This window comes from Rana temporaria, chromosome 12 (assembly GCF_905171775.1).
Source record: "Rana temporaria chromosome 12, aRanTem1.1, whole genome shotgun sequence".
In the NCBI taxonomy this organism is placed as follows: domain Eukaryota; kingdom Metazoa; phylum Chordata; class Amphibia; order Anura; family Ranidae; genus Rana; species Rana temporaria.
The window spans coordinates 13,854,267-13,993,719 of NC_053500.1; the positions used below are offsets into that span (position 1 = coordinate 13,854,267).

At 47.5% G+C, this 139,453-nt stretch overlaps 4 protein-coding genes across 4 annotated transcripts; 3 read left to right on the forward strand and 1 right to left on the reverse strand.

Annotated features, from left to right (window-relative positions):
* Window positions 1–2,672: 2,672 nt before the first annotated feature.
* On the forward strand, window positions 2,673–21,543 carry STK35 (serine/threonine kinase 35). Its single transcript, XM_040330162.1, has 3 exons — window positions 2,673–3,278; window positions 10,201–10,937; window positions 21,408–21,543. Exons 1-2 carry the CDS (start codon window positions 2,798–2,800, stop codon window positions 10,923–10,925), a joined length of 1,206 nt encoding a protein of 401 aa, XP_040186096.1. The 5' UTR covers window positions 2,673–2,797; the 3' UTR covers window positions 10,926–10,937; window positions 21,408–21,543.
* Window positions 21,544–45,259: 23,716 nt separating this feature from the next.
* FNDC11 (fibronectin type III domain containing 11) lies at window positions 45,260–50,386 on the forward strand. The gene is made up of 2 exons (XM_040330750.1): window positions 45,260–45,377; window positions 49,412–50,386. The coding sequence occupies exon 2, from the start codon at window positions 49,434–49,436 to the stop codon at window positions 50,310–50,312; it is 879 nt and encodes a 292-aa protein (XP_040186684.1). The 5' UTR covers window positions 45,260–45,377; window positions 49,412–49,433; the 3' UTR covers window positions 50,313–50,386.
* Window positions 50,387–56,852: 6,466 nt separating this feature from the next.
* Window positions 56,853–121,207, reverse strand: HELZ2 (helicase with zinc finger 2). The gene is made up of 20 exons (XM_040331548.1): window positions 121,020–121,207; window positions 112,022–112,976; window positions 107,006–107,189; window positions 102,453–102,569; window positions 100,496–101,028; window positions 95,759–96,388; window positions 90,580–91,357; window positions 87,522–87,597; window positions 83,043–86,430; window positions 78,219–78,304; window positions 75,991–76,122; window positions 75,684–75,848; window positions 74,395–74,536; window positions 71,806–71,922; window positions 69,567–69,759; window positions 66,764–66,898; window positions 65,342–65,557; window positions 61,323–61,476; window positions 58,829–58,996; window positions 56,853–57,130 (listed from the first exon to the last, which is right to left on the reverse strand). Exons 2-20 carry the CDS (start codon window positions 112,966–112,968, stop codon window positions 57,012–57,014), a joined length of 8,280 nt encoding a protein of 2,759 aa, XP_040187482.1. The 5' UTR covers window positions 112,969–112,976; window positions 121,020–121,207; the 3' UTR covers window positions 56,853–57,011.
* Window positions 121,208–133,796: 12,589 nt separating this feature from the next.
* On the forward strand, window positions 133,797–134,811 carry LOC120918869 (fibronectin type III domain-containing protein 11-like). Its single transcript, XM_040330723.1, has one exon. The coding sequence runs from the start codon at window positions 133,885–133,887 to the stop codon at window positions 134,734–134,736; it is 852 nt and encodes a 283-aa protein (XP_040186657.1). The 5' UTR covers window positions 133,797–133,884; the 3' UTR covers window positions 134,737–134,811.
* The last annotated feature ends 4,642 nt before the right edge of the window (window positions 134,812–139,453 follow it).

A 139,453-nucleotide genomic window follows, 5' to 3' on the forward strand; every position in this document is an offset into this window, starting at 1 on the left:
ATAAAACGACGTTTTCCCCCACACACAGTCAATTAAAGTGACGTTTTTAAAACGTCATTTTTTTTCATCACATAAAGTGATGGTGTGTACGCGGCATAATAGTTGTCCTGTGGACAGATTCTCCCACCTGAGCTGTGGATCTCTGCAGATCCTCCAGAGTTACCATGGGCCTCTTGGCTGCTTCTCTGATGAATGCTCTCCTTACCCGGCCCGGTCAGTTTAGGGGGACGGTCATGTCTTGGTAGGTTTGCAGTTGTGACGTACTCTTTCCTTTTTCGGATGATGGATTGAACAGAGCTCTCTGTGATATGGTCAAAGCTTCTAACTAGGGATGTCCCGATACCGATACTAGTATGGGTACCGATACCGAGCATTTCCCCAAGTACTGGTAGTCGGGGGAAATGCTCCGATGCCTCAGCCGATACCTGGGCAGGCAGGGGAGTTTCAAGTCTTCTCCCCTCCCGTGCTCCGTGCACTCCTTCCTCCCCTCCCATGCTCCGTGCACTCTTTCCTACCCTCCCGTGCTCTCCTTCCTCCCCTCCCATGCTCCGTGCACTCTTTCCTACCCTCCCGTGCTCTCCTTCCTCCCCTCCCATGCTCCGTGCACTCTTTCCTACCCTCCCGTGCTCTCCTTCCTCCCCTCCCATGCTCCGTGCACTCTTTCCTCCCCTCCCGTGCTCCGTGCACTCCTTCCTCCCCTCCCGTGCTCCGTGCACTCTTTCCTCCCCTCCCGTGCTCCGTGAACTCTTTCCTCCCCTCCCGTGAACTCTTTCCTCCCCTCCCGTGAACTCTTTCCTCCCCTCCCGTGAACTCTTTCCTCCCCTCCCGTGCTCCGTGCACTCTTTCCTCCCCTCCCGTGCTCCGTGCACTCCTTCCTCCCCTCCCGTGCTCCGTGCACTCTTTCCTCCCCTCCCGTGCTCCGTGAACTCTTTCCTCCCCTCCCGTGAACTCTTTCCTCCCCTCCCGTGAACTCTTTCCTCCCCTCCCGTGAACTCTTTCCTCCCCTCCCGTGCTCCGTGCACTCTTTCCTCCCCTCCCGTGCTCCGTGAACTCTTTCCTCCCCTCCCGTGAACTCTTTCCTCCCCTCCCGTGAACTCTTTCCTCCCCTCCCGTGAACTCTTTCCTCCCCTCCCGTGAACTCTTTCCTCCCCTCCCGTGAACTCTTTCCTCCCCTCCCGTGAACTCTTTCCTCCCCTCCCGTGCTCCGTGAAAATCAGGGCAAAATCGTGGGTGCGCGGTATACGCCGATACCCGATTTCCCGTGCCGAGTTTTGAATACTGCGCCGACATATACCGAGCGCAGTACACTCGGGTATAGTCGGGCAGTCTCGGCTCCTTCCGCGCTCACGTCCTGGACGTACAGGACGTCAGCGCGGGTAGCCGAGCATTGCCGACAATACACGAGTGTACTGCGCTCTGTATATGTCGGCGCAGTATTCAAAACTCGGCACGGGAAACGAGCGGGGAGGACGCCGCAGAAGGACGCCGGACCCGCCGAAGAGGACACCGGACCCACCGCAGAAGGACACCCGAAGCAGCAGAAGGACACCGGACCCGCCGCAGGACACCCGAAGCCGCAGAAGGACGCCGGACCCGCCGAAGAGGACACCCGAAGCCGCAGACGAACCCGACGAGGCCGCCGCGCAAGACACCAAACCTGTAAGTACAAGAAAAACTTTTTTTCCACAGGATTCGGGTCAACTTTAGGGGTGCGCGGTATACGCGGGAGCGCGTTATACCACGATAAATACGGTATGTGCCACTGTGTGTTGGTCTATCACATAAAATAAAATTGTTGGTTGTAACATGAGAGAATGTAGAAAACTTCAAGGGGTGTGAATACTTTTTCAAGGCACTGTGTGTCCTCCTGGAGATAAGAGACCATTTCCCTCACGCAGGAGATTTCCTCTCACTTCCTGTTGGACCCCCAGGACCGGAAGTGAGTGACAAATTCCCTCGAATCACCATATAATCCCCTCATAGGGAAGTCCCACATTATATAACTTTTATAGAAAGATTTAAAAACAAACAAGACCGCTCTAATCTCCTCCATGACGATCTCTCCCCTCCTCCTCCTCCTCCTCCTCTCTCTTTCTCCCGCCATCTGTCACTTTCTCTCCCCCCTCACACTGCACCACGTGACCTCCTCCAATCGCCGTCGGCGCGCTTTTTGATCACGTGACAGGCGAAAGCTCATGCAGCCTGGCCGGTCCCACTAACAGCACGGGACGGGGGGGGTTGGTGGTACCGCCACATACCCCCGCCGTGGCGTTGCCTTTCCCGCGCCCCGTTAATACTCCCGCCCCTGTCTTCCAGCGCGGCGGGTGGGCTTTATTATGAACTCGCTCTTTACCGGCACATGTGACTCTCGGCCACCCCTGCAGAGGTGTTTGGTTCGCTCCGACAGGCTGTGTTTACACTCGGCCCCTCTGCGGAGCGTACCATGTCAATAGGGGAGGGCGATTTGGGATTTTAAGCCGTTTCAGCTTCTGTTTTTGTTTTAATTGGAAGCAGTGGAAATAAATAAGAGATATCGTATTAAAAAATAATAGAGGATGTGAAAATGAGGCTGAGTTTGCTGTGTGAGTTTGTGTAAAATATTATTAAAATTCTGAACACCCCTTTTGTTTTCACAGTAATGGTACATTCCATTCTATAACTCTCTCCCAGGCTGTCGGGCTGCCCAGTATATGAAGAGCCGGCTGGATGGTGCTCAGCCCCTCGGGTGGGCGTGTTAAGTGACATACCGGCGATCATAGAAACGGCCTGATCCCGTACTGAGCCATGAGTACCGGCCATGGAAGCCGCTAAATCCTCCGAGCGGAAGCGGCGCCGGCGGCCCCTGGGTGAGCGCCTCCCCGCCCCCCTCACTGTGAACGGCAGCTGCCGGCCCGGAGAGGAGGAGGAGGCCGGGGCCAAGCAAGTGGAGAAAAAGGACGAGGCCTGCGCCCGGCCCCCCGGAGTGGGAGGAGAGGTCTCCCGGCCCCGCTACAGCCTGCTGGCCGAGGTCGGACGGGGGACGTACGGCGTGGTGTACGAGGCGGTGGCCCGGAAGACCGGAGCCCGGGTGGCGGTGAAGAAGATCCGCTGTGACGCCCCGGAGAACGTGGAGCTGGCCCTGTCCGAGTTCTGGGCCCTGACCAGCCTCCGCCGCCGCCACCCCAACGTCGTCCGCTTCGAGGAGTGCGTCCTCCAGAGGAACGGCCTGGCCCAGAAGATGAGCCACGGGAACAAGAGCAGCCACCTCTACCTCCGCCTGGTGGAGGCCTCCCTCAAGGGTGAGACCCGGGGGGGGTGTGTCCGGGGTACCGGGAGAGATAGGGGGTGTGTCCGGCCTACCGGGAGAGACAGGGGTTACCGGGAGGGGGTGTGTCAGGGGGATGGGGACTACAGGCCTCGGTTATCTCTAGCTCGGGGTGCCTGGGACGTTGCAGGACCCGGTTGCCTCTGGCTGTCGGTGGCCCTGGGACGTTGCAGGCCCTGGTTGGAGGTGTCTGGGACGTTGCAGGCCCCGGTTGCCTCTGGCTGTCAGTGGCCCTGGGACATTGCGGCCTCGGTTGCCTCTGGCTGTCGGTGACCCTGGGACATTGCGGCCCCGGTTGCCTCTGGCTGTCGGTGACCCTGGGACATTGCGGGCCCCGGTTGCCTCTGGCTGTCAGTGGCCCTGGGACATTGCGGCCCCGGTTGCCTCTGGCTGTCGGTGACCCTGGGACGTTGCGGGCCCCGGTTGCCTCTGGCTGTCGGTGACCCTGGGACGTTGCGGGCCCCGGTTGCCTCTGGCTGTCGGTGACCCTGGGACGTTGCGGGCCCCGGTTGCCTCTGGCTGTCGGTGGCCCTGGGACGTTGCGGGTCCCGGTTGCCTCTGGCTGTCGGCGGCCTGGGACGCTGCGGGCCTCCGGTTACCTCTGGCTGTCGCGGGCCCTGGTTGGAGGTGCCTGGGACGTTGCGGGCCCCCGGTTGCCTCTGGCTCAGTGGCCATGGGACGTTGCAGGCCCCCGGTTGCCTCTGTCTGTCGGTGGCCCTGGGACGTTGCAGGCCCCCGGTTGCCTCTGTCTGTCGGTAGCGCTGGGACATTGCGGCCCCGGTTGCCTCTGTCTGTCGGTGGCCCTGGGACGTTGCAGGCCCCGGTTGCCTCTGTCTGTCGGTGGCCCTGGGACGTTGCAGGCCCCGGTTGCCTCTGGCTGTCGGTGGCCCTGGGGCGTTGCAGGCCCCGGTTGCCTCTGGCTGTCGGTGGCCTGGGATGCTGCGGGCCCCGGGTTGCCTCTGGCTGTTGGCGGCCCTGGGATGCTGCGGGCCCCCGGTTGCCTCTGGCTGTCGGTGGCCTGGGATGCTGCGGGCCCCGGTTGCCTCTGGCTGTCGGTGGCCTGGGATGCTGCGGGCCCCGGGTTGCCTCTGGCTGTTGGCGGCCCTGGGATGCTGCGGGCCCCCGGTTGCCTCTGGCTGTCGGCGGGCCTGGGATGCTGCGGGCCCCGGTTGCCTCTGGCTGTCGGTGGCGCTGGGATGTTGCGGGTGGCTGGGGACTGCAGGCTTTGGTTACCCAATAGTTTGGCAGTCCATTCTGCAGTGTAGTTGAGCACCATAGGCAATGACGTTCCAAAACATCTGGGGTGCCAAGGTTCTCCATCACTGGATTGGGTAGTTGGGTCTTCATGGCACTTTGGATTACCTGGGATGAGGCTTACACTAGGCCGCCTTCCTCTAATGTGGATGTACAGACATCACTTTGATGCGCATGTTTCCTAAAGTGTTCTTTACACATGCAACCTCAGTCTGAAGTGTGACATAAAAGCAAACCTGTCCAGCCTGCTCTGTGCGTTTGTTTTGCACAGAGCAGCCCCGAACCTCTTCCTGGGTCCCCCACTGGTGCTATTGGCTCCTCCCTGCTGAGTGCCCCCATAGCAAGCTGCTTGCTATGGGGGCACTTGCTTTGGAGCCCTGCTGTGTCTTTGACACACAGAACGGGGCTCGGCTCCACCCCTACCCATTGGCTAGCAGCGGTGGGAACAATGGCTCTCGTTGCTGCCTCTGATCCAATGCGGGGGGAGAGCAGCTGCTCTCATGCACATCGCCGAATCAAGATCAGGTAAGTAATGTGGGGGGGGGGGGGGGGGTCTGCACACAGGTGAAAAACTTTCAGCCTTTAGAACCACTCGGGGGGGGGGGGGTTTGGTGTAGAGACGGTAGTAAGGCCACCCTTGCCCCAAGGTGCCCTGGATTATGCAAAAATGGGCTAGAATATCCTATTGGTCTCCGTTATAAATGTTCTCCCTCAATTCCCCCCCCCCCCCCCCCCCCGAGGTTAGCTTAAACAGTGGGGGGGGGGTTGTGGGAGGTAAACGCTTGCCATATAAACCGACCCGAATATAAGCCGAGGCACCCAATTTTACCACAAACTGGGAAAACATTGACTCGTATAATTCTAGTGTCCATCTGCATGCCTCACTGTGCCCATGCCTCACTGTGCCCATGCCTCACTGTGCCCATGCCTCACTGTGCCCATGCCTCACTGTGCCCATGCCTCACTGTGCCCATGCCTCACTGTGCCCATGCCTCACTGTGCCCATGCCTCACTGTGCCCATGCCTCACTGTGCCCATGCCTCACTGTGCCCATGCCTCACTGTGCCCATGCCTCACTGTGCCCATGCCTCACTGTGCCCATGCCTCACTGTGCCCATGCCTCACTGTGCCCATGCCTCACTGTGCCCATGCCTCACTTGACGTGTAACATGGGAGTCTATGGAAGGGGTGCCCGGCTTTGAAAAATCGGTGCTCCCCGGCCGTAGGTCCCCTGGACAGCAAACTTTGCACATTTGTAGAGGAAGAGGGGCGCTACACATGTGCGAAGTTTAGGGTCCAGGGGAACTACGGCCGGTACCGGGTCCCCAAAGTCCAGGAGATCAGGCACAAAAATGACTTGAGTATAAGCCGAGGGGGCATTTTCAGCACAAAAATGTGCTGAAAAACTCGGCTTCTACTCGAGTATATACGGTAAATGTTTATAAATTCTTCAAATATACCCAAAGATTTTCGTCGATCCAAACAAAGCTCGTGTGATCGGCTCAGCTGGTAATGTGGAGGAGGCTCTTCAGGCGGGGCAAGGCCCGGCTTTGTTTGCCGATTATGCTGTGATATGAGGGACTGTTGCTGGGGGCTAATCACAGGCAGGTGTTCCCCGGGGCCCGTCATCTGTCAGCTGTGGGAATGGAGCCAAGGGAATACAAATACTGTATGTAGGTTTGGATTTGTCTTCTGTTTAGGGGCATTGCTTTTATACAAGCCTTCCAATGGATTTACAAAGAGTTTGCATTCACTTTTTACTTGGTCAGTGGTGTGTTGTCCTATGGCCTAGGCTCAAGAATTCACTTTGCTTTGGAGGGAGGGATTCAACTTGTGTCTGGGGCTCCCACTTTTCGAAGTCCCCCCCGGGGTTGGGGTTGCAGATGGCCAGTGGACAGTTTTTAGAGAACTGGACTAGTCTGCGCAGTGATTTTTCTCACTTCTGTTCCAAGACAAAGCAATAAACGGCTAATATTATACAGGATTTATACAGCGCTAACTGTTTGCTCTGTGCTTTACAACATGAGGGCAGACAGTACAGTTACAATTCAGTACAGGAGGGATTGGAGGGCCCTGCTCGTTAGAATTTACAATCTGGAATAGGCTGTTTTCGAGATGCAACTTCTCCGCCGTTTCCGGGTATGGGCTGCGGGACTGGGCGTTCCTATTTTGATTGACAGTCTTCCGAGAGGCTTCCGACGGTCGCATCCATCGCGTCACGATTTTCCGAAAGAAGCCGAACGTCGGTGCGCAGGCGCAGTATAGAGCCGCACCGACGTTCGACTTCTTTCGGCTACGAGTGACGCGATGGATGCGACCGTCGGAAGCCTCTCGGAAGACTGTCAATCAAGAAGGAACGCCCGCTCCCGAAGACCCATACCCGGAAGCGACGGAGAAGATCGCTCTCTACAACGGTAAGTACTGCTCGGATTTTAAAACTAGCCGACACTAGACAAAATGAGCATACATCTAAGGGTAAAAATTGTTTTATGGGTGAACTTCCGCTTTAAAGGGGTTGTAAAGGTTCAGGTCTTAATCATACATGCCGCTGCTGTTCAGTTGGGTATGCGTGCCATTGCTTCAGTGACTGTGCCGTTACCGGTGACTTGTCGGTATGGTTCATCTATCGAGATGGTTCCTGTAAGGCAGGGGTGCCCAACCTTTTGAAGCACAAGGGCCACTTAAGCAACTTTGTAACCAGTCGCGGGCCACAATGAGCGGAGCGGATGAAGGGTTACGACTACTCTATAGGCCCTCTGATCCACCCAGATGGAAGGGGACAAATTCCCTTCTGTTTTTCGGATTGGAGGTAGGCGGGGGTAAACGGACATGTGTCGCTCTATAGAGGTGAATTGAGGGTCCCATTTGGTCGGGCTGATCACGTGAAAAGGGCCTAAGACTGCTTTCACACTGATGTGCTGCGGTTTACCCACACCCACTGTGTATCCTGCTGCATAGACTCCGTGCCTGTAGCAAAAGCTAGCTCTGTGGAGGAAGCATCACCTTATGAGGCTCTGCTCCGCAACCTGCGATCTGGGCTTGCCAACCCATCATTCCAGATCAGGAGGTCGTGGGCCACATCAGAGGTCTACGCGGGCCACTGGTTGGCCACCCCTGCTTCAAGGACTGCGCAGGCGCAATCCTTGCCAATGGAAATCTCCACCTCGGCCGTCCCTGTGGATTGGAGGATGTTAAAAAAAGAGCCAGGAGGCCGAGCGAGCCGACTGGCCACTTATCTCAAACTCCACGTCGCCCTGGAGGTTCGGTGATTTCCATCGGCAAGGATTGCGCCTGCGCAGTCCTTACAGGAACCATTTCGATAGCCGGAACCATATCGTCAGATCACCGGCACGTCCTGTGCGCATGTTTGGGAGTGACGTTATCGCAGCTTCCGACCAATCACATGGTCGGAGCTGCGATACCCAGAGATACCCCCGGGTGAGATGCTGCCGGAGGGGAGGGCAGGACCGCTGCGGGGGTTTCGATGTAAGGTAAGTAATTCATGAGCTAGTATGCTCTCACAGCGTTTTTCAACCACTTTAAGTCGGCAGCTACACATTTTGTAGCTGTCCTGTCCTGCAGGTAGGTGTAAGACAGGAGGAAGGAATAGATCAGGGATATGCAATTAGCAGACCTCCAGCTGTTGCAAAACTACAAGTCCCATCATGCCTCTGCCTCTGGGTGTCATTCTTGTGGTTGTCAGTCTTGCTATGCCTCATGGGACTTGTAGTTCTGCAACAGCTGGAGGTCCGCTAATTGCATATCCCTGGAATAGATTATCTGGTTGTGTGGAGAGTGACCTGACCTAGTCTTGGAGGTGACGGGTGATCTACAAAGCATGTACACTCTGTTCACATTAAGCCCTGATGAGATGGAGTTCAGTCTGATCTGTAGTCTGCTTGGGTTTCATAACGAGGAAATCCTTTATCTCTTAGGGAGAGCCTAGGTAATGTCTCCTTTTCTCCAGCGGCAGCTGTAGATGCGGCAGACATGTAAACACCTCTGTCCCTGGAGGCAGATTTGTTGGAAGTGTAATCGGGCTACTTGTTGGAGCAGAAGGTAAATCGCCTCATCTGTCACTTCCATGGTAAACATTGACCTTTGCTTGCTGTTGAAGGCTCCCCCATGTTGGTAAATTTGGCTGATCCTGCTGCGGAGTAAGCGATAGGAAGAGTCCTGCCTAGGTTTGGTTTCTATTAGAGCTTGGCCCTGGCGAGTTGGCGATCCCCAGGGTAATGTGTTTACATATAGGTGTAATGTTAAGTCCCTTGGCTTTCAATGGGAGGAAGTCTTCAGGAACCCAATGCATGGAATGTCCCAAAGGTAAAATTGTGTTATAACATTTTCTAATAGGTGGGTGGGGGTCTGCGCTGATAATCGGATGATCACATTATCAGTGCAGTGCCAATCAGCTGCCAGCCTGTGCCCCATAAAGCAGTGGTCATCAACCCTGTCCTCAGGGCCCACTAACAGGCCAGACTTTATGTATTACCTTGGGGAAATGCAGTATTGAGAATACTGAGCAATTACTGAGCAGCAAATGATATCACCTGTGACGTATTTCAGTTATCTTGCAAACCTGGCCTGTTAGAGGGTCCTGAGGACAGGGTTGATGACAACTGACATAAAGAATTGCCAGTCAGTGCCCCATCAGTAATGCCTGTCGGTGCCATTCAGATGCCACTCAGGAGCTAATCATCAGTGCCACCTATTAGTTGGCCCATCAGTTTTTTTTCCCCCCAAAGACTCTGTCTTTTTTAGCATGTACATAGGGACACAGATCGGTCACCTCCCCCAGTCAGTCCCCTTCCCCCAGTTAGAAACACTATGCAGGGCACACATTTAACCCCTTCCTCACCCCCTAGTGTTAACCCCTTCAATGCCAGTCACATTTATACAGTAATCGGTGCATATTTATAGCACTGATCGCAGTATAAATGTGAATGGTGTCCGCCATAATGTCGCAGTGCCGATAAAAATCGCAGATCGCCGCCATTACTAGTAAAAAATAATTCTGTCCCCTATTTTGTAGGCGCTATAACTTTTGCGCAAACCATTCACTTATTGCGAATTTTTACCAAAAATATGTAGAATACGTATCGGCCTAGACAGAAATAAAAAAAAAAAAAAATTGGGCTATTTATTATAGCAACAAGTAAAAAATATTGAATTTTATTTCAAAATTGACGCTTTTTTGTTTATAGTGCAAAAAATAAAAACCGCAGAGGTGATCAAATACCACCAAAAGAAAGCTCTATTTGTGGGGAAAAAGGGACGTAAATTTAGTTTGAGAGCCACGTCGCACGACCGCGCAATTGTCGGTTAAAGCGACGCAGTGCCGGAAGCTGAAATTTCACTTGGGCAGGAGGGGGGTATATGTGAATCCACTTCCTGATTCCCTTACTGAAGATGGCGGCAGCAGCACCGGAGAGAAGAGAGATAGGCTTCGGGTGCCAACATGGCAGGGGCCCTGGATAGGCAAGTGTCCTTATTTTAAAAGTCAGCAGCTGCAGGAGGAGGGTATATGTGCCCAGTAAGCAAGTGGTTAATGTGTACCCATCTTGAAAGTGATCGTCTAGCGATAAGGGCGTAAGTAGGTTTTGTTGGACATTTTTTTAACAGAACACTTTATTTTTTTGCAGGAGAACGTCTTTTCGGCTCTCTAGAAGAAGCCTGCTACCTTTGGTTTGTCATGGAGTTCTGCGAAGGTGGCGATCTCAATCAGTATATCCTCTCCAGGAGGCCAGACCCTGCAACCAACAAAAGTTTCATGTTGCAGCTCACAAGCGCCATCGCCTTTCTGCACAAGAACCAGATCGTACACCGGGACCTAAAACCTGATAACATTCTGATTACCGAACGATCGGGCGCGCCGGTCCTGAAAGTGGCAGACTTTGGCCTCAGCAAGGTATGTGCTGGGCTCACTTCCCGGGGCAAGGAAACGTCAGGGGAGGAAGTGAACGAGAACAAGACTGTGAACGTCAACAAATACTGGCTGTCTTCGGCCTGCGGCTCTGATTTTTACATGGCTCCGGAGGTGTGGGAAGGTCACTACACGGCTAAAGCCGACATATTCGCCCTGGGCATCATCATCTGGGCTATGATCGAGCGCATCACGTTTGTGGACGCCGAGACCAAGAAGGAGTTGCTGGGGACTTACATAAAGCAAGGCAGTGAGATTGTGCCTGTAGGGGAGGCGCTGCTAGAGAACCCAAAGATGGAACTTCACATCCCACAGAAACGCAGGACTTCCATGTCGGAGGGCATCCGACAGCTGCTTAAGGACATGCTGGCCGCTAATCCTCAGGATCGGCCGGATGCGTTTGAGCTGGAGACGCGGATGGACCAAGTTACATGTGCTGCTTGAGGCATTGCTCTGGTAAGCAGTCTGGGTAGAAATCGGTATAGGGGATTTGTGAGGATCGCTTTAAGGCACTGCTGAATAGTGAGCCATCGAGCACTTTCTTCCAGGGGACAGGGGTCTTCAAACTACGGCTCTCCAGTGGTTCAGGAACTACAATTCCCATCATGCCTGGTCATGTCTGTGAATGTCAGTTTTGCAATGCCTCATGGGTATGTGTAGTGACGCAACAGCTGGAGGGCCGTAGTTTGAGGATCCCTGTTATAGGATGTTAACTCTTTGACATGTTAAGCAATTTATATTTTAAGTTACTTTTTTATTGCATTTTGATGTTTTTCTCACTTTGTAGACCCAGAACATGCATATTGGTTGTTGGGACACCTTGTGTAGCTTTAACCACTTGACACCCGCCTGCCGTCAAATGACGGCGGGCGGAATGCTCTATTGTCCCGACTGGACGTCATATGACGTCCTGTCATTTAAAGCCTCTAGGGTGCGCGCACCCGTTGCGTCACTGGGGACACCACATGGCACCCGCGATTGCCCAGTAACTGAGCAGGGACGTGGACCTCTGTGTGTAAACGCAGAGCTCCACGTGCTGTCGGGAGAGGAGACCGATCTGTGTCCCTTCGGTCACCTCCCCCAGTCATCCCCCTACAGTTAGATCACACCCAGGATACACATTTAACCCCTTCCCCGCCCCCTAGTGGTTAACCCCTTCCCTGCCAGTCACATTTATACAGTTATCAATGCATATGTATAGCACTGTTCACTGTATATATGTGAATGGTCCCAAAAATGTGTCAAGTGTCCGATGTGTCCGCTATAATGTCGCAGTCCCGAAAAAAACGCAGATCGCCGCCATTCCTAGTAAAAAACAAATGCAAAATAAATCATTATGTCCCCTATTTTGTAGGCAATATAACTTTTGCGCAAACCAGGTTATTGCGATTTTTTTTTTTTTTTTTAAATATACCAAAAATATGTAGAAGAATACGTATCGGCCTAAACTGAGAAAAAAATATATATTTAAAAAAAAAAAAGGAAATTTATTATAGCAAATTGAAAAATATTGTTTTTTTCAAATTTGATGCGCTTTTTTGTTTATAGCCCAAAAAATAAAAACCGCACAGGCAATCAAATACCACCAAAAGAAAGCTTTATTTGTGGGGAAAAAAGGACGTCCATTTTGTTTGAGAGCCACGTCGCACGACCGTGCAATTGTCAGTTAAAGCGACGCAGTGCCGGAAGCTAAAATCTCGTCTGGGCAGGAAGGAGGGGGGGAAGGGAACAGTAGGCAAGTGGCTAAGGACATAAAGGATGACTGCTCTAGAGCAGCAGTTGCCAATCAGTGTTTTTTATACCACTGATGGTCCCCAATAAATTTTTGGTGGTCCTAAGACCTGGTTCACACTGGGGCGACTCGTCAGGCGTCTCAGCCGCCTGACGAGTCGCGTCCCATTCTATGCAATAGAACCGTTCTAATAGGAGCGACGCAAGTCTCTCCGACTTACATAAAGGTTCTTGTACGACTTCGGGGGCGGCTCGGGAAGAGTTGCATTGACTTCTATACAGAAGTCATTTTGCTAATCGCCTCTGAAGTCGTCTTCAGGACGCCTTGCAGAGTCGCCCCCAAAGTCGTGCCCCCACAGTGTGAACCGGCTCTCAGGGGCACTGTCACAAATTAACATTGTGGCAGATGTATACTGCCTAATGTTCTAAATGTGCGTGTGCGCTTTGATACCAGGTGCCGCTCTGTAGTTCAGCTCCTGTGAGCCCAGAGGTAGATCAGAGGGGGGGGGGGGGCGGGCGGGCGGAGGGGGTGAAGGAGGCGGACTTTCTAATGGCTGTGCTGATTGGACTGGGGAGGGAGCACAGCTTAAAAGCAGAGTTTTAAAGTCAGCAGCTGCTGACTTTTAAAATAAGAACACTTGCGTATCCAGGGCCCCTGCCATGTTGGCACCCAAAGCCTATCTCTAGTGCTGCCGCCATCTTCAGTAAGGGAATCAGGAAGTGGCTTCACTTCCTGGTTCCCTACTGAGCATGCGTGAGTAGCGCTTTGCGACCCGAATGGTACTTGCTGTCTTCTGGGACCTGTGTCGGTGGAGAGGGAGGAGGCTCCGGACATGGCGTAGATATCTGCAGATAATGTGGCAACCCATTGCTGGAGTTGGGAGCAAATTCCAGTGTTAGACGCGTATCTGCTCCCCTCTGAAAGGTGATAATTCTGGCACCAGGGGGGGGGGGGGGGGGGGAAATCTTGAGTGTAAGTTCCATGCATTCTCTGGTGCTCTCCTGTGGGTGGTCCCTGCTATCATTTGTATACAATGCAGGGCTTTTTGGCCTTCATGGTATAATGTTGTGTGAATGGCCCTGGGGACTGGTTGCAAATATGGGGGTGACAGTGGCAATGGGGCATCATTTCTCCTATTGAGAACGATGGGACACTATTCCTCTACCGAATACCTAATGTAATATTTACTTCTACTGATGCCAGGAAAATTTCCACTCCTGCTGGCCGCAGCCTGCCCCCCAAGGTCTGAAGGACAAACTGTCCCTTTAGAAAGTTGAGACCCCCTGCCCTAGATTGCAGTCATTAAACGCTTGCAGTGTATGGGGACCCACGGCAAGATTTTTGTAATCCTTTCTGTTGGCCTTCAATAAATATCTACAGATGGCCATTATGTGGGAGAAGCTTGCTGCCTTCATGCGGAGCCTCTGGCTTCACTCTGTCAGTGAAGGGCAAGTATTCTGAAATTAGAAGGTAGAGAAGGTGTGGAATTTAGCTCCGTCCTTTGAAGTCTCTATTGACTTTTGTACTAGTAACACTCAAGGTGTCATCTGTAGAAATGCTGGGAACTTCAGACCTGTCACCCTTACCTGGACCATCTGTTGGGTGAGCCCTCTACCCCTTTTGGATCTAATAGAGGACCTGTGTGGTCCAAACCTGATCCGTTTGCTGAAGCTTTTTGATGCAAACAGCTTGGTGTGAATCTGTAACCTGTTAGGCTGGATTCTGTAGTATCTTGTTGCTGTTGTACTTATTCACCCAGCTCCCCGGAGCAAACATGCTGTTACACTTATTGTATCTGTCATTCAATAAGTAGCAAGGGCTATTCATGCGGATACTACAGAGCAGTCACTATATCTGGTCTCCCCAGGAGCCTGCACTCACTATATCTGGTCTCCCCAGGAGCCTGCATTCACTATATCTGGTCTCCCCCGGGAGCCTGCATTCACACTATATGTGGTCTCCCACAGAACATGGAAATGCAATTATCTTAGTAAATATAAACTGCTAAATACCTTTCTCATCAGCAGTATATAGCAGCCTTGTGACTTCTATCAGTGTCTGGTTAAAGCTTGTAGGAGTTTTTTGTTTTTTGTTTTCCCCTGATTGTCCTTTGAGGCTGCAGGATCCCTGACACTCTGTCTGGACAGTGCCGATTGGCTGTGTGCTGGTCACATGCACCTTCCAAGAAATAAACTAGTAAAAAAAAACTCTAGTAATGCACACCAAACTGAGAATGTGTGGAGTGCCCCCAAGGCTTTGTTGTAGGAGGAGATTGAATGCAGAGTCCTGGGTTTAGTAACACAACACAGTGGGGTTTTTAAGCTTGTGTCCCTATAGACAAAAAATTACCCCATCCATTGCTACTTCAATCAGTGCAAGGGTTAATCCATAGTGTTAAATTGTTACGCAAAGCACAATTGGGTAGCATTCGGGCTCATGCACACAGCCTTATGATTTTATGTAGGATCTTGCATAAAATGTCTGTACACTATGCATGTAGTGTATGTGCTGATGTTTACATGCATACAGCACTATTCCCTATTGGTAAGATGCCGGTGGCCCCTGTCTCCTAGCTTCCTTGGGTTGCTAGGACGCAGCCAGCCCCTGAGCCCCATGTCTCCTAGCTTCCTTGGGTTGCTAGGACGCAGCCAGCCCTTAAGCCCCATGTCAACTAGCTTCCTTGGGTTGCTAGGACGCAGCCAGCCCCTGAGCCCCATGTCTCCTAGCTTCCTTGGCTAGCTAGGACGCAGCCAGCCCCTGTCTCCTAGCTTCCTTGGCTAGCTAGGACGCAGCCAGCCCCTGTCTCCTAGCTTCCTTGGCTAGCTAGGACGCAGCCAGCCCCTGTCTCCTAGCTTCCTTGGGTTGCTAGGACGCAGCCAGCCCCTGTCTCCTAGCTTCCTTGGGTTGCTAGGACGCAGCCAGCCCCTGTCTCCTAGCTTCCTTGGGTTGCTAGGACGCAGCCAGCCCCTGTCTCCTAGCTTCCTTGGGTTGCTAGGACGCAGCCAGCCCCTGTCTCCTAGCTTCCTTGGGTTGCTAGGACGCAGCCAGCCCCTGTCTCCTAGCTTCCTTGGGTTGCTAGGACGCAGCCAGCCCCTGTCTCCTAGCTTCCTTGGGTTGCTAGGACGCAGCCAGCCCCTGTCTCCTAGCTTCCTTGGGTTGCTAGGACGCAGCCAGCCCCTGTCTCCTAGCTTCCTTGGGTTGCTAGGACGCAGCCAGCCCCTGTCTCCTAGCTTCCTTGGGTTGCTAGGACGCAGCCAGCCCCTGTCTCCTAGCTTCCTTGGGTTGCTAGGACGCAGCCAGCCCCTGTCTCCTAGCTTCCTTGGGTTGCTAGGATGCAGCCAGCCCCTGAGCCCCATGTCTCCTAGCTTCCTTGGGTAGCTAGGACGCAGCCAGCCCCTGTCTCCTAGCTTCCTTGGGTTGCTAGGACGCAGCCAGCCCCTGTCTCCTAGCTTCCTTGGGTTGCTAGGACGCAGCCAGCCCCTGTCTCCTAGCTTCCTTGGGTTGCTAGGACGCAGCCAGCCCCTGTCTCCTAGCTTCCTTGGGTTGCTAGGACGCAGCCAGCCCCTGTCTCCTAGCTTCCTTGGGTTGCTAGGACGCAGCCAGCCCCTGTCTCCTAGCTTCCTTGGGTTGCTAGGACGCAGCCAGCCCCTGTCTCCTAGCTTCCTTGGGTTGCTAGGACGCAGTCAGCCCCTAAGCCCCCTGTCTCCTAGCTTCCTTGGGTTGCTAGGACGCAGCCAGCCCCTAAGCCCCCTGTCTCCTAGCTTCCTTGGGTTGCTAGGACGCAGTCAGCCCCTAAGCCCCCTGTCTCCTAGCTTCCTTGGGTTGCTAGGACGCAGCCAGCCCCTGTCTCCTAGCTTCCTTGGGTTGCTAGCAGGCAGAAATTTATGGCAGACGTGTCAACCCAAGTGTGGAATTAAGTGGAGTATGCCTTGTTTACCTGTCTGAGTAAGCAAGAGGAGCCGATTTGCAGTGTAGACGTCTAAATGAAGGCACATGGGTTTACATGTTTTGCAACCTTAAATACGGTCTGTGTGCAAGTTTACTGATCTATACATGGACCCATTTATTGTGTGTATAGAAAATGCATCTGCTTTCAGTGTTGAGCTGCGGTGATCACACTGCTTTTTTGCAACTGTGTGCATGAGCCCTTAAGAGGCATATAATGGCGTTGTGTGGCATAGTGTAAATCTCTGCCTGGAGTAGTAGCGCTGTGATCCGGCACTAGGTTCAGGTGAGATTACCATCCCTGTATCTTCCCCGTACCAGTGAGAAGACGCAGTGTTTCCAGACTGCTCCGTTATGAATTCATCTGGCCATTCATGCTTTAATAATGCAGCTTATATAACGTGCCCTGTGCCCGGGGGGCTGTGCGGCGGATCGTACAGCTGCTTCCTGAGAGCTGCCACCTCTGCACATTCCTCTGCACCCCCCCCCCCCACTTTGTCCCCATCACTGACTGTCCTAAATCCTCACGTGTCTGTGCCAGCTTGCCCGTGCCATGTTGCCCCCCTCCACTCGCTGAGAAACCTTTTATCATGTCACATGTGCAAGCTCAGAAATGGGTCAGCCAGTCATTAAGGCCAGTGCTGATGCGGATGGGTTTGCAATGTAGTGCTCAATGGCCGCTACATGGCAGGAATCGGGGGGGGCGGGGGAGGGTGGCATTTTTGGGGATTGAAGAATGTAATGGTACTGAAGCATGCTTTTTATATTCACATCTAGGTGTGTTGGGCCTTTTTCTGACCTAAGCCTCAGCTCTAAGGCCCCATTCACACCTGAGCGTAACGTTTTCAGGCAGAAAGTTGTGCAATTTTTGCTGCGATTTTTTGTACAGGTCAAAAGGTCACCATTGTAAAAAGCAGAAAAACACCCAAATCTGCCTTAAGTGCTTATTCACACCTAGGCGTATATACGCCTGAAGCGCGACGCTCGTGCCGCTGGAGGGGCGAATTTACATTGATGTCTATGAGATGGTTTACATCTCACGCCAAACGCTGTACGCCTGCCGCCTGAAAACAAGTCCTGGACCCTTTTTTTTCAGGCGGCATTCAGCATAGACATCAATGTAAAATGATTTGTAAAAAAAAAAAGTTTACAAATCGCAGCAGCGTACGCCGCGTTATAGTGTGAATGCAGCCTAAGTCCCAGAACTTGCTTGAGCTTCAGGCGTTTTGGGGCTTCTGGCTTCAGGCTCCATTCACATCTAGGCGTTTTCGCGCCAGACGCCCGCCGCTATTGCAGCCTGCAATACGCTGGAGGGGTGATTTTACATTGTCGGCTATGGAGATGGTTCACATCTCCACGCCGAAACGCCTGAAGCTCAAAACAAGTCCCGGACCCTTTTTTTTTCGGGCGGCTTCGGCGTTCGGGCATAGCTGACAGTGTCAAATCACCCCTCCAGCAATAAGGCTGAAAAACGACGCGTTTTGTTGCCGCAAATCGCGGAACAAAACGCCTATTTAATGTCGCCGCATATCGCCAACGCAAAGGTGTGAATGCAGCCTCAGGCGTTTTGGGGCTTCTGGCTTCAGGCGCTTCTGGCTTCAGGCGTTTTGGCGCCTCTGGCGTTTTGGCACAGAGATGTGAACCATCTCCATAGAGAATAGAATTTTTTTTTTTTCCCCTCCAGCGTTTTGTAGCTTCAAGCTACAAAACCCCCGGGTGTGAATGGGGTCTAAAAACGCATCACAAGAAAAATCCCATTAATTTCCATGGGTCCCTGTTCACATCTAAGCGTTCTGTCGCCTAAAGCAAAATACCGTACCTGTCGCTCAAAGTACAGGAGCTTTTTTTGACAGATTACAGGTGTTTTTTTTTTCATTCTTTGTGACCTTTTTGACCTGTACAAAAATCACAGTAAAAATAGTGACTTTCTGCCTGAAAAACTATACACACAGGTGTGAATGGAGCCGACATGGAAAACTATCTTGTATCTTTTTACGCCAAAATCACTTTTTTAAATTTGAAATTTTAAAAATCTAATTTGATTTCGAATAAAAAAATCTTATTGATTATTGAACCTGATTGAGACTACAGAACACCTCCCCACTTCTCATGCCAAAGGTGAGTGCTCTGTGGTTCAGGACAGGATAAGACTACCTACTTGATTTGTACACTTGGAGATGCAGAAAGTTGCATTGATTGATATATTTATATATACAGTATTTATCGGGGTATTGCGCGCTCCGGCGTATAGCGCGCACCCCTAAGGCTGCATTCACACCTCCGCGACAAGATACGCCGCGTACGCGGCGTATTTTGCCGCGAGTGTGTAACTTTTTTTTTTTTTTTTTTACAAAGCCTTCCCATTGCTTTGTATGGCCGAACGCCAATGCTGCCTGAAAAAAAGGGTCCAGGACTTTTTTTAAGGCGTACAGCGTCTGAGATGTGAACCATCTCATAGACAGCAATGGGAATTCTCCCCTCCAGCGGCACGAGCGTCGGGCGTTTTGTCGCGGAGGTGTGAATGGGGCCTAAAGTGGACCCGCATTCCTGTAAAAAAAAAGATTTTAGTACTTAGTTTTGGTGTCTTTGGCGTCCATCGGCGGCCTCGTCGGGTCCGGCGTCCCTCTGCGGCTTCGGTGGTGTCCTCGTCGGGTCCGGCGTCCTTCTGCGGTGTCCTCCCCGCTCGATCCCCGCGCCGAGTTTGAACTACTGCGCCGGCATATACCGAGCGCAGTACACTCGTGTATAGTCGGGCAGGATCGGCTCCTCTCGCGGTCACGTCCAGGATGTGACTGCGAGGGAAGTCGACCCTGCCCGACTATACACGAGTGTACTGCGCTCGGTATATGCCGGCGCAGTAGTTCAAACTCGGCGCGGGGATCGGCGTATATCGCGCACCCACGATTTTGCCCTTAAATACGGTAATGCCAAAAAGTTTTACGTTGGTTTTTGCTTAGCCAGAGCAAGCTTGAGCATAACTTTATACCATGCATGGTTTTTCTCTCCTTGGACCCCGAGAATACCTGGGGGGGGGGGGTCACATGGTTTTAGGATTTCGGTAGATCATTCCCAGCTGCACCTGTAAGGCAGCCAGGGCTGCTGCTATCCACATGGGATAGTTTTTCCCCTTTATACACTATAGGGACGGAGTGTTCCCAGACATGGGAGATGACATGGATCTCCTGAAGTTGTTTCCTGGGGATTCCACCCAAATCCTCCCTTTCCTTCTAAGCTCTTTGATATGCAGCTATGCGGAATCCCCCGTGGGCTTGTGCAGATTGATTCTTCACATTTCATCCTGTAATGTAACATGGCAGATTGTTTACCCATCAATGTCCAAAAAATCTAGCTGAAGATGCAGGTTCAGTATACATTGGGGGGTGATGGGAACCACCTCTGTAATGCAGCACCCCCTCCACCCCCATGCTTTCTCTGAATGCTGCTAGTATAGAAATTCAAGTCCAACAGTACCTCTGCTCCCCTAAATATTAGAGGCGCTCCAGGCTCTCCCCCCAAAAAGTCTGCAGCTACAAATACTGTAGCTGACTCTTAATATTGGGGCACTTGCCTGTCCAGGGATCCAGCGGTGTCTTCACCCCAACTGATTTTCTCAATCGGCTATCGGGTGCTGGTCCCGCTTTGCTTTGTGAAGGTGCCGGCTGAGGGGGGTGGAGGGGGCTGAACTGTCAAAACCAGGTACATCCCCCCCCCAGTGTTGCCAACCTACCAGATTGAAATTTACTGGCACAACACCCGAAATTTACGGGCACAGCCACGTTTTTCCTGGCAGGAATTTAGGTGCATATTTAATTTTTAGGTGCAAATTTCAGTATTTAGGCTACAAACAAGTACACTAGGCAAATGGCAATGTGATTTTAGGTAGATATTAAGGTAAAAAAAAACATATTTTTGATATAATAAGGGCAAATTATTTAGTCACGTCACCCTCTGCCTCCATCCCCCTCTGCCACCAACACCCCCTGCCTTCACCCCCCTCTGTGGTACCACAATCTCCCCCTGCCACCAATCACCCCCTGCCTCCATCGTCTCCTGTCTCCATCCCCCTCTGGTGCCACCACCAACCCGTCTCCATCCCCCACCCTCTGCGGTGCCACCACCGCCCTCTGCGGTGCCACTATCCCCCCCTGCCTCCATCCCCCCCTGCCTCCATCCCCCTCTGCGGTGCCACCATCACCCCCTGCCTCCAATCTTCATGCGCAGTTCCAAGCCGAACTGATCTCGGCTACTTTTACTGGCACATTCCCACAACCACGGACATTTACGAACGGGGGTGAAAAGGTGCCCGTTTTTACGAACTGTCCGTAAAAATACGGACGGTTGGCAACACTGCCCCCCCCCCAAAAAAAAAATGTGGCGGCAGTAAAGCTCAGCTTTAAAGGGGTTGTAAAGGTACGATTTTTTTTTTCCCTAAATATCTTCCTTTACCTTAGTGCAGTCCTCCTTCACTTACCTCATCCTTCCATTTTGCTTTTAAATGTCCTTATTTCTTCTGAGAAATCCTCACTTCCTGTTCTTCTGTCTGTAACTCCACACAGTAATGCAAGGCTTTCTCCCTGGTGTGTCGTGCTCGCCACGACACTAAAGGGCAATAAAGTGGCCCTTTGTTTGAAAAGTTTGGAGACCCCTGGTTTACGTGGTTGTGTTTAGTGTATTTTTTTCTCGATATTGCGCCTGAAACACCGATTTCAACAACTGCCATTTTATGATCTAAGGCTGTGATCATCAGCAGCTCCTGTCCTCAGGGCCCACTAACAGGCCAGCAAGATAACTGAAATAGATCACAGGTGAGATCATTTGCTGCTCAGTGATTGCAGTATTCTAGTCTGCATCTTCCCAAGGTAATACATAAAACCTGGCCTGTTGGTGGGCCCTGGGGACAGGGTTGATGACCACTGCTGACCATAGGATTACTATCATGTATTTTCCTGTAGAAGCCCCTTGTGTAGACTTTCAAAAAGCACCAAGACTGCCGCCATCTTGGATAGAATGTCAGCAGGCTCCGAGCTGTGAAGTGACCTCACTTGACAGCTCAGAGCCTGCTGACATTCTATCCAAGATGGCGGCAGTCTTGGTGCTTTTTGAAAGTCTACACAAGGGGCTTCTACAGGAAAATCCATGATAGTAATCCTATGGGATGATCTGTGATGGGTCTCTAAACAGTACTGCTAGCAGTTTTTTAAGCCTGCCTCAAATTTCCACTAACTGGCTTTCTTTATTTTTATTTACAGGTTTAAAGTGGAATCAAGGCTTTGTGCGATCTTTCCAGGACCTGGACCCACTGCTGCACCTCCCTCTGCCTGCACGCTTGTGGATTCTGTGACTAGATCTGTAAAATGTTCTAGAATTAAAAAATTTGGAGCCCAATTTCAACATCCTCAACCTTTCACTGGTGCTGGCTACCCAACATTACCTTCCATGGGAATGCCCTGTACCCCCTATGGGCACGCACTGTTACTAGCTGCTGGTGAATTTTGTAGGGTTTTCATAGATGGGTTGAAGCCCCCCTTCTGCTGCTGGTAGCATGAATCTGATGGGGCTGATTTATTGGGTTATCCTAGAACAGTGATGGCGAACCTTGGCACCCCAGATGTTTTGGAACTACATTTCCCATGATGCTCTTGCACTCTGCAGTGTAGCTGAGCATCATGGGATATGTAGTTCCAAAACATCTGTGGTGCCAAGGTTCGCCATCACTGTCCTAAAGCTTTTTTGCCTTTTTTGGGGGGGAGTTGGCATTGTTTGCAGCCCAAGTTTATTTAGGGTGAGCTGTTCTGTGCCTGCACATGGCCCCAAGTTAAGACATATCCGTTTTTTTTTACAGACGTCCACTTAAGTAAAAATAAAATAAGTTTGGCGCTTGTAATATGGAATAATGTTTTAAATGGGTGTCATTGGCCCCTCGGTGTCTTTCTCCCACTATCCCTCTTGCGTCTTACACGCGGTCACCTGTGAGTGGGTACATTTGGAGGGTATTGGGCTCACGTCTAGCATTTCTCTTGCACTTAATGTCTCAGGGATGTTGGATTCTAGAGGGTAGTTAGACCCCCCCCCTGCTTTGATGCAGTCACACTCCTTATCTGTGCCTCCTCACTTATCCTCACAGCACCTTTTTTATGTCTGCATGTACAGATGGCTAAACTTTTTGTTCTACCGAAGTGCCTATTTGTAGACAAGGGGGGGTAAATTAACCTACAGATGCAGTAGGTGACATGCGGTATTTGGCGCGGGAGCTTGCACTCGCTATCACTAACACTTGTGTTTGGAACACTGTGCCTTATTTTATTGCTTCCAATCCAATGTCACACAATCCCCTTCTGGTCCCTCTTTGCTCCTTTCCTATTGGATAGGTTGCTCACTTTTTGGATACCAATGACAAGATTGTAATCAGTAGCGGGAGGGGGGGGGGGGGGGGAATTGGTCTATGCACAAATGTTTGGGCTGAGGGAGTGTTGGGTTTTCAAAGTGAACTGTATATAGACCACATGTATACGGTATACACCTCTTGTAGAACGCTCCGGTGCCCTGAATATGCAAATGGTAAATTAAATTACCTAAAGTTGTACTTGTCCCTTCCTACGATTAACTGTTCAGTGATGCTTCCAATGATGGGATTGGACCAGTAAGTAATAAGAAGGCTGTAAAGTTGCTTTTTAAGTAGCCGCTCAATCAAATATGGAGAACCCAGCTTTTGGGTCTCGGAACCCCAGCGAATTACTATCTACTGTTTACAGTAAAAAAAATTAAGGATTGTGGCGTAGTTTGCATAGTTGACACCTACTTTGAATGTTTTAAGTGATCATCAAATGAACAATAGGGGCCAGAAAGTTTCAAATTAAAGTTTATTTTTCCATTGAGTGGTCCTCCCTTGCACTGATTGGTGAAATGCTCCTTTGATGGTTTTTAGGAGTTAAGGGCCCCTTTGTCAGTGTGGGGGGCTCCTTTACAGATGGCATGAGACCACCAGGGGTATTTAAAAGCAAAAATGTGTTTACTTAAAGGGCAAGTTCACCTTTACAGAAAAATCTGAGGTCAACTTGCGCAGGACCCCCTCACACCCCACCCGTCTCGCAGCGTAGCGATCTCCCGCTCTGAGCCCTCCTATCGCCGCCTTGCTGGACCCTCTGGGGGCTATTGGCTTCCATTCTTGCGACTCCCAGTACACCGGATGAGATGCATGAGCATGCATAGGTCTCTTTTCGTTTCTGGCTATTCAGTTTAGGAAAGTTGAAGTGTTTAAAAGTTCCTTAAAGTGGAGGTTCACCCTAAAAACAAGTATATACCATTACATCCAGCATACATCTGACATGTACAGTATGCTGGTTTTTTTTTTTAATTTTTTTTTTTCATCGCTGTACATACCGTCTTATTATTCTTTTCACCCAGCTTCTCACTCCCGCTGGGAATAGGCGTTCCTAAGAAGAGGCGTAGTGTCATCTGGGACTTATCCCAGATGATTGACGTGCGGATAAGGTGCGTCACGTATTCCGATAATAGTCGAACTTGGAGTCGGCTCTATACGGCGCCTGCGCAGTCAGCTCTACACGGCTCCTAGTCTGTGCGCAGGCACCGTATAGAGCCGACTCCCAGTTCGGCTATTTTCGGAACGCGTGACGTGCCTTATCCGGAGAAGTCCCAGATGACACTACGCCTCTTCATAGGAACGCCTACTCCCCGCGGGAGTGAGAACCCGGAAGCCGGGTGGAAAAGAATAAGACGGTATGTACAGCGATTAAAAAAAAAAAAAAACGGCATACTGTACATGTCGGAAGTATGCTGGATGTAATGGTATATACTTGTTTTTAGGGTGAACCTCTGCTTTAAATGCTCTTATGTTTGAAAGCAGGTTTTTGGGAATCTTTACCCAGTTTGCTTAAAGTGACTGACTCACAGCAGCCCCCTATGGCACACTTGCCAATCTGTGTGCTCCTTTGACCCCCCCCCCCCCCAACATGATTGGAGCCTATGCTTTTTGTATACTGTTACAAGGTGGGGAGGTGCTGATATCTCACCGCAGGTGGAGACGCTTACTGAGGAGGGCTCATGCAGTAGAGGTGGTGAAGGAATGCAGGTTGGTTGGTATACCTTTCTAGGTTGGATTTTGGTAGACTCTCTGCCCTAAATGGGGAAGAGACTCTTCCAGGCCCAACTTACTCTGAAAATTTCCCAAAAGCCAAGGGGAGCCAAAATGTGATCCAACTGCAATAATACAAAAACAATTGCCAGTTTTGGGCTCGTTGGCTTTACGTTTTCATGTTGAAGATTACCAAGGAATTTCAATTCACATCTTTGTAAAACAGCCTTTTGAGAAACTTTAAATGAGAAAGCATTTCAGGTCTCGGTCCTAAAGCATGCTGCTAAACTGCAAGCACTTATTACAATTTAACATTAACTGACATTTTTGTTCCAAGGGAGCCCCGGATCTTTGAGCCGGCATCAACTTCTGGCCAAGCTGGGGACACGTTCTGAACTGATGGTTGGACTTGGACAGATGCCAAATCAGCCATAACACAAAATTGGTATTAACCATAGAATTCATAATCTTTGGGACCTGCAGGTTCTAAAGTGACTCCCCCCCCCCCCCCCCCCCCCCAGAAGGGAATAAAACCAAACCACATTTTATACTTCTAAGTGGGTGGCAAGAGAAATTGTCACTCTTGGAGAGCTTTAGGTACTTCCATACTACACTTGGTGTCCTCTGGATGCTGTTTCTTTCTTATACCCTATGTCACTACAGTCCTGGTAAGGAATCGCAGCACCCAGCAAGGCACATGTCGTCAACGTACCGAGAAGTGTTTGGATAGTGGTGCCCTAAGCTCTTCAAGAGCAAAGATTTACCTTCCCATTTGCTGGAAAGGGAGTGTAAAGGCTGGCCTGCTTCCATCAGGCAAGGGTCATGGCTATGTTGTAGCTGGTCTACCATTGATTTAAACCTGTATTGTCCATTTTGACTGTTAGGGGTGGCTTCAAATATGCACAGTATGTTAGCAGATGCACCAAGCCAACTATTGCCATATCGGGATCTCAAATCTCTGGGCAGATAATCAAAGAACCTGTCACTCTAGTCCGATTTACTCCAAGTATCTCATAATGGCATTTCTATTGCTGGATTGAGGATCTCTACAGGCAAGGACACAACTTCAAGGGGCTCTTTAGACCATACTGCATCTTTACAGCCCAGCTTTGGGTTTTACTTAATTTGGGAGGTGTGGGACTTGTACGTTAAAAAATGTGGACTGCTGTTGCCAGGTTATACTGCTGTCTAGAGCCGGGATCTCCAGCTGTTGTGGAACTACACATCCCATGAGGCATTGTAAAACTGAAATTCAGACATGACTAGGCATGATTGTAGTTCCTGAACTGGCGGGCCATAGTTTTGGAGACCCTTGGTCTAGAGCAGGGATATGCAATTAGCGGACCTCCAGCTGTTACAAAACTACAAGTCCCATCATGCCTCTGGGTGTCATGCATGTGGCTGTCAGTTCTGCTATGCCCCATGGGACATGTAGTTCTGCAACAGCTGGAGGTCCGCTAATTGCATATCCCTGGTCTAGAGGATTGGACACTGCCAAACTGTAGGCCAGCTCGGGGTAACCTGTCTACCAGCAGGGTCTATTTGCTGGTATCCTGGAAAGGATGATGCCCATTGTACTAGCACTATTTTCTTAATGTTCTTAAATCTGGACCCAAATCTATATAGCGGTGTGGCGGTCGACCTGACTTTTTGAAGTGCTTTTATTGGACTCTGCTGGCTTGGACCTTGCAGGGATAACTTGGCACTGGGTCCATGTAGGGTGCTTTCCAGATTGATTTCTGCTAACAATTTGGATGTAGAGTTTCCTCTTCCAGAGCCATTGGCATTACTGCAGCCCTTGCCCTATCTTTCAAAACTTTGATCCAAAGTTTTTTTTTTAAACAAGTAGGTTATCCCCACTGTGAATCCTGAAATGTCCTACCTTAACCAAAAGACTAACCACCTGTTAGAGCAGTGTTTCCCAACTCCAGTCCTCAAGGCACACCAACAGGTCATGTTTTCAGGCTTTCCATTATTTTGCACAGGTGATTTGATCAGTTTCACTGCTTTAGTAATTACCACAGCAGTTTCATCTGAGGGAAATCCTGAAAACATGACCTGTTGGTGTGCCTTGAGGACCGGAGTTGGGAAACACTGCGTTATAGGATGCACTTGTCCGAAGGACCCAACTGGTAAGCAGTTAGAACGTTTCCAGAAATACTTTTTTGGCTGGGAATGCTATTCATCCCTTTTGGCTGTGACTTGGCCAGACCATGGCAGGCATATCTATTCTTTAAATGTAAGCTTGCCACGGCTCTATTGGATTTCTTCATGTATTCTGTGGAGCAAATGGCTAAAGCTTTCAACTTTAGCTGGGAAGCCTCCAGCAAACTGATCGCTAATCTTCCACATGGGTCTTTTTGTCTCAGTAGATCTGCATAGGGTGCATTGGTTAAAGTTCTGAACTTCAGAACCTGCATCTGAAAAACATCTGGTCTTTTCCTTTCTCTCAGGATCTACTCGTCAAGGAGGCTATTGGGGGGCAAGCACACACAGCTTAAAGCGGGGGTTCACCCTAAAAAAACACATGTATTATCTGACTGAATACAAACAGGCGACACCCCAGCAGGATGGTCAGTCATCTGGATCAGGAGACAGCCAGCCAAGCCCCTGTACTGGAGTTACCTGAAAGATTGCTCCAGTATGACAGTCGGGCATCAGTTTTAGGGTCTTAAAGTGGAGGTTCACCCTAAGAAAAAAATTCTAACATTACATCCAGCATACTAACGACATGTAAAGTATGCTGCTATTTTTTTTCTTTCTCCGTACATACCGTGTAATTGTTGTTTTCGCTCAGGCTTCCGGTTTCTTTTTCCCGCGGGACTTGGTGTTCCTATTGAAAGCTTAGCTGATTGACGTCTGGTGAAAATCTTCCCATGTCGCATAAAGCGCGTCACCAGTTTTCCGTAAATAGCCGACCTGCGAGTCTGCTCTATATGGCGCCTGCGCAGTCAGCTCTACACGGCTCGCAGGTCGGCCATTGGGAAGATTTTCACCAGACGTCAATCAGCTAAGGCTTAGCTGATTGACGTCTGGTGAAAATCTTCCCATGTGGCATAAAGTGCGTCGCCAGTTTTCCGTAAATAGCCGACCTGCGAGTCGGCTCTACATGGCGCCTACGCCCGCCGTGTAGAGCTGATTGCGCAGGCGCCATATAGAGCCGACTCGCAGGTCGGCTATTTACGGAAAACTGGCGACGCGCTTTATGCGACATGGGAAGATTTTCACCAGACGTCAATCAGCTAAGCTTTCAATAGGAACATCCAGTCCCGCGGGAATCAGAACCCGGAAGCCGGGGGGGAAATAACAATTACACGGTATGTACGGAGAAAAAAAAAAATACCAGCATACTTTACATGTCGTTAGTATGCTGAATGTAATGTTAGAATTTTTTTTTTTAGGGTGAACCTCCACTTTAAGACCCTAAAACTGATGCCCGACTGTCATACTGGAGCAATCTTTCAGGTAACTCCAGTACAGGTGCTTGGATGACTGACCATCCTGCTGGGGTGTCGCCTGTTTGTATTCAGTCAGATAATACATGTCATGGCATAAATTGACCAACAGGGAGATTGTCCTTGACAGAACTTCCCAGCTTTGTCATGTACCACCTAGCCTCCAGGTTTATTAAACTGAGCAGGATGTTCTCCATGTACATGGAAAAGGGGGTGATTTGGTCCACAGGACTGACACACCTTGATTTGTACCGCTCCTTCCCTGGGGAAAAAAAACCTTTATTCCCCTTTTACACAGGGAGCAGACCTGAACGGCTTTCCCATGCTTCTCTATGGAGCGTCGGATGTCAGCAGTGACATGTCCTCTGGCATCCAATCCGATAAAATCAGACCGATGGCAATACGTCACCATCTGTCCATATCGAATCGTGTGAGATTTGATAAACGGACATGCTATGCATTTTCGTCGATCTCTCATAGGAGACGGCGGCGCTCAACAAGCCCCTCCTCGCTCAGTGAGCAGAGAGGAACCTGTCATCCGCCGGCTCAATAGAGATCAACAGATCTCCCGCTACAAGTGGATCACCCCATGTGGAAGGGGCCTTAAGATTGTTTTGAGGACTAGGACTTCCTCCTTGCCTTAGCTAGCTTTCTGCTTTTCACCTCAACCAGGATATTCCTTCTCGGGCTCAAGTTCGCCAAAAGGAAATTTCCCTTTGTGTGGATGTGAGTTTTGCAAAGGTAAGACGTGTCAATAGACGAGCAAGAAAATAGGATTTGTGTTGGCAGTAAAAACCATTGAGGCGCTCAGAAACCGCTTTACTACAAGACTAAGGTGTGCAGATAGAAGGGGGTTAACCTAGGCTAGTCTCCAGTTTTGTTTGCCAGTGTCCAATTCTCCTGTAGGCGGCAGTATAACCCGAAGGAAGTGAAACTGGACCGCCAGTACAAAAGTCGTATTTTCAGTAACAAGTTTGGTTTTAAGTCGCACTTATGGAGTTGTCATAGTGGTCTAAGCCAGTGTTTCTCAACTCTAGTCCTCGAGGCGCCCCAACAGGTCATGTTTTCAGGCTTTCCATTATTTTGCACAGGTGATTTGATCAGTTTCACTGCCTTGGTAATTACCACAGCCGTTTCATCTGAGGGAAATCCTGAAAACATGACCTGTTGGGGCGCCTCGAGGACTGGAGTTGAGAAACGCTGGTCTAAGCGCTGTATGGACTCAAAGTGCTCAGACATGGCCAGCCCCTTCCAGAAATAGTATGAACTGATCAATGGAGAGAAATGTGCCGTTGGAGGAAGCTTCCCCTTAAACCTGTACTCATAGGTTAGGAGTAATAAGGGGCAGAGATGACTTTCCTGGAGAAAATGATGCATCCGGCTCCCTCCGGTGCTGGAGAAGTGGCAATATATAGCATTTGGTCATGTGATTCTGCTTAAAGCGGGGGTTCTCCCTAAAAAAAAATATTTTTCCAGCATGTCATTCAGCATAGTAGCATGAGCTACAGTATGCCTTTAATTTTTTTTTTTTGGCGCCATACTCACTATTTAATCGCGTAGTAAAGTTTCAGGGGAATGGGCGTTCCTATGCAGAGGGCTCGTGATTGACGGCTGGCAATGGCGCATCACGCTTGGCGGAAATAGCCGAAATAGGAGTTTTCTCTTCACGGCGCCTGCGCAGTCAGCTCCGATGTCTGTGCGCAGGCGCCGTGAAGAGCCGAGACCTACTCCGGCTATTTTCGTGAAGCGCCATAGCCGGCTGTCAATCACGAGCCCTCTGCATAGGAACGCCCATTCACCTGAAACTACTACGCGATTAAACAGCGAGTACGGCGGCAAAAAAAATATAAAGGCATACTGTAGCTCGCGCTACTATTCTGAATGACATGCTGGAAAGTTGTTTTTAAGGGTGAAACACCGCTTTAAGGGGGCAGTTTAAAATTTTGATCCGTTAGCAAATCGCATGACCAAATGCAGTATTTTCTCCAGGAAAAGTGACTATAGTCCTTGTAATTGTCCCAATCGTCAGATTTGTCTGAATCTTTCACAAACCCTGATGCCACTTGAGCTGTAAAGCTTTGTTCTGGTATTTTGTTGCCCTGGAATGGTTTGGCTGTACTGTGCTCCATGCCACCCCCTAATGGAAAAGCATGGCTGAGAAATAAAATACAATTCGGGGGGGAGTTTAAAAATACAAGTCGTCTGAAGATGGCATTGATGGCACTTAGTCTGGGTACTTCAGGGTTGTCTGCTGAAAGCCTTCCTATTATGTTGTGGGTGGGTGACCTACACATTAACCCTTCCCTCTCTGCAGGACTCAAGTCAAGGGCCCTTCTACACCTAGCCCTAGTTAGCTTGATGTGAACATTCCTTATTGCTGCTGTCTTGTGCTATATTCCATATTCCACAAATCTTCACCAGGTTCCTGGAGTAGTACACCCCCTGGTGGGTGGGCAGACCCCCCCCCCCCCCCTGCCCTGTCCCTTGTTTTGCACATTTTGCTGGTGACAGGACCCTTTTTAGATTATTATTTTTTTTTGTTTACAATGTTATGTATTTATGTTCCTTTTACACTGTATCTCTCCCTGATGTATGAATGATATTTTTGTTTATGCAAGATGTATGTTTTTTTTTTTTCTTTTGTGAATCTAAATAAAAAGGTTATTCAAAATGTTGTGTGTGAACATTTATTTTATTACTATTTATTTGGGAAGCGCACATATATACCACCGGTCGGTGGTGCCAAAGCGCTTTGTGACAAAATAGCCTGGATGTTCTGGCGAGGGGAGCATAAATAAAAGAGAAGGGAGAAAAAAACCAAGAAATCAGCGAAGAAAAATTGCTTTTTTTTTTTTTTTTTTCCCCCTGGGAGTTGTGCAAACATTTATATTTGCTTCTGTAGCAAAATATTTGTCCGTAAATTATTTGGAGTCTTAAAGCTACATTTCGCATACAAAAGCAATACTTTTAACACCTTTGTGCCCAACGGTATGCAAATATGCGGCCCCATTGGACTGGATGTTTTTCGTGGGGACACTTATTTTTTTGTATTCCCTTTGTGCTGGGCGTGTGCCCCGCATGATGTGGTACCAACAGAATGGGGGTCCCACCGAGAGCCCTGTGCCCCCTTCTAACGATACAGACCTGGAACAACTGGTTCTAGGTCACCTGGTTGCTGTGAGGCTGCATTCACACTGGAGAATGGCGTCTATGAGCGCTTTTTCGAGTGGCTTTATATGCAATTTTTTGCATTGTTTTTGCGCCACTTTGGGCTTTTGTATGCAGTGTTTTTAGGCTTTGGCTTTATTGGCCAATGGAGAACTTTTCTGCATCTGTTGCTGGGTATTTTAACTTTTTAGCTCTTTAATTAGCTTTTTGTTTCTTTTTTGTTTAGGGTAAGGGGTTAGAGTTCAGGTTAGGATTAAAGCGGAGCTCCGCCGTAAAAATATTAACAGCCAGCAGCTACAAATACTGCAGCTGCTGACTTAATATTTGGACACTTAACAGTCCTGGAGTCCAGCGACGTTGGCAGCAGAAGACAAGCGCTTGCTCGTCTCTCAGCTGCCCCCACCACCATCATGGGTGAGGGAATCGGAAAGTGAAGCGTTGTGGCTTAAATGGTCACTAAAGGGGGAAAAAATTGCTGAAATGACTGTTTACAGGGTATAGGTTAACTGATTCCTTTTAAAAATGATTACAAATAGATAAAAATCAATCATATAATGTGCCAGCAGGTTAGTTTCACTTTTAAACTGGTTTCATGTTCCTGTGAACTAGAGAGACACACAGAACAAAAACAAACAAATCCAGGGCAGTGTTTTGTTTTTAAAATCTGGTTCTGTTAAGTTTTAGACACACAGTAATGACAGCTTAGACCACCGTGAAAAGCTCCCAGTACTGTGGTTATAAGGAAACAGACAACCAGGAAGTGTGGAGATCAGAGCAGTTTTACAGCAACATCAAAGCAAAAACGAGCAATGAGGACATGAAACCAGTACTGCAGTAAGGTAAAGGAAGCTATTTAGCTAAAAAAGAAAATTCCTTTAGTGATCCTTTAACTTCCCGGTTTTCTACTGCGCATGCACGAGCAGCGCTGCGTGTCGTTCAGTGGTCACTGTTGTGTTCTGGGAACCGTGTGTTTCCCAGAACACAACGAGGGGGGGGGGGACCAGGAAGCGACACACTACCCGCAGACTATGCACAAAAGTGGGTGCAAATATCTGTCTTAGACGGGTATCTGCACCCCCCCTCCCCCTGTAAGGTGCCAATTGTGGCACCGGAGAGGGGGGGGGATCCAATAAGCACAAGTTCCTCTTTAGGGTGGAGCTCCACTTTAAGTTGGGGTGAGGGTAATTTTATTATACAAATGTGAAATACACAAATCATAAATGAGAAACCATTCAATTGATGCCAAGTAATAAAAAAACAACCTTTAACCCTTACCCTTTAACCACTTCCCTACCCGCCCATAGTCATATGAAGTCCACAGATGGCTCTCCCATCCTGGGTGGATGTCCTGGGCTTCCTGGATGTCTAGGGGGCGTGTGCCTGGTGGCCGCGATGTCTGCCGGGCACCCATGATCACGGCAGGACAATGAATCTGTGTGTAAACACCCAGGTCCTGTCAGAGGATCCAATTAACCTACCAGCAGGTCTTTGGCGTGTGGGAGGAGACCCACACAGTCGCAGGGAGAACATGTAAACCCCAGGCAGATGGTGTCATGGTCAGGATTTGAACCAGCGACCCATTTGCTGCTAGTTGAAAGTGCTAACCGCTACACCACTGTGCTGCCCCAGGGAGGCCATTCATTTATATAGATCATGCGACTTGTGCTCCCGATGTCGGAGCGATTGTAGTACCTGGCCTACATCAAGGTAACAGTTGTCATTGCTAGAATCTGAAATCTCGCTAGCCCTGAATCTGAAATCTCGCTAGCCCTGAATTTCCCATTGCTGCTTCGCAGGCTGTGGACCCGACTTGTGTTCTCTCCTTTTTATCAAGCGTCTGATCTGTCCCCATTGTACTGCGCATGATCTTTGTCCTAAGGCTAGTCTGATTGGTTCTGACACCAAACTAAGCTCAATTACTTCAGCCTGGCTACTCCTGAATAGGACCTGTCAGGTCCTGTGTCTTCATAATGCGTCTTCCCAGGCTTTATGAACACCTGTGTGATCCACCTCGGCCTGTACTCGTGTTGTTGGTAAGGTGTGGTACACAAATTACACTTGACTGGCCACACACCTGTGGCTTCAGGATGCCATCAATACCCGGGATCTTTCTAGTACAGCCTGTCTGGCACCCCCCCCCATGCCCTGCAGACACTCGGCCAACTTCTCACCCGTGTTTAGTGCGGAGTCAGCAGACAGCGGCTGGTGACAAAGGACACAATACGTTGGGCCTGACTGCATTATCAAAGTGCTGAGATAGAGGAAAGTTCCCTTTGTTTAGCAGGAGGTGAGGCTTATGTCCAACAATACCGTACAGTAAGGCTCAGAATGTTTGTAGGACGGGGGCAAAATTTCCCAGACAGATGTTTCTTTTAAAGAGGAACTCCAGAAAAAATAAAAAAAAACATTCTCCTCTGGGTGATCTATGTACATTGCAGGGATCTAAACAAACTCAGATTCCAAAACTCGCAAATTTACGTAAACGGACTGCTGACTTTTTTTCTACATCGATATGTACAGGATTTTACACCCCTCACATTTTTGTAAATATTTTATTCCATCTTTTCATGTGACAACACTGAAGAAATTACACTTTGCTACAATGTTGTGTAGTGAGTGTACAGCTCGGTGTAAATTTGATGTCCCCTCAAAATAACTCAACACACAGCCATTAATGTCTGAACCGCTGGCAACAAAAGTGAGTACACCCCTAAGTGAAAATGTCCAAATTGGGCCAATTAGAAATTTTCCCTCCCTGGTGTCATGTCACTCGTTAGTGTTAAAAGATCTTAGGTGTGAATGGGGAGCAGGTGTGTTAAATTTGGTGTTATCGCTCTCACTCTCTCATACTGGTCACTGGAAGTTCAACATGGCACCTCATGGCAAAGAACTCTCTGAGGATCTGAAAAAAAGAATTGTTGCTCTTCATAAAGATGGCCTAGGCCAGTGATGGCGAACCTTTGGCACTCCAGATGTTTTGGAACTACATTTCCCATGATGCTCCAGTACACTGCAGAGTGCATGAGCATCATGGGAAATGTAGTTCCAAAACATCTGGAGTGCCGAGGTTTGCCATCACTGGCCTAGGATATAAGAAGATTGCCAAGACCCTGAAACTGTGCGTCAGCACGGTGACCAAGACCAGACAGCGGTTTACCAGGATGGGTTCCACTCAGAACAGGCCTCGCCATGGTCCACCAAAGAAGAAGAGTGCACATGCTCGGCATCAATATACAGAGGTTGTCTTTGGGAAATAGACGTATGAGTGCTACCAGCATTGCTGCAGAGGTTGAAGGGGTGGGGGGGGGGGGTCAGCCTGTCAGTGCTCAGACCATACGCCGCACACTGCATCAAATTGGTTTGCATAGCTGTCGTCCCAGAAGGAAGCCTCTTCTAAAGATGATGCACAAGAAAGCCTGCAAACAGTTTGCTGAAGACAAGCAGACTAAGGACACGGATTACTGGAACCGTGTCCTGTGGTCTGATGAGACCAAGATAAACTTATTTGGTGTCAGGCGTGTGTGGCGACAACCAGGTGAGAAGTACAAAGACAAGTGTGTCTTGCCTACAGTCAAGCATGGTGGTGGGAGTGCCATGGTCGACCAAAGAAGTTGAGTGCATGTGCTCAGTGTCATATCCAGAGGTTGTCTTTGGGAAATCGACGTATGAGTGCTGCCAGTATTGCTGCAGAGGTTGAAGGGGTGGGGGGGGTCAGCCTGTCAGTGCTCAGACCATACGCTGCACACTGCATCAAATTGGTCTGCATGGCTGCATGGCTATCGTCCCACATGTGTGGTTTGAACACTGTTTTTATATGGGGGTGCGACTTAAAGCGGATGTCCGCTGAAAAAAAAATATTAAAAGCCAGCAGCTACAAATACTGCAGCTGCTGACTTTTAATATTAGGACACTTGCCTGTCCTGGAGTCCAGCGCCGTCCGCAGCAGAGGACAAGCGATCGCGCGTCACTCTGCTGCCCCCCCCCCCCCCTCGCCATCCTCGGTGAGGGAACCAGGAAGTGAAGTGCTCCGGCTTCACTGCCCGGATCCCTACGGCGCATGCCTGCCGATTGGCTCCCACTGTGTACTGGGAGCCAAATGTTTCCAGAGCACAACGGGGGGAGGGGGGACGGGAGGTGACGTCATGCCCGCAGTCTGCCGGAAGTGGGTGCAAATATCTTTAGACAGGTATCTGCACCCCCCTGCCCCCTGAAAGGTGTCAAATATGACACCGTAGGGGGGAGGGTTCCGATCAGCGGGAGTTCCACTTTAGGGTGGAGCTCCGCTTTAAGTATGTACGGCGGGACAGGGCACTTTAAAAAAAAATATTCTTATTTATTTTACTTTTTATTTTTACACTGTCCTTTCAAAATAAATTAAAATGTGGGTCACTTTTATTACAAGGAATGTAATAAAAAAAAAAAAGCGTGACAGGTCCTCTTTAATGTGAGATCTGGGGTCAAAAAGACCTCTAATATTTACACTAAAATGCCAAAAAAAATGTCTTATTTTTAAAAAAAAACAATAAAAAACAATTACCCTTTAAGGCCCCGTACACACGACCGGATCTATCCGCTGAAACTGGTCCGACGGACCAGTTTCAGGGGACAGATCCGGTCGTGTGTAGGCCAGAGCGGACAATTGTCCGGCGGATCGGACAGTTTCCAGCGGACAAAAATTGCTTAGCATGCTAACAAATCTGTGCACTGGAAGCCTGTCCGTCAAACGTGTTCGGTCGTCTGTACAGACTCACCGGACACGTCCGACCAACCGCCATCCCTCGCATGCGTCGTACTGATTCGACGCATGCGTGAAAGCTTTAAACTTCAAGGCCGCCCACGTTGCCGCGTCATCGGCGACGGCGCGGGCACGCCCCGCGTATTGTTTACGCGCGGATTTCTGTCTGATGGTGTGTACAACCATCAGACAGAAATCCGGCAGCCGGACGCAGCGGATCTGTCCAGATCCGATGGTGTGTACGGGGCCTAAGACTATTGGGCAGAAGAGACGTTTGATGTCGCTTCCGTCATCCAATGTTATGGAGCTGAGTGGGGGCCATCTCCCCCCCCCCCCACTTGGCTCCATGCTACGGAGAGGAAAGGATGGGATCGACTCCGCCGCTACCGACAAACCCGGTAAGCGGGGGGGCACCTCTTCTGCCACCACCGATAAGTGATCCCGCGGAGAATCTACCGCAAAGACCACTTTTATCTAAAAGTGACCCACCGTTGAATTTTTTTTTGGGGTTATGGCAGCTATCTGCCGCCATAACCCCGGTTTTTCTACAAGATGGAGGCTGGCTTTGGTCGCCCTGGTGACAGTTGCTACCAATCAGTGGCCTGACCTCACACATTTAAAACTGGAAGATGGTCGGTTGACATTAACTGTCACTTCAGACTGCCTCTAGGACACGGACGCTTGGGCTGCCCCCTTGTATCGGTGAGTTTTTCATGAGATCTTACAAGAATCGGTGAACCAATTTTGCCTATTTCTGGGTATTTAGCGCCAGAAATTGTAGATATTGGTCACATCTGAATACTAATTTTCTACCTTGCTGGAGAATCCATAAGGCTGGGTTCACATATGAGCCGCATGCGGCTCACAGAAGGGGCTCCGGTGCGTCCTGGTTCACCGTTTCAGGTCCAATTTCAGCCCGAATTTTGGCACAACTTTTGCCACAATTTTTAATGCGACTTGAAGCAATGCCTGTGTATTCTTAAAGGTGTTGTAAACGTTTGTGTTTGTTCACCTTAAGGCTCCTGTGCCCCAAAAAGATGGCCGCGGCCCATGGAGACCAATATCGGTAATATCGGTCTAGTTTGTGACTGATACCGATGTCAGGGCCGATCCTAGGCAGGGTGCTTTGCACCCAGGCGCCTGCAGAGGTGGGGGGGGGGCGCCGAAGTGGCAGAGTTCTCCCCTCCCTCCTTCTCTCCTTGTTTGTGTCCGTCCAGAACTAGTGTTCTGAGCATAGGTGTGTGTTCATCCAGAACTGATGTGTCTCTGACCATCTCCTGTACTATGTCTGCAGTCTCTGACCATCTCCTGTACTATGTCTGCAGTCTCTGATCATCTCCTGTACTATGTCTGCAGTCTCTGACCATCTCCTGTACAATGTCTGCAGTCTCTGATCATCTCCTTTACTACGTCTGCAGTCTCTGACTGTCTCCTGTACAATGTCTGCAGTCTCTGATCATCTCCTTTACTACGTCTGCAGTCTCTGACCATCTCCTGTACTATGTCTGCAGTCTCTGACCATCTCCTGTACAATGTCTGCAGTCTCTGATCATCTCCTGTACTATGTCTGCAGTCTCTGACCATCTCCTGTACAATGTCTGCAGTCTCTGATCATCTCATGTACTATGTCTGCAGTCTCTGACCATCTCCTGTACTATGTCTGCAGTCTCTGACCATCTCCTGTACTATGTCTGCAGTCTCTGACCATCTTCTGTACTATGTTTGCAGTCTCTGACCATCTCCTGTACAATTTCTGCAGTCTCTGATCATCTCCTTTACTACGTCTGCAGTCTCTGACCATCTCCTGTACTATGTCTGCAGTCTCTGACCATCTCCTGTACTATGTCTGCAGTCTCTGACCATCTCCTGTACTATGTCTGCAGTCTCTGACCATCTCCTGTACTATGTCTGCAGTCTCTGACCATCTCCTGTACTATGTCTGCAGTCTCTGACCATCTCCTGTACTATGTCTGCAGTCTCTGACCATCTCCTGTACTATGTCTGCAGTCTCTGACCATCTCCTGTATTATGTCTGCAGTCTCTGACCGTCTCCTGTATCATGTCTGTAGTATGTCTGATCGCAGAGGTGATCAAATACCACCAAAAGAAAGCTCTATTTGTGGGAAAGAAATGATAAAAATATAATTTGGGTACATTGCTGTTTGACCGCGCAATTGTCATTCAAAATGTGTCAGCGCTGAAAGCTGAAAACTGGTCTGGGCAGGAAGGGGGTTTAAGTGTCCAGTAATGAAGTGGTTAATTACCCCAAAATGGAACTGAAGCGTTTTTAACCACATAAGGACTAGGCCTATTTTTCAAACCTGTTTTCAAGTTAAAATCGTTTGTTTTTTTTTGCTATAAAATTACTTAGAACCCCCAAACATTATATGCATATTTTTTTCAGACACCCTAGAGAATAAAATGTAATAAGACAACAATAAAGTTAGCCCATTTTTTTTTATTTTTTTTATTGTGAAAGATAATATTAAGCCAGGTAAATTCATACCCAACATGTCACGCTTCAAAATTGCGGCCGCTCGTGGAATGGCGACAAACTTTGACCCTTAAAAATCCCATTAGACGAGGTTTAAAAAATGTCTACAGGTTACCAGTTTTGAGTTACAGAGGAGGTATTTTTCTAGAATTATTGCTTTCGCTCTAACGATCGCGGGGATACCTCACATGTGTGGTTTGAACACCGTTTTTATATGGGGGCGCGACTTAAGTTTGCACGGCCAGACGGGGCGCTTTAAAAAAAACAAAAACAATTCTTATTTATTCTACTTTTTATTTTTACACTGTCCTTTAAAAAAAAATAAAAAATGTGGGTCACTTTTATTCCTATTACAAGGAATGTAATAAAAAAAAAAAGCGTGACAGGTCCTCTTTAATGTGAGATCTGGGGTCAAAAAGACCTCTAATATTTACACTAAATGCAAAAAAGAAAGTCTTCTTTTTAAAAAAAAAAAACATTGACCCTTTAAGACTTTTGGGCAGAAGAGACGTTTGACGTTGCTTCCGTCATCCAATGTTATGGAGCCGAGTGGGGGCCATCTCCCCCCCCCCCCACACTCGGCTCCATGCTACTGAGGGGAAAGGATTGGATCGACTCCGCCACTACCGACAAACCCGGTAAGCGGGGGTACGGCGGCACCTCTTCTGCCAACGATAAGTGATCCCGCGGCGAATCTACCGCAAAGACCACTTTTGTCTAAAAGTGACCCACCGTTGAAGAAAATACCAGGGTTATGGCAGCTATCTGTCGCCATAACCCCGGTTTCTCTATGCCAAAGTACTGACGTAAAATGATAGCAGTTTTCGGCAAGTGGTTAAAGTGGTATTCAACCCAAAACAAAGAATGTAATATTGCATCTTACCAATCATTCGATGGGGTGGCTGCATTCGTTTTCCTTTCTTTGGCCATTTCTCCCTCTGTTTTCATCTGTGATCTGGCCAGTAACACCTCTCTAGTATTAGTGAGACACAGCTCTGGATGAACGAACACAGGCGGCACAGCAGACAGCAGCATTGTCATTCTGGGTGGGGGGGGGGGGGGTGTTACATGTATTAGCAGATTTAAACACAGTAAGCAAAGCTGCAGATCACATTTTATAATTAATTACAGCAAACATTTTCTTGGACCCTCCCGAAATCCACTTAACTTATTTTCGGGGGCAGTGTGGGCTCAAGGGGAAGCTGCTTTGGGCCCCACAACACCGACTGGGCCCTGGGCAGCTTCCCCTTTTTGCCCTGCATTAAAGACGGCTCTGCAGCCTGCCCATTAATGGCTTGAATCTTTGCCAGTTCCTGATGAACCCACCATGATTCCAACCGCCTTAGATGTATTATATTGTTCCAACCCTCATCCAGCTTTATTTACATGGACGGTTAACACTTGGTACCTCAGGGATAAGTTCTACCAAGATGGAGGCTGGCTTTGGTCGCCCTGGTGACAGTTGCTACCAATCAGTGGCCTGACCTCACACATTTAAAACTGGAAGATGGTCGGTTGACATTAACTGTCACTTCAGACTGCCTCTAGGACACGGACGCTTGGGCTGCCCCCTTGTATCGGTGAGTTTTTCATGAGATCTTTTATTTATGGGTATTTAGCGCTAGAAATTGTAGATATTGGCCCGGAATCACGTAAAAGCGCGCATCTTTGTCCGGGGTGTAACGTATCCTATTTACGTTACGCCTCCGCAACTTTGACAGGCAAGTGCAGTATTCTCAAACCAAAGTTGCGGCGGCGTAGCGTAAATAGGCCGGCGTAAGCCTGCCTAATTCAAATGTGGAAGATGTGGGCGTGTGTTATGTAAATTTTATGTGACCCCACGTAAATGACGCTTTTTTACGAACGGCGCATGCGTCGTCCGTGAAAGTATCCCAGTGCCATGCTCCAAATTAACCCGCAAGAAGCCAATGCTTTCGATCGTGAACGTAAATGACGCACAGCCCTATTCGCGAACGACTTACGCAAACGATGTAAAACGTGAAAAATTTGACGCTGTTCCGACGTCCATACTTAACATTGCTACGCCTCATATAGCAGGGGTAACTTTACGCCGGGAAAAGCCTAATGTAAACGGCGTATCTGTACTGCATCGGCCGGGCGTACGTTCGTGAATTGGCGTATCTAGCCGATTTACATATTTCTAGGCGTAAATCAGCGTACCCGCCCCTAGCGGCCAGCGTAAATATGCAGTTAAGATACGACGGCGTAGGAGACTTACGCTGGTCGTATCTTATACAAATTCTGGCGTATCTGATTCTTTGAATCAGGCGCATAGAAACGACGCCTCACACTCAGAGATACGACGGCGTAGGAGACTTACGCTGGTCGTATCTTATACAAATTCTGGCGTATCTGATTCTTTTAATCAGGCGCCAAGATACGACGCCTCACACTCAGATACGACGGCGTATCTGGAGATACGCCGTCGTATCTCCTACGTGAATCTGGGCCATTGGTCACATCTGAATACATTTTCTACCTTGCTGGAGAATCCATGAGGCTCGGGTCACACAGAAGGGGGTCCGGTGCGTCCTGGTTCGCCGTTTCAGGTCCAATTTCAGCCCCAAATTTTGTCGCAACTTTTGCCACAATTTTTAATGCGACTTGAAGCAATGCCTGTGTATTCTTAAAGGTGTTGTAAACGTTTGTGTTTGTTCACCTTAAGGCTCCTGTGCCCCCAAAAAGATGGCCGCGGCCCATGGAGACCAATAATATCGGTCTAGTTTGTGACTGATATACCGATGTTTCGAAAAATGCTGATATCGGTCCGCAATAATGGGCCTTACCGATACTCGGTCCATCCCTAACCTACACACCAACTTCCCCCTATGTTATGGAGATGAGGAGGGGGAGGGGTTTGACAGTTCAAACCAAAAACGGTCCTGCCAGTAAGTCTGTTGTTTTCAGTGCCGATCCTGACCTCCCTGGGGCCCTAAGCAAAGTTACATGTCACATTAAAGATGGGGCCTCTAGTAATTTGGGGGGCCCTCCGCAGCTTCGCGGGGCCCTAAGCAGGTTGCATAGTGAGCCTATAGGGTTGATCGGCCCTGGTTGTTTTTCCAGAACACGCTGTCCTGCCAATGTAGGAGTAAGACCCCTTTCACATTGGAGGCGTTTTTCTGGCGCTTTTGGGCTAAAAATAGCGCCTGTTAAGCGCCTGAAAAACGCCTCCCCTGCAGGCCAAGTGCAATGCTTTCACACTGAGGCGATGCGCTGGCAATACGTTAAAAAAACCTCCTGCAAGCGGCATCTTTGGAGTGGTGGAAGAGCAGTGTATACATCACTCCAACACCGCTCCTGCCCATTGAAATGAATGGGCACCGCTCTCGTGTATACATCACTCCAACGCCGCTCCTGCCCATTGAAATGAATGGGCACCCCTCTGGTGTATACATCACTCCAACACCGATCCTGCCCATTGAAATGAATGGGCACCGCTCTCGTGTATACATCACTCCAACGCCGCTCCTGCCCATTGAAATGAATGGGCACCGCTCTCGTGTATACATCACTCCAACGCCGCTCCTGCCCATTGAAATGAATGGGCACCGCTCTCGTGTATACATCACTCCAACACCGCTCCTGCCCATTGAAATGAATGGGCACCGCTCTCGTGTATACATCACTCCAACACCGCTCCTGCCCATTGAAATGAATGGGCACCGCTCTCGTGTATACATCACTCCAACGCCGCTCCTGCCCATTGAAATGAATGGGCACCGCTCTCGTGTACACATCACTCCAACACCGCTCCTGCCCATTGAAATGAATGGGCACCGCTCTCGTGTATACATCACTCCAACGCCGCTCCTGCCCATTGAAATTAATGGGCACCGCTGCCGAAGCCCCTACAAAGCAACTCGCCAGCACACTACACGGGCGCATTTAACCCTTTATTCGGCCGCTAGCGAGGGTTAAAAGCACCCTGCTAGCGGCCGAATAGCGCCGCTAAAACTAGCAGCGTTTTACCGTCAACGCCCGCCCGCCCCAGTGTGAAAGCAGCCTTAGAGAGTTGAAACAAACCACTTACCATTGACAGGGGAGTTTACTATGATCAGCTTTTATTTATTTATGTAAAACCTTTATCCCAAAGGGGAAAAAAAAAACAGTTTACTGTAACTGCTTATAAAGTGTACGTTGGAGTTTGGCTTCAATTTGTTAGTGTATCTAAATCTGCTAGTACATCTAACACTTTACTCCAATGAAAGTTTAAATTTGCGGTCACATGACTGAATATAAAGATAAGTAAAGATCCCTAATCCTTGTGTTGAATCTTAGTGAATTGAGCCATGCTGACCATTACTAACGATAACCATGTTGCTTCGCCCAGCCTGTGCCCAGGGTTCAGCGCTGCCCTAGTTCTTCCTGAACCCTCGGTAAGGACACATTACACTGATTGAGATTTGCACGCGGTGTTGGCGGGAGGGGAAGGGATGACGGAGAGATGTTCTGATCCTTTATTTCTCCCCTAATGGGACCAAGCTCCTCTCTGGCGCAGATTCAGGTACTGTCTGTCCTGTGCAGTCTACGGATGAGATAAAGCCCAAATGTGCAGCCACCATAGAAGGGGGGGGGTGTGCGTAGACTGGCAGACCTGGCCTCACATGGCACACTGACCCACATACATTCCTAAATATAAACCTAGCACAGTCTGTCACATAGACCTGGCATGATGACCCAGTTTCCAGTTCTGAACATACTCTGCTGCCCTCTGCTGGTCAAAAAGCAAAATGCATTGCATGAGTGAATTCCATTTCTTTTTAGGTAAAAGATTATTAGCTGGATTCAAGTAGGGCGGCTCACTTTTGAGGCGGCGTAGCGTATCGCATATACGCTACGCCGCCGTAAGTCAGAGAGGCAAGTGCTGTATTCACAAAGCACTTGCCTCCTAAGTTACGGCGGCGTAGCGTAAATGGTCCGGCCTAAGCGCGCCTAATTCAAATGAGGATGCCGTGTTTTATCTCAATTACTCGTGACCCGACGTGATTGACGTTTTTTCCGAACGGCGCGTGCGCCGTCCGTGAACATATGCCAGTGTGCATTGCTCCAAAGTACACCGTTCCGACGTGAACGTAAATTACATCCAGCCCGATTCACGTACGACTTACGCAAACGACGTAAAAAGATAGGCCTGTTCCGACGTCCATACCTTGCATGGGCTGCGCCACCTAGGGAGCAGCTTTATCTTTATGCCGGCGTATCTCTAACGTAAACGGCGCAACTAATTGCGACGGGCGCACGTACGTTTCTGAATCAGCGTATCTAGTCATTTGCATATTCTACGCCGAACTCAACGGAAGCGCCACCTAGCGGCCAGTGTAAATATGCAGGAGACTTACGCCGCTCTTATCTTAGCCTAATTTAAGCGTATCTGGTTTCCAGAATACGCTTAAATTTGCAACGGCGTAGATTCAGAGTTACAATGGCGTATCTACTGATACGCCGGCGTAAACCTATCTGAATCTAGCTATATCTTTTATTGTTTTATTTTTGGTTGCAAATCTCTGTGCCTCCCGCGAATAGTTTTAGAAATTATCTTTAATTGGAGGCTTTTCTTTAAAATCAAACCTCATAAAAAGACAAACTTTACCCATAAATAAAAAAAAAATCTAGCAGACTTTCTACAGTATTTCCCCTAAAATATTATTATTATTATGCTCGGGTCTGTGTTATCTGTCACCTGATTGGCTGAAACGACAGGCGCTGTGATTGGACGCCTATCACGCGTCCAATTATAGGAGAGGATGGGAGGAGCGGGCGGGAGAAGACATTGAGGAAGCCATGGAGGACACCAGACGCCGCTCGCCGCCTGCCGCCATCACCCGCTGCCCACCCGAGACCGGGTAAGTGCCGGGCAGGTGGGGGCAGGGCCGCCATCAGGGGGGTACAGGCAGTACACCTGTAAGGGGCCCGGATTGCAACCCCCTTAAAAAAAAAATGTGTTTTTTAAGGGGTCCGGAGGTTCCCAGGGGCCCGGATGGCAACCCCCCCCCCTTTTTTTATTTTATATATTTTATTTATTTTTATATATAGATATTTATTATTATTATTATTATTATTATTATTATTATTAAAGGGCCCAGAGGTCCCCAGGGCCCCGGATGGCAAAACATTTTTTTTCTATTATTTTATTTCTTTTTTTTTTCTATATTATATTATATTATATATATATATATATTTTTTTTATTATTATTAAAGGGCTCAGAGGTCCCCAGGGCCCCATGTGGTAAACCCCCCTTTTTTTTTTTTATAAATGTTTATTTTTTATTTTTGTTTATATATATTTTTTATTTATTTTTTATTAAAGGGCCCAGAGTTCCCCCAGGGCCCGGATGGCTACCCCCCTTTTTTTATATATATATATATATATTTTTCTTTATTTCTTCTTCTTTTTTTTGTCGCATACAGCGCGTCACGAGTTGCCGAAAGTAGCCGAACGTCGGTGCGCAGGCGCCGTATAGAACCGCACCGACGTTCGGCTTCTTTCGGCAACTCGTGATGCGATGTATGCGACCGTCGGAAAGCTGTCAATCAAATAGGAACGCCCAGTCCCGAAGATCATACCCGGAAGCGGCGGAGAACATCTCTCTCTAAAAAGGTAAGTACTGCATTGATTTAAAAAAAAAAAAACACCCGATTGTGCTTCCCACAATTAGCCTCAATCTAATGTTACATTTTTTTTTTTCGGGTGAACCCCCGCTTTAAGGTTGACACCCAAATCTATTTCCGCATCAGTAACAAAAGGGATCATTATCTCGGACTAGAGAAATGCCTCACTTTGATAGAACATTGGATGACAGAGAGTTACCTTACCTCAACTTCGAAACGAAAAAGATCTCCCACAACAATGGGAACACCCCCGCCCATTCTGGGACAACCCATCGTCCCAAGCACCAAAGTAAAAAGTCTCAGAGTCACTTTTGACGCAAACATGACAATTATAGGCTAACCTGTAGGTAAAAGTCAAAATAGTGGGTTTACAACCACTTTAAGTTTTTTTTTTTAGGTTAATGCATTAGGAAAATGAACAGCATAGCTTCTTAGAAAAGTCGATAGCTCAGGGGATAAGAACAGAAAGTTAATGACCAAGAGCTCAAATCCATTTGAGTGACTTAAGTTTTCTTTTTTCTAGTTGGCTAATGCCCTATATTCCAGAAATAGGAGAATAAGCAGCACCCTTTCCGAGAGAAGGGTTTAGATCCAAGGTTAATCTCCAATCAAGGAAGAAAAGATCCAGAGTTCAAATCCACCCAGGTAAAAGTGTTGCATTGCTGTGAATTTTTTTCTAGAATTCTAATACTTAGGCCCAGATTCTCAAAGGGCTTACGACGGCGCAACGCAATGTACGCCGTCGTAAGTCCTAATCTGGGCCGTCGTATCTATGCGACTGATTCTTAGAATCAGTTACGCATAGATATCCATTAGATCCGACAGGCGTAAGGCTCTTACGCTGTCGGATCTTAAATGCATTTTTTTTTTTTCGCCGCTAGGTGTCGCCTTTGCCGTTTTCCCCGTCGAGTATGCAAAATATGCAAATTCCCGAACGTACGCGCGGTCGACGCAGTGAAGTTACGACGTTTGCGTTAGATTTGCGACGCGTAAAGTTGCCCCTGCTATATGAGGGGCAACCAATGTTAAGTATGGCCGTCATTCCCGCGTCATTGTTTGCGTAAGTCGTCCGTGAATGGGGCTGGACGCCATTTACGTTCACGTCGAAACCAATGACGACCTTGCGACGTCATTTGGAGCAATGCACCCTGGGATATTTTCAGGACGGCGCATACTCAGTACGTTCGGCGCGGAAACGCGCCCAATTTAAATGCTCCACGCCCCCTACCAGGCTCATTTGAATTAGGCGGGCTTGCGCCGGGAGATTTACGCTATGCCGCCGCAACTTTACAGGCAAGTTCTTTGTGAATAAAGCACTTGCCTGTAAAACTTGCGGCGGCGTAACGTAAACCAGATACGTTACGCCCGCACAGTTTTACGCCCAGATACGAGAATCTGGGCCTTAATATTCTAGAAATATGAGACCGGATGCTTAGACTGGTGTGGTAGCTCAGTAGGCAGTAGGGTATAGTTCACATAATAGAACCTCTGGCTAATCTGAACCCAGACCAAGGGTTGTAAACCATCTGAATTAAAGCTTTATGACCCTTGACAAGCCATTTCATCTTTCGAGTGTCCTAACGGATAGAGCTATGTTCCCTAATGCCGCGTACACACGATAGGTTAAACAGAGGACAACGGTCTGATAAAACCGTTTTCATCGGTCAAAACCGATCGTGTGTGGGCCCCATAGGTTATTTAACCATCGGTTAAAAAAAAAAGCCAACTTGCTTTAAATTTAACCGATGGATTCCTGTCCCGATGGGAAAAAAACAATCGTTAGTAGGCTAAAATCCTAGGTTAGGTAGGTAAAATCCCTAGTAGGTTAAAAATCCACGCATTCTCAGAATCAAGTCGATTGGAAGTGGAAGTGGAAGCATTGAACTTCGTTTTTTTCAGCACGTCGTTGTGTTTTACGTCACCGCGTTCTGACACAATAGTTTTTTTAACCGATGGTGTGTAGGCGCGACGGACCATCAGTCAGCTTCATCGGTTAACCAATGAAAACGGTCCATCGGTCCGTTCTCATCGGATGGACCGATCGTGTGTACGCGGCATAAGTTGATGTTTTTTTCTTTCTTGTTGGCCAATAAACTTTTTTCCCTTATACAAAAACATATGCATAACCTGACAGGAGGTTATAGTTCAGAGATCAAGACTTTTGCCTCACTATGTAAAAAACAAAAAAAGTAAAAATTCTTATATAGTTCCCTATGTTTTATTTTATAACTAGTTGGCTAATTGCTTATCCTCCAGAAATAGAATGGACAGTTTTGTGACTCAGGGGACGGAACGGTTTATACAAGTCCTTGGTAAAAAAAAGTCTAATGCCGTGTACACACGATTGGAATTTCCAATGGAAAACGTCAGACTGACTTTTTCCATCGGATATTCGGATCGTGTGTATGCCCCATCAGAGTTTTTTCATCGGAAATTCCGGTGAATTCCATCGGAGTTTAGATATAGAACATGTTCTATTTTTCTCAGATGGAATTCCGTCGGAATTCGGATGTGATTTGGCCGGGCAAAAGCCAGATCGTGTGTATGCGGCATAAGAGTTTAAAGCCGTTTGAGGGAAAGACTTGTGCCCCAGGGCAGGTATCTTCACCTTTCAAGCATCCTAATGGAATTAAAGAGGAGGTTCACCCACAGCCAACACCTTTTCCCCTTAGCTTCATGCTCGTTTTGTCTAGGGGAATCGGCAATTTGTTTTAAAATATGAGCAGTACTTACCCGTTTTCGAGATGCATCTTCTCCGCCGCTTCCGGGTATGGGCTGCGGGAGCGGGCGTTCCTTCTTGATTGACAGTCTTCCGAGAGGCTTCCGACGGTCGCATCCATCGCGTCACGATTTTCCGAAAGAAGCCGAACGTCGGTGCGCAGGCTACGAGTGACGCGATGGATGCGACCGTCGGAAGCCTCTCGGAAGACTGTCAATCAAGAAGGAACGCCCGCTCCCGAAGACCCATACCCGGAAGCGACGGAGAAGATGCATCTCGAAAACGGGTAAGTACGGATCATATTTAAAAAAAAATTGCCGATTCCCCTAGACCGAACGAGCAGGAATCTAAGGGGAGAAGAGAAAAAAAAAAAAATTGGGTGAACTCCCGCTTTAAGTGTGTTTCCTTAGTTTTCTTTCTAGTTGGCTAATGCCTTAGGCCCCTTTCAGACTGAGGCAGGAGCTGTGGTGGCGGTATAACGCCGCAAAAAATAGCGGCGCTATACCGCCGGGATTGCCGCGGGATTCGGCTGCTAGCGGTGCGGTATTAACCCCGTCGATAAAAGGTTAATACCGCCTATAGAGGCGCATTGCAGGCGGTATTGCCGCGGTTTCCCATTGTTTTCAATGGGAAGGAGCGGTGAAGGAGCGGTATACATGCCGCTCCTCTCACCGCTCCAAAGATGCTGCTGACAGGAGATTTTTTTGTCTCCCGCCAGCGCATCGCCTCAATGGGCTTTCACATTGAGTCTGCAGTGAAGGAGTTTTTCAGGCGGGATAGCAGCGCTATTTTTAGCGCTGTACCGCCTGAAAAACTCCTCAATGTGAAAGGGGCCTTATGTTCAAGAAATTTGAGAATTATAATCAGCCTAAGGCTCCTTTCACACATGCGGACCGTATGTCCGCTTTTTCATCCATCCGTTTACAGATGAAAAAGGGACATACATTGATCCCTATGAGATTGCGGGTGTCAGTGGATGAACATCCGCTGACTTACGATCTCATCCGGGTCCGCAATCCTTTGATTCTGCAGATGGAGGAAAACCCTATTTTTCCATCCATCTGCGGATCAAATGAACAAGGACAGACGGTCCGTGTTCATCCGATCCCCCCCATAGGGGAGAGCGGAGATCTGGCAGGTCGGTCCCTGCACAGTATGCGGGGACCGCCCTGTCACCCGCCGGCTCAGCGGGGATCAGAGGAGCGAAAATCGCTGATCGCCGCCATTAGTAGTCAAATCAAATACACCAAAAGAAAGCTCTTTTTGTGGGAAAAAAAGGACGCCAATTTTGTTTGGGAGCCACGTCGCACGACCGCGCAATTGTCAGTTAAAGCGACGCAGTGCCGAATCGCAAAAAGGGGCCAGGTCCTTTACCTGCATAATGTAATGTAATGTAAACCCACTTTTTTTACTTTTACCTACAGGTAAGCCTATAATAAGGCTTACCTGTAGGTATAAAGAATATCTCCTAAACCTGCACGGTTTAGGAGATATTCCCCTCGCAATGCGCCGCTGATTGCAGGGGGGATCCTCGGCTAAAGGACCGGCAGCCGCCGGACCTTGCCGAATTTAAATCTCCTGCGCGCACGCGCGCGGGAGTGACGTCATCGCCGCTCCAGCCAATCACAGCGCTGGAGCGGCGATACCCGGAAGACACGCCGAGTCAAGATGATATCTCGCTCGGCGTGGACCAGGTAAGTTCTACACACCTCGTTCCGAGGTAAGTATTTTATAATGAGTTAATATGCGGTGCATATTAGCTCATTATGACTTTTGCCTTGCAGGAGAAAAAAAAATGTTTTTGATGCAGGTTTACAACCGCTTTAAGTGGTTAAAAAATAGGAACTGGCTACTTTGCCTACTTTTCTCCAAAACTAAAGACAGTCTTTAACCCCAATTACTATTTTTATTTTTTTATAAGGGTCTGCTTGCCAATATGTCTTGCCTTTATCTTGAATAGGGTTACAGTGGTACAGAAGTAAATGGCTGAGGCTGGAAGCAACATGGACACGTCAAGCAGTGTGACATCTGTCAACACAGAAGAGGATATAGAAGAACGTCCTGCCGTTTCAAACTGTCGAGAGGCCTACCTGAGGCTCATAGATGATCACATGAGTATGGACACACTCGGAAATTTTGAACATCGTCTGGAACTGCTCAGAAAAAGTTCTTTTTTCATTGATATCGTGCCCAAAAAAATATTGTTTGGTCTACAATATGTGCAAAACATTAGCACAATGCTTCTATTAGACCCTGCGAGATTCAAACAAATGAAAGAAATTGGTAGAGAACAGACAGTGATGCAGCTGTTTCTTCTGGAGAAATATTTGGAAGAGCTGAAGAGAAGCAGAGCAGAACTGGTGGAGATGGTCCCGTCAAACGATCGAGAGTTCTCTCTGACAAAACAGGGGACCCTCGATCAAAATGTGTCGGGGCTGAAGGACTTGGTAGACAATTTTAAGTACATGTTAGTGTCTGGGCCACTCTACATTAAAAACAAACTCATATCACCAACTACATTCCACCACCTTCCCTCCTTAAGGATGTTCTTGAATACTAAAGGACCAGTGATGTTTGATCGGTCTGAGTCAATGGCTTTTGACAATTGGACTTTTCTGAGTTGGCATGTTTCCGGGCATCGTCTGCTGACAGACAGTTTTGAAGTGCACTTTCAACAGCTAAACCTACAATCAAATGAGGAGGCACACAGTGGTGTACATACTGTGGAGGGCAACACGTTACATATCGACAATCTCCTGCCAGAAAAGACGTACCAGTTTTCCATAAGGAGGACCAAGACATGCAACCAAGTGTACGATGAGTGGTGCGACATCATTACACTGATTACAAGGGAAATCTGAGCACCTCCTGCTCCAAAATGCATTAGATGCCTACAAAACACAAGGTGACTCCAAGAACAATGAATAAAAGTAAATGAAAGAAGCTTTTATGTCTGAGAGTTATTGCGCTACACACAGGGAGGTAGACTTGTGTGAGGCCCCGTACACACGTCCGAGGAACTCGACGGGCAAAACTCATCGTTTTGCTCGTCGAGTTCTGTGTGAAGCCGCCCAGGATCTCGGCGATCCAACTTTCCTCATTGAACAACGAGGAAATAGAGAACATGTTCTCTATTTGGCTCGCCGAGGAACTCGTCGGCTTCCTCGGCCGAAAGTGTACACACGGCCGGGTTTCTCGGCAGAATTCAGCTCCGATCGAGTTTCTGGCTGAATTCTACCGAGAAACTCGGTCGTGTGTACGGGGGCCTCAGGGTTGAGTTGACCTGCTGGTGGCACTGGGGTTCACTTTGCAGATGGCTGCAGTTCCAGTGTCCACCAGCAGGTGTCTCCCAGAAGCCAGCAGGTTCTGATCAACCACACCTGGCTCCAGCTGCCAGGTGGATATTTAAGGCTGCTCCTCCCTTCCCCCGGGGCGTCACTATCCTGTCTGCTTGCCTCCTTGCTACCAGCTTGTGCCTGATAACTTTCCTTAACCTTCCAGCAGGGCCATCTTAATAGCATCATGGGCCCCTGGGCAAAGTAATGCTCTTGCTATGGGGGCACTTGAGTGTGCTCACTCCCAAGTGCGTTTTGTGTGTGTCCCTAACACACACAAAACGGGTCTCAGCTCGGCCCCGCCCTCTGCTTGGCCCCCGCCCTCTGCTCATTCCTGATTGACTCACTGGCTGTTATTGACAGCAGCGGGAGCCAATAGCCCCCCCCCCCCTGCTGTGTCTTAGCCTATGAGGAGGCAGAGATCCGGCAGAGCAGCCGCTTTCGTGCACATTGCTGGATCAGGGCTTGGGTAAGTATTAATGGGAGCTCCCAGGGAGCTACATACTGAACGTTTTTTATCTTCATGCATAAAAACCTTCAACCCTGTTAACACTGGCGCGTCACGCGCTCTGACTTTGAAAGCACAGGTCACATTACAAGTCACACCCTATTCAGTGCAATAGAACTTGCGTTGCTCCAACTTAGAAAAAGGTTCCTGCACTACTTTTGGTCCGACTTCGGCATGACTTGCATTGACTTCTGTTATAGAAGTTGCATGCAAGTCCTGCAGAAGTTGCGTTGGAATGTCAGCTTTAAAGTCACGCGGAAGTCGCGGCAGTAAGAACTGGGCTTTAGAACCACTTTAAGTTTAGGGAAAAATCAGGTGAGAAACGACACAATCAGTACTGAGCTACCTACAGCCCGGCCAAAAACTAAATTGACATAGTAGCCCTGGTTTATGATAAGGGGGCTACAAATATAAACATAACTCCCAACTGTCCCTAATTTTCGAGGGACTGTCCCTGATTTGGAGCAATGTCCCTCTGTCCTCCTCATTTGTCCCTCATTTTGGTCTGATCTATTTAGATGAATTTTTTATCTTTAAAAAAGTGTTTCCCAGCGCTAAACCTTTCATCTGATTTCTAAATTGCTGCAGTTGTACATTTTAAAAGCCAATATAATGGAATGGTAGTGGTAAAAAAAAGCTCTAGTGGATTTAATGAACCTTTTTTTTTTTTGTTAATTCTCCTTTAAGGGGGTGTGGCAGGGGGGCGTGTCCCATGCCTGCATACGTTTGCTAGTAGGTGTCCCTCGTTCCCATCTCTAAATGTTGGGAGGTGTGTATAAAGTACATGTAAACCCTGACAATGAACTCTTATAAACACAACTTTAAAAGCTTTTTGCTGTATTATCTCTATGAGGGCAAACATATGCCAGAAATCCAGTGAGCTTATAATTTCCTGTGTTCTCTGCTCGGTGCACACATTATGTACTCATTATGTATCAACCCTGCCCAGTTCACTTCTGTGAGCTACAGTAACTTCCGCCCTGTGTACAGGGCCGTTTGAAGGAATTTGGGGTCCCAAGCAAAATGGGGGGCCCCCAAGCACCCCCTCCCCCACACGCAAAGCCTACGTTAGCGCTACACTAATTTTTACACCCATGTTCTTACTCCCCCCCCCCCTCCTAGTCCCTATGTTTTTCTATTCTCACCTCCCCTTCTTCCCTTTAGGCTGTCGCTGTAGCGTGGCAGAGCTCCTCTTCCTCCTATCAGTCAGGTGTTCTATCATTATGGGTCCCCAGTTCCCCATCAGATAGTGCCCGGGCTGGGCTGGGTACCGCACGGTACAGGAGATTCAGTTTCCTGTGTTCCTGGCTGGACTGAAAGGAAGTGAGCACTCAGTGTGCACTTCCTGTCAGTCTGGCCGGGAACAGGAAACTGAATCTCCTGTACCACGCGCGGTACCTGGCCGGACTGACAGGACTCCAGGAATAAGGAAGAGGAGCTCGGTCACGCTGCAGCCTGGGAAGGGGAAGTTGGGGGCCCCAGGCCAGCTCGGGGCCCCAAGCAATTGTTTGTTTTGCCTGTCCTGTAGCGACGGGCCTGCCTGTGTATGGAGATGAGTGGGGGAGATGTGCTGTTGTCCTAAAACACTTTCTGTCCTGGGCTGGCAACACCGCTTCTCAATAACTACAGTACATTAAGTGTTGTCACCTTAGGAAAGGAAGTGCAGAAGGATCACCAGGTGAAAAATACCTGAAAAAAAAAAAAAGAAAATGAATGCATACACCCCATAGATATGGGCAACGCAGACCACACTGAAACCAGTACATTTGACATTGTAGGTCAATTTATTTCAAGAATTAAAACCTAAAAATACATTATACATATAAAAACATATAATAAACAATTGTGGAAAATATAATTTTCACAGATAGATTAAATACCAAATAAAATGTACAAATTTCCACATGCTTTCCCTTTGAGAAATGTGAACAGGGAACTTTACAGTGGTTTAAAATCCGGAACTAGCCATGTAATCATAAAAAAAGGCCAATAAAAGGGTCAATCCATCTGATATCTTTTGGAGAGATGTGTGTTGCTTGTTCACAGCTCTACCTACCTGCCCCTGCTAAAGGCTTCTCACTCTTTCTGCACATTATAGAACAGAGTTTGTTATAAAAAAAAAAAAATTAAGGTGCCACTAACACATTCGGCATTAAAAAATCCACCTCTAACCCCATACATTTTTGGTGGACTGACCCTTTAAGATTTAAAAGGGACACGTCAATTCTGCACAGAACATGTAGCTATCCTGCAGGTGGGTTACAAATTGAACCCATTAATTTACTAGAAGCTAGTTTTATTCCTGAGGCACTTTATGACATAGGCCAGTGATGGTGAACCTCGGCACCCTAGATGTTTTGGAACTGCATTTCCCTTGATGCTCAACTACACCGCAGAGGGCATGAGCACCATGGGAAATGTAGTTCCAAAAATTTCTGGGGTGCCGAGGTTCACCATCACTGACATAGGATGTCACATGGTTTAAGTTACTGTATTTATCGCCCTATTACGCACTCCGGCGTATAGCACGCACCCCTAATGTAGCCCTGAAATTCCTGGAAAAAAAATGTTTTATACTAAGGCCCCGTACAGACGAGCGGACAGTCCGATGAAAACGGTCCGCCGGACATGTCCGCTCGGAGATTTCGGTCTGATGGTTTTACACACCATCAAACCGAAATCAATGCTTCCACGCATGCGTCAAATCACTTCGACGCATGCGTTGGATGGCGGCCCAGCAGACATGTCCGGTAAGTCGTACAGACGACCGAACATGTCCGACGGACAGGCTTTCAGCGGACATGTTTCTTAGCATGCTAAGAAACATTTGTCCGCTGGAAACCTGTCCGATCCGCCGGACATTTGTCCGGTCGGCCGTACACACGACCGAACATGTCTGCTGAAACATGTCTGCTGTTCGGTCGTGTGTGCCTTACAGTTTTGGTGTCTTGCAAGGGCATCCATTGGCGGCCTTGTCCGGTCCGGCGTCCTTCTGCGGCCATCGCGGTGTCCGTGGTGTCCTCCCGCGCTGTCTCCGAGTCGAATCCCTGCTTCCCGCGCTGTGTTTGAATCACTCCGCCGACATATACCGAGCACAGTACACTCGGGTATACTCGGCTCCTCTCGCATAAAGGACGCACAGGACGTGACCGCGAGCGGAGCCAAGCCTGCCCGAGTGTACTGCGCTCGGTATATGTCAGCGCAGTGGTTCAAACACAGCGCAGGAAGTGAGATTTTAAGGGCATAAAAAGTGCGCGGTATACGCCGATAAATACGGTAACTGTTCTAGATGCTGCTCAAGTCAAAAAAACATGGCAGCAAACCCTGGTTGTCTTCAACATATACAAGTTTGAATATCAGGGATGGAAAGATGTGGACCTCCTGTATTAAGCGGCATGTTCCAAGTGAGTTCCGGTAGCAGTTTTATTGGCAAGGTGTCCATCTGGAATGTTGGTGACACACAAAGTATTCAGTTGGTCCTTCAGGAATGTATGTAAGAGAGTCTGTGGTCCAAAGAACACAAGTTGGTTACCAACTGTGCCCAACAAATAAGACAGGATCGGATTTAGCCTGTCCGATTGCGGTAAAAAAATGTCAGGGGAGTAGAGGATGGGTGGTCGGCAAGGAAGTGTACAGGGGCCAGCAGAACAGATGATAGGGGTCAGTAGGACGAAGGACAAGGGCCCCCAAAATAGCGAAAAATATAATATAATATATATAATATATAATATAATATATTTTTGCAAAAAATACACAAAAAAGGACACAAACGCAAGATAACTTACAAAATTCCTGCTGTATCTAACAGATAAAAAACTGCATTGAGTTAATAAATAAAGCTCTGTGTGTTACTGAGGTCTTGGGGTTCATGTATATGGGTGTTGTGTGGCAGTGTTTTTTTTCCTTTCTTTCTTTTAACCACTTGCCGACCTGCCACCTCATTATATGGTGGCAGATCGCCTCGTTCCCGCGGACCGCCGTAGCTGTACGTCAGTCCCTTTATCACTCCCGCTGTGATTGGACACGGCGGGAGCCAATCAGCCGGTCTGGCAGACCCAATGTCTGTTGGAAATCTGGCGATCGTTCCAAAAGAGACAGAACGGCAGTCTGCCTATGTAAACAAGGCAGATCACCGTTCTGCTAGTAAGGAAGACAAAGATCGGTTTGTGTCCCGTCCCCCTCCTTTTTACTGCTACGTTTATGCTACTGTTAAGGATTGTTTTAAGTAACCGTGGTGTAACTGACAAGAAATACGCATTGTGTATGTGTGACATTTACCCGATCTTCACTTGCTGCCAATTACTTGGGTTCTAACCCTGAAAGTGATGTATGCTCCTGACACTCTGATTTCTGCATTGATGCAATTTCTGTGACGTATCTGTAATGTAATGCTGATTTGTCTAAATAAAATGTATTTCTGTTAAAAAAAAAAGAAAGACAGAGATCTTGTGTTTCTGCTAAGCAGGAACACGGGTCTCTGTCTTCCTTCAGTTAAACCAATGGTTCTCAACTCCTGTCCTCAGGACCCACCCATGGGGAGATGCAGACTAGAATATTGCAATCACTGAGCAGCAAATTATATCACCTGTGATGTATTTCAGTTATCTTGCAAACCTGGCCTGTTAGTGGGCCTTGAGGACAGGAGCTGAGAACCATCCCCCACACAGTAAGAAAGCACTCCCAGGGAACACAGTTAACTCTTTGATTAACCCTGATGTTAACCCCATTCCAGTGTCGTTAGTACAGCGACAGCGCATTTTTTTAGTACTGATTACTGTGTTGGTGTCAGTGCATTTTTTTTAGCACTGATCACTGTGTTGGTGTCACTGGTCCTCAAAGTGTCAGTTGGCTATCCGATTTGTCTGCCGCAAAGTCGCAGTCCCCCGCCCCCCAAAAAAAATTGCTGATCTTTGCCATTACTAATAAATAAAAAATCCATAAATCTATCCCATAGTTTGTAGACGTTATGACTTTTGCGCAAAACTGCTTACTGGGATTTTCTTTAACAAAAATATATAGCAGAATGCAGATTGGCCTAAATAGATGCAGAAATTAGACTTTTAAAACATTTTTATTAGCAGAAAGTAAAAAATATTGTTTTTCTTTCAAAATTGTCGGTCTGTTTTTGTTTATAGAACAAAAAATAAAAGCCGCAGAAGTGATCAAATACCACCAACAAAAAACTATTTGTGGAGGGAAAAAAAGAACAATTTTATTTGGGTACAACGTCGCACTACCGCGCAATTGTCAGTTAAAAACAATACAGTATCGCAAAAAATTTCCTGGTCAGGAAAGGGGGGGGGGGGTGATTCTTCCGGAGCTGAAGTGGTTAAAAGACCAGGTCAGACCCCCCCTTCTCTAGACAGATACACCTACTCACTTCCTCAGCACTACAAGGCTGTGTCCGAGGTGTGTAAGCAACACAGAGCTTCGGAGGGGAATGCAGGAAGGGCAAATGTATTTTAAGAGAACTCCAAGTGGAGATTGAGATAAAATGATAAAACATGGCGGTACAAGACTACAAAGAAAAAAATAAAAAAAATAAAAAAAGGGTGAGATTTAAATATGGTTAAAAATGTCCTCTTTTGTACCCCTCACCCAAACCCAGGAGCGTGTATTCTCTGAAGCAGTGTCAGACTTTATTGCACAGGTGACCAGCACCATTATTTTCGGGTTTTGCAGAAACTGAGAATAGACAATATTTTTTTTTTTTTTTTTCAGCGTCGGCGGTTTTGCGCAACCATGATATCAGCAGCAGGGACATGGGCCCCCCTCTGGATGTAGTGCTGCAGAAGTCTCTTCCACATAGGACAACACCATAACAGTTTAGAGTTTCCTGTGGAGAAGAATTGTAAAAAAAAATTTTTAATTGGCACAAAAAAATAAAATAAAATCATAGCTCTCTATGTGTTATAAATGGCTTTGATAAAACTTGAACCTTTAACCACTTAAGGACCGCCTCCTGCAGATATACGTTGGCAGAATGGCACGGCTGGGCACATGCACGTACCTGTACGTCCTCTTTAAGTGCCCAGCCGCGGGTCGCGGGCACACGCCCGGGACCCGGTCCGAAGCTCCGTGACCGTGGCCGCGGACCCGATCGCCGCCGGAGTCCCGCGATCGGTCCCCGGAGTTGAAGATCGGGGAGAGCTGTGTGTAAACACAGCTTCCCCGTTCTTCACAGTGGCAGCTTCATTGATCGTGTGTTCCCTGATATAGGGAAACACGATCAATGACGTCACACATCCAGCCCCGCCCCCCTACAGTTAGAAAAACACATGAGGTCACACATAACCCCTACAGCGGCCCCTAGTGGTTAACTCCCAAACCACAACACACTTTTAAACAGAATTTGGAACATCCCGCCCCCAACAATCGCTTTCCTATTAGTCAATTGTAAAGTACATGGAGTTCTCCTTCAGGTCCTCATAACCATGCAAATGAGGACTTGAAAATGAGTTCAGCAGGGATTGGTCCGATAGCTTGAATGGAGGGACTGTTATGTGTATTGAGACAGAAGCCCCAAGGGGCAATCAATGTACACAATAGCCAGACACAGAACAATGGAGCCGTCTGGAGCTTTAAGACAGGGAAGAAGACCCCCCACTGTGTAACAGCTTTCAGGGAGGGACACTTCTGCATTCCAAGGTCCATGACAGTCATTTTGACAGTAAACAATGCATTTTTATAGCATTTTTTGCTGTGAAAATGACAATGGTCCCAAAAATGTGTCAAAATTGTCCGAAGTGTCCGCCATAATGTCGCAGTCATGAAAAAAAACGCTGATCGCCGCCATTAGTAGTAAAAAATGTTTTTTATAAAAATGCAATAAAACGATCTCCTATTTTGTAAACGCTATAAATGTTGCGCAAACCAATCGATAAACGCTTATTGCGATTTTTTTTTCACCAAAAATAGGTAGAAGAATACGTATCGGCCTAAACTGGGGAAAAAAAGTTTTTTAATATATTTTTTGGTGATATTTATTATAGCAAAAAGTAAAAAATATTGATTTTTTTTCAAAATTGTCACTCTATTTTTGTTTATAGCGCAAAAAATTAAAACCGCAGAGGTGATCAAATACCACCAAAAGAAAGCTCTATTTGTGGGGAAAAAAAGGACGCCAATTTTGTTTGGGAGCCACGTCGCACGACCGCGCAATTGTCAGTTAAAGCGACGCAGTGCCAAATCGCAAAAACTGTCCGGGTCCTTTACCTGCATAAAGGTCCGGGTCTTAAGTGGTTAATATCACTTTAATAACAAGGCTTTAATATTTGATAGCACTGAGCAATCACAGCTGGGAGGCAGAATAAGAGGCCAGGCAGATAAAAAGGAAAGCGTTTTCAAACTGATAACCTCTGACTTACAAACTGAAGATGAATCCTTAGATAAAGAAAAGCCCGATACACGAGCAATTATTATTTTTATATGATCATTTTAACCGTAGTTTTTCAACTCTGGCATGAGACCAGTGAGTATGTATTCCTATATGGTGCTGCTATATACATGAATATCTAAATGTGTCCCCTCTCACCTAGTATACAGAGGCCCTCCTTGGCTCTGGTAAGTGCAACGTTAATCTGGTTTGGATCACCCAGAAATCCAAGATATCTCCGCTGCCAGCCGATGGTGGGACGACTGTCCAGGTCTTGAGCGGAAGCAGAACGCACAGTGGAAAAGATCACGTATCGCCACTCGCTCCCTGCAGGAGTAGACAGTGAGGAATGAGGAATCATTGCAAAAGAGAAGAAAAATGATATTCCTTTTCAAAAATGTTTAGAAAGCTTATCCTGTAGCTCAGTCAGGGATGGACTGACCATTGGGACTACAGGGAGTTTCCCGGTGGGCCGATGGCTCAGTGGGCTGGCTTCAGGGACAGCGGACCGCCGCCGCCCCCCTTCGCTCCTCTGTCTCTCCCTTTCTGCAGCGCTCACCTCCTCTCCCTCCCCGCAGCGCTCACCTGGGGGGGAACAGAGAAGCAGGGGGAGGACCAGAGGAGCAGGGGGGACGACAGAGGAGCATGGGGGAGGGGACAGACAGCTGACTCAACAGCTATGGCCGGGGAGTTTCTGACTTCTGCCTAATCTGGTCCCATAAGGGGGGGGCACCAAACTGATTCTTTGCCCCGGGTGAAATAATGTCTAGCTTCCCCACTGGTACTGCCTATAAGAGGACCAGTACCAGCCATCCTACTCTAATAGGAAGTAGAATGGCTAGTGAAGGGGGAGAGGGGGCTTGGGTGCGGGAGTTGTCCGGCCGCCATCGGAGAGACCGGTCAAAGTGGGCAAGTCTGGATGAAGTCCAGGGCCAAATTTTTGTCCCAGTCCAGCCCTGAGCTCAGTGGTCTCCAAACTGCGGCCCGTGCCCCTTTGCTTGCCTTTATCCGGCCCTTGGGGCACTAACCCATCCCACTGATACAAGACACTATTCTGCCATCTGACACCGACAATGGAGCACCATTTCTCCCACTGACACAACTAATAGAGCACTATTCCTCCCTATGATACCAGCAATGGGGAACAATTCCTCCTCCTAATACCAGCAAAATTTCCACTCCCGCTGGCCAAATTCCGGCCCTCCAAGAGTCTCAAGGACAATAAACTGCCTCTTGTTTAGAATGTTTGGAGACCTCTGCTGTAGCTGGGTTTATCTCAGTAGCATGGGTGCTAACTTTATATTTGAACCACCTATGGTCGGCTTTAGTCTTTCATCAAGGAAGGAGGAGGGGGCAGGGCCTAACGGCATGTCGCCAGAACGCTGCCGGCTGAACCTGGAAGAGCCGGCAGCTTCCTGATGACATCACCAAAGGAGATGGCGGTGCGGAACCAAAGGGAGGTGGAAAAAGAGCAGCCAATATCAGCAGGACAACACTGGATCCACTGGGCAGGTGAGTACCTTAAAGTGGTTGTAAACCCACTTTTTTCACTTTTACCTACAGGTAAGCCTATAATAAGGATTACCTGTAGGTATAAAGAATATCTCCTAAACCTGTACGGTTTAGGAGATATTCCCCTCGCAATGCGCCGCTGATTGCAGCGGCGCATGCGCAGGGGGGATCCTCGGCTGAAGGTCCGGCCCCGCCGACCCATGCCGGAAAGGAAATCTCCCGCGCGCATGCTCCAGCCAATCACAGCGCTGGAGCGGCGATACCGGGAAGACACGCAGAGGCTCGGCGTGGACCAGGTAAGTTACCTACCTCGTTCCGAGGTAAGTATTTCATAATGAGCTAATATGCGGTGCATATTAGCTCATTATGGCTTTTTCCTTGCAGGTGTAAAAAAATAATAATAATTAGATGCGGGTTTACAACCGCTTTAACTGTGCAGGAAAGGCAACAAGGTAAGTGCGGGGGGGGGGGGGGGGGGTTAAAAAATAAATTGGTGGTTCGGGGACTGAGTTATGATCCCCTTTCAGAGTTATGTAATAATGTGTTTGTTTTTGTTACAGACTTACCTGTCCAAGGATTCCCTCTGGTGCCGTGCCGTCACGGGGTCTGTGGCTGATTAAGGTGGTAATTAAACTCACTTGTTGCCTTATCTGCATTTAATTAGCCTCAGAACCTGTGTAATTAATATGTATTCGAGTTTCAATGGATGAGGTGGCAACCCTAGCTCAGCTGCTTGAACCACTGCTGTTAGAATCACGGGGGCCCCATACTGCTTAGCTGACAGGGGCCCGTGCCCAGTACAGTAGTTCTGCCTGTGTTGCCTTATCAGTGGCACTGTTCCCGTGTATATGCACAGCAGTCACGTCACCACAGCACAGAGCGGTTGCTGTAAACGCACTATGAGTTGCGCATGCGTGTCTGTGTACATTACCGCTGACAGGCAGGGGGAAGCAATTATGACAGAACAGACCATTAGGGTCTGTTCTGTCAGAAAAAAAATAAACTGCCTGTCACTGATGTAAATTTGCATTTAATACTGTTTTAAAGGTAACACTACAATAATCAGAGTATACGCTCTCTAAAAACACACTATATACTTTTATAATGAAAATGCACAGTAGTATAACAATGACACACTAACCTTGGCTCTTCATTACGGTGGACACGGTCACATTGCTCAGTCTCATTGTCTGCAGCCTCTTGCTGATCTCTGACACCTGTGCATTGTAAGCGGTCAGGATGGCAATTTCACTTTGCTCTACAGACTGAGAAACCAACAAGGCAGCCAAACGAACCTGGAAACAGAAAAGGATGCACTCATCAGGCTGGGATCTGGCATGTTAGCCATGACATGTTTACTAGATGTTCACTACTCCTCCAACATGCTGAGCGGAAAATGTAGAAATAAATTCTGCTGGGCTATTGTTTGCGCTTTTTCTGTTCTTTACCACAATTACAGCTGCACATTTTTATTTCAAATAGCAATTGTGTATAATCAAATGAGTAATTTTTTGAGTGGGCAATCAATGCATGGGTCTTTGCATATCTCCTACCTTCTGTCTAAAGTTCTACCAGAACCCAATGGACTTTAATAGCAAATCAATGACTGATCACATGTGCAGCACCATGGCAACTGCAGATCAAACTAAAATGGCAGCTTCCTTGGTTGTAAAGCAGTGGTCATCAACTCCTGTCCTCAGGGGGCCACTAACAGGCCAGGTTTGCAAGATAACTGAAATATATCACAGCTGATATCATTTGCTGCTCAGTGATTGCAGTATTCTAGTCCCCCAAGGTAATACATAAAATCTGGGCTGTTACTGGGCCCTGAGGACAGGGTTGATGACCACTGTTGTACAGGATTGGAGGGTTTTGTTTTGCTTTAACCCTTAGCTGCCAGATCAGTTTTTGCTTTTATTTTTTAGCATACATATTTTAAAAAATCATTTTAGGTCTGAAGATTACATAACCCCCCCCCCCCCCCCAAACATGATATATTTTCTAAAAGCGGATACCCTACAGCAGTGTTTCTCAACTCCAGTCCTCAAGGTGCCCCAACAGGTCATGTTTTCAGGCTTTCCATTATTTTGCACAGGTGATTTGATCAGTTTTACTGCCTTAGCAGTTACCACAGCCGTTTTATCTGAGGGAAATTCTGAAAACATGACCTGTTGGGGCGCCTCGAGGACTGGAGTTGAGAAACACTGCCCTACAGCAGTGGTCATCAACCCTGGCCTCAGGGCCCACTAACAGGCCAGGTTTTATGTATTACCTCGGGGAGATGCAGACTAGAGATCTGCAATCACTGAGCAGCAAATGATATCACCTGTGATGTATTTTAGTTATCTTGCAAACCTGGCCTGTTAGTGGGCCCTGAGGACAGGAGCTGATGACCACTGACCTAGAGAATAAAATTGTGGTAGTTCCAAATTTTTATGTCACACAATATTACCACTAAAGTAAATTTAAGGGCACAGAAACACAATAAACTACCCACATTTTTGGTAAAATATAAAAGAGGAGGTTGCACCGAGTAAATAGATATCCAACATGTCAAATGCTAAACTTGTGCACGCCTGTGAAATGGTTCAGTACCCTATATTTTCTAAAGGCGACGCTTCAAAAGCCCCCTATAGGTCATCAGTTGAGTGTTGCGGAGGAGGTCTTGTGCTGGAATTATTGCTCTCACTCCAGCGTGCACAGTGATATGTAACATGTGTATCATAATGGACGTTTTCATGCGTAGGCGCCCCCGACACATGAGTTTATATTCGTATGTGTGTATAGGTGGGGGGGCCTCAACATTTTTTAATGAGATACGTCTCATTTAGGCTCCACTGTATGTATGACAATGCAAGGCATCCTTATTCCTATGCTAGCCGGGGACACAGAGAGGCTGACCCAGAAGTGACATCATACACGTCGCTTTCCAGGTCACAGCAAGGGACCCTCCCTTCCACTGTTCACTCAGGCCCAAATTCTCGTAGACGCGCCTATCTATAGGCGGGCGTAGCGTATCTCAGATACACTACGCCGTCGTAACTTAGTGAGGCAGGTCCCGTATTCTCAAAGAACTTGCGCCCAAAGTTACGGCGGCGTAGTGTAACTGTGCCGGCGTAAGCCCCGCGTAATTCAAAGTAGGCTGGTGTGGGCGTGTTTTATGCTAATAAATCGTGACCCAACGTGATTGACGTTTTTAACGAACGGCGCATGCGCCGTCCGTGAACGTATCCCAGTGCACATGCTCAAAATTACGCCGCAAATAGTCAATGCTTTCGACGTGAACATAACTTACGTCCAGCCCTATTCACGGACGACTTACGCAAACGACGTAAAATACGACGCTGTTCGTACGTTTCACATGAGTGTGTCATGTGACTTGGCTGGAGAGTTGGAGCAGCGCTTGGTTTGAAGTAGTGACCACAGTCGTAGTGCACCATGGAGTTCTTGTTGGGAAACCCTTTTGCCACACCGGTGGGGCAGCGTGTTGACTGAGCCAATTGGTTCTGGGATACCAACATCAGTATAGCTTCCGGCTTACTCCTGGGGACCTATTCCATATAAGGACCTACCCACCAGTTGGACCTACGCTTTCTGCCAAGGATCGCTGTTTGACAATTGTCATATAAAGCCTTGACTGACCTCTTTTGGCATATGCCACCAGTGGTCAACAAGTTCCGGTAAGCCTGCACTTTTTCCGGTGATGGGATTGTCACGATAAAGGAGTCACGCTTTTTCCATTTATTCACTTTTTCACTTGAATGATTTGTGGATGTTGATGAACTTTGCTATATACATCGGATTATCACAGCTAGGAGTTTTGTTGGACTCTGCTTTTATATTTGATACCACCTTAGGTGCATCAGATCACGTGCCAGTCGGCACTGTCGTCACTCCTCGCCACAGAGGAATCTCACATGTTTCATAATTTGTGTCCAACATTTATTAATGTTGTATGTGTTTTATTTTTTATTACTACACACATTTTTGGTATTTTGATATTCATTTATTAATTTTAGTGCTACACATACGTATTTTTTCGACGTCCATACCTAACATGACTTACCCCTGCTTTATGAGGGGTAACTTTACGCCGGCGTATGTCTTACGTAAATGACGTATCTTGCTACGCCGGGCGCACGTACGTTCGTGAAGCTAATTAGCTTCAGCTAATTAGCATATACGACGCAGAAATCTACGGAAGCGCCACCTAGCGGCCAGCGTAAATATGCACCCTAAGATACGACGGCGTTGGAGACTTACGCCGCTCGTATCTAGGCAACTGTGAGGCGTATCTGATTCTATGAATCAGGCGCCGAGTTGCGACGGCCCGCACTCAGAGTTACGACGGCGTATCTGGAGATACGCCGTCGTAACTCCTTTGAGAATCTTGGCCTCAGAGACTAGAGGAACAAGACCTGTAGACCTTACATATACCCAGTGAAGGGACTATCCTCAGGTGATTCACAAAGATAAAAAAAAATGCTTCTACATAAGTTTTACCTGGTTACCTGCAGTCTCCTCTTTTCTACATCCGTTAAAAGTGCTGAATTTAAAAGCTTGTCTAAGACTTCAGAAAAAAGGGGGTGGAGAGCTGAAGTTACACTCTGCAGAGCTCGCTCAGTGAGAAGAGCCAAGAGAGCTGATTGGAAGGAAGGAAGGGACACCCCCCCCCCTCCAAACAGTAGACAGAGGCTGTCAGACTGCTGGAGCCCCATCCCCTGTCACCTTTTTTCTCTTGGTGTCCCCGCATGCAACTTTTTAAAAAGTGTGTGAGTGTTGGCTCGCAAAACGAGCAGGATTTAAGCCTCTGCGCTGTGCAGTACCACATTTGGCCAGAGGTGCAGGGGTGCCGGTGAAACTCGGAATGGTTCGGAACCGTTCCGAGGGTTTGTGAGTTCAGCCAAGCTTTCTCTGAAGTATTTCCGAGTCACTCCGGCACCCCCCCCCCTCCACCTTTGGCCACATGCGATATTACATGCAATAGAAGTCAATGCGGAACTAATTATTTTAGTTTCCATTGGCATCTATGGGGAAACTTGCTTTGATAAGCGAGTGCTTTGGATTACAAGCATTCTCCTGGAACGGATTATGCTCGTAATCCAAGGTTCCCCTGTATTGGAGAAAAGTAACAATACAACATAACAGACATATACATACTGCTTCATTGGCCTCTTCTAGGTTCGCCTTTGAGCTCATGTTCCCTTCTGCCGTGGTGACCATCAGGCTTTGCTCCTGCCCATTCACTTCCCCGAATACTATACGGTGAAACATTCGCGTAAAAAAGAGGCTGTTTGGCAGGTTATTCTGCTGGGGGCTGGTACGGAGGCGATTATCATAAAATTCCCGAGATGGAAACGTGCAAATATCTAAATGCTAGAGATAAAGAAGACACACAAATGGGGTTAGCTACAATGTACAGTGACACATTTCCTCATCACCCAAAGAGTTTGTAGAGCTACAATATATGGGATTTTTCGTTTGGATATGTCTTTAACCACTTCATTGCTGGGCACTTAAACCCCCTTCGTGCCCAGACCAATTTTCAGCTTTCAGCCCTGATGCATTTTGAATGACAATTGCGCGGTCCCTACAACACTGTACCCAAATTATATTTTTATAGTTTTTTTCCCACAAATACAGCTTTCTATTGGTGGTATTTGATCACCTCTGCGGTTTTTATTTTTTGCGCTATATACAAAAAAAGACAGAAAATTTTGAAAAAAAAATAACACAATTTTTTACTTTTTGTTATAATAATATCCCAATATTTTTTTTATATATATATTTTTTCCTCGTTTTAGGCCAAAACGTATTCTTCCACATATTTTTGTTAAAAAAAAAAAATCGCAATAAGCGTATATTGATTGGTTTGCGCAAAAGTTATAGCGCCTACAAAATAGGGGATAGATTTATGATTTATTTTTATTTTTTACTAGTCATGGCGGCGATCTGCGTTTTTTTGTTGTCAGACCTGCGATATTGCGGCAGACATATCGGACACTTTTGACACAATTTTGGGACCATTCACATTTATACAGCGATTAGTGCTATAAAAATGCACTAATTACTGTATAAATGTGACTGGCAGGGAAGGGGGTTAACACTAGGGGGTGAGGAAGGGGTTAAATGTATTCCCTGGGTGTGTTCTAACTGTGTGTGGAGGGGGACTGACTGGGGGAGGTGACCGATGGGGGAAGGGACACAGCATCGGTCTCCTCTCTCCTTGACAGGACGTGGAGCTCTGTGTTTACACACAGAGCTCCACGTCCCTGCTGTCACCGCCGATCGCGGGTACCTGGCGGACATTGCGGTCGCCAGGCACGTGCATCGGCTTCCCAGCGATGCGCCGGGCACAGTGTTTCCCCGGGTGGACGTCCACTGCCCTACTGGCACCAATCTCTGTTCTACTAATACCTTTCACTGCTCTGCTGATATAAACGCATGTGCGTCTGTGCTACTACAAGAGGCTGCGCACACCAATGCCACCTTTAGTTATGTGGGTAATAAGAACCCTAAAATTTTCTAACCCCCCCCCCCGCTTCCTTTGTTATGTACATAAGATACAGACATGCTTCTTACCATACGATACTGAGTGTCCAGAAACAGCGCCCTTTCCTCATACCTCTCGAACAGCGAACGATCCATTTTAAGAAGTTTACAAACTTCATTTTTTACTACAGAGCGAAGCTGACGATGGTCCCCAATCAGCACAATCTGCGACAAAAACCAAAGGAAAAGATGAACTTTCACTGTTTTAGAAGGACTTAAAACGACCCCGCCCCCCCACCTTTATTTTCATCTAGTGATCCTGGGCCAGATTCTCGTAGTTTTGCCGCGGGCCTAGCGTAAGCCATTTACACTACGCCGCCGCAACTTACTGGAGCAAGTGCCGTATTCCTCAAGCACTTGCTCCGTACGCGGCGGCGTAGTGTAAAAGGCCCGGCGTATCCCCACGTAATTCAAAGGGGGCGGCTTGTATTTAAATTAAGCGCGCCCCCGTGCCGATCGAACTGCGCATGCGCCGGGCTTAAAATAGCCCAGTGCGCATGCTCCAGTTCTCGACGGAAAACGTCAATGACGCCGACGTGTGCGTCATTGACGTAAAGTCGTATTCAAGAACGACTTAGGAAAACTACGTACCCGACGGAAAAAGACGACGCGGACCCGACGCCATACTTAACATGGCATACGGCGGACTGGCGTAAGGTTACCCCTCATATAGCAGGGGTAACCTTAACGACGTAAGCGACGGCTACGCGACGCGAATTCGTTCGGGAATCGGCGTATCAGGCTCATTTGCATAAACAAATGAGACCTGAACGTAAACGCCACCTAGCGGCCGGCGGCGAATTACATTTAAGATCCGACAGTGTAAGTCACTTACACCTGTCGGATCTTGGCCGTATCTATGCGAAAATGATTCTAGGAATCACTCGCATAGATACCTGGGCCAAAAAAGAGATACGACGGTGTTTCTTGAGATACTCCATCGTAACTCTGCTGAGAATCTGGCCCCCTGCCACTAGCAACACTTACTCAGCATACTATACCTATGGAGGAGCAGCTTTGTCTGTTCACTAACATAGGTGGAGGTGTTTTGTAGTCAGTATAACTGAGAAGAATGCAGGACAGGCAGAAATGACTGGAAGTTATCACAAGATTTCTAAAGGATCAAGGTAATATATTGCACTGTCAGGTGCAATAGAAGACTTGTATTGGAGTAATGCAATAACAGATAACGACAAACCCTGTGTGAAACTGCCTAACCAGGGTACACTCAAGGGGGTAGATCCTCAAAGAAATTACGCCGGCGTATCTGTTGATACGCCGCGTAATTTCAAATTTTGCGCGTCGTATCTTTGTTTTGGTATCCACCAAACAAGATACGACGGCATCTGTCTTAGATCCGACAGGCGTACGCCTTAGTACGCCGTCGGATCTAAGATGCAATTTTCCGGCGCCCACTGGGTGGCGTTTCCGTCGTATTCAGCGTTGAGTATGCAAATTAGCTATTTCCGACGATGCACGAATGCATTCTTTTACGTAGTTTCCATTCGGCTTTTTCCGGCGTATAGTTAAAGCTGCTATCTGGTGGCGTACTCAATGTTAAGTATGGCCGTCGTTCCCGCGTATAATTTTGAAATTTTAAATTCGTTTGCGTAAGTCGTCTATGGATGGGGCTGGACGCCATTTACTACAAGAAAAAATCCCACTGGTAGCGCTACACCATAAAAACGATAATACACAGTGTTCTGTGTAGTAAAAAAGGTAACACAGAAACCCTCCCGTGCAGCTGTCAACCACTTGAGAACATGGGCAACACACTAAAACAAAAAATACAGCGCTCAGGGTAGTATATAGGCAGGCTAGGGTAGTATATAGACAGGCTAGGGTAGTATATGGACGGGATAGGGTAGTATATGGACAAGCTGGGGTAGTATATAGGCAGGCTAGGGTAGTATATAGACAGGCTAGGGTAGTATATGGACGGGATAGGGTAGTATATGGACAAGCTGGGGTAGTATATAGGCAGGCTAGGGTAGTATATAGACAGGCTAGGGTAGTATATAGACAGGCTAGGGTAGTATATAGACAGGCTAGGGTAGTATATGAGCCAGCTAGGGTAGTATATGAGCGGGATAGGGTAGTATATAGACAGGCTAGGGTAGTATATAGACAGGCTAGGGTAGTATAGGGGTGGGCTAGGGTAGTATAGGAGTGGGCTAGGGTAGTATATAGACAGGCTGGGGTAGTATATAGGCAGGCTAGGGTAGTATATAGACAGGCTAGGGTAGTATATGGACGGGATAGGGTAGTATATGGACAAGCTGGGGTAGTATATAGGCAGGCTAGGGTAGTATATAGACAGGCTAGGGTAGTATATAGACAGGCTAGGGTAGTATATAGACAGGCTAGGGTAGTATATGAGCCAGCTAGGGTAGTATATGAGCGGGATAGGGTAGTATATAGACAGGCTAGGGTAGTATATAGACAGGCTAGGGTAGTATAGGGGTGGGCTAGGGTAGTATAGGAGTGGGCTAGGGTAGTATATAGACAGGCTGGGGTAGTATATAGGCAGGCTAGGGTAGTATATAGACAGGCTAGGGTACTATAGGGGTGGGCTAGGGTAGTATAGGGACAGGAAGAGCTGCACGGCCTGGGGGGCAGTTGTCATCGTGACACACAAAACTGCTGGAAAAAAAATTTTGGTCGTCAATTTGTTGGGTAAATAGAAGGAGAGGTGGCCATGGCTCAATTTGCTGCCCATCTCAAAGTGCTGCCTGGGTCCACTGGGAGGCATGGTAGGGCCGGCCCTGCTTTTACCAGTAATTTAGGAGTATTGCACAATATACACACCACAGTGCATGGCATTTCAACTTACGGACTGTACACCTTTGTGGCTGACAAGTGGCACAAGAGACTCCGGCTCGGTGCACATCCCGCACTCGTCAATGACCACCTGCGTGATAGGCACCGCTGTCAGCATATTACTGGAAGATGCCACGCAGGTACACAAGATGATGTCATGTTGTTTCAGCTCCACTTTGCGGGCATCAGCTATCAGACCCTTGTACCTGAAACAGAAAGAGGAAGATGAGAGACACCAGACCCAACAATGCAGACCAGCTGAAGGCCGCTATCATAACAACCTGGACTTCCATAACACCTCAGCAGTGCCACAGGCTGATCTCCTCCATGCCATGCCGCATTGATGCCGTAATTCATGCAAAAGGAGCCCCGACCAAGTATTGATTGTATACTATACTGTACATGGACAGACTTTTCTGTGCGCCAAAATTCTATTTTTTATTGCAATATTCAAATTTTTGGAGATACTTACTGAATTTTGGGGTTTTCACTAGCTGTAAGCAATAATCATCAAAAAAAAAAATGGTTGAAATATATCACTCTGTGTGTAATGCATCTATATAAAATATACTTTCACTTTTTGAATTAAATTACTGAAATAAATTAACTTTTTGATGGTATTCTAATTTTATGAGATGCACCTGTACTTTGATCCCCTGTACACACGATCGACCTTTGTCCGACCAAATTCACATCGGAATTCCATCGGAGGAAAAGAGAACGGGCCAGATTCAGAAAGGAGATACGACAGCGTATCTCCGGATACGCCGTCGTAACTCTGAGTGTGCGGGGTCGTATCTATGCGCCTGATTCGTAGAATCAGTTACGCATAGATTTCCCTAAGATCCGACCGGCGTAAGTCTCTTACACCGTTGTATCTTAGGCTGCATATTTATGCTGGCCGCCAGGTGGCGCTTCCGTAGATTTACGCAAGGAATATGCAAATTAGGTAGATACGCCGATTTAGAAACGTACGTCCGCCCGGCGCATTTTTTTACGTCGTTTACGTTAGGCTTTTTCCGCGGTAAAGTTACCCCTGCTATATGAGGCGTATCCTATGTTAAGTATGGACGTCGGGCCAGCGTCAAATTTTCCGTCGATTACGTCGTTTGCGTAAGTCGTTCACGAATAGGGCTGGGCGTAATTTACGTTCACGTCGAAAGCATTGCCTTTTTGCTGGTTTAATTTGGAGCATGCGCACTGGGATACGTTCACGGACGGCGCATGCGCCGTTAGCCAAAAACGTCATTTACGTGGGGTCAGCCTTCATTACCCTACAACACGCCCACTGCATGGAGAATTTGAATTCCGCGGGCTTACGCCGGACCACATACGCTACGCCACCTTAACTTAGGGCGCACGTTCTTTCTGAATACGGAACTTGCGCCCTAAGTTACGGCGGCGTAACGTATCTGAGATACGTTACGCCCGCCGATAGATACGCAATTGTATCTGAATCCGGGCCAACATGTTCGCTATGTAAACTCCAATGGAATTCATTGGAATTTCCGATGGAATTACTCCGATAGGGCATACACATGGTCGGAATTTATGATGGAAAAAGTTCGTCCCTTTTCCATTGGAAATTCCGATTGCGTGTACGAGGCATTGGAGAATGCTGTAGAGAAATTACCCTGCTGACATTTATGTCTTTGGCCCCTCCCACAAAGGGTATAACGATGATTTGGTGTTAGATTTAAATTGTACTTTGGGTGCTAGGCTGTTTCCAGTTTATGAAGTGTAGAACCTCTTTTTCTGCACCCCCAGGGGCCTCACTAGAGCCTAAAGCCTTGTACACGCGATCAAACTTCGATCAGACTTTTTCCGTGGAATTTGATCCGAAGGGACGTTGGCCGTGGTATGGTATGCATAACATTTTCAGCCAACAATCACGAACGTAGTGACGTAATAGACGTACTACGTGTTTTTTCTGCTCTTTGGCGCCACCCTTTGGGCAACTTCTGCTAATGTTGTCTTTTGGTTAGCATTGGTTCTGAGCATGCGTGTTTGTACTTTAGATTTTAGTCCAATGGACTTGTGTACACACGATCGGATGATCCGATGTAACACATTTGTTGTCAGAAAGTTTGAGAGCATGCACAGCGAACATTTGTCAGTGGAAATTCCTACAACACTTGTCTGATGGAGCATACAGACGGTCGGATTGTCCGATAAAATACGTCCAGGTCAACCAAGCTTCAAGCTACGCCTCTGCGTATGAGATACATTTAACCCTTCAATTTTTCCCTTACATATCTATATCCTCTTGGCTCATCTCTTCTCCGTTGCGGATTCTTTGGTCCATATCTCGAATTTGTTTGCTGTAGGGTTTTGAGGGCTCCCGGATCAAGTGGTGCAGGGCGATAGGTCTGTATGAGACAAACAACCATCAGTCGACTACCTAGTAGAACATTTCAACCTGAGCACTAATCCCTAAGGACTACAGCACTGCAGACTATTGCATTCTCTAGGTCATGCAGAGCATTACAATCATTTATATCCAACATCGTGCAAAATGGCCTTGCAGACTCTTTTTAGTAATGCAGTCTAAAAATGTTCTAAGGTACTACACGTTTTAGCTGTATTAACCTTAAAAAACAAAATGTTATTATATTGCAGCTTACCAATTCTTATCACATGTTAAAAGTACATATCTCACATGACAAATCCAAATTTCCACAGTCATAGTGTCCCCTTCCCGCAGGACCTGCCGATGATAGAAAACCATGGCCACTTGCAGGGCTCACATGGCTGGAGGAGATGTAAGAAGTTTTCGGGGGCCCCTGTAAACCAGCTTGGAGCACACACGTGGGTATAGGGTGGAAGTGATGTCAGCTAGGAGGCAGACTGCCTATACATCTCCTTCAGCCCTGTGAGCACCGCAAGCGGCTGAGGCCTTCCACCGTTCCGCGGGATGAGGACACTATGACCACACAGATTTGGATTTGTCATGAGAGATATGTTTTAAGGTAATATAAATTATTACCGCAATATCTTGTGTAACAAACACGCTGTGATGTCAGCAAGCCCCTCCCCTATGCGTTGCACCACAGGGCCACATGGCTTCCTCAAGGGGATGTAACATTTATGTAGTGGTGGATATCTAAGAAGAAGTCACCCCTTTTGTGGGGAATTGTGGGGAATGTACTGTATATTACATCTGCTGGATTTGGGTATTTATGATACACATTAAAACAAGGTTCCGGGCATAATTTTCTTTTTTTTGCAAGCTAAAATTAATCACATTAAATAGTCCCTAAAACATAGTAATAGCTCCCCAATCATTCCAGAAATCATTGCAAACACTTGCCTTATGCCTCAACCCTGATTTTTGGTTTTGGCTTTGATACTGCTTTCAAATCTTTCAGAGTATTAAATTCTCCAACAATCAACTGTCTGAAAAGCTGGAAGTCTTGTCCTGCCCAATTCTATTCCATTTTCAAGTTCCCTCCAGTAACGGTTTCAAACTCTGGTGGGAACTTTAATATACATGTGTGTAAATGGTATAGCTCTTTTACATACTGACAAATTGTCTTGTAATGGTAGCAATTTTGGACCATTACAAGGTATTGTGACAGGTTAAGTTAGCAAAATGTGAATTTATCCAAATAAAAAAAAGACGTACCGTATATACTCGAGTATAAGCCGACCCGAATATAAGCCGAGGCACCTAATTTTACCACAATAAACTGGGAAAACGTATTGACTCGAGTATAAGCCTAGGGTGTCCATCTGCATGCCTCACTGTCCCTCACTGTGTCCATGTGCATGCCTCACTGTGTCCATGCCTCACTGTGTCCATGCCTCACTGTGCCCAGGGCTGTCTTAATGAGAGGGCACACCTGGGCACTGCCCAGGGGACCTAGCTGCATGGGGGGCCCCTGCACTTTCCCCAAAGCAGCTGGTCCTTGAGCCCATGCTGCCCCATAATTGGGGGCCCCATGATGGCACTGAGAGTGATAGATACACAGGGGAGGCAGTCTGCCTCCTACCTACTTGATGTCTTTTTGCCTGCATTGTCATCATAGTATGGGCCAAAGAGCATTACTTGCCCAGGGGCCCATGATGCTATAAAGACGGCCCTGACTGTGCCCATGCCTCACTGTGCCCATGCCTCACTGTGTCCATGACTAGACTTACATTTAACATGGGAGTCTATGGAAGGGGTGCCCGGCTTTGAAAAATCGGTGCTCCCCGGCCGTAGGTCCCCCAGACAGCAAACTTTGCACACTTGTAGAGGAGAACTCGTGCTACATGTGTGCCAAGTTTCGGACCGGCCGGTACTGGGTCCCCAAAGTTACTGGAGAAATTGCCGTTTAACATGGGAGTCTATAGAAGGAGTGCCCAAATCTGAAAAATCGGTACTCCCCAGCTGTAGGTCTCCCGGACAACAAACTTTGCACACTTATAGAGGAATAGTGTGGCTATGTGTGCCAGTTTGGGGTACAGGGGACCTATGGCCGGCCGGTACCGGGTCCCCGAAGTCTGGGAGATTAGGCGCAAAAAGGTGACTCGAGTATAAGCCGAGGGGGGCATTTTCAGCACAAAAAAATGTGCTGAAAAACTCGGCTTATACTCGAGTATATACGATATATAAAATTCCTCTGTTTTTCCTTGCCAGTAATAGATTTTCCAGAATTGATCTGCTTCAGGTCGCAACACAGAACAACAAGCATCGTGCAATATGATCCCAAAACAGATGACTGATGTGCCGTGTGTGACGGACTTCTCTACAGAATCCCTCCCACCCTCACCCTGCATGTTGGCATGCACCTTTGTTGGTGGTATCGGTAAAATCCTTAATACCATTGGTGCCATGACTATTTCCCCAGACCTCCTACCTCAATGTTTCATTAGGCTTCCCTTCTCGGAGATATCCGGAAAGTTTGAGATTGCTTCCAGGATAAGGAAACTCACTCAGCTCCATCTGTTCGCTATACACGCGCACTGGGTGGAGCTTGTCACGTAGTGGGAGTAGCATTTCTGAAATAAAAGGAATAACAGAGTGATAAATGTAAACATGATGATTAGTAAAATATTTACACAAATTCCTGTACAGATACACACAAATGCTGGAGCGCCTATGACACAATGGGATTGACTTACTAAAACTGGAAAAGGGCAAAATCCGGTGTGGCTCTGAATAGGAACCAATCAGCTTCCAGTTTTTTTTTTTTGTCAAAACTTAATGGAACAAGCTGAAGTTAGAAGCTGATTGGCTACCATGCACAGCTGTACCAGATTTTGTGCTCTCCAATTTTAGTAAATCAACCCCCATTGTGTCTGGCAATCTAAAGACCCAAACCTCAAAGTTCTTTCGTAGAGAAAATACAGCTTCCCTTATAAATTCCTCTAGGGCAGGGGTTCTCAACCTTTCTAGTGTCGTGACCCCTTGATAACATTTCACAAATTGTGGGGACCCCTAACAGTAAAATTATTTTCGGAACGTGGAACCCGTACTACAGTGGTGTCTCGCAGCAGTGACACCTATGCTGAAATCAGGAGATAAGGTCTCTTTCAACCCCTCCCACTTCACGTTCCTCACCAGTCAGCTGACTTCTAGTCTCTGCCCCCCAGCCATGGCGTGAACTGGACAGGCGGCTGCAAAGAGGCTGAGTGGGCGCCCGCGGGCTCCAGGAACAGCCCAGCTGGGCGGCCGAGAAAATGCTGGGAAAATAGGATTTTTGTACTGACCGTAAAATCCATTTCTCTGAGTTCATAGACGGACACAGCCTTCATTGACCTTAGGGTTATGCTTCTTCCTACCAGGAGACTGCCTAATGTCAATGAAGGCTGTGTCCGTCTATGAACGGAAGAGAAAATAGGATTTTTGTACTCACCGTAAAATCCATTCATTGACATTAGGCAGTCTCCTGGTAGGAAGAAGCATAACCCTAAGGTCAATGAAGGCTGTGTCCATCTATGAACGAAAGAGAAAACGCTACGTTCTTCAGAAACAGACCAGGATTTGGTGACCCCTGGCAAATCATTATTCGACCCCCAAGGGGGTCCCGACCCCTAGGTTGAGAACCACTGCTCTAGGGGAAAACACACAAAACCTTTCTAAGGGTAAAAAAGAAGAGTCTCTATGTAAGTTTGACCATAGGAATTCTCCAAAGCCATGTCTTACCGCTTACAACATCCACTGACTTGTTTGATGGACCACAGTACATGAGGACTCGTCGGCCATTCACTTCTTCCTCCTCCGCTTCATTGTCCGCGGCTAATTCTGTAAACTGGTTTATGTGATGGAACCAGTAAGCAAGGTGAACACCGACCACGGTTTTACCAGTGCCTGATGAGAGAAAATGGCCGTCAGCTGAGTAATGTTCCTGTTCCCCACAGGGTCAAACTGGGGCACACACACACATACACACACAAGACAATATATACACACACACACACACACACACGTGACAATCTAGGATAACATTTACCAGGGGGTCCTTGAATAAGGGTGAAGGGCTGAATCAAGGCTTTGCGCACAGCTTCTGTCTGACTTTCATTGAGTGGACGGGGTTTCTCTGGGATGGTAAATGACTTCTGAGTTTTAAACTTTTTGTTCATGTCTGTAAAGAAAAAAACAGAGCAATTGTAAAGAGAAACAGACACAGATCTATATTCTGATACTGAGAATCCAACAAAGGAAGTGGAAAGTCATCGGATCAACAAATAATAACACTATGTTATGGGGGACCCAGAATAATAAAAACTCCCCCTCTCGGGGGATCAGAAGGATTTTTTTCCCCTGCTGTAGCAAATTGGATCATGCTTTGCTGTTTTTTTTGCCTTCCTCTGGATCAACTGTGGGTGTAAGTTTGTGTATATGGGATTGTATTTATTCATTTTTTTGGTTGAACTCGATGGACTTTTTTCAACCTGACTAAGTATGTATGTAAATATATATACATAGGATGCATTAAGGTGAAACAACATGTAGGTTTACAACCCCTTTAAGCTTTGGCAACAAAACCTAGAAGCTGATTGGTTTCTATGAAGAATTGTGACTACTTTTGCACTCTCTAGCTTTAGTAAATAAACCCCCATGAGTCTACAATATTGAACTTTTTCACAATATTCTAAGAGATATACTAAATTTCGTGTTTTCACGAACTGTAAGCCATAATAATCAAAATGACCGTATTTTCCGGCGTATAAGGCTTTTGGCATGTAAAAAAATGCCTTAAAACTCGGGGGTCGTCTTATACGCCGGGTACCTGTGTGTTCAGGCTGCGGGCATCCATTATTCAAAAGCTGCACTCCTCCATGCTGTTCCGTGATAGGCGGAACACTCATTTTCCCAGCAGAGCCTCTGTTTCAGTGTTCCGCCTATCACGGATGCCTTCTCATCCTCGGTCTCGGACGAGAGGACATCCTTGATAGGCGGAACACTGAACAGAGGCTCTGCTGGGAAAATTAGTGTTCCGCCTATCACGGAACAGCATGGAGGAGGAGGCGCGGCTTTTGAATAATGGACGCCCGCAGCCTGACAAACGGTACAAACAGGAGAAGGTAGGGAAAATCGTGACAGTGAGGTCGGCAATGACACAGTGGGGCATATGTAATGGCACAGCAGGGGCTTGTGTAATGGCACAGTGAGGCATGTGTAATGGCACAGTGAGGCATGTGTAATGGCACAGTGAGGCATGTGTAATGGCACAGTGAGATTTGAGAAAAGCTGAAAAAAGCCTGTTTCTGTCAGCAGTTGTTCTGGCTACCCCTCAGCTTCCAGACAGACTAGTAGGAAGGGGGTCGTCTTATACGGTGAGTACCGTATTTATTGGCGTATACCGCGCACTTTTTTGCCCTGAAAATCAGGGCAAAATCGTGGGTGCGCGGTATACGCCGATACCCGCTTTCCCGCGCCAAGTTTGAATACTGCGCCGACATATACCGAGCGCAGTACACTCGGGTATAGACGGGCAGTCTCGGCTCCTTCCGCGCTCACGTCCTGGACATACAGGACGTCAGCGCGAGAGTTGCCGAGCCTGCCCGACAATACACAAGTGTACTGCGCTCTGTATATGTCGGCGCAGTATTCAAACTCAGCACGGGAAACGAGCGGGGAGGACGCCGGACCCGACGAAGAGGACACCCGAAGCCGCAGACGGACGCCGGACCCGACGAAGAGGACACCCAAAGCCGCAGGACGCCGGACCGACGAAGAGGATACCCGAAGCCGCAGACGGACGCCGGACCCGACGAGGCCGCCGATGGACGCCGCGCAAGACACCAAAACCGTAAGTACAAAAAAAACTTTTTTTCCACAGGATTCGGGGCAACTTTAGGGGTGCGCGGTATACGCGGGAGCGCGTTATACCGCGATAAATACGGTATATCCCAAAACCAAAATTTTAGCTGGAAAAATAGGGGGTCGTCTTATACGCCGGCAAATACGGTAAAAGAAAGAAATGCTTGAAATATATCACTCTGTGTGCATTGAATCTATATAATATACGGGTTTCACTTTTTAAATTGAATTACTAAAATAAATTAACTTTTTGATGATATTCAATTTTTTTTAGATGCACCTGTGAGTTCCTAGGCTCTGTTCATTTGTCAATGATTTTCACCTTTTATTTACTAAACTGAGTTTAATGTACTTCACTTGTGCTGTTTTTATATCTGCATGTATTCCGGGCGGGTTGTACTCATAGTTACGCACCTACATCAGGAACCTGCTTTCCCAGCGCAATACATTTTGTGAGTTCTGATGCTTTATTCAGGTCGTTAACAGCCCTTTCCTTCCGTCTGAGAAGAAAAATCGAGACAAATAAATAAAAGATGGATGAATGAATGGACATGGACAGGTAGATAATCGGGAAATGAAAAATAGTAGCAAAGCAAGTCCAATTTAAGCAGGTCATAGAACAAGAAGATGTTTTATCGAGTAATAGGCATAATAGGGAATTAAACATCTACCAATCCTCATTTGTGGGTGTGCTGTGGCATAGCACTGCCAATCCAATGTGCTGATACATGTGGACAGCTGCAGATTCTTACCGCCTGTCACTGCTTAGTGCAGGTTGAGTGGCCACAGTTGTCCGCAAACCGAAGGTCAGCCCAGCCTCAAGAAGCGGCTGATTCTTGCTGCTGACCCGGGTCTGTCTGTGTTTATTAACCACTTGCTTACTGGGCACATATACCCCCCTCCTGCCCAGGTGAAATTTCAGCTTCCGGCACTGCGTCGCTTTAACTGACAATTGGGCAGTCGTGCGACGTGGCTCCCAAACAAAATTGACGTCCTTTTTTCACCACAAGTAGAGCTTTATTTTGGTGGTATTTGATCACCTCTGTGGGTTTTATTTTTTGCGCTATAAACAAAAAAAAGCGTAAATTTTGAAAAAAATAATTATATTTTTTACTTGTTGCTATAATAAATAGCCCATTTTTTTTTAAAAAACATATTTTTTCTCAGTCTAGGCCGATACGTATTCTTCTACATATTTTTGTTAAAAAAAAAAAAAAAAATTGCAATAAGCCAATGGTTTGCACAAAAATTATAGCGCCTACAAAATAGGGGACAGAATTTTTATTTTTTATTATTTATTTTTTTACTAGTAATGGCGGCGATCTGCAATTTTTATTGGCACTGCGACATTATGGCGGACACATCGGACACTTTTGACACATTTTTGGCACCATTCACATTTATACTGCGATCAGTGCTATAAATATGCACTGATTACTGTATAAATGTGACTGGCATTGAAGGGGTTAACACTAGGGGGTGAGGAAGGGGTTAAATGTGTGCCCTGCATAGTGTTTCTAACTGTGGGGGAGGTGACCGATCTGTGTCCCTATGTACAAGGGACACAGATCGGTCTCCTCTCTCCCTGACAGGACGTGGATCTGTGTGTTCACGTCCTTGTCTCTGTAACCGCCAATCGCGGGTGCCTGGCGAACATCACGGCTGCCAGGCACGCGCATCGGCATCTCAGAGGCTGGAGGCCGTTGGCCGTATATAGACGGCCTCCCGGAAATTTAGATCCACCCTGCGGCCGTATAAAGTCGTACGGCCATCAGGAAGTGGATAATCTGTGTAAAGGGGGCTTAATGTGAAAGCAGGTGCACAAGAATAGATTGGCAAAAGTGATGAGACCTGACTTTACAGCTTATATTGTGATCTTTGAGGATTAATTACTCCACAATGTCTGCAGCTACAGACGTCAGTAAGGGCTTGTTTTAAAGCTTGTAAATAATATGTACACATTCCTTAGAAGCTAATCACCAGGCCTGAACCCTGTAGTATGGCAAAATGGGCGAGATCCTCAACCAAAAAATATATAAAAAAATAACTAATTTATTCATCTGTTAAGGCCAATATGTATTCTGCTACATATTTTTGGTAAAAAATAAAATAAAATGCAATAAGCGTATATTGATTGGTTTTCGCAAAAGTTATTGCGTTTCCAAAATAGGGGGAATATTTAGGAACTTTTTTGTTTTGTTTTTACTGGCAATGGTAGCGATCTGCGATTTTTAGCGGGACTGCAACATTGCAGCAGACAGATCTGACCCCTAAGTGACACATTTTGGTGACCAGTGACACCAATATAGTGATCAGTGCTACAAAAATGCACTGATCACTGTATTAATGGCACTGTCAGGGAAGGGGGTTAAGTGTTCCCTAGGGAGGTATCTCTAGCTGTATGGGGGACGGACTGACTGATCACTAGGAACAGCAGATCTCTCACTCCTCCACCTGTCAGAACGGAGATCTGTTTGTTTACATTGACAGTTTCCTGCTCTGGCTCTCTTTCCCACCATCACGTGTGGCCAGCGGACATCAAGTCCACCGGACTCGCAGGCGAGCTTTGGCAGTCGCAAAAGCTAGTGCACGGATCGCCGTACCAGTACAGCGATTCACGTAGGGGAGCCAACCTGCCACAGTATAACTGCGGTGGCTGGTCGGGAAGTGGTTAATAAAGGTGCATGCTACCAGTATGAGCAAACCTTAACAACCAACTGCAAATGTAATCCTGTATCCTAATGTGACAAAACTAAGGACTCATTGTTGGGGTTGTTACGTCCTCGATACCGATATGAGACATATATACATACAGATAGAGAGTAAGAAAAGACAAAAAAGACATAAAATATACAGTAAAACCTTGGTTTGAGAGTAACTTAGTTTGAGAGCGCTTTGAAAGACAAGCCAAATTTTTTAATAAATTTTGACTTGATATACAAGCGATGTCTTGATATAAGAGTAGCGTCATGTCACAACTGAGTATAAAATAGAAGAGAGGCACCTTTAAGTGTAGCAATAAGGTTACATTTAACGATGGTACAACATTTAGAAACTCACATGGTTGATGATTAAAAGAGGCACATCTAAGTATGCAGGGATCCAGGGTTAAGCTGTCCACATAGACCATCCTCTGCACCACCATTGATGTCGTCCCTTCCACAAGTGGTTCAAGCCTCGCTTTCAGATTACTCTACTGCAGGGTAGTCTTCCCGGTCACGATTGCAGACTGACAGTGGTGAGGAGGACGGTCTATGTGGATCGCTTTACCCCGGATCCCTGCATACTTAGATGTGCCTCTTTTAATCATCAACCATGTGACTCGCTAAATGTTGTACCTTCATTAACCACTTCCCGACCTCCTCATGTACATTTACGTCGGCAGAATGGCACTGACAGGCACATCAACGTACCTGTACGTGCCTGCCTAGACGTGGGTGGGGGGTCCGATCGGGACCCCCCCGGTACATGCGGAGGTCGGGTCCGCTCGGGGAGCGATCCGGGACGATGGCGCGGCTATTTGTTTATAGCCGCTCCGTCGTGATCGCTCCCCGGAGCTGAAGAACGGGGAGAGCCGTGTGTAAACACGGCTTCCCCGTGCTTCACTGTGGCGGCGCATCGATCGAGTGATCCCTTTTATTAGGGAGACTCGATCGATGGTGTCAGTCCTACAGCCACACCCCCCTACACTAGTAAACACATACACAGTGATCCCTAAATGTTACAGCGCCCCCTGTGTTTAACTCGCAAACTGCAATTGTCATTTTCACAATAAACAATGCAATTTAAATGCATTTTTTGCTGTGAAAATGACAATGGTCCCAAAAATGTGTCAAAATTGTCCGAAGTGTCCGCCATAATGTCGCAGTCACAAAATAAATTGCTGATCACCGCCATTACTAGTAAAAAAAAAAAAATGCAACAAAAAATATCCCCTATTTTGTAAACGCTATAAATTTTGCGCAAACCAACCGATAAACGATTATTGCGATTTTTTTTTACCAAAAATAGGTAGAAGAATACGTATCGGCCTAAACTGAGGAAAAAAAAAAAATTTATATATGTTTTTGGGGGATATTTATTACAGCAAAAAGTAAAAAATATAGATTTTTTTTCAAAATTGTCGCACTATTTTTGTTTATAGCGCAAAAAATAAAAACCGCAGAGGTGATCAAATACCACCAAAAGAAAGCTCTATTTGTGGGGAAAAAAGGACGCCAATTTTGTTTGGGAGCCACGTCGCACGACCGCGCAATTGTCTGTTAAAGCGACGCAGTCCCGAACTGTAAAAACCCCTTGGGTCTTTAGCCAGCATATTGGTCCGGGGCTTAAGTGGTTAAATGTAACCATATTGCTACACTAAGGCCGGGTACACACGGACAAACATGTACGGTGAAAGCGGTCCGTCGGACCGTTTTCACCGTACATGTCTGCCAGAGGGCTTCTGTACGATGGTTGTACACACCATCGTACAGAAGTCCGCGCGTAAACAATACGCGGGGCGTGTCCGCGGTGTCGCCGCGCCGATGACGCGGTGTCGCCGCGACAATGACGCGGCGACGTGGGCGGCCCGCCTTTAAAATGCTTCCACGCATGCGTCAAAGTCATTCGACGCATGCGAGGGACGGCGGGTGCCTGGACATGTACGGTAGGTCTGTACTGACGACCGTACATGTCCGAGCGGGCAGGATTCCAGCGGACTGTTTTAAAACAAGTCCAGGAATATTTGTCCGCTGGGAAAAGGCCCGGCGGGCAAATGTTTGCTGGAATTCGGCCCGCTCGCGCCCACACACGACCAAACATGTCTGCTGAAACTGGCCCGCGGACCAGTTTCAGCAGACATGTTTGGTCGTGAGTATGGGGCCTTAGAGGCGCCTCTCCTTTCCTTTATACTCTGTAGCTCCTGCTGGATTTTGCTTCTAATCCCCTGGTGGAGGCTTCCATTTGTGGACGGACATTTTATAGTTACACAACCTATCACATTGCTATAATCTTTTTATGTGGACTATAAACTGAAGGACTTATAAATAAATGGTTGTGGAACAAATCATTTGAGTTTCCATTATTTCTTATGGGAAAATTTGCTTTGGTATACAAGTGCTTTGGATTACAAGCATGGTTCTGGAACAATTTATGCTCGCAATCCAAGGTTTTACTGTAGTTGATATAATAAAAATTATAAAGAAATAAATACATAAGAGGCAGATATACAGAAAGGTAGATAATCGTAATGCTTACATGTCCGGCAATAGCTTGGGTATGATCTCCATGGTAAAGGGCTCTGTGGATCTCAAAGCTTTCTCAGGAGCTTCATGCATATTACACTGGTGTAACTTAAAGTCCACATCACCACCTTTATCTTTAATGACCGAACTTGTGATTTCTGTTAGGCCATGGGCCACCCATATGTAGCTCTGCACATCAAAAAGGTTTTGTGTCTTTTCTGCTGGTAGCCCTTCCAACCGCACGCACAGGTAGCAATTTTGGAAGTCCATCTCCAGATCACACTCTTTGATAAGTATGGGGGTCAAGGTAAAGCTGCCTTTTAGTCCCACAGATTGCTTGGAACGTCCTTCTCGCCTCCAATTGACGGGCACATCTCTCAGCAGTATAGATGCCCCCTCCTTCACAGCACACTCTGCCGCTTCCATGGCGCACAGTGGCAGCCACACATTTTGATATTCTTTTACATTGCGGTAGGTTTTAAGAGGCGGTCGGTTTGCCAATTTGGAGAAGCACTCAATGGGCCGAGATGTATGCTCCAAACAGAGATGGATTCCTGGGGCAAGAGTGCAAAGCTGGAGACTTGGGCTTGGCAAACCCCGTTCAGTAACAGTGCAGAATTGGATAGGAAGAGATTCCCCAGCCTGTAGTTCAAGAGATATTTCCATATAATGCCCACATTTGCTGCGAGTCACAAAGCTCATCTGGTCAGATTTCTCTCTACCAAATTTTAAGGATGCTAAAGCTTCTTCTGGTTCTCCTTGACCAATGGCTTTTATTGCTTCCTGCCAGGCATAGGGATTAAAGGAGACTATGTCTTTCCTAGCTAGATTGCTCAGAGGTTCATCCTTGTAATTAATGTAAGAGTACACACGACGTCTCCATGTCAAAAGCAAGCCATTTTCAGTAGGTTCTGGCTGCTTATCTGGCTGAAGATGGCTGTAATCCAGATTCATTGGGCTGGAAAGAGAGTCTCCATCTAATGGAAAAATTGCCCTAAAACTTCGATTCCTAACATCAATTGTCATGACCACTGCAATCTTTTGCTGTACTACTTTGCGTAACGACAAAGCGAACTTCAGCGTATGCGCTTTCTTCTCATATGCTGACTCACGTTTAACTTTCCTGTTAAAGTCAAGGCACAGCAAGTCCATGTCCTTGGGAGCAATCCTGAAGGCTATATCTGGGCTACGGGTGAGGATCCCTTGGAGCAATCTTTGCACCACAATGTCTATGTACCGTCGGAGAGGTGATGAGGCCCACGTGTAGTCATCAACTTGAAGGGAGTAATGGCCATTGGCATTTGGAGTGCCAGAACGAGTGAAATAAGAGCGACTAAGCTGACATCTAAATTCCCGAACTGCATAGCTCAGTTCAGGATGCAGGTCATCTGTGGAGAGAAGGTCTGTAATTTTGGAATGGCTGGTTGTCATGTCCTGCAGGTGATTCCATACTGAGGCTAACATGGTAAATTTTTTCTCAGATGATGGCTTTGGTAATTCAGTTTCCGCTAACAGATGATGTGACAAATAAGTGGATAAAGGTAAAACGTGTTCAAATTTTCTCCTCATCTCTTGAATTTTCTGAAGGCTTATACCATTTTGGCATCGTACTGGTGTTAGATTCATAAATGTATCTGTGTTTGTCAAATAATCTGCCGCCCAACTGTTGTACATGATCATGAGCTCCTCAATCATCATCTTGGCATCCCGGGATCCTGGTATAGAGCCTTCGTCAGGCTGCTTGTAATTGGCCGTTTTCTCTAAGCGGAAAGCTCGGTGAATTTTTGCAAAGTGTTCTGCAATACAAAGACAACCCTCTACGCTAACAAATGTCCGTGGCCTATCACGTTCATCTTCCAGAATGGAATTGGCTTCCTCGTATGACAGCTGACGGTCAGAGCAGATTACAGAGCGGCAAAAGTCACCGCTCACAATTTGATCCGTTTTTTTCTCCACTAGTACAAAAAAGGAGATTGCCATCCGGTCAAAATGTGGTTTCAAACTGCAAAGGTCAGAGCACAGCTTGTGCGGCAACATGTGCACTGGGGTGTTCCCAGGGGAATAGAAGGTGACGCCTCTCCTTTGTGCTTCACTGTCTAGTTCACCACCTTGGGGAATTACAGCAGCAAGGTCTGTGATGTGAATGCCAATCTCATAGTGTTCACCTTGCTCCCGCACAGAGATGGCATCATCTAAATCTTTGGCATTGGAAGGATCCACGGTGAAGGTTACAATTTTTCTGCAGTCCTCTCTGTCTTTTGTCTGGACAGTTGCTGGTAGATTATTGGCTTCTTCTAAAGCCTTTTTGGGATACTCATCACTATTTTCAATCCCGTATTCCAAGTCTAATATCTCTAGTCCATTTTCCAAGGTCAAATTCTGCGGGAAAACTTGAGTTACAATCCCCAAAGGGTAGTAGAAACCCTCCCGCCATCGGACCACCTGTACCAGAAAAATAGTATTTCGTCTCATTTGCTGTGTTACCTTCTCAAACCCTAGAGTAGCTATATGACCATTTCGATATTCACGGATTGGAATAAAGTTTGGCTTATCTTTAAATTTTGGACAGTAAATCTTAGTGATGGTTCGGTCAACAGGGACCATGATGTTAGAGTCATAAGTATCCATGTAGCAAACAAACCTCCGAATTTCTTCACTCGCATTAAGGACTCCAACAACTTTTCCTTTGTCTGGTTGGACATTTGGGAACAACTCAACAACAACCTGATCGCCGCTAAATCCTATACTACAGTTCTCCCGTCCATGAATAGCAATATGACGGGGTACAGGATCATCAAGTGTTACTGCATAGCCACGGTCAAAATCTTCCTTGACCAATTGACATTTTTTGTATATGTTGGGTTGCATTATCAAATATTGTTCAAGTGTGTGTGTGGGAAAGTTTGTATATTTGTCTACATCCTTTGTGGAACTAACTGTTGGTCTCATTTCCAACATTCCTTCCGCAGACACAGTCACACATGCCTCATTTTTACTGTCTAACAGTTCTTGGAGGATAGCATCTTCTGCATTGATATCCACATCGGTTGTCCAAGAATCGCTGTCTTCTTCAGTATCTTCTTCCTCCTGTTGCTTCCAAGCTTGCCGGTCAGAAGCCATCTGCTTTATTCCCTCCACGCTAAGATCTGGAGGATTGGCACTGCCGGACTCCATACACTCCCGCAAGTAGCTTCTCCAGATACGACTACAAGCTCCAAAAGAACATAAGGCCACTACATCTCCAACAACAATGACCTGGACACGGGCACGTGTTAGGATGGTGTTTAGGATTCGTGGATCACAAAAAAAGTCCAGACTGAAAGTGGAAGAGGTGGGAGGTTGAGCTGGGAGGCTGTCAACTGATCGCACGGTACTTAGGATGATGACAAAGAACTCTTGACCTGCAAAGTAAATGATAAGAGCTAGATTTGTGAAGAAGAATCATCAAGACAATAATTACATGTGATGAAAATGATAAATGTGGTCTATTTGGCTGTAAGACTTTAAAGCGGTATTAAACCCAAAACCAAAAATGGCAGATGCTGATCAAGTACTTGAGAATGAGGCTGAGGCAGTGAGGGAGGCTGAGGCATGCAGATGGACACAGTAAGGGAAGCTGAGGCATGCAGATGGACACAGTAAGGGAGGCTGAGGCATGCAGATGGACACAGTAAGGGAGGCTGAGGCATGCAGATGGACACAGTGAGGGCAGTGAGGGAGGCTGAGGCATGCAGATGGACACAGTAAGGGAAGCTGAGGCATGCAGATGGATACAGTAAGGGAAGCTGAGGCATGCAGATGGACACAGTAAGGGAGGCTGAGGCATGCAGATGGACACAGTAAGGGAAGCTGAGGCATGTAGATGGACACAGTAAGGGAAGCTGAGGCATGTAGATGGACACAGTAAGGGAAGCTGAGGCATGCAGATGGACACAGTAAGGGAGGCTGAGGCATGCAGATGGACAAGTAAGGGAGGCTGAGGCATGCAGATGGACACAGTAAGGGAGGCTGAGGCATGCAGATGGATACAGTAAGGGAGGCTGAGGCATGCAGATGGACAAGGTAAGGGAGGCTGAGGCATGCAGATGGACACATTAAGGGAGGCTGAGGCATGCAGATGGACACAGTAAGGGAGGCTGAGGCATGCAGATGGAAACAGTGAGGGCAGTGAGGGAGGCTGAGGCATGCAGATGGACACAGTGAGGGAGGCTGAGGCATGCAGATGGACACTGTGAGGCTGCAAATGGGCATTGTTGACCCTCTTTTTCTACTTACAGTAGCTGCTGCATTCTCACCCTAGGCTTATACTCGAGTCAATAAGTTTTCCCATTTTTTTGTGGTAAAAGTAGGTGCCTCGACTTATATTCGGGTTGCCTTATACTCGAGTATATACGGTACTTTAGGTAACATCTCCTTGTTTACAATAAAACAGTTTTCCTGCAACATAAGGTTCCAGTAAAAAAAATACTAAAAAGGTAGTACTGGGGCTCACCGATGATGTTGCCATAGTTGTTCACAATGACATGAGACAGTCTTACTTTGCGTAGCTCTTGACGTATGAGTACAACCTGCAGAGGATGAGAGGAGAGGTTTAATTATAAAAGACATACAGGTATATTCGGCTTCAAAATTATTTTAGGAATCTTATATGTACCAACCTTTATCTCACCACCCTAAACTGTGCTATTATTAACCACTTTCACACTGGTCACTTGTCAGTTAAAGTGACGCAGTGCCGTATCGCAAAAAATGACCTGGTCATTAAGGAAGGGGGCAAATGTTTCTTTACATTTTAGGCAGAGACCTGTCTGGATTACATTTCTGGGGGTTTGACAGAGTTTATTTCTCATGAAGGGGATCCAATAGGGACAGGGATCTCTCTAGCAGGGAGACGCACCGGATGTGACGAAGTGGAGGACCAGGTGAGGTGCCGATAACTTGGCCTGTATACCGCACTACTGGATCTTCAATTTATCGAATTGGGAGTTGTTGGGTGTGCTTTCTTTTATATGCTTGTTGGTAGGTTTTATCAATTTTAAATGAAGGGCCAGATTCAGAGAGACTTACGCCGACGTATTAGTAGATACGCCGTCGTAAGTCTGAAAATGCGCCGTCGTATCTATGCTCTCATTCTTAAAATGAGCTACGCTTGAATGTTGCCAAGATACGACCGACGTAAGTCTCCTACGCCGTTGTATATTGGGTGCATATTTACGCTGGCCGCTAGGGGCGCTTACGTTGATTTACGCATCAAATATGTAAATGAGCAAGATACGCCGATTCACGAACGTACGTACGCCCGTCGCAGTGAGCTACGCCGTTTACGTAAGGCGTTTTTCCGGCGTAAAAATAAACCACCAAAAAGATGGCGCAGCCCATTCAAAGGTATGGACGTCGGAGTGCCGTCGGCTTTTACGTCGTTTACGTAAGTCGTACGTGAATGGGGCTGGGCGTAAGTTAGGTTCACGTCGTACGCATTGAGCCGTCGTATCGTAGGGAGTATTTGCAACGTGATTCTGAGCATGCGCGCGCATGCGCGCGCATGCGCCGTACGAACGGCCCTTCATTTACATGGGGTCACGGTTAATTTAAATGTAGCACGCCCACTACCTGCCTACTTTGAATTAGGCGGGGTTACGGCGGCCCATTTTCGCTACGCCGACGTAACTTACGGAGCAAGTGCTTTGTGAATACTGGCCTTGCCTCACTATGTTACGTCGGCGTAGTGCAAATGGGATGCGTTACGCCGCCCAAAAGATACGCCGATCTCTCTGAATCTGGCTTAAAGTGTTTATGTAGTATCATGCTATGGAAGTTCCCTCTTTCTTTGTAAACTTCTATTTATTGACCTCTTTCTCTTTATTATATGGTTGTGGAGTGATATACTGTTATGCCGCGTACACACGGTCGTAATTTCTGATGGAAAAAGTCAGACGGAATTTTTTCATCGGACATTCCACCGTGTGTATGCCGCATCTGACTTTTTCTGTAGGAAATTCCAACCGCGTGTACACGGCATTACAGTATATCACTCCCACGGACTTAGAAAGAGAAGATGTTCTCTTTTTTTTAGACGGAAAAAAACTCTATCAGAAATTTTGTTCGTCTGTAGGCTCGTCGTAGTGTTGTATGTCGGCGCGTTTTTGACGGTCGGAATTTGGTGTGTCCGTGTCCCTCAGGCTGTAGTCGGCTTCCAGATGCTTATCCTCGGGACGCACGGGGGGTGCGTTCCTTGGATAAGAGTGACAGGCGTCTCAGCCAATCAGGTTCACCGGTTCTGAAGATTGGCTGAAGCGTCACCGAGGGCGGGAGAAGACATTGAGGGACGGTAGAAGCACGGCTGACCCCAGAAAGGTAAGTGCCAGGCGGGGGGGGGGGGGGGGGGGGGGGGGGGGGCATTTTACAGGTCACAGTGGCAGCCAGCATTTTACTGGGCACAGTGGCGACAATTGCTACAATTGCTGGGCACAGTGGTGACAATTGCTGGGCACAGTGATAACAATTGCTGGGCACAGTGGTAACAATTGCTGGGCACAGTGGTAATAATTGATGGGCACAGTGGTAACAATTGATGAGCACAGTGGTAACAATTGATGGCACAGTGGCTGCGTTTGGCATGGCACAGTGGTGACAATTGATGGCACAGTGGCTGCGTTTGATGGCATAGTGGTGACAATTGCTGGGCACAGTGGTGACAATTGATGGCACAGTGGTAACAATTGATGGCACAGTGGTGACAATTGATGGCACAGTGGTGACAATTGATGGCACAGTGGCGACAATTGATGGCACAGTGGCTGCGTTTGATGGCATGGCACAGTGGTGACAATTGATGGGCACAGTGGCGATAAATGATGGCACAGTGGCTTCATTTGATGGGCACAGTGGCTGCATTTAATGGGCACAGTGGTTGCAATTGATGGGGACAGTAGCTGCGTTTGATGGGCACAGTGAGGCTGCAATTGTTTTTTTTTTTCGTTTGTTTGCGCCCCCCCCCCCCCAAAAATGTTGAGCACCAGCCGCCACTGTCTCTCCATTTCCAGTACATCCCTCCTGAGGACTGGTGCCCAGAACTGGACTGCATACTCTAGGTGCGGCCAGGCCAGAGTCTTGTAGAGCGGAAGAATTATCATTTTATCTCTCGAGTTAATCCCCTTTTTCATGCATGCCAATATTCTGTTTGCTTTGTTAGCAGCAGCTTGGCATTGCATGCCATTGTTGAGCCTCTCATCTACTAGGACCCCCATGTAATTTTCCATTCTAGATTTTTTAAGAACAGGCACCATTTTTAAACCATGAACAATGGATAAGTGGTTTAAAAATGGTGCCTGTTCAAAAACAAATTGGGTAAAATAAAGTTGGTATGTATAGGTTACAAATGTGATTCATGAGAAAGAGTTTGAAAGATCCTGGAAAAAATAATTAGCTCAGGAAATTTGAAGGTCTTTCAGAGTTGTCAAATCATGAGCATGGAAAAAAAAGTACTCAAAAGATCAATAAACATTGAATCCTTAGTTATAGTGACTGGGAATATTTGTAAAATGTTTTACCTGAGAACCATGGGACACCACGCAAATTTTGCTCCCGTCGACTTTCCCCCAATTCTGTGGCCAACGTTGAAGAACATCTTTGACGGTCTCCACCACCTGCTGCGCTTCCAACACATTTATCCATGAATTGCCTTCAGCAGAACACTGACCATGGACATGGAACAGGGCCAGGGCCTGGGATCCTTGAGGAGGTTCCATTGGTTCGACTGCACAAGCCTCAATAGCATCATCACGTCCAACATAAAAGCAACGGGACACAAAAGAGGTAATGGCGGGTACAGAGCGGTAGTTCTGGTGGAAGACAATGCGGCTGTTCTTAGCTGCTGGGCAGTCTTTACTCTGATAATGGGTGAAAAGCCGAGTGAGTAGTGTGTTCTCTTCCACGTTGGTCCTGTGGAAGAACCTTGGGGTCTCCTGCATGTGGTCTCCAGCCACCACCACCCGTGTCTTGTGGTTCATTAATGCTAATGGTATGAGAGCTTCGCTCTCCATCATTTGTGCCGCCTCATCCAGTAATATATGAGTGAAATGACCTCTGGGTACATCTAGGTCCCTGGCCGTTACTGCAGTTGTCACAACAATGCGGTGCTTGTCCAGGAGACTCTTGGTGGGCGTAACAAAGCAAGACTGGTCATCTTTGAGGGCACAGTACTGTAAAGTGATGGGTGTTGTCCTGTTGACAGGACTCCTGGTGTACTTCACTCTCAGCGGACTGGCTTCTGGGTGACCAGATTTCACAAATGGATCAAAATGTTCTTCTATATAGAGATCAGCCGCACTAGGGGGAAAAAAAAAAATGTATGCTGAGATAAAAAAATAGAGAAATGTACGCGGAACTAAAATGTGAGCGAGGGACGTTTTGTTTTATAGTAAGGGAAGTGGAGAGAGAGGTGCCAGGCCGCCAATAGTGCAGAAAGATTTTATTTATATAAAATGTATTAAAACAATGGTAATGCACTCACAAGTGTCAGTGTGAAACAGGCATAGAATTAGTTCAATGTGAAGCTGTCGGTAGTGTTAATAGTCCTGACTGGAGCCACTGGGTTAATGGAGAGGCAGGAGATGCCGGCGATAAGATCCGGACAAGCTGTCAGAGAGCCGCCGCAGGAACCTCAGAAGAACTGCCAGATGGAGCTGTCAAAAGCCTGGGTGCTAGTAGCCAATCAGGAACTGTTTCAGAGGCAAAACCACGCCACCTTCATCAACTGATGAAGGAAGAGGCTAATGAAGGTAATGGAGGTGTGTTTTTTTCCTCTGAAATGGTTCCCGATTGGCTGGTTCACATTGGTGCGATTTGGCATGCGATTTGACATGTCAAATTGCATGCCAAATCGGCAGCAATGGCACCATCCTAATTGGTGTGACGCCACATTTGCGGCGCCGCACCGATTTCAAAAAGTAGTTTTTTTACTACTTTTGGCGATTTCGGGGTGTGATTTCCATTGACATCTGTGCAGATATCCGCACAGATGTCTCTGAAATCGCCCCCGAAATCGGGACTGAAATGCGGGAGGGAAAGTGTGCGAGTTCCGCTGAACTCGCACGCTTTCATTCCCGCAGTCAGTGGGAACCTGGGCTAAAACCTGGAAACTGGTTTCTATGCAGAGCTGCACCAGATTTTGCACTCTCCAGCTTTAGCAAATCTCCCCCTAGGTGTCTAAACTTTATAGCTCAGCATGTTTCTCCTAATCCAGTGACAGTGGGGCAGATTCATCAAGAGATACGACGGCGGATCTCCTGATCCGCCGTCGTATCTGTGAGAGCCGACGGTCGGATCTGTGAGATCCCACGGTCGGATCTATGCGACTGAGTCATAAGAATCAGTTCCGCATAGATCTCCCTTAGATCCGACTGGTGTAAGTGACTTACACCAGTCGAATCTTAGGCTGCAATCTCCCGCCGGCCGCTAGGTGTCGTCGCTTTTTTTTCCGTGTCGGATATGCAAATGAGGAGAACTGCCGATTCAAGTCCGTACGCCCGGCCCGTCGCTTTTTTTTAACATCGTTTGCGTTCGGCTTTTTCCGGCGGATAGTTACCCCTGCTATATGAGGGGTAGCTAATGTTAAGTATGGCCGTCGTTCCCGCGCCGAGATTCAAATTTTTACGTTGTTTGCGTAACTCGATCCGGAATACGGATGGCCGCAATCGACGTAGCCGCCGCAAACAATGACGTCCTAGCGACGTCATTTGGAGCATGCGCACTGGCAAATTTCGCCGGCGGAGCATGCGCAGTTAATTCGGCGCGGGAACGCGCCTGATTTAAATTGTACACTCCCCCTAGCCGCGGAATTTGCATTCCGCCGGGGGAGTTACGATCCGACGGTGCAATTTTCGAGGTAAGTGCTTGATGAATCATGCACTAGCCTCGCTAAATTGCACCGGCGGATCGTAAAACACGTAGATCGAGCGGATCTAAAGATCCGCTGATCTACATGAATCTGCCCCAGTGTCTCTACAGGCCCTTTTCACACTGGGGCGGGAGGTGCGTCGGCGGCATTTTTAGTGGCGGATTCGCAGCGCTATTTGGCCACTAGCGGGGCAGTTTTACCCCCCACTAGCGGCTGAGAAAGGGTTAAAGCCGAGGTGTCCCATTGATTTCAATGGGCAGGATCGGTGGCCCAAAGATGCGGCTAGCACGACTTTTTTTACCGTCCTGCTAGCGAGGGCTTTCACACTGGAGACACAGCAGCGGCTGTTTCAGGTCAGTTTGCAGGAGCTATTTTTAGCGCTGTAGCGCCTGCAAACCGACCCAGTGTGAAAGGGGTCTTAACAACTTCCGGACCACCCCCTGTCATCATACGTTGGCAGTTTGAAGAGGATTATTGTTGTTATGGCAGAAGCTAGCTGCCATAACCCCGGGATCCTCTTCTTCAGAGGGCGGCCCGCATTCAGATAAAAGTGGTCTCTGTGGCGGAATTCTTAAACGTCGCCTATGGAAATTTTTAAGGGTAAAACGTTGTCGCCATTTCCACAAGCGGGCGCAATTTTGAAGTGTAACATGTTGGGTATCAATTTACTCAGCGTAACATTATCTTTCATAATATCAAAATTTAATTGGGCTAACTTTACTGTTGTCTTATTTTTCAATTCAACAGACAGAAAGTATTGCAACAACCGACATTTTATTCACTAAAAAATATATATATATATAATGTCTGGGGGTTCTAAGTAATTTTCTAGCAAAAGAAAAATGATTTTGACTTGTAAACACTGAGTCTGAAAAGTAGGCCCGCTCCTTAACCAGTTCCCTACCGAGCCATAGTAATATGACGTCGTCAGGAACTGTCTCTCTCTCCGGGTGGACGTCATATGACGTCCTTTGCATCGCGGCCGATAGGGGACCCGGTGCGACCTGGTGCGCGTGCCCGGCGGCCGCGATATCCACCGGGCACCCCGCGATTGCCGGCAATCACGGCAGGAGTGTGGATCTGTGTGTGTCAGAGGTGAGGAGACCGATGTGTGTTCCCAGTACAGAGGAACACACATCGGTCTCCTCCCCTTGAGAGTCCCCTCCCCCTACAGTTAGAATCACTCCCAGGAAACATATTAACTCCTTCAGCGCCCCCTAGTGTTAACCCCTTCCCTGACAGTCACATTTACACAGTAATCAGTGCTGTTTTATAGCACTAATCACTGTATAAATGTGAATGGCCCCAAAACCGTGTCAAAAGTGTCTGATGTGTCCGCCGCAATGTCACGGTCACAATAAAAAAATCGCAGATCGCCGCTATTACTAGTAAAAAAATAAAAAATAAAAAATGCCATAAATCTATCCCCTATTTTGTAGACGCTATAACTTTTGCGCAAACCAATCAATATACGCTTATTGCGATTTTTTTACCAAAAATATGTTTTTACCCAAACTGAGGAAAACCTTTTTATTTATTTTTTAAATTGTGATATTTATTAAATCAAAAAGTAAAACAAATGGTGTTTTTTTCAAAATTGTCACTCTTCTTTTGTTTATAGCGCAAAAAATAAAAACCTCAGAGAAGATCAAATACCACCAAACGAAAGCTCTATTTGTGGGGGGAAAAACATAAAGATTTCATTCGGGTACAGTGTTGAATGACCGCGCAATTGTCATTCAAATTGCAACAGCGCTAAAAACTAAAAAGTGGTCTGGGCAGGAAGGGGGTGAAAATGTCCTGTATGGAAGTGGTTAAAGTGTAAGTAAACACCCCCCCCCCATCGTTCTCAGCCAAGGAAGCTGCCATCTTTGCCTCTGTTTAATGTACAACTGCCTTGATGCTGCACATGTGATCAGTTTAGGAACCAGCCATTGGATGGTTTGACAGTTTGGTTGAGAGCACAACCAATGGCAGTGTTACAGTTCCGGCACGTGCCAGAAATTAAACTGTTTTATGGATGGGTTTACTTCCGCTTTAAGTGGTTGAATATTTATTTTTAAAACAACATTGGCCCAGATTTAAGAAGCAATTGCGCCTGTGTAACCATAGGTTACGCAGCGCAATTGCTTACTTGCTCCGGCGTTACGAATGCTCCTGATTCAGGAACATCGTAACGCCGACTGCAGCCTAAAATCTGCGTGGCATAAGGCTCTTATGCCACGCTGATTTTAGGCTGCGCTCCCATTGTGATCAGCGTATAGTATGCAAATTGCATACTAACACCGATTCACAATTGTTGCGCGGGCCCTGCGTACGCAAGTTACGTCGTTTCCGTACGGCGTGCTTAGCGTAAGGCTGCTCCTGCTAATAGCAGGCGCAGCCAATGCTAAGGATACCCGTTGTTCCCGCGTCGCAAAATTTGAAATCTACGTCGTTTGCGTAAGTGATTAGTGAATGGCTCTGGACGCCATTCACGTTCACTTTGAAGCAAATGACGTCCTTGCGACGTCATTTGCCGCAATGCACGTCGGGAAAGTTTCCCGACGGAGCATGCGCTCTACGCTCTGCGCGGGAGTGCGCCTAATTTAAATGATTCCCCCGGCGGGATCATTTACATTGCGCGCGCTACTGCTCCGTGAATCGAGGGCAGCGCAAAATATTTGCGGGGGCGCAGGGCAAAATCGTTGCCCTGCGCCTCCGCAAATAGAGCGCAAATGTACCTGAATCTGGGCCATTGTTTCAGCTTAAAAATCATAAAACAATATTTAAAAAACTTTTAAAGCTAAAAAGAAATTTTCTTTAATATAACGTTTGCTTACAGTCAGTACCTGTTGTTGTGAGTGCAGATCAGTACCCTGGTTCCGGCCTGTTTGATCACTTGCAGTGCAGCTTTGGCCATGGTTGAAGTTTTTCCAGTCCCGAAAGGGCCATAAATAACTAGTGGGGCCACAGGTTGTTTGCCCGTCACTGTTCCGGTTATGTAAGAGATTGCCATTTTTTGCTTGTTGTTGCCCCAGGACATCTGCTCTTCAGAGGTGGGCACGCAACACCTGCTTAGGTCCGGCAGCAATAGGGTCACATCTAAAAGGCGGTCTATGGCTTCGTGGTACTCACAGAATGGCAGCCGGTCGAGCTGGAATTGGATCTCCATTTTGACAGAGGTTTCCGGATGAAGGGACAGCTCACGGCAGCACCGTTCTGGGATGCGGAGCACAACACTGCCATCTAATTCACTGCTGAGCTCCATGTGCACTTCATAGACTTTGTCTCCCTGCTGCGGACTGGGAGCCACCAATGCAGTGGGCACGGACCTCTGTAGTAAATATCCTTCCTCTGTGTCTTTCGTCAGGCCCTTAGGAAGTGGCGCCTTTGCAAAAAGCTCCCCGTTTGAAGAGAACTTCATCTCATTCTGCAAGCTTAGCGTCATCGTCAAGGTCACATCAGTCTTCAAGTTTAACCTAGAGAATGCAAAGATGGTGGTCAGCTGAAGGTATTCAAGTTCACGCAAACAGTTCACTATTTTAGCATGCCGAAGGTTTTGTGATTACACAAGATTTACACACTCTTGCCACAACCAGGAAGATTAATCTGCAACTTTTTGCTTTAGTTTTACTGCTTAATGGGTCACCAACCTCGTAAGCTGGAGGTGAGTTGGAGAGCACTGATGAGCATAGGCGTGGTCGGACGTGAAGCGGTCACTGCGTATAGCCAATCAAAAGTGTCTGAGACATTCTCCAACACAAAGCCACATGTATACACACGCCTTGTATATGTGAGGCTGTGGGGCAGAGAATGCCTTGGCCACTGGTGGTTGGCTGTCCGCAGTGACAGCTTCCTGACAGTATGGCTTTAGCGGGTTCGCACTCATGTCTGAACACGCATTATAATAAAAAGCCTTTTTTCCCTGTTAAAAAAATAAAATAAAAAGCCTTCTGTTTGCATCAGCCCTCCTAACACTTACCTGAGCCCCATTTCTATCCAGCAATGTCCAAGAGTGCCTCGGCTGTCCCGGGACTCTCCCTACTGATTGGCTGAGACACAGCAGTGGCACAATTGGCTCCCGATTCTGTCAATCAAACTCAGTTAGCCAATCAGGAGAGGGGTGGGCTGAACCGCAGCTTTGTGTCTGAATAAATAAACAGAGCTGCAGCACGGCTCGGTTGCCCCCTTAGCAAGCTGCTTGCTGTGGGGGCACTTAACAGGAGGGAGGGGCCAGGAGCTCCAGCAAGGGACCCCAAGAAGAGAAAGATCCGGGCTGCTCTGTGCAAAACCACTGCACAGATCAGGTAAGTACAACATGCTTGTTATTTTAATAGAGAAATCGATTTAATTTGTGCATTCAACTCTTTGCCTGAAGGTTCAATTTAAAGCGTGAAAGGGAAGCTCCAATTACATTTTTTTTAGTCTTGGATAGTATGAAGAAGGGATAAAGCCCTTGGGCCAGATTCAGCTAGATCCGCGCAATATTTGCGTGGGCAAAGGGCAACGATTTTTGCTCTGCGCCCACGCAAATATTTTGATATGCCCGCGATTCACGGAGCAGTAGCTCCGTAAATTGCGCGGGCGATATGCTAAATAGCCCGGCGTAAGGGCGCCTAATGTAAATGATCCCGCCGGGGGCGGGAATCATTTAAATTAGGCGCGCTCCCGCGCCGAGCGAACAGCGCATGCTCCGTCGGGAAACTTTCCCGACGTGCATTGCGGCAAATGACGTCGCAAGGACGTCATTTGCTTCTAAGTGAACGTGAATGGCGTCCAGCGCCATTCACGAATCACTTACGTAAACGACGTGAAATTTAAATTTCACGAGCGGGAAGGGCGGCTATACTTTAGCATTGGCTGCCCCTGCTATAGCAGGAGCAACCTTGCGCTAAAGTCGCCGTACGGAAACTCCGTACCTTGCGTGCGCAGGGCCCGCGCAACTTTTGTGAATCGGTGGTAGTATGCAATTTGCATACTATACGCCGATCACAATGGCCGCGCCCCCTAGCGGCCAACGCAAGAATGCAGCCTGAGATATGAAGGCATAAGGAGGCTTATGTCTGTCATATCCTAGGCTGCAGTCCGCGTAGCGATGTTCCTGAATCAGGGGCATTCGCTACGCGGGAGCAAAACAGCTATTGCGCCGCGCAACCTATGGTTGCGCGGGCGCAATAGCTTCCTGAATCTGGCCCCTTGTAATTTTTTTCACTGCAGGTCATGCTTAGATTCCACTTTACATCCTATAAAAGTAATACTCGAGGATTTGCTTCTGTTTCCCCTTGCTATAGTCCATCCAATATATATGCCTTTGTAGAATCTCCTACATCATATATGTCAAACACAAGGTCTGGGGTCCGAATCTGGCCTGCCAGGCCTTGTCATGTGGCCCTCGGACCCAGTTCTTCACACTCCCCAGCCTGCTGATTTGTTAATAAGGAAGCAGCAGCACACTCATGATTCACTAGTCACCACAGTGCTTACTTCCCCCTTTTTTAGGTCAGTATGCTGTTCGCCATCATCACATGTGTACCGCAGTTGAGGCAAAGTGGCTTCATGGTGTGAGTTGGTCTCCTCACTCTTTGATTCTGAATGTCGCTGTGCAGAGGAATACAGAAACATATACTAACAGCATGTTTAATAAATACATAACTTCAATAATTGGTGATTTTTGTTTGATGATGCTGGTAACATTTTCCAGGCCTCTTACAGCCTGAATGATTCCTGTACATTGCAGGTAGTTAAATGGATTGTTCTGTAAAGGTGCTGACAGTTATGGGGTGCCTTGTTAGGGTGATGTACCATAATCATCCAGGTTTTTACAGAAAATAAGGACATTGACATGAGTATGCTGCGAAAGATGAATGGCAACGAGCCATTCCGCAACTAGGCTAATGCCACGTACACACGATCGGAAATTCCGACAACAAATTTTCGATGTGTGGGTTTTTGTCAGAAATTCTGTGTATAGGCTCTATCGGACATTTGATGTTCGAATTTCCGACAACAAAAATTTGAGAGCTGGTTCTCAAATTTTCCGACAACAAAAGTTCTTGTCAGAAATTCCGATCTTCTGTATGCAGTTCGGGAATCATTGAACTTAATTTTTCTCGGCTTATCGTAGTGTTGCACGTGACCGCGTTCTTGATGTTCGGAGATTTCCGACAACATTTGTATGACCGTGTGTATGCAAGACAAGTTTGAGCGAGCAATCCATCGGAAAAAAATGTATGGTTTTGTTGTCGGAATTTCCAATCGTGTGTACAGGGCATAAGACTTGTGACCGTATGGGCAAGTGTCAACTGGCAATGGGCTTGTGTCATCTACATCGGTTTTACATTCGTTTGAGCTTGTACAGAGATCATTCAAAAATGTATGACAGATGCATTTTACAGGTGCATCTTACCTGCATTTGACCTGCTTCAAGTTGGTTTTGCATTCCTATAGTCTTGCATGAGAATGAAAACCCACCTGATGCAAACAAAAGCCTGCCTACACAGGCTAAAAACATTATAATCTGCAATCATTTTAAGATTTACTAACATCTCTGTCATCGGTGTCAAACACAAGGCCCGCGGGCCAAATCTGGCCCTCCAGGCCATTTCATGTGGCCCTTACATCTCTATTGCAGCTGCAGGAGAGCTCCAGCACTCCTCTGGTCCTACTCCCGACCCTTACTTTCTGCTTTCAAGCAACGCATCCAGCTTCTTCCCAGCAGCAGCATAAGGAAAGGGGGGTGCACTGTGATGTAAGGGAGAGTGGGGGACTCAACTTCTGATGGTGGGGTGGCTCTTGACATCTAATGTAAAGGGAAGGGATGCGCTGGACATCTAATCTTACAGATACAACCGGCCCTTTTGAAAGCAATCATAATGCTGATGCGGCCCACAATGAAATTGAGTTTGACACCCCTAATCTATGTGGTGAGATGGCTTACATGGTTGGATAATAATGGAATGGTTTACATAGGCATTCCGTTATGACAAGGTTGTTGGTAAATCTAAGGAAGACTACAGAGATTGTTAAATAACACTGGAATGTGTTTGGCCAGCTTAAAGGGTCACTAAAGGCAAACTTTTTTTTTTAAATAACAAACATGTTATACTTACCTCCACTGTGCAGCTCGTTTTACACAGAGTGGTCCCTAACCCTGTCTTTTAGGGTCCCTCGGCGGCTGTCTCGGCTCCTCCTCGCAAAAGCTTTCCACCTTCATGCGAGTGAGCTCGCATGGTGGAAAGCTTTTGCGAGCGCACTCCCGTGATACAGCGGCGGGCATAGCCGCCGACTGTATCACCCGGCCCCGCCCCCCGGCGCGCTGCGCCATCCGCTGTGATTGACAGCAGCACCAGCCAATGGCTGCGCTGCTATCAATCCGTCCAGCCTAGCCAATCAACGGCCAGGCTGGGAACCGAAGAGGATCACGTGGACTTTCGAGGGGTCAGGTAAGTAAAACGGAGGTTCGGTGGGGGGGCGGTACCGTCGGATATTTTTTCACCTTAATGCATAGGATGCATTAAGGTGAAAAAACATTTACCTTTACAACCCCTTTAAGTTTTAGGTGTAGCTATCCTTGTCCTTGTGCTCACCTGGCTATTATCTCTTCTCTAGCGGCCTCTTCTTGAAGAACTTTGATGTGCATCACCTCCCGATAATTTTCTACAGTCAGCGCCTGTTGCTTTGCAGTTCTCCCACCATAACTTGGATTCATGGAGGGAGGTTTGTACATGTTCAAAAGTTTTTCTTCCTCATGTGTTCTCTCCTTGCATGGGACCCACAAGTGCTTTCCTGGGATCCAGCGTTCAGACGATGTCAGTGGGCTGTTATCCTGTTCTGGAGTCTTTTCCAAATCACTCTGGATTTCTTCCTCACATCCCACCTGCACAAAGATCTTCTGTAGTAAGACGGGCCGGATTCCAAAATCCATAGTCAACCATTTCTCAAAGACTCCAAACACTGAACATTCAGCGCACACTCCGATTTTATAATAATATGTCCGGGAGCTCTTAACCTGGAAACAGTGGCCAGGGGCATAATGGCAGGAATCCAACAAGCCTTGGGCTGTTAATGAAAAGGCGGCTCCAGGATCCATCTTCAGCAAAGCCACGTGTTGGAGTTGCATCTATAGCAAAATAATTCAACAGTTAAAAATAGTCAAACCCTACATAGGAAAAAGGAAAATAAATATACAGTTGGACAAGGCTACACTTTCTGGGCAAAATCATCACCCCTAGCGCCAAAGTCAAAAGTCTTGGGGTCATCTTTGACTCCTACATGACAATGGATGCACAAATAGGGTCAGTAGACAGCGGATCTCACCATCTGCTGCGCCTACTACGCAGACTCACTCCTTTTATTCCCAAGGAAGACATAGCGGTCGTGGTGGGAGCTATTGTAAACTCAAGATTGGACTATGCAAATGCCCTTTACCTCGGACTCCCCAAGTACCAAATCGCTCGTTTACAAGTCGTTCAAAATACGGCCGCTCGACTAGTGACTGGGAAAAAACCTTGGGAATCAATCTCACCTTCACTGAGAACCCTTCACTGGTTACCAGTAAAAGACAGAATCACTTTTAAAGCACTCTGTCTAACGCATAGATGTATCTATGGGAATGCTCCCCATTATCTATGCGAAAAAATAAAAGCTCATAATCCCAATCGCGTTCTGCGATCCACCAATCAAAATCTCCTCCAGATACCGAAAGACAACTACAAGTCCAAAGGAGAAAGGAGATTCGCGGTCCAAGGGCCTAGACTATGGAACGCTTTACCAACCAGCATTCGGTTGGAGGAGAACCACTTGACGTTCAGGAGAAAGATCAAGACTCATCTCTTTTGATACCAAAGGAGACAGGAACAACAAGCGCCCAGAGGCGATTAAGTTTGCATGTGTTGCGCTATATAAGTTTTCATTCATTCATTCATTCATTTAAGACCCCTTTCACACTGGAGCGTATTGCAGGCGCTATAGCGTTAACAATAGCGCCTGCAATACACCCTTAAAAATCTGTCCCCATTCACTCCAGTGTGAAAGCCTGAGGGGCTTTCACACTGGAGCGGTGCGCTAGCAGGACGGTAAAAAAAGTCCTGCTAGCCCCATCTTTGGAGCAGAGAAGGAGCGGTGTGTTTACCGCTCCTCCCCATTTAAATCAATGGGACAGCGCGGCTATACCGCCCACAATGCGCTGCTTCGGCAGGGCATTGCGGGCGGTTTTAACCCTTTCTCGCCTGCTAGCGGGGGGGTAAATGCGGGCAAAATGCTAGCGGGCAAAATGTGCCGCAAATCCGTCCATAGCCTCAGCGGTAAAAATAGCCGCGTTTTACCTCCGACGCTATGAGCAGCACAGTGTGAAAAGGCTCCAAATGAATGTAGCCTAACCGTTTACTGTTGCTGATGACATCACTGAGAATGTACCTTATTCTTTACCTAAAAACTGGGGATATCATTTTTAGACTGCAAACTGACTACTAAAGGCAATACAGGAAATTTTCACTTCACTAGTTTTTAAAAAATAATAAATTGTATTCCCTTTGTGTTCCTTACCTTGGAATGGACAGTAAAATTCCACACATGTTTCACCGGCTTTTGTTTGGATTGAATTTTCAAAGGACTATCGCACGAGACTTTAACACCTTTAATGCCTTCACCTTCTTCTGAGAGCTGTGGAAGAAAAAGATATTTCTAAGTATTCTCATGCCGCGTACACACGATCGCGCTTTTGCTCGGCCAAATCACATCCGAATTTCCGACGGAATTCCATTGGAGAAATACAGAACAAAACAGAATTTCCGATGAAAAAACTCTGATGGGGCTACACACGATCGGAATATCCGAAGAAAAAAGTCAGTCTGACTTTTTCCATCGGAAATTCCGATCGTGTGTACGGGGCATTAAATTATAATTATGATGCGAGTTTTGATAATTATGATCTGAGTTCTCACAAGAATTTCCAGGTAGGTCTGTGCTGTGTAGATTTCCTTTCTCTCTGTAGAGCAACAATAGTTGGTACAGGGGGTCCCCGGGTTACGAACAAGATGGGGACTGTAGGCTTGCTCTTAATTCGAATTTGTTTGTAAGTTGGAACAGCGACGCAGGAATCTGCAGGCTTCACTAGGCCGCACCAGGCCGCCGCCGCGACAGGCTGTTTTAGCAGCCCGGCAGGCCACCGGACCGTACCAATGGCTTGCCGGGCCGCTAAAAAATATGGGGATTGTAGGTTTGTTCTTAAGTCTAATTTGTTTGTAAGTCGGCACAGCGGCGCAGGAAAGAGCGGTGATCTGCAAGCTTCACTAGGCCGGACCAGGCCGCAGCCACGACGGGCGGTTTTAGCAGCCCGGCAGGCCACCGAACCGTACCGGTGGCCTGCCGGGCCACTAAAAAAGATGGGGACTGTAGGCTTGTTCTTAAGGCTAATTTGTTTGTAAGTCGGAACAGCGGCACAGGAAAGAGCGGTGATCTGCAGGCTTCACTAGGCCGGACCAGGCCGCGGCCGCGACGGGCGGTTTTAGCGGCCCCGCAGGCCACCGGACCGTACCGGTGGCCTAAAGGGCCGATAAAAAAGATGGGGACTGTAGGTTTGTTCTTAAGTCGAATTTGTTTGTAAATCGGAACAGCGGCGCAGGAAAGAGCGGTGATCTGCAGGCTTCACTAGACCGGACCAGGCCACGGCCGCGACCGGCGGGTTTAAGCAGGCCGGCAGGCCACTGGACCGTACCAGACATGTGCATGTGCATGGGCAGGCAGGATGACGAAGGGGGCCTCTTAACTCGCAGCCAGGCTAGGGTGTCTCACTCCAGCAAGGCACAGGCCATGAAGATGGCGGCGGCTGCGGGAGTGCGGGATCGCCGCAATACAGGCACAGGACACAGCAGGTTATGGAGAGGAACCGGCAGGCAGGTAATTAGGTTGTTTTTCAGTGTTTATGTGCAAGAATGGCTAAGGATGGAGTGCAGGATTCTTGGAGCTCCCCACTAACACCCAGGAGTCGTTCGCAACTCGGTTGTTCGTAACTCGAGGACCCCCTGTAATTGGAATGCCCAGCCTGCATCTACAGTAAAGTACATGCTTTGGTGCACTACCAAAACATCTGGATAAATAAATGGAAGTCCTGAGTAGACAGGTTGTATTTCTTGCATGTATTTGAGGAATTGGGTTTAATTTCTGAGTGTTCCTATAGTGTCTTTGTAAAAGCAACTAGCAATGAGGCGTCTGCCTGTCATTGAATGCTACCTATCAGGCAAGCTATGTGTAGGGTCAGAGGTCACTTCCAAAATCTGATGGCATGATTGGCTGGTCAGCACGCATAGCCAACCATAATATAAAGCCTGTCAGTAGCTTTCCACCTATACTTGTGCCAAGTACTCTGCAGACTGAGGCTGTGCACTGAAACACACACGCGAAACAAGCTCCCTGTGTTAATATTCTTCATGCTCGAAGTTTGCACAATATATTCTCTAATTGCCCACATCAACAAACAAAGCTCAGTGTGTACAGTATATGCCTCAAGCTGATTTATGTTATTGTTGGCACCAATGCTATGAGTAATGCCAGTTAAAGTGGTTGTAAGCTCCACTTTTAAACTTGTACCTACAGGAAAGCCTATAATAAGGCTTCCCTTAGGTACAGTGACTATCTCCTAAACTTGCACTGTTTAGGGGATATTCACACTGGATGTAGCCAGCGACGTCACCGGCGCATGCGCTCTGATGGGGATGGCATACCCGGCAGCGGTTAATTCCCAATTTAACTCTGGTCTAATAAAAAATAGAGACATGGGGGGAATTTATTAACCACTTAAGACCCGGACCAAAATGCAGGTAAAGGACCCGGACTGTTTTTGCGATTCGGCACTGCGTTGCTTTAACTGACAATTGTGCGTTCGTGCGACGTGGCTCCGAAACAAAATTGGCGTCCTTTTTCCCCCACAAATAGAGCTTTCTTTTGGTGGTATTTGATCACCTCTGCGGTTTTTATTTTTTGCGCTATAAACAAAAATAGAGCGACAATTATGAAAAAAAAACAATATTTTTTCCTTTTTGCTATAATAAATATCCCCCAAAAATATATATAAAAAAAGTTTTTTTCCCTCAGTTTAGGCCGATACGTATTCTTCTACCTATTTTTGATAAAAAAAAATCACAATAAGCGTTTATTGATTGGTTTGCGCAAAATTTATAGTGTTTACAAAATAGGGGATAGTTTTATTGCATTTTTATTAATATATATTTTTTTTACTACTAATGGCGGCGATCAGCGATTTTTTTCATGACCGCGACATTATGGCGAACACATCAGACAATTTTGACACATTTTTGGGACCATTGTCATTTTCACAGCAAAAAATGCTATAAAAATGCATTGTTTACTGTGAAAATGACAATTGCAGTTTGGGAGTTAACCACAAGGGGGCGCTGAAGGGGTTAAGTGTGACCTCATCTGTGTTTCTAACTGTAGGGGGGCAGGGCTGGACGTGTGACATCATTGATCGTGCTTCCCTATATCAGGGAACACACGATCAATGACGGCGCCACAGTGAAGAACGGGGAAGCTGTGTTTACACACACCTCTCCTCGTTCTTCAGCTCCGGGGACCGATCGCGGGACTCCAGCGTTGATCGGGTCCGCGGGCCCTGCAGCTTCGGACCGGGTCGCGGACCCACGGCTGGGCACTTAAAGAGGACGTACAGGTACGTGCTTGTGCCCAGCCGTGCCATTCTGCCGACGTATATGTGCAGGAGGCGGTCCTTAAGTGGTTAAACTGGAGTGTACAAACTCTGGTGCAGCATCGTAACCACGTAACCATCAGCTTCCAGGGTTTATTGTCAGAGCTTAATTGAACAAGCTGAAGTTAGAAGCTGATTGGCTACCATGCAGAGCTGCGCAAGATTCTGAGCGCTCCAGTTTTAGTAAAGCTTCCCTATTGTTAGACCCCCTTATAATCTTCTTTTCTGATGTGTTGGGTTAACATGTGCCTTTTGAATGGCCTATCAATGCACAAGATAGACAAAGAAACCTTCTGGTGTGAAAATGACAATGGTCCCAAAAATGTGTCAAAACTGTCCGATGTGTCCGCCATAATGTCGCAGTCCCGAAAAAAAACGCTGATCGCCGCCATTACTAGTAAAAAAAAAAACATTCATAAAAATGCCATAAAACTACCCCCTATTTTCTAAACGCTATAACTTTGCAAACCAATCAATAAACGCTTATTGCGATTTTTTTTACCAAAAATATGTAGAAGAATACGTATCGGCCTAAACTGAGGGAAAAAATGTTTTTTTTATATATTTTAAAGTAAAAAATATATATATATATATATTTTTTTTACTGTCGCTCTATTTTTGTTTATAGCGCAAAAAATAAGAACTGCAGAGGTGATCAAATACCACCAAAAGAAAGCTCTATTTGTGGGGAAAAAAGGACGCCAATTTTGTTTGGGTGCCACGTCGCACGACCGCGCAATTATCAGTTAAATCGACACAGTGCCGAATAGCAAAAAGGGGCCAGGTCCTTAACCTGCATAATGGTCCGGGGCTTAACTGGTTAAGGGTGCACACCCTAATGCATTAGGCTGCGCACACCTATGACCACCTCCTTAAAGCGGATGTGCGCTGAAAAAAAAATATTAAAAGCCAGCAGCTACAAATACTGCAGCTGCTGACTTTTAATATTAGGACACTTACCTGTCCTGGAGTCCAGCGCCGTCCGCATGAAGAGGACGAGCGATCGCTCGTCACCCTGCTGCTCCCCCCTCCATCCACGGTGAGGGAACCAGGAAGTAAAGCGCTCCGGCTTCACTGCCTGGTTCCCTACGGCGCATGCGCGAGTCGCGCTGCGCCCACCGATTTGCTCCCGCTGTGTGCTGGGAGCCGAGTGTTCCCAGCACACAAGGGGGGGGGGGGAGACGGGATGTGATGCAATGCCCGTCTTTTGCCCGTGAATGCTGGGCCGGAAGTGGGTGCAAATACCTGTCTTTAGACAGGTATCTGCACCCCCCTCCCCCCTGAAAGGTGTCAAATGTGACACCGGAGGGGGGAGGGTTTCCGATCAGCAGGAGTTCCACTTTAGGGTGGAGCTCCGCTTTAAGTGTTTACTTACCACCGGCATGTCAATATTGCTGTGCTGACATTCTTGTAGTAGTCGGTCCCGGTAAGATAGCAGACCTTCTTCCTCCACCACCTGCCTGTTCCGTCTGCTTACTTTCACCCTTAGGATCCATTCCTCCAGTTCTTCCTGGCTGTGGGCATTCCCACAACCCTCCCCGTAGATGCACTGTGATGGGCTTTATAAGAAAAAAAATTAGTCAGGACAAAAATCACTTATAAACTCAGATACATAGGGGCAGATCCACAAAGAAAGTACGCCGTACGCCGGCGTAATTTCAAAATTCCCGCATCGTATCTTGTTTTGAATCCTCAAACCAAGATACGACGGCATCTGGCTTAGATCCGACAGGCGTGTGTCTTCGTACGCCTTTGGATCTTAGATGCAATTTTTTGGCGTCCGCTAGGTGGCGTTCCCGTCGTAATCCGCGTTGAGTATGCAAATTACCTATTTCCGACGATCCACGAACGTACGAGCGGCCGTCGCATTTTTTTACGTCGTTTCCATTCGGCTTTTTCCGGCATATAGTTTAAGCTGCTTAACTCAATGTTAAGTATGGCCGTCGTTCCCGCGTATAATTTTGAAAATTTTACGTCGTTTGTGTAAGTCGTCCGTGAATGGGGCTGGACGCCATTTACGTTCACGTCGAAAACAATGACGTCCTTGCGACGTCATTTGGAGCAATGCACCCTGGGAGTTTTGACAGACGGGGCATGCGCAGTTCGTTCGGCGTGGGGACGCGCTTCATTTAAATGAAACACGCCCTCTACTCGCCGCATTTGAATTCCGCGCCCTTACGCCGCGAGAGATACATTACGCCGCCGTAACCTACGATGCAAATTCTTTCAGGATTCAAAGAATAGCAAAGTAAGTTACAGCGGCGTAGCGTATCTCACATACGCTGCGCCCACGCACATGTATGTGGATCTGCCCCATAGTATGTTATATGCACATTAGTAAGATAAAAGAGTGGTTACTACAAAAAAAAACACACCAAAAACTAAACCGCGGTACATTTTTTATGGATTTTCCATTCATTTCAATGGGGAGATGTGTTTTATATACTATATTGTCAAAAGTATTGGGACAACTGCCTTTACAAGCATATGGCATCCCAGTCTTAGTCCATAAGGTGTTCTATCAGGTTTAGGTCAGGACTCTGTGCATGCCAGTCAAGTTCCTCTACCCCAAACTCGCTCATCCATGTCTTTATGGACCTTGCTCCTGACCTCAACCCGATAGAACACCTTTGGAATGAATTAGAGTGGAGACTGCGAGCCAGGTCTTATCAAAAACATCAGTACCTGACCTCACAAATGCTCTTCTGGAAGAATGGTCAAACATTCCCATAGACACACTCCTAAACCTTGTGGACGGCCTTCCCAGAAGAGTTGAAGCTGTTATAGCTGCAAAGGGCGGGCTTACTCAATATTGAACCCTCCAGACTAAGACTGGGATGCCATTAAAGTTCATGGCCCAGATTCTCAAAGGCGTTACGACGGCGCAACACCATTTGTGCCGTCGTAACTCCTCATCTGGCCCCGGGTATCTATGCGACTGATTCTTAGAATCAGTTACGCATAGATACCCATTAGATCTGACAGGCGTAAGGCTCTTACGCTGTCAGATCTTAAAAGCAATTTTTTTTCCCGCCGCTAGGTGTCGCATCGTCGTTTTCCCCGTCGTCTATGCAAATGAGGTAAGTACGCGAGATTCCCGAACCTACGCGCGGTCGACGCTGAGAATTTACGTCGTTTCCGTAGCGTACGCGACGCGTAAGGTTGCCCCTGCTATTATGAGGGGCAACCAATGTTAAGTATGGCCGTCGTTCCCGCGTCGAATTAAAAAAAAATTACGTCGTTTGCATAAGACGTCCGTGAATGGCGCTGAACGCCATTTATGTAAACGTCTAAGCAAATGACGTCGGGGCAACGTCATTTAGCGCAATGCACGTCGGGTAATTTACCCGACGGAGCATGGGCAGTACGCTCGGCGCGGGAGCGCGCCTACTTTAAATGGTGCCCGCCCCATTTGAATTGGGCGGGCTTGCGCCGAGCGATTTAACGATACACCGCCGCAAGTTTACAGGTAAGTGTTCTGAGAATCAGGATGTAAACCTGCGGCGGTGTAACGTAAATCACATACGTTACACCGCCCAGGAGCAACGTAAATGTATGAGAATCTGGCCCCATGTGCGTGTAAAGGCAGGTGTCCCAATACTTTTGGTAATTCAGTGTATCTGTCTGATAAATTCAAGTATTATACATTTTGTGAGATGATAACTTCCTGTGCTCTCCGCTTGTGCTGACTCTTATCAATTGAAATGTTCTCTGGGAACTACAGAACCACGCCCCTCAATGCTATGGTAATAAAAGAGGGGTTGGGTTCCGTAATCTTGTCTTGTTTCTGTTCTTCTGATACAGAAAGTCGAATAAGTTTTGTTTTCCTAGAGCAGGAAGTGTGTTACTGCCAGGATTTCCATCTCAAAATAAAGGAAAAAAAGCCTAAAAAAAATAAAAAAATGTCACTACCTCGAAGTACTGGTAAGCTGCAATATATTCTATTCTTCTTTTTGGTTTTGATACACTTTAACCACTTCAGCCCCGGACCATTTGGCTGGCCAAAGACCAAGAGCACTTTTTTGCGATTCGGCACTGTGTCGCTTTAACTGACAATTGTGCGGTCGTGCAACGTTGTACCCAAACAAGATTGGCGTCCTTTTTTTCCCCACAAATAGAGCTTTCTTTTGGTGGGATTTGATCACCTCTGCGGTTTTAATTTTTTGCGCTATAAACAAAAATAGAGCGAAAATTTTGAAAAAAAAGCAATATTTTTTACTTTTTGCTATAATAAATATCCCCAAAAAATATATAAAAACATATTTTTTTTCCTCAGTTTATGCCGATACGTATTCTACATATTTTTCGTAAAAAAATCGCAATAAGCGTTTATTGATTGGTTTGCGCAAAAGTTATAGCGTCTACAAAATAGGGGATAGTTTTATGGCATTTTTATGATTATTATTTTTTTTTTTACTAGTAATGGCGGCGATCATCGATTTTTATCGTGACTGCGACATTATGGCGGACACATCGGACACTTTTGACGCCATTTTGGGACCACTGTCATTGATACAGTGATCAGTGCTATAAAAATGCACTGATTACTGTGTAAATGACACTGGCGGTGAATGGGGTTAACCACTACGGGTCGATGAAGGGGTTATGTGTGTCCTAGGGAGTGATTCTAACTGTAGGGGGGGTGGGCTGTGTGTGACACGACACTGATCACCGCTCCCGATTACAGGGAGCAGTGAATAGTGTCCTTGGCCCGGATTCAGGTACGACTTGCGCATTATTTGCGGAGGCACAGGGCAACGATTTTGCCCTACGCCCCCGCAAATAATTTGCGCTGCCCTCGATTCACGGAGTAGTAGCTCCGTAAATTGCGAGGGCGCGCCGGCAAAATTGCCCGGCGTAAGCGCGCGCAATGTAAATGATCCCGCCGGGGGCGGGAATCATTTAAATTAGGCGCGCTCCCGCGCCAAGCGTACAGCGCATGCTCCGTCTGGAAACTTTCCCGACGTGCATTGCGGCAAATGACGTTGCAAGGACGTCATTTGCTTCAAAGTGAACGTGAATGGCGTCCAGCGCCATTCACGATTCACTTACGCAAACGACGTAAAATTCGAACGTCGCGACGCGGGAACACCGGGTATCCTTTAGCATTGGCTGCCCCTGCTTTTAGCAGGGGCAGCCTTACGCTAAAGACGCCGTACGCAACTTGCGTACGCAGGGGGCGCGCAACATTGTGAATCGGCGTAAGTATGCAATTTGCATACTATACGCTGACCACAATGGGAGCGCCCCCTAGCGGTCAACGCAAGAATGCAGCCTAAGATCTGCGTGGCATAAGAGCCTTATGCCACGCAGATTTTAGGCTGCAGTCGGCGTAACGAGTTCTCTGAATCAGGAGAACTCGTTACGCCGGCGCAAGTCAGCAATTGCGCTGCGTAACTATGGTTACGCAGGCGCAATTGCTACCTGAATCTGGGCCCTTGTCACTAGGAAGAATGGGGAAATGCTTGTTTACATCTCTACGCGAGACGATTGCGGGTATCCCTGTGAACATCGAGTCTGCGGGACCCGCGGTCAGACTCACGGAGCTCGTGTCAGGCGCGCACGCGCCACTGTCGGTGCGCGCACGCTTACAATGCCGCATCTTAAAGGGGCAGTATATATACGTCGATCTGCCCACAGGAGGCATTGTGTCGACGTATATATGCGTGACCGGGTCGTTAAGCGGTTAATATATTGCAGCTTACCAGTTCTTAGGCCTCGTACACACCACCAAACATGTCCGATGAAAACGGTCCGCCAACCGTTTTCATCGGACATGTCCGTTGGGAGGTTTTGGTCTGATGTGTGTACACACCATCAGACCAAAATCCCCGCGGCCAGAAAACGCGGTGACGTGGCGGCGACGATGACGCGGCGACGTGCGCGACCCAGGAAGTTCAATGCTTCCACGCATGCGTCGAATCACTTTGACGCATGCGTGGGATTTCGGGCCAGCGGACATGTCCGATGAGTCGTACTGACCATCGGACATGTCCGACGGACAGGCTTCCAGCGGACATGTTTCTTAGTATGCTAAGAAACTTTTGTCCACTGGAAACCTGTCCGCTAGGCTGGAAAACTGTCCGGCAGGCTCTACACACGGTCAGACGGACCAGTTTCTGCGGACATGTTCGGTTGTGTGTACAAGGCCTTAGATGTGTTGGGTGCATTCATTTTCTTTTTTTCAGACCTCTTTGTTCATAATTTTATCTGGTAGTCCTGTAGACAACACACTTCTAGTCCTGGGATGACAACACTCATTCACTGTACGGTACCTTTGGAGGGAACCATGGTTGTCACCCTAGGCTGCTCTCTTGATTTGGACATGGATTTACTCTTGAAAATCTAACAAACAACGATCTATCAGTTTTAGGTGGACATGTGTACTTACTTTTCGCAGAGAAGGAATCTTTTCATGCCATCTGGCGGGTCACGGTGATTCCACACTGGTGACGAATCGGCCTTCAGCATACGCTCGTGTTCCAGTGAAGAGCAGTGCGCTTCAAAACCTTCTTGAGTGCTTGCCCTGACCAAGCAGAGGCGGCAGTAGAAGCCTACGTCCTCTCCGCCATCCTCCTGTATAAGACTCCGGCTGAGGCCGTATTTCAGCTCTATCTTCCACACCGCAAGCTCAACCTCGCTGTGTGCTTTGGGGCAGTGCCCGTTTTCCTCCCGACACAGGAGACCCCTGGAGCTGTGGGCACACAGTTGAACATGGGGCGCATAAGGAACAGTTCGGATGGCGACGGCGTTACACTGTTTCCTGATGTTGTCAGTAACAATGTGAGCGAGAAGAGGCACCGGGCGAGGGTGGGATTGGCATAAATTTGTAACCTTCCGAGGGCTTTGATAGAAACACTGTTCACAGATATTCTGAAAGCGTCCTCCAAACTCACGTAAGATATCTTCCCAGCTACTAAGCTCCTTGAGGCTCGCACCTGCCGTGGGCTTCTTTAGTAGAATCGATTGCAGGTGGCTCCTCTCTAGATTATGGCGCTTCTCAAAAGACCAGACATCAACTTCTTCCGCAGTCCAAGCAAAATTACATTTTTGGAAGTGCAGAATGCAGCCTTTGGTAGGCCGGTAGTGCCAGCAGATGGCATAACGTGCCGGCACTGGGTAAGCAGGGCGACGCCTCACCTCGTGCCATTCATTGACTTCTTTAGCATTCTTTGACCTTGAAAGAAGCAGGTTGGCATTGCAGCTGTGATGGGCAGGGTTATAAGTGTAGGTGATCTCATAAAGCCTCTTGCTGCACTTGGTGCATGCCAGGCGGAGCTCCACACTTGCTAGAAGTGGCGCCACATCTGGTGGAACCAATGGAGCAAACTGTCCCATGGCTATGCCTTCAACAACAGTATAAATGAGCAATCAGAAAAGCAGAACTGATTATAATGACACACAGTACACTAAAACCACAAGTCCCCTACACCACATTTCCAAACTGCCATTCAGGTACACCCCCCCCCCCCCCCCACTTTCATATACCTTTTTTTTGGGACCCCATAGATTTCACTGGTTCATCCTGGGGCTTCACTGGTGGGGGGGGGGGGGGCACACATATTCAGCTCTGAGGGGTTCATGGTGGGACCTGTAGTCCTTCACGTTTGGGGGTCACATCCCCCCAAAAGTAAGGGACTACAAGTCCCAGCATGAACTCCTGAGATCTAAGGGTGTGATCCCATAGATTTCACAGGTTTATTCTGGGACCTGTAGTTCTTCACTGTTTGGGGGGTGGGGGGTCTCGCATCTTTGGAATCTATGGGATCACACCCTTAGATCTCATGGGTGAATTTGGGGGGGTCACATCTTTAGATATCAGGGGTTCATGCTGGGACCTGTAGTTCTTAACTTCGGGGAGGTCACACACCCCCAAAGTAAAGGACTACCAATCCCAGCATGAACCCCTGATATCTAAAGATGTGACCCCTCAAATTCACCCATGAGATCGAAGGGTGTGATCCCATAGATTTCACAGATCTATGCTGGGACCTGTAGTTCTTCACTTTTTGGGGGGGTGTCACATCTTAAGCTCTGAGGGGTTCATGCTAAGACCTGTGTCAGTTACATTCCGGGACACTGTATTGTCCCAGTGTGAAGGTGCCCGGGACAGACCTGCAGAATGCGGGACTGTCCCGGGCAATCCGGGACACGTGGTCACCCTACCTAGCATGGACCATTAGGACTTTTAGGCTTCATTTCCATGGACGTTTTTGGACGTTTTTACAGCCACTTTTCTGAGCGTTTTTTGCAGCTTAAAAACGGCTCTCCATGTTAGTCTATGGCCTCATGCCCACCATGACGTTTTTGAGCTGTCGATGGCTGAGCCGTTTTTAAGCTGCAAAAAAAACCCAGGACCAGTGCGTTCTGAAGTTCCAGCGTTAGAGCTGTAAAAATGCCAGACGTTATAAAACGCTTAAAAACGCTCAAAAACGCCCAAAAACGCCCAAAAACGCTACCGCGACATTTTTGAGCCCCAGCTAAAAAAAAATAAAAAAAATAAACATGGACAGGCATTTTTAAGCTGTAAAAAATGCTAAAAAAAGTGGCTGTAAAAACGTCCATGGAAATTAAGCCTTAAAGTGGATGTAAACCCCTCTCATCCTTTCAAACTACTGCCATAGTGCTGATCTATAAGGATATAGATGCCTCCTCCATGTATCCTTACCTGTCAAATGTCTCCCCTCTGTCTGTTATGAGACCCGAAAAACTGCAGATTCTGTGGGTGGATCTGTTTTCTGGAGCTCGGTGGGTGGAGTCGTGATGTCAGTAGACTCCCCGCCCACCTCTACACTCCCCTCCCCGTCAACGTGCATTTTTTCCTGTGTATTCCTTACACAGTATTCCTCCACACTATGCAAGCTCCCTCGCATAGCGTGGAGTCCTTGCAGGCACGCTCCCGTGATACAGCGAGTGGCCATATGCGCTCACTGTATCACTCGGCACCGCCGCGTCATTGGATGTGATTGACAGCAGGGCCAGCCAATGGCTTGCGCTGCTTTCAATCCATCTGCTCTAGCCAATCAATGGGCCAGGCTGAGCGGCGAAGAGGATGTAGGGGCCGAGCATGGGACTTTCGAGGGGTCAGGTAAGTATAACCTGGGCGGGGGGGGGGGCGGTATACTCTGAAGTTTTTTCACGTTAAGGTGAATTTTCTTTTTCCTTTACAACCCCTTTAAAAGCTCCACCATCTTCCACCTGTCTTAGTTTTGTTGCTGTATTCACTACACCCCAGGCACCTGTGTCTCCCTTGTCCCCACCCTGCACTCAGTGGGAGCCACTCAGGAGATCAGATCTGTGGGAGCCATTGGGAGACATGCGGTCACTTGTAAACACAGAGGGGCAGATCCACAAAGATCTGCCCCGGCGCATCGTATATGAGATACGCTACGCCGCCGTACCTTACCTGGCTTTATTTCGAATCCAGGAGGATTTCGCGCTGTAAGTTACGGCGGCGTAGTGTATCTCAAGCGGCGTAACGGCGCGGAATTCAAATCGGCGATTAGGGGGGCGTGTTTCATTTAAACGAAAGCGCGTCCCCGCGCTGAATGAACTGTGCATGCGCCGTCCCTAAATTTCCCGCCGTGCTTTGCGCTAAATGACGTCGCAAGGACGTCATTTTTTTTTAACATAGACGTGAATTACGTCCATCCCGATTCACGGACGACTTACGCAAAATAAAATAAAAAATTCAAATTAAACGCGGGAACGACGGCCATACTTAACACGGCAAGTCTAACTATACGCGTCGAAATACCAGCTTCAACTATACGCCGGAAAAAGCCGACTACAGACGACGTTAAAAAATGCGACGGCCGCTCGTACGTTCGTGGATCGTTGGAAATAGCTAATTTGCATACCCGACGCGGAAAACGACGTGAACGCCACCCAGCAGACGAAGAAAGAATTGCATCTTAGATCCGAAGGCGTACGAAGACGTACACCTGTCGGATCTAACCCAGAAGCCGTCGTATCTTGTTTTGAGGATTCAAAACAAGGATACGACGCGGGAAATTTGAAAGTACGCCGGCGTATCAGTAGACACACCGGCGTACTCGCTCTGTGGATCTGCCCCATAAGCTGAACTCCTGTGTTTACAAGTGACAGTGGTGAGATGGGAGCGGAGGGCCTAAGCCAGAGGTGGTGGAACTCAAGTTCCAGCTGAAAAACAGGCCATGGGTGAAACGGGAAATTCTCATCATGGATGTGCAGCCGACAAATCTGCAGCAACTGTGCGATGTTATCATGTCACTATGGAGCAAAATCCCTGAGGAACGTTTCCAACACGTTGTTGAATCCATGCCACCAAGAATGAAGGCAGTTCTGAAGGCAAAAGAGGATCCAACCAGTGTTGCCAACCGTCCGTATTTTTACGGACAGTCCATAAAAACGGGCACTTTTTTCCCCCGTTCGTAAATGTCCGTGGTTGCGGGAATGTGCCAGTAAAAATAGCCAAGATCTGTTCGGCTTGGAACTGCGCATGGAGATTGGAGGCAGGGGGTGATGGTGGCTGCAGTGGCACCGCAGAGGGGGATAGAGGCAGGGGGAGATTGGAGGCAGGGGGAGATTGGAGGCATGGGGTGATTGGAGGCACCGCAGAGGGGGATGGTGGCATTGCAGAGGGTGGGGATGGAGACGGGTTGTTGGTGGCACCGCAGAGGGGGATGGAGGCAGGGGACGATGGAGGCAGGGGGTGATTGGAGGCAGGGGGCCTGGGGGAGATTGGAGGCAGGGGGGAATTGGAGGCAGGGGGTGATTGGAGGCAGGGGGCCTGGGGGAGATTGAAGGCAGGGGGAGATTGGAGGCAGGGGGTGATTGGAGGCACCGCAGAGGGGGATGGTGGCATTGCAGAGGGTGGGGATGAAGACGGGTTGTTGGTGGCACCGCAGAGGGGGATGGAGGCAGGGGACGATGGAGGCAGGGGGTGATTAGAGGCAGGGGGCCTGGGGGAGATTGGAGGCAGGGGGGAATTGGAGGCAGGGGGTGATTGTCGGCAGGGGGCCTGGGGGAGATTGAAGGCAGGGGTAGATTGGAGGCAGGGGGTGATTGGAGGCACTGCAGAGGGGGATGGTGGCATTGCAGAGGGTGGGGATGGAGACGGGTTGTTGGTGGCACCGCAGAGGGGGATGGAGGCAGGGGACGATGGAGGCAGGGGGAGATTGGAGGCAGGGGGGAATTGGAGGCAGGGGGTGATTGGAGGCAAGGGGAGATTGTGGCACCGCAGAGGGGGGTGAAGGCAGGTGGTGTTGGTGACAGAGGGGGATGGAGGCAGGGGATGATGTGACTAAATAATTTCGAAAACAACAAAAATATGTTTTTTTACCTTAAAGTGGAAATAAAACCCTCCTATTGTTTTCAGCCAAGGAAGCTGCCATCTTGGCCTCTGTTTAATCTGCAACTGCCACGATGCTGCATATGTGATCAGTTATGAAACCAGCCATTGGATGGTTTGACAGTTTGGTTGAGAGCACAAGCAAATGTGACATCTAGCATTAACGGCATGCCGGGCATGTTAACTGTTTTTTTAAACTATCAAATAGATGGGTTTACATCCGCTTTAATATCCACCTTAAATCGCATTGCTATTTTCCTAGCGTACTTGTTTGTAGCCTAAATACTGAAATGTGCACCTAAAAAGAGTAACTTATAGGTAGATTCAGGTAGAGTTAGGCCGGCTTATCAGTAGATAAGCCGGCCTAACTCAGAATCTACGCCGCCGTATGTTTAAGCGTATGCTCAAACAGAGATACGCTTAAACATATCTAAGATACGACGGCTTGCGCCGTCCTATCTTAGATTGCAATTTTTCTGATGGCCGCTAGGTGGCGCTTCCATTGCGGTCGGCGTAGATTATGTAAATGAGGGGATACGCCGATTCACGAACGTACGCCAGGCCGACGCAGTACTTTTACGCCGTTTACGTAAGAGATAGGCCGCGTAAAGTTAGAGCAAGGCTCTAGTGGAATAGTAATGTCAAGTATGGCCGCCGTTCCCGCCGCAAAATTCGAAATTTTTACGTCGTTTGCGTAAGTCGTCCGCGAATCGGGATTTACGTCGTTTACGTCCACGTCGAAATCAATAGGCCCGTACGGCGTACTTAGCCGCAATGCACACTGGGAAATGTAGTCGCCCGGCACATGCGCAGTGACACAAAAAGTCAAAAACGTGAGGTCAAGCCTCATTATCCTTGAAACACGCCCCCCCCCCCCCAACCCATTTGAATTAGGCGCCCTTACGCCCGCTCGTTTTAGGCTACGTCGCCGTAAATTAGCAGGTAAGTATATTGAGAATCATTACTAGCCTAGCTAATTTACGGCGGCGTAGCCTAAACAGGCTACGCTACGCCGCCCTAACTTTATGCCAGTGTACCTGAATCTACCTAATAGTAACTTTTGTGAAATGGCAGTAAAAACGCGGCTGCGCCAGTAAATTTTGGGTGTCGTGCCAGTAAATTTTTATCTGGTAGGTTGGCAACACTGGGGTAGATTCAGAAAGCAATTGCGTCTGCTTAACCATAGTTACGCAGCGCAATTGCTTAGTTGCGCCGGCGTATCGAGTGCTCCTGATTCAGAGGGCTCGATACGCCGACTGCAGCCTAAGATATGACTGGCATAAGGCTCTTATGCCATCGTATCGTAGGCTGCATTCTTACGCTGGCCGCTAGGTGGCGTTCCCGTAGTGGTCAGCGTAAAGTATGCAAATTGCATACTAACGCCGATTCACAACCCTACGTACGCAGTTTTCGTCGTTTCCGTTCGTCGGGTTCCGCATAAGGCTGCTCCTGCTATTAGCAGGGGCAAACAATGCTACGTATACCCGTCGTTCCCACGTCGCAAATTTAAAATTTAACGTCGTTTGCGTAAGTAAATCGTGAATGGCGCTGGACGCCATTTACGTTCACTTTGAAGCAAATGACGTCCTTGCGACGTCATTTGCCGCAATGCACGTTCGGCGCGGGAACCTGCCTAATTTAAATGATCCACGCCCCCTACGGGATCATTTAAATTACGCACCCTTACGCCGGGCAGTTTTAAGGAGCGCCAGCGCAAATTACGTAGCTACTGCTTCATGAATGAAGCGTAGCGCAGATAATTTGCGTAGGCGCAGGGTAAAAACGGTACGCTGCGCCTCCGTAAGAAGTGCGCAGCAGTACCTGAATCTACCCCACTGGATCCAACCCAATACTAGCAAGGTGTACCTAATAAAGTGGCCGGTGAGTGTATGTTTTTTAAAGTGTATTTGGGCGTTTGCCAGGAGTTAGGCTTTAAGATTCCTTATGCTGCTGCCTGTTGTGTGAGGATGCGAGTGAGGGCAAGATGGCCCCCACCTGTCCTCATAGCATTGCTGGGAGGAAGTGACGTCAAAACGTCAGTCCCGCCCAGCGTCTTAAAGAGAAATTTTTTTGTTGTCATTTTTTTAAATGACAACATTTCCATTTTTTTTTTTTGCATTTAAGTCTAAATATGAGATGTGAGGTCTTTTTGACCCCAGATCTCATATTTAAAGCGGTCCTCCACCCTAAAGTGGAGTCCCGCTGATCGGAACCCTCCCCCCCTCCGGTGTCACATTTGACACCTTTCAGGGGGGAGGGGGGTGCAGACACCTGTCTAAAGACAGGTATTTGCACCCACTTCCGGCCACACGCTACGGGCGAAAGACGGGCATTCCGTCACATCCCGTCTGTCGCCCGTTGTGTGCTGGGAACACTCGGCTCCCAGCACACAGCGTGTGAGCCAATCGGCGGGCGCAGCGCGACTCGCGCATGCGCCGTAGGGAACCGGGCAGTGAAGCCGCAGCGCTTCACTTCCTGGTTCCCTCACCGTGGATGGAGGGGGGAGCAGCAGGGTGACGAGCGATCGGCTCATCCTCTGCTGCGATCACCGCTGGACTCCAGGACAGGTAAGTGTCCTTATATTAAAAGTCAGCAGCTGCAGTATTTGTAGCTGCTAGCTTTTAATATATTGTTTTAGTGGCACATCCGCTTTAAGAGGACCTGTCATGCTTTTTTCTATTACAAGGGATGTTTACATTCCTTGTAATAGGAATAAAAGTGATACATTTTTTATTTATTTTTTATTTCAGTGTAAAAAATGATAAAATAAATAAAAATAAATAAGAAAACAAAAACATTTTTTTTTTTAAAGCGCCCCGTCCCGACGAGCTCGCGCGCAGAAGCGAACGCATACGTGAGTAGCGCCCGCATATGAAAACGGTGTTCAAACCACACAAGTGAGGTATCGCCGCGATCGTTAGAGCGAGAGCAATAATTCTAGCCCTAGACCTACCCTGTAGCTCAAAAAAAATGCAACCTATAGAATTTTTTAAACGTTGCCTATCGAGATTTTTAAGGGTAAAAGTTTGACGCCATGCCACGAGCGGGCGCAATTTTTAAGCGTGACATGTTGGGTATCATTTTACTCGGCGTAACATTATCTTTCACAATATATCAAAAAATTGGGCCAAATTTATTGTTGTCTTATTTTTTAATTAAAAAAAGTGAATTTTTTCCAAAAAAAAGTGCGCTTGTAGGACCGCTGCGCAACTACGGTGTGACAAAAAGTATTGCAATGACCGTCATTTTATTTTCTAGGGTGTTAGAAAAAAAATATATATAATGTTTGGGGGTTTTAAGTAATTTTCTAGCAAAAAAAAACAGTTTTAGTCTTGTAAACGCTGAATCTGAAAAACACCTTCTGTCCTTAAAGCGGATCTCCACCCTAAAGTGAAGTCGTGCTGATCGGCACCCTCCCCCCTCCGGTGTCACATTTGACACCTTTCAGGGGGGAGGGGGGTGCAGATACCTGTCTACAGACAGGTATTTGCACCCACTTCCGGCCACACGATACGGGCAAAGAACAGTTTTTTTCCTGGCATCCCGTCCGTCCCCCGTTGTATGCTGGGAACACTCGGCTCCCAGCACACAGCGGGAGCCAATCGGCGGGCGCAGCGCGACTCGCGCATGCGCCGTAGGGAACCGGGCAGTGAAGCCGGAGCGCTTCACTTCCTGGTTCCCTCACCGTGGATGGAGGGGGGAGCAGCAGGGTGACGAGCGATCGGCTCGTCATCTGCTGCGATCACCGCTGGACTCCAGGACAGGTAAGTGTCCTTATATTAAAAGTCAGCAGCTGCAGTATTTGTAGCTGCTGGCTTTTAATATATTTTTTTAGTGGCACATCCGCTTTAAGTGGTTAATACAAGTTTGTAATTCATATGTATTGTTCTTTTAAGACGGCTGTATATAAAACAAAAAAGGGGAAGTTTCTGGTGACCAGCTGCCAAACTCTGGGGCTGTCCCCGGTGTAAAGGGACGCAGGGATCGCTTGTATTGTTCCTGCAGAAAGCAACAAAAGCTTGTATCACATATTTAAAGGATCACAATGAATTCTTACCAAAGAAGACAGGAGGCCCACGTTGCCTGGGGACGACAGCATCCAAAATAACTCTCTGCCTCTTCTATGTGTGTTTGCTTTCTGTCTGCTTTGCTCATCATGTGAGTTTCTGTCTCTTACAGTTTCGTTTCACTCAGTAGCTTTAAGGGCTGTTTACAGAGCTGACGTCACCATAGCCCCACCTCATTCATTGCAAGTTGTCAGGCAGGCGAGTGATGCTCAGGAGAGAGCAGAGAGAGGATAGGGCGAAGGCTGGATGGGGAGGGTTTATTATGGTGGTGCTAAGGGAAGTATAAGGCCTCAGGAGTACAACAACGGTTGCCGCCGATTAACCCCTTACGTAGCCAAACTAAACCCACCGATTGCACCGCCTCCTGGGAAAAAAAATAACAAATTATAAACGATCAATAATTGTCACCTTGTGCCCAAAGTGCAAAGTACATTGGGGGGGGACTTAATACATCTAATTTGGAGATGCCCAAAGCTTCATCGGTACTGGGAGGAAGTCTCTCAGTGTATCACCAGAGTGGCCCAGGTACCAGGGGCGGACTGACCATTGAGTCACTCGGGCACTGCCCGAGGGCCCCATGTCACTAGGGGGCCCCATCAGGGTTGCCAGGCTCAGTAAAACCAGGGATAGTATGTAAAAATCTATGTTTTTTTTGCTTCTGATGTGAAAATCCCGAGATTTTAGCTGCCCCGCCTCTGCACTGCCTCCTGGCGTGGTGGCCATCTGTAAGCCCAGGGGCCCCATAGTCTTCTATTGCCCGGGGGCCCCATGAGTTGTCAGTCCGCCCCTGCCAGGTACCTGTTCCCTTGGACCCTCTGGTGTACCTGCTTGGGGCCACTGATGCGGAAAAGTTTCGGAAAGGAATGTATTATATGATAACGAGACTGATGTATTTAGCTAGAAAGCTTATTGCGCGATATTGGTTGGCATCTGTGGTTCCCATGGGGAAGCAATGGATCGCTTATGTTAACGCCCTACTTTTAAAGCCTCATACACACGCTCGGTTTTCTCGGCAAGAACCAGCAAGAAAACTGCCGAGTAAACCGAGCGTGTGAGGCCTCGTACACACGTCCGAGGAACTCGACGTGCCAAACACATCGAGTTCCTCGGCGAGTTCAGTGTGGAAGCCGCCGAGGAGCTCGGCGGGCCGACTTTCCTCATTGAACAACGAGGAAATAGAGAACATGTTCTCTTTTTGGCCCGACGAGTTCCTCGACGGGTTCCTCGCTGAAAAGTGTACACACGACCGAGTTTCTCGCCAGAATCCAGCTCCGACCGAGTTTCTGGCTGAATTCTGCCGAGAAACTCGGTCGTGTGTATGGGGCCTAAGAGATTTTCAGGTTTCTCGTCTGGAAATCTGGCCAGAATCTCGACGAGAAAAATAGAGATCCTGCTCTCTATTTTCTCGTTGAGATTCTTGTCGGCCTGTTTCCTGACAAGAAACCTCAGGCCTCGTACACACGACCGAGGAACTCGTCGGAAAAGACACATCGTTTTCCTTGACGAGTTCCTTGTTAGGCTTGTGGAGGAACTCGACAAGCTTGCTTTGCGTACACACAGTCAAGCCAAAATCTCCTCATTCTCAAACGCGGTAACGTACAACACATACAACGGCAGGGGAAGTTCGATTCGACTGGCACAACTCTTGGGGCTGGTTTTGCTAATTTCATGTGTTTGCGTGTTAGTAAAAGTTTGTTAAGAGACGATTTGCACTTTTCAGTCTGTTACAGCTTGAAAAATGTGTTATCTCCATTACAAATGCTACTTTTACTCCCGTCTCATACTTTATTCTGAGCAAGCGCGGGTTTCTTAGCATACACACGCTCGAGTTTCTCGTCGAAAACCAGCAAATTCAGACTCCCATCGAGGAAATAGAGAACTTGATCTCTTTTTTGCTTGTCGAGTTCCTCGACAGTTTCCTCGATGAAAAACGTACACACGACCGGTTTCCTCGGGCAATAAAGCTCTCCCACCAAGTTTCTTGATGGATTCTGCCGAGGAAACTGGTCGTGTGTACGCGGCCTGAGAGTGTGTATATACTTACCTGTCGCTGTGGAAACCCGCGCATGCTCAAAATGACTTTTACACATGCGCGGTAGCTTCCACGGCAAAGGTAGGGTGAAGCAAGATGGCGGCGATGGCATCGAATGTGACGAGCGCATGCTCGTCGTATGCGATGACGTCACCGCGTTCTTGCCTTTCAAAAGAACCGCGTTTTTTTTGAAAGGACTGTGTGTACACTCTGGCGGCAATAGATTCTTACAAGTACGGCACGTTAAGTACGGCATTGATTTTTAAAAAAATACCCGTTTCTGCTCCCCTTAATTAGCCTCAATCTAATGTTAGAAAAAAAAATTCGGGTGAACTTTAAGTTCGTAAGACCTACATCTCAAGGGATAGGGGGGGTTGGAGGGGGGGTTGGTTTAAGGGATAATAGGGCAAAGAAAGAAGGAGTGAGGGATATAGAAAGCACAGATTAAGTGTCGATTATGCTGCCCGAATGGATAGAATAAAGAAAAATAGGCACAGATAGAGGTGTTATATTTGTATATCTGTAATAGTTGGACGGTGAATTTTATGGAATAGGTATTCTGCTTTTTGTACGTTTCTCTTTTTGATAAAATAAAAATATAAGATATGGAAAAAAAAGAAATGATCAAATAGAGAGTCAATACAACCAATATCCTTGCAGTGCAGCCAGAGGGAGGGAGAGGTGGAGAACCTGGCAGTGCTGCAGGTGGAGGCAGAAGAGGATAAGTGTCTGTAATAAGACAGCAGGTGCCTGGGGCCCCCCTCTTGAACTGATGTGGTCCAGGCTCAGTATAGGAGGGCTGGCCGTACTGCTTTATCAGCAGCCTTGGCCATACTGTCTTAGAGTTACCACGTGTCCCGGATTGCCTGGGACAGTCCCGCATTTTGCAGGTCTGTCCCGGGTACCTTCATTCCAGGACAATACAGTGAAAAATTACACTGGCAGTGAAGGGTTAACCCAGGGTTCGACAAATACCGGGCACCAGGTCGCCATTTGCACAGTGGTCTTACAAGCGCACTTTTTTGGGAAAAAATACACTTTTTCTATTTAAAAAATAAGACACCAGTAAGGTTAGCCCAATTTTTTTTTATATTGTGAAAGATAATGTTACGTCGAGTAAATTGATACCCAACATGTCATGCTTCAAAATTGCGTCTGCTTGTGGAATGGCGACAAACTTTTACCCTTTAAAATCTACATAGGCAATGTTTAAAAAACTCTACAGGTTGCATGTTTTGAGTTACAGAGGAGGTCTAGGGCCAGAATTATTGCTCCCGCTCTACCAATCACGGCGACACCTCACGTGTGTGGTCTGAACACTGCTTTTATATGCGGGCGCTACTCACGTATGCGTTCGCTTCTGCGCGCGAGCTCGGCGGGAAGGGCCGGGTTCCTGGCTCCTAACTTTTTTAGATGACTCCTAGATTCCAAGCAAATTTGTCAAGCCCTGGGTTAACCGCTGTAGGGGTTATGCATGCCCTAGTGAGTAATTCTTACTGTAGGGGGGATGGGCTGTGTGTGACAAGACCACTGATCACTGTCATTGTCACTAGACAGAGCGGGGAGATGCTTGTTTATATCACCATCTCCCTGTTCTTCCTCACCGTGAGACGATTGTGGGTATCCCCGCGGTGATTGAGTCCGCAGGACCCGCGGTCGAGCTCACGACGGCGCGCGCGTCCATAATGCCGCGATCTTAACCACTTAAGGACCGGACCAATATGCTGCCTAAAGACCCAAGGTGTTTTTACAATTCGGCACTGCGTCGTTTTAACAGACAATTGCGCGGTCGTGCGACGTGGCTCCCAAACAAAATTGGCGTCCTTTTTTTACCCACAAATAGAGCTTTCTTTTGGTGGTATTTGATCGCCTCTGCGGTTTTTATTTTTTGCGCTATAAACAAAAATAGAGTGACAATTTTGAAAAAAATGCAATATTTTTTACTTTTTGCTATAATAAATATCCCCCAAAAACATATATAAAAAATTTTTTTTCCTCAGTTTAGGCCGATACGTATTCTTCTACCTATTTTTGGTAAAAAAAATCGCAATAATCGTTTATCGGTTGGTTTGCGCAAAATTCATAGCGTTTACAAAATAGGAGATAGTTTATTGCATTTTTATTATTATTTATTTTTTTTACTACTAATGGCGGCGATCAGCGATTTTTTTCGTGACTGCGACATTATGGCGGACACTTCGGACAATTTTGACACATTTTTGGGACCATTGTCATTTTCACAGCAAAAAATGCATTTAAATTGCATTCTTTATTGTGAAAATGACAGTTGCAGTTTGGGAGTTAACCACAGGGGGCGCTGTAGGATTTAATGTTCACCTAGTGTGTGTTTACAACTGTAGGGGGGTGTGGCTGTAGGACTGACGTCATCGATCGAGTCTCCCTTATATAAGGGATCACTCGATCGATACGCCGCCACAGTGAAGCACGGGGAAGCCGTTCTTCAGCTCCGGGGAGCGATCGCGAGGGAGCGGCTATAAACGAATAGCCGCGCCGTCGTCCCGGATCGCTCCCCGCGGGAACCCGAGCGCCGCATGTCGCGCGGGGGGGGTCCCGATTGGACCCCCCGACCCGCGGAAAGGCAGGGACGTACATGTACGCCAATGTGCCTGTACGTGCCATTCTGCCGACGTAAATGTACATGCGGTGGTCGGGAAGGGGTTAAAGGGGACATATATATATATATACGTCCTTCTGCCTGTCCGTGCGATGCCGTCAACGTATGTAGTCGTGCGCTGATCGGCAAGCAGTTAAAAGTTGCATCAAAGTAGTACAAGGCACCTTTTCAAAGTTGTTGCAACTCTAAGTTGCATCGTTTTGAACGGTTGCCATTGAAAAGAATGGTCGGCGACTTGTCATGTGACTTTGATATCCAAAGAAGCACGAGTGCGAATGAAGCCTTATCAAAGACAAAATGATTCATAAGTTGACAGAATCAGCATCTGTATAAAGGGATGCGACTATTTAGCCTTTTATAGTCACCGAAGATGTATATTGTTCCACCCCAACCCAGTCCAGCTTTATTTACATGGATGCTTACACTTGGTACTCTGGGGATAAGTCCTACCAAGATGGATGCTGGCTTTGGTTACCCTGGTGACAGTTGAAACCAATCAGTGGCCTGGCCTCACACACACACACACATTCAAGATTAGGCAGTTGAGAGCGTCAGTTAGAGCTGCTTCTGGGACACGGATGGTTGCTGCTCCATACCTCGGTGAGTTTTAACCAATTTTGCCTATTTCTGGGTATTTAGGGCCAGATCCACAAAAGGGATACGCCGGCGTATCTACTGATACGCCGTCGTATCCCTGTTTCTATCTATGCGCATAGATATTCCTAAGATCCGGCAGGTGTAATTGTTTTACACTGCCAGATCTTAGGATGCAGTACCGCGGCCGCCGCTGGGGGGAGTTCGCGTCGTAATCCAGCGTCGGGTATGCAAATTAGGAGTTACGTCGATCCTCAAAGCTTTTTCGCGTTCGCTACGTCGCCGCTACGTTAGTTTCCCATCGCTTAGTTACACTTTTGTGAGGCAGCCCTACTTTTACACAGCAGGCGTTCTGCTGTGTAAAGTATGGCCGTCCTTCCCGCGTCGAATTTTAAAATTTTACGTCGTTTGCGTAAGCCGTACGGGAATACGGAAATACGCTACGCGCCGTTCAAAAAATGACGTCACATCGCGCAATGCACGTCGGGAAAAAAGCGTCGGGAGCATGCGCAGTACGTCCGGCGCGGGAGCGCGCCTAATTTAAATGGGACTCGCCCCATTTGAATTGGCCCGCCTTGCGCCGGACGGATTTGAGTTACACCGCCGCAAATTTCCAGGTAAGTGTTTTGTGGATCGGTACCTAACTTAGGAAATTTGCGGCAGTGTAACTTAAATCTAAAAAGTTACGTTGCGCTGCCGGGCTGTGGATCTGGCCCTTAGAGCCCTTTCACACTGGCACCGCACCGCTTTAGAGGTAAAGCGCCGCTAGTTTTAGCAGCGCTTTAGCATCGTTTTTACTTGCGCTTTTCGGCCACTAGCAGGAGCGATTTTAACCCCCGCTAGCGGATGAAGAAAGGGTTAAGACCCCTTTCACACTGGAGCGTATTGCAGGCGCTATATCGTTAAAAATAGCGCCTGCAATCTGCCCTAAAACAGCTGTCACATTCACTCCACTGTGTGAAAGCCCGAGGGGCGTTCACACTGAAGCGGTACGCTAGCAGGACGGTAAAGAAAAGTCCTGCTAGCCGCATCTTTGGAGCGGTGTGTTTACCGCTCCTGCCCATTGAAATCAATGGGACAGCGCGGCTATACTTCAACAGTGCATTGCGGACGGTTTTAACCCTTTCTCGGCCGCTAGCGGGGGGCAAAACCACCCTGCTAGCGGCCGAAATGCGCCACGAAAATCCGATACACTGCTTCTAAACCGCTCCAAAGATGGTGGTCGCAGGACTTTTTCTAACGTCCTGCCAGCGCAGAGCTCCAGTGTGAAAGCACTCAAGGCATTTTTCAGGCGCTTTTTACGCCTTTAGCACCTCTAGCCCTTTAGCGCCTGAAAAACGCCTATAGTGTGAAAGGGGTCTTAGTGCTATACATTGTAGAGATTGGTCATATCTGAATAATTTTCTACCTTGTTGGAGAATCCCTTTGTCCTTATGAAACCTGACTGGAATACTGCCAGGACGTTGGTAGGTACTCCCGGGATGTTGATAGGTACTCCCAGGACATTGCTAGGTACTCTCAGGACATTGGCAAGTACTCCCGGAACGTTGCTAGGTATTCCCGGGACGTTGCCAGGTACTCCCGGGACGTTGCTAGGTACTCCTGGAACGTTGCTAGGTACTCCCGGGACATTGCTAGGTACTCCCAGGACGTTGCTAGGTACTCCCGAAACATTTCTAGGTAGTCCTGGGACGTTGCTAGGTACACCCGGGACGTTGCTAGGTACCCCCGGGACGTTGCTAGGTACTCCCGGGATGTTGCCAAGTACTCCCAGGACATTGCTAAGTACTCCTGGGACGTTGCTAGGTACTCCCAGGACGTTGCTAGGTACTCCTGGGACGTTGCTAGGTACTCCCGGGACGTTGCCAAGTGCTCCCAGGACGTTGCTAGGTACTCCCAGGACGTTGCTAGGTACTCCCCGGACGTTTCCAAGTGCTTCCAGGACGTTGCTAGGTACTCCCGGGACATTGCTAGGTACTCCCGGGACATTGCTAGGTACTCCCGGGACGTTGCCAAGTGCTCCCAGGACGTTGCTAAGTACTCCCAGGACGAAAAAAAAAGCGTATATTGATTGGTTTGCACAAAATTTATAGCATCTACAAACTATGGGATAGATTTATGGACATACTATTTTTTTATAATTTTTACTAGTAATGGCGGCAATCAGCGATTTTTTTAGCCGGACTGCGACATTGCGGCGGACAAATCGAACACTAAGTGACACCATTTTTTTGGGGACCAGCGGCACCAATACAGTGATCAGTGCTAAGAATATACACTGTCACTGTTCTAATAAACACTGGCAGGGAAGGGGTTAACATCAGAGGAAACGGTTATTTCTCGGGGTAACTGGGGGACCCGGTACCGGAGTATAAGCCGAGTTTTTCTCAGCCCCCCTCGACTTATACTCAAGTCACGGTTTTGCATCTGATCTCCCGGATTTGGGGACCCATTACTGGCCGGCCGTAGGTCCCCTGGACCCCAAACTTGCCACACATGTAGCCCCAGTTCTCCTCTTTTTTTTTTTTGTTTGGCCCACCCTGGTGGTCCAGGGTGGGCTTCCCTGGTGGTCCAGTGTGGCGATCCGAGGGGGGGCTGCACTGATAAACAATCAGCGCGAACCCCCCCTGTCAGGAGAGCCGCCGATCGGCTCTCCTCTACTCGCGTCTGTCAGACGCGAGTGAGGAAGAGCCATCAACGGCTCTTCCTGTTTACATCGTGATCAGCCGTGATTGGACACGGCTGATCACGTGGTAAAGAGTCTCCGCCGAAGGCTCTTTACCGAGATCGGAGATGCAGGGTGTCGGACTGACACCCCGCATCACCGATCGCCGTGCTGCGCGCCCCCACGGGCGCGCGCGGCATGAAATCCTGCAGGACGTCCATGGACGTCCTGTCAGGATTTCAGAACCACTTCCCGGACGTAAATCGGCTATAGGCCGGGCGGGAAGTGGTTAAATGATAAAATTAATAAGTGACTTCTGTGTACTAAGCTAAGGACTCATATCTCTGGAGAGGTTATTGTATTTTAATGCCTAAGTGCTCAGTCTATGTTAAATGCCGATTGTAAGCTAACAGATCTGCCAGACAGAGATCTGTGTGTGTGGTGGCTCAGCAGACCAGTCTGCGGACAAACTGTTGGGTGGTGGCAGGCTATCCATTATTGTGTGTCTGGTGTGTGGGTGTGGGGACAGTGGGAAGAGTGATTAACACCGGGGTTCAAGCTTGCAGGATAGCTGGAGGAATCCTAGAAGTGTGTAGTAATTGCTAGACCCTTAGCGTGCACCAGATTGTATGTAAGATTTGTATCTGCCTGTGTGTGGTCAGTCAGCTGGATTGGAGTGGAGTCTCCCTCTAGTGGTGGCCAAAGGTAATGCGGGCTGTGAAAGTATCACAGCCAGTCTTGCATAAACAGTAGAAATTCCCCCCTTATTCCTTTAGTTCTTCATATAGCCCCGTCACATAACGCCCGTCGCGGTTAGTTAGTTGCCGCTGGCGGGCGCGATCGTGACATATATTGTTTTTTTTATTTTTAGGTATAAGGTAAACATCATTCAGCAACTGAGAACATCATCGTAATAAGCGCCCAGGATCCCCTGCAATCCAATCCGCTCACATCTAGTAAGTATAAGGTGAGCGGGTCTTACAACACACTCCTATGTATTTGCTAGTACTGACTCACCTTCCTTTTAGGCTTAGCTTACACTTGCAGTCAGGGCCGCCATCAGGGGGGTACAGGCAGTACACCTGTAAGGGGCCCCAAGCATCATCTTAACCCCCCCACCCCCGTAACCAAGGCCATCTTTAATGTTGATTGGACCCTGGGCAAAAAAAAAATCTTGGGGGGTTCCCCCCCCCCCCCCATGCAATTTTGCTCTCCACCTGCTCTGAGACATACAATAAATATAAGCTAGACTTGAAATCAGTTTACTGTATCAGATCAGGCAGTGATGAATGTGATTGGTTGCCAGAGGTTACAGCATATCATTACCACTTACTGACTGGTTGCTAGAGTTTTATCGTATTTAGCGTATTGCAGGCGCTCTAGCGTTAAAAATAGCGCCTGCAATCTGCCCTAAAACAGCTGTCACATTCACTCCAGTGTGAAAGCCCGAGGGGCGTTCACACTGGTGTGTTGCGCTAGCAGGACAGTAAATAAAAGTCCTGCTAGCAGCATCTTTGGAGCGGTGTGTTTACCGCTCCTGCCCATTGAAATCGATGGGACAGCGTGGCTATACTTCAGCAGTGCATTGCGGACGGTTTTAACCCTTTCTCGGCCGCTAGTGGGGGGTAAAACACACCCTGCTAGCGGCCGAAAGGTGCCTCGGCTTATATTCGGGTCGGCTTATACTCGAGTATATGCTGTAGATTTTTTTTGCAAGTCCAAAAAAAAAAAAACAGATTCTGCTAGAAATCCTGCGAGCTTGTTCCTCGTTTTTCATTCTCAAGCATTATCAGCCCTGCCCAATTCACCTCTGTGAACTACTGACCACCTTCCCCTATGTTATGGAGGATGAAGGGGGAGTCGTTCTATAGGCCAAACCAGAAACAAGCAACCTAGGGCTAAAGCTGCATTGTAACACCCTAGAAGAGGAAGCATGTAAGTGACAGATCAATAAAAAATAAATAAAGAATAAGAATAAAGAAAAATAAAACACCACATCCAAGGACTGGTAAGCCACATTAAGGCCCCATTCACACCTCCGCGACAAAACGCCCGACGCCGGACGCTCGTGCCGCTGGAGGGGAGAATTCCCATTGCTGTCTATGAGATGATCCACATCTCAGACGCCGTACGCCTGCCGCCTGAAAAAAAGTCCCGGACCCTTTTTTTCAGGCGGCATTGGCGTTCGGCCATACAAAGCAATGGGAAGGCTTTGTTGAAAAAAAAAAATAAAAGTTACACACTCGCGGCAAAATACGCCGCGTACGCGGCGAATCTTGTCGCGGAGGTGTGAATGCAGCCTTAATATCTATATTGTTTTTTTCATTTTTAGGTATAAGGTAAACATCATTCAGCAACTGAGAACATCATCGTAATAAGCGCCCAGGATCCCCTGCAATCCAATCTGCTCGCATCTAGTAAGTATCCTATGTATTTGCTAGTACTGACTCACCTTCCTTTTAGGCTTAGCTTACACTTGCAGTAGGGGGAGTGGTAAGAAATAGAAGATCAAGCTTCATATTAAACCCCCCCCCCCCCCTCCGTAACCAGGGCCATCTTTAATGTTGATTGGACCCTGGGCAAAAAAAAATCTTGGGGTCCTCCCCCCCCCCATGCAATTTTGCTCTCCACCTGCTCTGAGACATACAATAAATATCAGCTAGACTTGAAATCAGTTTACTGTATCAGATCAGGCAGTGATGATTGCGATTGGTTGCCAGAGGTTACAGCATGTCATTACCACTTACTGACTGGTTGCTAGAGGTTACAGCACACATTACTGCTCACTGATTGGTTGCTAGAGGTTACAGCACATCATCTCTTCACCGCATATGAATGCCACCTTTATTTACATATGAATGCCACCTTTATTTACATATGAATGTCATATGTATTTACATATGAATGCCGCCAACCTCAGCTATTTACATATGAATTCTGCCACTATTTACATATGAATGATCCCGTCATTTACATATGAATAACAGTTATTTACATGTAAACACAGGGTCTGCAGGTGAGTCATCTGTACACAACAATAGGGCAGAGCTGGGCAGCATTTCACACTGAGATATCAGGACACAGCAAAGGCCTAAAACTTCAAGGGACAAGGGAATTTAAACTGGGATAGTTGGCAAGTATGAGGCAGCTGCTTTGGGCCCCACAACAATGACAGAGCCCAGGGCAGCTTCCCCTTTTGCCCTGCCTTAAAGACGGCCCTTCCCCTAACTGCAAAGGCATCTAGACAGGGTTGTACATAAGCTGCGGCGAAAATTATCCCTCCTCCTCCCCCGTTGCATTCATTGGGCAGTACATCCAGCAAACATAACCCATCCAAATGAATGTATCACAACCACAGGCCAAGCCCTAGGCCAGGGATCCTCAAACCACGGCCCTCCAGCTGTTGCAGAACTACACATCCCATGAGGCATCGTAACACACTGACATTCACAGACATGACTAGGCATGATGGCCATTGTAGTTCCTGAACATCTAGAGGGCCGTAGTGTGAAGACCCATGCTCTAGGCTCACGGTTGCTGAACCTTTATTCCCTTTTCAAGAAATCGACTGAGCTCTAAAAAAAAAAAATTTAGGAGGCAATCGTATCGCCTCCTAAATACCTGTCAACTGTGCTTGTGCCGCCCTGTGAAAAGTGATCTACCTAGAATCGCTCTTCAAAGATCGATGCAGCTCCTGCCTGCGCAGGGATGCACTCACCCCAGCACACAGGCAGAGTGCTGGAATGTACACTGAGCTGCGCTTGCATGTATATTCCTCAGGCTATTGCGAATAGGCAGCTTAGTGTATTTTATTGCATTCCATGTCTCTTCTGCATTAAAGAGCCTGCCTGTTTGCCATTTTTATTTTTCCTCTAATTCCACTTAACCGGTTAAGACCCGGACCATTATGCAGGTTAAGGACCTGACCCCTTTTTGCGATTCGGCACTGCGTCGCTTTAACTGTTGATTGCGCGGTCATGCGACGTGGCTCCCAAACAAAATTGGCGTCATTTTTTTCCCACAAATAGAGCTTTCTTTTGGTGGTATCTGATCACCTCTGCGGTTTTTATTTTTTGCGCTATAAACAAAAATAGAGCGACAATTTAAAAACATATTTTTCTCTTTCGTTCATAGACGGACACAGCCTTCTTTGACCTTAGGGTTATGCTTCTTCCTACCAGGAGAAATCTCCTGGTAGGAAGAAGCATAACCCTAATGTCAAAGAAGGCTGTGTCCGTCTATGAACGGAAGAGAAAATAGGATTTTTGTACTCACCGTAAAACCCATTTTAAATTGTCGCTCTATTTTTGTTTATAGCGCAAAAAATAAAAACCGCAGAGGTGATCAGATACCACCAAAAGAAAGCTCTATTTGTGGGGAAAAAAGGATGCCAATTTTGTTTGGGAGCCACGTCGCATGACCACGCAATCAACAGTTAAAGCGACGCAGTGCCGAATCGCAAAAAGGGGTCAGGTCCTTAACCGATACGTATTCTTCTACATATTTTTGGCAAAACAAAAAATTGCAATAAGCGTGTATTGAATGGTTTGCACAAACGTTATAGTGCCTACAAAATAGGGGATAGAATTATGACTTTTTAAAAAAAAAAAAATTGTGGTTAAAGCCTACACACGACCGATTTTCACGACGAGAAAAACGACAACGTGAAAAATAACGAGAAAAAATAGAGCAGGTTCTAAATTTTTAATGGCCATTTTTCTTGTCTCAAAAAATGCTCTGGAGCCTACACACGACCGTTTTTCACAACCAATTTAAAAAATAGCATTTTTCTCATCATGAAAAACGGTCGTGTGTACGCGGCATCAGCCTCTGCCCACTTTTTTTTTTAGATATATAGAAGAGTCTGCTTGTCACTATGTCTTGCCTTTATCTTGAATAGGGTTACAGTGGTACAGATCTTTAAAGTAAATGGACACGTCAATCAGTGTGACATCTGTCAACACAGAACAGGATGAAGGAGAACGTCTTGCTGCCGTTTTCAACTACCAAAAGGCCTACCTGAAACTCATAGATGATCACCTATGCATGGCCACACTGAAAGATTTCGAAGATCGGCTGGATCTGCTCAGGAAAAGTAATTTTTTCATCACCATCCTGCCCAAAAAAACATTTACGGGTTTGGAATATGTCAAAACGGAGCTGCTTTTACACCCTCAGAGATACAAACATATGAAAGAAATGGGTACAGACCAGACCAAGATGCAGCTGTTTCTCCTAGAGAAATACTTGGAAGAGATGAAGGAAAGGCGATCAGAACTGGTGGAGATGGTCCAGGCAAATGAAGGAGAATTCTCTCTGACAAAGCAGCAGACCCTCAATCAAGATCTGTCTGGGCTAGGAAAGTTGGTGAATGATTTTCAGAACATGTCAGTGCGTGGACCACTGCACATTAAACACCAACTTATTGTAACAACTACATTCCACCACCTTCCCTCCTTAAAGCTGTTCTTGAACACCAAACGGCCAGTGACGTTTCATCGATCAGAGTCAATGGCTTTTGACAATTGGACTTTTCTGAGTTGGCATGTTTCCGGGCATCGTCTGCTGACAGACAGTTTTGAAGTGCACTTTCAACAGCTAAACCTACAATCAAATGAGGAGGCACACAGTGGTGTATATACTGTGGAGGGCAACACGTTAAATATCGACAATCTCCTGCCAGAAAAGACGTACCAGTTTTCCATAAGGAGGACCAAGACATGCAACCAAGTGTACGATGAGTGGTGCGACATCATTACACTGAGTACAAGGGAAGTCTGAGCACCTCCTGCTCCAAAATGCATTAGATGCCTACAAAACACAAGGTGACTCCAAGAACAATGAATAAAAGTAAATGAAAGAAGCTGTTGAGATGTCTGAGAGTTATTGCGCTACACACAGGAAGGTAGACTTGTGTCAGGGTTGAGTTGACCTGCTGGTGGCACTGGGGTTCACTTTGCAGATGGATGCAGTTCCAGTGTCCACCAGCAGGTGTCTCCCAGAAGCCAGCAGGTTCTGATCAACCACACCTGGCTCCAGCTGCCAGGTGGATATTTAAGGCTGCTCCTCCCTAAGGCTGGGTTCACACTACTACACTACTTTCATCCTACTTTGCTCTGTGTTCAATGTTTCCCTATGAGACCGTCTTGTAGTGTCCTACACAAGTCGGTCCGACTTTGAAAATGCTCCCTGTACTACTTTTGGTCCTACATTGATCCTACTTCAGGCCCATTAAATATCATTGAAGTGGACCAAAGTAGTATCCTGTTCATGAAAGTAGGATGGATGTAGGACCAATGTAGGATAAATGTAGGACCAATGTAGCAGAGCAAAGTAGGATGAAAGTAGTGTAGTAGTGTGAACCCAGCCTCAGGCTGAGTTCACACTTGTCCGACAAACGGTCCTACATTGGGAGCCTCATGTAGCATGACGTGTGAAAATCAATGTTTCCCTATGAGAGCTGTCTTAACTGGTCCTACACAAGTCGGTCTGACTTTGAAAATGCTCCCTGTACTACTTTTGGTCCTACATTGATCCTATTTCAGCCCATTGAATATCATTGAAGTCGGACCAAAGTAGTATCCTGTTCATGAAAGTAGGATGGATGTAGGACCAATGTAGGATAAATGTAGGACCAATGTAGCAGAGAAAAGTAGGATGAAAGTAGTGTGAACCCCATGGCGTCACTATCCTGTCTGCTTGCCTCCTTGCTACTAGCTTGTGCCTGATAACTTTCCTGAACCTTCCAGTGTCCTGATCCATCCTGCACCCCTCTGCCTTGTTCCATGCCCTTGTACCCAGTGGTGTCCCCTTGAAAGGAAGAGTGATACATTGGTTAAGTTGGATTTAGAAATCAAAACCGTTAAAGAGTTATTGGTACCCTTTAAAAGTGGGGAGGAATATAAAGAATGCTCCAGTAACCGACTAAAAACCATTGAAAAGGAAGAAAAGGATCAAAAAGTAAAAAAGAAAAAGAAATATAAATCGAGATGTGGAGGATTATGAATCTGGATTGATATTTATGTGGCAAAAGAAGATAGCCAGTGACAACAATAATGGGGACGGGATTGACACTACCCCCTAGTTTTCTGGGGCAGGTATTCCTTCCAGTTCCTCTCAACCCTCCCAAGCCTCTACACAGAGGGAAGGGCAGGCTGGTACATCTGGGCAGAATGTTTCACAACAGCGCCCCAAGGCCAAACCCAAAAACTTTAAGAAGGGTGTAGTTCAAAGTAACACCCCATCTAAAGGTACATCTAAACCTCCAAGTACGAGACAGGATTTCCAGTATTATCATTACAGGAGTGATTCTCCACGTAATTGGGACCATGTTCCTTTGAGACCACCCCCCCAACGTACCAGTCGTGGCCAAGGGAACCCTGATTTTCAATATGGAAGAGAGGGGAATTTTGAATATAACATCCCAATTCAAAACAGATTCTTCCCTTTAGCTGACTCAGTGGGCCCCTATGGATATGGTCCAAGAGAGGTGACTCACAGCAATTGGGATAGGCCAATTCCGCCGCCCGGTTTCAGTCAACCGGAGAGTGGTTTTTGCAATTCCAGACCTGATTACCCAGAGGGTCCCCCTTTTCATCGGTCAAATCAAAATTGGGGTTTTTCCCATGAGTCAACGAGGCCCAAGAAGGCCTATAGAACCAAGAGAGGGGTCAGAGGGGGGCCCAAGCATCCAAAAAGAAAGCGAGTCTAGGTACGGGTATCTTTAATCTGAGCCAACAGGTACTATCGGACTCAGAAAAGAAATTACGCGATAAGGGTCTGAACTTTGCTCCTCCGAGAAATCTGAGCAAGTTTCAGACCTTTATGGATGTCCACAAATTCACAAGAAAGCTGAGCATCAAGTGACACTTTCTATCGAACCCCATCCGTGAAGGGCCCAAACCCCCCCTGAGTTCAAGCATACCAACTTAGCTAATGCTTCGCTTTTTAACCCTCCTGGGTCACTTGCAGCCAGTATTAGTCTTTCGGGATGTAGTGCTTAAAGACCTTGCAAATATCAAAATTAACAAGGCCCGAATGTACAGATATCTTGAAATTGGATTGGAAACACTTTGCTCGAATAAGTCCCTTATTATAAGACCTGCGGATCAAGGGAGGAGGGATTGTCATCTTAGACAGGTGTGATTACCTAAAAGAAATGCATCGCATTGTAGATGACCGAGATACCTACACCCCTTTGAGCCGAGACCCTGTGGTCAAATATACAGTGCCTTGCGAAAGTATTCGGCCCCCTTGAACTTTGCGACCTTTTGCCACATTTCAGGCTTCAAACATAAAGATATAAAACACATTTTTTTTTGAAGAATCAACAACAAGTGGGACACAATCATGAAGTGGAACGAAATTTATGGGATATTTCCAACTTTTTTAACAAATAAAAAAACTGAAAAATTGGGCGTGCAAAATTATTCAGCCCCTTTACTTTCAGTGCAGCAAACTCTCTCCAGAAGTTCAGTGAGGATCTCTGAATGATCCAATGTTGACCTAAATGACTAATGATGATAAATAGAATCCACCTGTGTGTAATCAAGTCTCCGTATAAATGCACCTGCACTGTGATAGTCTCAGAGGTCCGTTTAAAGCGCTGAGAAGTTTAAAGCCGGATTTGGATACAAAAAGATTTCCCAAGCTTTAAACATCCCAAGGAGCACTGTGCAAGTGATAATATTGAAATGGAAGGAGTATCAGACCACTGCAAATCTACGAAGACCTGGCCATCCCTCTAAACTTTCAGCTCATACAAGGAGAAGACTGATCAGAGATGCAGCCAAGAGGCCCATGATCACTCTGGATGAATTGCAGAGATCTACAGCTGAGGTGGGAGACTCTGTCTATAGGACATCAATATAGACTCAATCACCTCCCGGGTGGGCAAGTACATCGACTTTTTTCTGCAACCCTTGGTCCAAAACATTCCCTCTTTCATTAGACACCCCAAACAAGTCATTAACATACTATCTGGTTTATCACCCAAAAGTGGTCTTTGGTTAGTCACGGCGGATGTGACTTCCTTGTACACCATTATTCCCCATGAGCTAGGTTTTGAGGCTGTTAGGTTGTATCTGACGCAGGGTTCAGATTTAGACCCTGTCCAGATCGAGTTTATCATGACTTTGCTGCAATATGCAGCCAGTCACAATTATTTTTGGTTTGACCATTGTTTTTTTCGCCAGGATAGAGGAGTTGCCATGGGGGCCAAGTATGCCCCCAGCCTGGCGAACCTCTTCATGGCTAAGTGGGAGGAGGACATCGTTGATGCATGCCGGAGGCCCGAGATATTACTCTGGGCAAGGTATATCGACGACGTCCTCCTCCTATGGGATGGCAACAAGGAGGATCTGAATGGGTATATGTCATTACTTAATGATAATACCAGGGGCATCAAATTTACTTTTGAAGCCAGTCAAGATACGGTTAATTTTCTGGATCTTAATATCAAGGTTGTGGGTAACAGTTTTGTAACTACAACCTTCTTTAAGCAAACGGTACCAACAGCCTAGGGAGACACAGAGTCCTCCTATGATGTCACCAGCAAAGCAAGGACAGAGAGCACCTGAAGGTATGAGCATCTTATCAGTGTCCAGAAAGTAACTACCAGCTGAGAGGAACTGGCTGACAGAGGATTGCCCTTAAAGGGAACAACATGAGTCAGACTTTGTCTCGTGGTATCGTCCACCACAAGGCCCAGACTAATGCCGCGTACACACGGTCTGAATTTCCGACAACAAATGTTCGATGTAAGCTTGTTGTCGGAAAATCCGATTTGGGTCTGTTCATACAGATGCACAAACAGAACACACGTTTAGATGTGTTTAACAAACCATTGCAAATAAATCACAAGACTCTAGACCCGCTCTATCAGGAAGAAATTCCTGATTTAAACGGGAATTTCAACTGCAGGTTAATAGAATTAAAGCGGAGCGCCACCCAAAAGGGGAAGCTTTACTTGTTCGCACCCTCCTTCACTACCACATTTGGCACTTTTTTTGGTGGGGGAGTGGGTATCTGGTTTTGACAGTTACACGCTCCCAGTCCTGGGTAAGATTGCAGAGTATTTCACACCTTCCCCCCGCTGCCCTCTGGGGGACACACACACACCTAGATGGTGGGACCATTCAGGAAGCCAAGCACAAGGCAATTCAGAAGGTGTTAGGAGGTAGAATACTGGCAATTGTTGCTATCAGGCCTCGTACACACGACCAGACATGTCCGATGAAAACGGTCCGCGGACCGTTTTCATCGGACATGTCTGCTGGGGGATTTTGGTCTGATGTGTGTACACACCATCAGACCAAATTCCCTGCGGACAGAATACGCGGTGACGTGACGATGATGCGGCGACGTGCGCGACCCAGGAAGTTCAATGCTTCCACGCATGCGAGGGATTTCGGCCCAGCGGACATGTCCGATGAGTCGTACTAACCATGGACAGACAGGCTTCCAGCGGACATGTTTCTTAGCATGCTAAGAAACATTT

Coding starts and splice junctions, on each gene's coding strand:
- FNDC11 (XM_040330750.1), top strand. CDS start 49,434: ATGGCTGAGGCTGGAAGCAACATGGACACGTCAAGCAGTGTGACATCT.
- LOC120918869 (XM_040330723.1), top strand. CDS start 133,885: ATGGACACGTCAATCAGTGTGACATCTGTCAACACAGAACAGGATGAA.
- STK35 (XM_040330162.1), top strand. CDS start 2,798: ATGGAAGCCGCTAAATCCTCCGAGCGGAAGCGGCGCCGGCGGCCCCTG. Junction 3,279..10,200: donor GGTGGAGGCCTCCCTCAAGG/GTGAGACCCGGG, acceptor ATTTTTTTGCAG/GAGAACGTCTTTTCGGCTCT.
- HELZ2 (XM_040331548.1), bottom strand. CDS start 112,968: ATGGGACAGTTTGCTCCATTGGTTCCACCAGATGTGGCGCCACTTCTA. Junction 101,029..102,452: donor ATTTTACTGTCCATTCCAAG/GTAAGGAACACA, acceptor ATTTTGCTATAG/ATGCAACTCCAACACGTGGC. Junction 87,598..90,579: donor TGGTGTCCCATGGTTCTCAG/GTAAAACATTTT, acceptor CATCCTCTGCAG/GTTGTACTCATACGTCAAGA.